This window comes from Nicotiana tabacum, chromosome 8, assembly GCF_000715075.1.
Source record: "Nicotiana tabacum cultivar K326 chromosome 8, ASM71507v2, whole genome shotgun sequence".
In the NCBI taxonomy this organism is placed as follows: Eukaryota; Viridiplantae; Streptophyta; class Magnoliopsida; order Solanales; family Solanaceae; genus Nicotiana; species Nicotiana tabacum.
In genome coordinates, this window is record NC_134087.1 from 120,825,706 (window position 1) to 120,969,884 (window position 144,179).

General features: G+C 39.9%; 1 pseudogene; it reads left to right on the plus strand.

Annotated features, from left to right (window-relative positions):
• The first annotated feature begins 40,745 nt into the window (after nucleotides 1-40,745).
• Nucleotides 40,746-100,372, plus strand: LOC107831846 (protein EARLY FLOWERING 5-like; annotated as a pseudogene).
• Nucleotides 100,373-144,179: the final 43,807 nt, after the last annotated feature.

Here is a 144,179-nt window from a genome sequence, read left to right on the forward strand (position 1 = left end):
ACAAAATATGTAATATCATAAATGTACAATAAATGCAAGAAATGATAAGGGTTATAGTGTAAAGAAATTATCACCCACAATGATTGTGTGATTGGGTGTCTCCTTTCTCTGACGACGTGGAAAGTTAAGCAGTCGATATGAATGTGGAATCTTGAGATTTATAGATAAAGGTTGAACAACATGTGCTTGAATAAAGTGAATAAGACAACTCTTTCGTATATTCTTCTCTCAACTTTACAATATGTCTCAGTTCTCAAAAGGCCGATCCCTCGTTTGTTCACCATCTCCTCCTATTTATAAGGCAAAAAACCCTAAAAAGTACAATATAAAGAATATCCAAAGGAATATTTTTTCTGTCTCTTTCTGAGTTTAAGTTACCGTTATTATCATATCTCAGCTGCCTGCTTCTAGTCGTCGGCCTTCATTTGGACGACCGTCAGTCGTTGTATCGTGGTCGACCCCATCCTATGTCTTGCTTATCCGTTACCGTAATTACCATATTTGGACCTATACGGACAGAATTTTGTAAACAATTTGTGCCAATGTTTTGAGACACCTCGCATAACTTGTAAAAGTGAAAACTCTTATTCTTCCACCTGACATAACTTGTGAAAAAGTTATGATCCGCTTATGACATGTCAGGTTATTCTTGCACAAATTTGTGACAAAGTTTAAACAATCGTCTTAAATGATCAAATTCATGCAAAATTATCCATCTAGACTGTAGGTGTAATGACCCGATCGATCGTTTTAAGCAATTGCATTTCCTTTCGGTGGATTAAGGTTATGAGTAGCTTCATATGATGTATTATGACTTGCGTGTATGGTCAGTTTTGATTTTCGAGCAGTTAGGAATTTATTTGGAAGAATGATTCTCAATTTGGAAGTTTTAAGTCAGAAATTTGACTTTTGTGTAAACGGTCCCAGGTTCGTATTTTGATGATTCCAATAGGTTCATATGGTAATTTTGGACTTAGGCGTACGTCCAAATTTGGATTTGGAGGTTCCTAGGTTGATTTGGCTCTTTTTGGCGAAAGTTGGCAATTTGAAGGTTTAGAATTTTTTTAGATTTGACCACGTTTTGACTTTGTGGCTATCGGGTTCGAATTTGAATTTCGAGACTTACAATAGATTCGTTTGTCATTTATAACTTGTCTGCAAAATTTGGTATCATTTCGAGTTGGCTTGGTAAGAATCGGACACTTGGTTGTGATTAGCGATTCTTGAGTTTCATTATAATATATATGTGTTTTGATATACGATTCGTGGTTCCGAATGTTATTTTGGTATTTTGATTTCACGAATGAGTCCGTATGATATTTTTAGACTTGTGTAGATGTTTGGTGTGGAGCGTCGGGGGCTAGGGTGAGTTTCGGACACGTTTCAGATTGGTTTGGGCTTGTTTCTCAATAGTTGGTATGTTGGTGCTGCAGTTAACGCAAATGCGAGCACCAATTTGCATTTGTGAGTATCGGATTTGCAAAATACACGTCGCATGGTGGAAGGCTTTGCATTTGCGAGGCTAGTCTAAGCACCAGTTTGCATTTGCGAGTATCGCATTTGCAAAATACACGCCGCATAGTGGAAGGCTTTGCATTTGCGAAGCTAACCTCGCAAAATGCGAAGAGGGATTGGACTGGGAGTTGTTCGCTTTTGCGACCTTTTGGTCGTTTTTGCGAAGAGGACCGACTTCGCCAATGCGAAGTTAGAGTCTCATTTGCAACATTTCCCTGGCTTTGCCGGACATCGCATTTGCGATCCCCTTGTCGCATTTGCAGGGTTCACATTTGCGAAACCCATGTCACATTTGCAAACCCCAAGTCTCATTTGCGACATCCGCAGATGAACATAAGGTTGGAATTTCGGGACTTATTCTTATTTTATCACATTTTGAGCCATAGACTCGGTGGGAGGCGATTGTAGGAGGAGATTTTCATACCAAACTATTGGGTAAGTATTTTTAACTCAATTTTTATTTTATAACATGATTTTTTTATGGATTTTAGTATCTAAATCATGAGATTTGAAGAGAAATTTTTGAGTTTTTTTACTATGTTTTGAAAAATAAAAATTTGAGATTTGAGAGTCGAATTGGACTCGGATTTAAAAACCAAACACACATATGAACTCATGGGGTTATGGATAGTCGAGATCTACCTTTGACTCGGGTATTGTCGGGCGAACCCGGGTTTAACTTTTGTTGACTTTTTGAAAAAGTATAAAGATTTTAACTTTATTAATTGAAATTAGTTTTTCTTGCATTGTTTGATATTATTATGTCGCTTTTGGCTAGATTTGAGCCAGAGGGAGGTGAATTTTAAAGGAAAAGTTATTTTTGAGTGTTGAATTGGCATAATTGAGGTAAGTATCTTGTCTAAATTTATGTGGGAAGAATTAGAATTTGGTCTAATTGTATTATTTGAACTATGTTAAAAGATGTGTACATGTGGTGACGAGTGTGTACACATGCTTATGTGTGGTAATTGACTGGATTAGACCTTTAGACTATTAATATGCCTTGAATTGAAGTTGTTATTATATGAAGCACATTTCATTGTTGATTTACTCCCCGTACTCTTGCGTTATTATTGTTATTCTTGTACTCATTGTTGTTGAGTTGTGGGTTATATATTGTGTGGCATTGATCTTGTGTTAGCAAGCCGAAGCGAAGAAGATCAAGGAATTTGGAAGAGATCTGGCCGGTCAACGGGAGTTTGAGCGGATTTTGGCGGCCATGAAATAGTTTGGGACTATCACCAATCAACAGTTCTCATCGATACTGGTCGATTGATGTAGGTTTCATCACCAGTTGGGCCGTAATTGAGGAAGAGTCGAGAAAGGGGCAGATTGGTTAGGTTCTCAATTTTTAGATCTACTATTCGAGGAGTTCCGAGGGTTTTTAAAAGAAACTAATCACGGGATAGGCATGGAGATAAGATAGGGAGTGCATGGTGATAGTTTAGGGCTGTTGGAGTTTTTCGGCAGCGACGGAAGGCAGCGCCATCGGTGGAGACAAGGCGGAGGGCGGCGGAAACGTTTTCCGGCCATCCTAGATTCCAAATTGGGGCTGAGAGAATCTAGGTGGATTAGAAGGTGATAAAAGTCCGATCTTTACACCTTATTTTGATTAAATAGGGTAAATTGGCGATACGACGTAGTTTTGGAATAAGACTACGTAGTTTGAAACACTAAGGGGCTCGGGTGTGGATTGGGCATTGGGCTGGACGTAGGGGTGTTTGTCGGTCGGTACGATACGGTAATTAATTAGATATTTCAGTTCAGTATTTTCGGTATTCGGTTTCTTAAAATGCTTTACCAATACCGTACCTAATTCAATTCGGTACTGTTCGGCTTTTTTCCTTTCAGTTTTGATTTATTCGGTACGGTAAATTTCGTTTGTTCGGATTGAATATTAACGTTGACAAAATCTTTGTCCAAAATTAGCAAGTATTAATCCATAGAGAGAAAAAAAAAAGGTTCATAAAGGAATAAATTTGATAATTGAAAATGTCTTATTACTTGCGTAGAGATATTTGCTGAACTTAGAGAATGCAATTAATCCAATAGATGCAACATAACATGGTTTCTGAAGTGAAATATGCTCATTATATGTTTCTTATGTGTAGGAACGAGTTTGGATGATAAATGATCAAAATATGACAATTTGACACAAAAAGGAAGAGATGGAAAGAATTGGGACCTCGTCCAATCTCGTGCATGGCATGAAAATGGATGCGAAAAAAGGAGAAAAATGAAGGCACAAAACAGCGAAGTGAAGCGAAGTTCGCGAACCGAAAAATTGCAAAAGTTAAGTTCGCGTATTTGGTCGCGCGCTGCGCGAAGGCAGACACACCCTCCAGTTCTCCTATCCGATTTTGGATTGTCTTGGACGACCCTCCACCCTACCTAGGTCATATAAATACATCCTAAAACATAAACTTTGAAGGAAGAAACACTACTTTAGGGTCACACAACACCTTTGGAGGCAAGAATACAATAGGAGCATGGAGGAAGATTCAACCACAAGTTTTTCCTTTCTTCTTCCTGTTTTCTATTGTTGGTTATGAATTTTAGTATTGTATTTTCACATACTACGACGAGTAGCTAATTTATTATTTAAGGTTTTGATAGAACCTTTTGGAGGATGAATTCTTGTTAAGTTTGGATATAATTTAGCCTTTGAATATTTTTACTTGTTCAACTACATGCTTATTTCTTTTTGATTAAATGGCTATCAATTGACTGTGCCTATTTATTATGTATTGCTTGGGAAAGGGTATATATTTAGGTAGTTTTTAAACAACGTCGCTCCTAACATATATGAGGAATCAATACAGCATGTTTAAAAGTGGGTTTAAGAGTAACAAAGCCTTGACGTGGTCATAGTGAGCGGTAAGATTGTGTCAACTAGCGTAGTTCAGGAGAATATGTCTAGTAAATTATTGTAGTTGCTCGGGAGATAATTACGACACCTGAAGTGCCCACGATCAGTACAGAATAAATAGACAAAATTATATGAGACGTAGCGGGAGGGATTACGACAATTGGGGAAATCATAACTCTAGACCTCCTTAATCTTGTCTCCAACCCTTAGTATCTGTAGTTATTAATTCACTCCTTTAATTGGTTAGTTAATTAGTTAGATATAAGAATCTTTATATTTATAGCTTAAAATTGTTCGAACTTGTCTTCTTGGTGATAGTGAACAGTTGTAGCTAAACCTTAGTTCTCTGTGGAATTCGACTCCGGATTTTTTGACCGGATTATATTTGCAGCGACCACTTATTTTTTTTAGGACTAGAGTTGGGCGTGATCAATTAACACATATTTTTTTTTTGTGATTTTAGGGTGTTTCTTACTAGTGTATAATCTCCTATGACTCACACAAGAATGAATATGCAAATATGCTAAAAAATATGCACTTTCATCATTTATCACTACCCCGCACTAAAACTCTTACTCGTCTCGAGCAACATAAAATTAAGCGCATAGGCAAGAAATACCTTTCAAAACATACTCAAGCATCATACCAATGACAATGGTTTATGTCAACACTTAGAACTCAGCATATGCATTCTTCATACATTTTCTCAAGTTTTAAACTCATACCAAGATTATTTAAAATATTTGTGCGACTCTTCTAACATCCTAGCCTCAAAAATTGACTCCACTACATTCCTCTTGTTGATTCGCTTCTTGTGCAAACTAAAGATATGAGTTCCTTACCAATCGGTTGTAAAGCATGTGTCCTCACCAACAAAATAACGAGAATAATCAGTTTGCACACTCAAATATGAATTCAAGTATAATTTAAGGACTCACAGAATGAAAAAATTCGCTCACTCTCGAAAATAAACTCATGTGCCCTCAAAGCTCATACCGTAGACTTGCTTGTAATGTAAGTCTCTACTAATTTAAGCTCGCAAAATCTAGGATCAATTAGGTCTTCATGGGTTGTAATGAAGGCTAAGGGACAAGTAGGATAGATATGGATAATAGTGTCTTCCTAAGCACTTTAATACAATACACTTTAACTTTTAAGCACATCCTCTGCATGATCACTCAATGTATCGCTATGAAACTGTAGATAACGTAGCCAATTGACTTTAATCACATTTACATAAGCACTAGCACATATCAAAGTGAATTGGGGGGGGGGTGGGAGAATTTTTTTATTTTGTATTTTCTTTTCTTTTTTTTCAAAATCTTTTCAACACCCTCCATAAATTGGTATTTCCAGCTAGTTGCCATCTCAATACACACACAAAGAAACTCTCAGCTAGTTGGTAAGCCATAGGCCGAAGCATTAACAACTCATGTGGTACTCAGACTTCTCCCACACTTGATTCTTTGTGCGGGCACCCCACACTTAGTCTCACCATCTCACTTTCTTTGCTTTTTTCCAATGACTTTGTTTCCCATGTTCCTAAAAAATAAAAAGTGACACTACAAAAAAAATATTAAAAAAAGATAAAGTTGGGTTACCTCCCAACAAGCGTTTGATTTAACATCGCGACACGACGCGAATCACTTTTTGTGTCCAACTCGAGTTTATGAATTGAATCCCAAGTTTTGCTTCAAGTTTATGATTATGCTCCTGGGATGATACAAATTCTTACGAGCCAAAAATTAAATAAATTCTCATGCACTTTTTGGCTCTCCACCGAGGAGTGTCACCTTGCCTAGACGGCCTAGAAATCTTCAAAATATAAGGCTCATCTACCTCTTCCCTGGACTGCTTTTTATGCTCGTAAAGATTCATTCCCATTTCACTGCCCGAACATAATGTAGAGAAGTATTTGGAATGAGTTCCAACGTGATCAAATACATGAACTTCAAGATTTTCGACATCCTTAACACCAATCACACTAGAGTCAACTAAATTTATATCCTCAACGTCTCTGGTTGACTCTAGTATTACTTCTTCAACATCGGCATCCACAAATCATAGTTGGTTAGATTGTTGGTGTTTTACTCTGACCTCCTCCATTAGAACCTCAATTTCGGTATCTAATTCATGCTCTTCTTAACTACTATCCACAATATTGGCTTGTTGAGCATTAAATGCTTCAACTAGTTGACTCATTTGTGCCTCTAGGTTGCAAATAGTAGCATCTTGCCTTTGTATGTGCAGTTGTTTCTCAATATTTTGTTCTACAAGGCACCTTAGCATATCCTTGATCTCTTTTAGGTCATCATCCCTAGGTTCTTGGTTCCTATTAATTTCACAAGAAAAAGAAGAACCATCAAAGTAACGAGTTGGGGGAAGATAAGAAATATAAGCACAACCATGAAAGTGACCATCTTGACCACCACACATATCACGCACATTCTACCATAAGATTGAGTTGGTGCACATAACTCGCTCTCGGGAATATTTTAATAATTTTTTCAAGGGTGATTTCCTCCACAATAAGCATTAGGAATATCAATAGTAAAATTACCAACATCGAAACTCTCATAATTCCAAGATACCATGTTTCTCAAATAAACAAGTAAAAACTAAAAAAAAAAAAATCAAATACTAAAAAGAAGTTCAAACTTGAAACCTAGAAATATGTACACATACAGCTATACCGTTAGTTCCCCGACAATGGCACCAAAATTTGATCACGCCGAAATCTATTCCTAAAAAGGATAAGCGGTCGTTGCAAATATAATCCGCTCTAAAAGTTCGGAGCGAATCCCACAAAGAACTAAAGTTTAGCTACAACTGTTCACTATCACCAAGAATACAAGTTCGAATAATTCCTAAGTTATAAATATAAAGATTCTTATATCTAACTAATTAACTAACAAATTAAATGAGTGAATTAACAACTAAAGATACTAAGGGTTGGAGACAACATTAAGGAGGTCTAGAGTTATGATTTCCCCAATTGTTGGAATCCTTCCCGCTATGTCTCATATAATTTTGCCTAATTATTCTCTGCTGATCGTGAGCACTTCATGTGTCGTAATTCTCTCCCGAGCAACTATAACAATTTACTAGACATATTCTCCTGAACTACGCTAGCTGGCATAATCTTACCGCTCACTATGACCACATCAATGCTTTGTTATTTCTAAACCACCTTTAAACATACAATATTGATTCCTCATATACGTTAGGAGTGACATTGTTCAACAACTACCTACATATGTACCCTTTCCCAAGCAATACATAATAAATAGGCACAGTTAATTGATGGCCATTCAATCAACAGAAATAAGCACGTAGTTGAACAAGTAGAGAAATCCAAAGGCTAAATTATATCCAAACTTAACAAGAATTCATCCTCCAAAAGATTCCATTAAAACCCTAAATAATAAACTAGCTACTCATAGTAATATGTGAAAATACAATACTAAAATTCTTAACCAACAATAGAAAACAGGAAGAAGAAAGGAAAAACTCGTGGTTGAATCTTCCTTCATGCTCCTAGTGTATTCTTGCCTCCAAAGGTTTTGTGTAACCCTAAAGTAGTGTCTCTTCCTTCGAAGTTTATGTTTTAGGATGTATTTATATGACCTAGGTAGGGTGGAGGTCCGTCCAAGGCAATCCAAAATTGGATAGGAGAACTGGAAGGCGTGTCTGCCTTCGCGCGACGCGACCATAGACGCGGACTTAGTTTTTGCAATTTTTTGGTTCGCGAAGCGATCCGTGCCTTCGCTTCACTTCGCTGTTTTGTGCCTTCATTTTTCTCCTTTTTCGCGTCTATTTTTGTGCCATGCATGAGATTGGACGAGCTCCCAATTCTTTCCATCTCTTCCTTTTTGTGTCAAATTGTCATATTTTGATCATTTATCATCCAAACTCGTTCCTACACATAAGAAACACATAATGAGCATATTTCACTTCAAAAATCACGTAATCTCCTGTGACTCACACAAGAATGAATATGCAAATATACTAAAAAATATGTATTTTTCATCATTTATCATTAATCTACTTGGCAACCTGAAAAAAAAGAGTCAGAATCTGCAGCCTAACTTGTTCCTTTATTTTTCAAAATAAGTTTATGGCTTTAGTGTCAGCCGCATCATGAATGCCCAAGAAAAGTGTTATGTAACTTAGTACATTATAATCAATAATATGTGTTTATGTAACTTAGTATATATTTCGGTATTATTTTTTTAACTATCAAATACCATACCTAATACCAAATTTTTAATAAATTTAAACCAAATATCATACCAAATACCAAAATGCCAAAATTTCTGGTTTCAATACGATAATTCGATATTTACTAAATTATGCAAAGCCCTAGCTGAATGGGTATAGGGTTTCGAAATTGGGCCATCAAAATGGCCTGACCCGGTTTACCATAGAAGAAGTAGCCTTTTTCCTTTTCCTTTTCCTTTCCTTTACACAATTAAACCCCTTTTAATTCTAAATCCAATTAAATTCTTCTTTTTGCACAATTGGCCTAATCACCTAATTATCTAATGATCAACCATTAAAATCAAAATTAACCTACTATGCTAATTAATTATGCAACTAACAAATTCTAAAAAAAAACAAAAATGAATGATGATTAACCTTTTTTGTATTTATGATTTTTGTGTTTTTAATGCAATTAAAATGTGTTAGTGCTAAAAATGCAACTAAAGTCCTTAAGTGCAATGATTAAATAACAATTTTTTTTTATTTTTTATGTTTTGAGGTATTTCTTATTATGTAAAAAAATGCAAATAAATTCAGTAAAATGCACACAAACAAATAAAGAGAAATTCTTAAAATTCTATAAAAATATAAAATGATTACAAGACTGTTCTGAAGTATTTTAGAAGTAATTTGCATGAGGCAAAAAATACGTGCTTACAAGCATATGTACGTGTGAGTCCAAAGGTCATTTTTAAACATATTAAAAAATAAAGACAATATTTAAATATCATTCCTGTTAATTACCTTAAAAAAAGAATTAACTTAAATACCTGCATATTCAAGCATCTAAATTTAAACTAGCCGGTGAATGTATAATATATGTATAATATGTGCATGATCATATATAATTATTATATAATTTATATATACGGACTAAAAAGTAAACATTAAATTTGACAGACTATTTGTGTAAAGATCCCTAGAAAAAGGTTCTATCAGAATCCTATCGGGAGTTTTACATATCTATACACTATTGGAAACTTTATTACCAAAAATGTTCATGTTTAGTTAATTACCCGACCTAAACAAGTTTTGTTTACAAAATATATACATTTCACCTTAAAAGGCTCTCAATCCATTAATAGTGTCTTCAATCAAGAAATTTAGTTACATCCTTTCCCTTTATTTTTCTCCTCTTCTCTTTCTTCTCTCCAGAAAGAAATTTACTACTGTATATTTTAGACTTAAAAGATTTCATCATTCGAAAGTAATAATTTCTTCAGCGAACAAAAGCCACAGAAAATCACTAAATTATCTGTCATGGTATAGTTTATATCATAGTAATATTGATGATAACAAAATAAGGTGCCACCACATCTTCGTCAGCACTCATAAGTTAGATTAGTTGAGGTTAATCAAGTGTTAGAAGGTGGAAAATGACAAACGACCAACACATCAATGAAAAGACGCCTTGGCTTCTATTTAAGAGTAGTGTTACATGTAGAACGTCAGAGGTGGTGAGCAAAGGGCAAAGTATTTTGACCCAAATTTTATACAATATGTTTTTTTTTTTTATATTTTGTATCTGATTTATACATAATAAAAATAAATTTTATACAACTAATTATATATTATACAACTTATCTACAACTTTCATACATTATTTTTACCCAGTTATATACAACTACAATATCATACCACTTAAATATAATTTTTATACAATACGTCTTTTGTATATTTTGTATCTGATTTAATACATAGTAAAAATAAATTTCATACAACTAATTATATGTTATACAACTTATCTACAACTTTCATACATTGTTTCTATCCAGTTATATACAACTACAATATCATACAACTTAAATACATTTTTTATACAAATATTGTTCAACTTTCATACAATATTTAAATAAAAAAAATATAAACAATAAAATATAATTTTTCTACAATTTCGTGAGTATAATATATGTCATGTCTTTTTCTTCTTCTTCTTCTTCTTCTTCTTCTTCTTCTTCTTCTTCTTCTTCTTCTTCTTCTTCTTCTTCTTCGAGTTTCAATCTGAAATTCAGCCAAAGTCAAGTCTAATTTTCACCAAAACACCCTCAAAATTGAGATATAAACTCCAAACCACTCCAAACCATATTCTTAATTGTTTGCAACAACATCCAATCCAAACAAATAATGATTTTTGAAAACCCAAATTCGAATTCAAAGCTTTTTAATGGCTGTCAATGGTGTAAATTGCTGGTCTCTTTTCCTTTGCTTTACATTATTGTCATTAAGAATTGAGAGATAGAGAGAGACGTAGAGAGAATTCTCAATTATTTGCAACAACATCCAATTCAAATAAATAATATTTTTTGAAAACCCAAATTCGAATTCAAAGCTTCAAAGCTTTTTAATGGTTGTCAATGGTGGAATTGCTGCTCTCTTTTTCTTTGCTCTACATTACTGGAATTAGGGATTGTGAGACAGAGAGAGACGTAGAGAGAGAAAGAGCACAGGGGAGAGAGCATGAGGGAAAGAGAATAAGGATGATAAATAATTGATTCCTAATATAAATGGATACCCATTTAATTTCTAAAGTGTATAGAATTAGTAATTTTGTATATAGAAGATAATTTAATTGAAACTTGAGTAGAAAGGGTAATAAAGTTTCTAATAGTGCATATGTATGTAAAAATCATTTATCTCTATATTACCAACGCAATTTCTAAAAAAGCCCAATAGATTGAACCGGTCCAAACCCGATTTCGATGTGAATATTTTTCTTTAATGATCTGAAAATTAAAACAACGAAAAGGTCCAAAAATATCCCTAAACTATGGTATATAGCTCACTTATGTCCTCCGTTAGTAAACTGGGCCAAAAAAATCCCCCCGTTAGCAAAATGGGCCACTAATGCCTTCAACCTAACGCCTCATTCCTATCAGCACTTTGTATCCTACATGGCATCTACATAAGCCATGACATGGCAGCCACATAAGCGGGCCATTTCATAAACCTGCTCCAGTTCCAAATAAGCGGATTTCAAATATCAACGCGAAGGCAGAAGACGACCATTTCCAAACAAAAACCTAATTTCCTCCATGTCTGTTCTTCCATGGCGATTTGAGAGGTGAGGGGATGACAAAATCGAGCAAGGTTTAACAACACAAATTGAAGATCATCTGAAGATATTCGGGTAATTTTCCCTTCTATTTATTGGGTTTCTGTCTTGAACTTCAATTTTTTTTTTGTAATTTTCTAAGGTTTTGTCTGGTATTTCTGATCCTCGCTTCTAGTGTATAGTGTTTGCATGTGGGTCTTGTACTCTTTTTGTTTGTTATCTTTGTTATTTCCTTATGTGGTGTCAATTTGAGCCTTAGGTGTACATCGTTTTTTGCTGCAAGTGTCCTTTTCACATTTTTTTATCATAGTGTGGTAAAGGTTGGGTTGTTGAAATCGACATAATCATGTGCATTTATTCTTAAAGACAGTGTTTTTTTTGCTTTCCACTGTGGTTTGGAATCGACAAAACATGTGCTTTATCTCTTAAAGTGTGTGCTTTATTCTTTCCACTATATTATATACAGTAATTTATTGTATGTTCAATATTTTATTGTCAAAGTTGTTAAATTATTCATGTGGTCCCTCTATGTTTTCTTCTGTGTCTATATTATAGATATTTCAATATGGGGGACCACGAAGAGACAATTTAAGGTAAATATCAGTGTGAATTAGGTATTGATTGTGAATCAGATAGTGATAAAAGTTCAGATTATGGTTCAGATGCTAGTGAATATGATTTTGAAGAATTAAAGTTACTTAGGATGCAAAAGGGTAAAGAAGTTAGTGATAAGCTTAGTCACCACAAAGAGCTTGATAAGTCTATGACATTTAAGGACTTGGAAAAGGCCAAAAATGTCATGAACTTCTATGCTATTGCAAATTTCAAACCTTTGAAGCTTAGAAAAAGTGATAAAATAAGAGTAAGGTATAGATGTGTAGTAGGCTGCCCTTTTATATGCCTCATTTCTGAAGATAAGAAGGGTCCTGGCTTTAAGATAAAAATATTGAAGACAAAGTACAAATGTGAAGATGCATTTGAGAATCTTAGAGTCAAAACAAAAACTTTAGCTGAATATTTCAGGAGTAAGGTGCAGAATAAACCCAAGTACAAGATAAAGGATATGAAACTAGATTTGAAAAATCAATTTTCATTGAATGTACATAACTCCACATTGAAAAGGGCTAAGAGGATGACACTTTAGCAATTGCAAGGAAGCTTTTTAGATGACTATAACAGATTAGAAGCATATGCAAATGAGATTAGGGAGAGCAATCCCGGTAGTGATGTGGTTATCAATTTATCAAAAGATGCCATGGCTGAAGGTAAAAGAAGATTTCTTAGAATGTACATATGCTTCAATGCAATGAAGTTGGGGTTCAAACAAGGGTTGAGACCATTCATTGGACTAGATGGGACTTTCTTAAAAGGTCATTGCAAGGGGCAATTATTGGTGGATGTTGCACAAGATTGTCAGAATCATTTCTATCCCTTGGCTTGGGCTGTAGTTGATAAAGAAAATACCTTGACATGGATATGGTTTTCTGGAGCTGCTGAAGCACTCATTGAATCTGAAAGATGAAACCAGTATTACCTTTATGTCTGATATGCAAAAGGTACAACTTATGATTTTGTTTAATTGACTATTCCAGTTATTTTTAAGTTATTATATAGTTAATTCTGTTTAAATTTACATGTGCAGGGTCTGTTGGAAGCAGTAAGAACTGTCCTCCCTCTCTCAAATCATAGGTTTTGTGTGAGGCATATTGAAGCCAACTGGAGTAAGAGGATCAAAATTTCATGAGAGATGAAGAAATACCTATGGTGGTCTGCTTGGAGCACTTATGAGGAGGACTTTAAAGATCAACTAAAGAATCTTGGTGAATTGTCTGTTGATGCTGTCAAGGAGTTACTTAGCTATCTACCACAGAATTGGTGTAGGTCCTACTTTGATACATTATGCGAAAATCAGATGGTGGACAACAATTTTACAAAGTCCTTCAACTCTTGGATCTTAGAAGCAAGAGGCAAAGCCTATCCTAAAGATGCTTGAGGATATTAAAATCAAGGTCATGAACAGGTTGAGAGAGAAGGAAGAAGAAGCTAGAACATGGGGAGGTGGGTTTAGTCCTAACTGCATGAAGTTATATGCTGCTTATTTGAAAGTAGCCAACTTATGTACTGTGAGCACGTGATTTTTGTTTCGCACGACAATCGCTCCAAAAGAAATAAAAAAAAATGTGACAAATGGTCCTGCTGTACAAGTTTTGGATTTTTGTGTGGCATATTCGTTAGTTATCTGTAATCCCGTCCGTGTTTATTTTATTCAATAAATAAATAAATAAAAAATGTGCATCTTTCATTTTTATTTCCGTCATTAAGTGATGTTAGTATAATTAATGTAAAATTTTGTTTATGGTTTTACATGGTATTATGTGGTAAATTAATTCAAAAAAAAAAATATAATAATAAAAGAGAAGAAAGAATTTTCGGATTGGGCCAGTCCAATTTTAAAAAAATTGGCCCAAACAAACCCAGCCCAAAACCCGTGCTTGCCCGGTCCATAACCAGCCTACTTCAAGAACGTCCAAACAACGCCATTTTAATCCAGGCTGATCTGAGCCGTTGATCTCTGAAAGATCAACGGCCAAGATCTCTCACCCCGTACCCACTAACAGACCCGACCCGTCTCACCCGGACCGACCTCAACCCCTTACCCTTGAAACGACACCGTTCCCCATTAGTCGAAGGATCCTGGCCCTTCATCGTGTCTCATCCAACGACCAGGATCCATCTATCCACTAACTATATAAACCAAGATCTCTCACCCCGCACCCTAGTCCAAACCCCCCCTGCCTTAGGTCGTCTTCATCAGACCTCAGGCTTCCAAACCCTAGCCGCCCCTGTATTCTTCACTATGAAAGCCGGTGGCATGGACGCCGTTAACCACACCCTTAACACCATAGAACCCCCTTGCCATCCTGAACCTGGATCTTTTAACCACACACTTCGAATCCCCTCCCACCTTCTCGAATCTTCATTTGAAGATTCGAGTTGGAACCTGACTTACCCCAATCGACCTCAACTTCACACCAGATAGTCCCTAGACCCCCCTCGTGACCAAACCATGCTCGGTTTGGTCCGAATCTGACCAGAGAAACATGAATCCCAGATCTGACTTTTGGAACCCTAGGGTCCCTCATCACTGGTCTGTATCCGTTTGAGCCGAGGTATTTAGGGTCTAATGGACTTTAGTCGAAGTTTTCTCAGTCCTTTCAACCCCAAGAAGGGCCTGTTCGAATCCAAGCCAAGACTCTTTGATTTTTCGGGATTTAAGGTGAGTTTTTGTTTTCCTTTTGTTTTATTTTTAGTTCATGAGCTGATTAAAGGTCTGTTCGTTGGCCAAATGTCTTGTGTAATTTGTTGTCTTTGAATTTTTTATCAACTGTTGATTGTCCACTTTGCCTGTACCCTTTTGTTTGATCGAATGTTTCCTCATTCACTGATAATGTGTGTGTATGTGAACTGCCTAATTGACCGAATCAAAATTGTTTGAGTAATCAATCCCCAAGTTAACCTCTGTATTGACATGTGCAATCTGACCCCTTGTTGATACTGTTTGATTCTAATCCTTGGCTTTGATTGTGTATGTTGTAACTGGTATAGTCGATTCGATACATGTCGTCAAATAGTTTTTAGCTGTTTGAATGGTAACAGCTTGATTTGTCTTGCTGAACATTGTTTGAATTAAGAATCAACTATAGCTACTTACCTTTGATATATTTGAATCATAAATGTAAAGGGATTGGTTTTGTCTAATTGCAATCTGAATTGATAGCATGTGCCCTTGTGCACAACATGTGCATAAAGGCCCTTTTTGAATTAAAATAGTTTTACAGCATGTGCTTTCAGAACACACCCCTGCTGCCCATACCCTGCTTTAGTTTAAGAAGTATTAAACCTCACTTAAAAGAGTAAGTCTGCCAGGGAATATCATGGGGGGGTTTATACTTAAATAGCTAAGTGGAATCTGAAAAGAGGATAGCACGTGAGAGGTTGTCTGATTGGTCTAACAGGCTGTTAAAGGGGTGATGTTAAGGCTTATAAAAGGGGGGGACATTTTGATAGAGAAAAGGGGGAGAATGAATCATTGAGGGCTGAAGTTCTGAAAGACAAAAAAAACTGAGAGGAGTTCTTTTGATAACTCAAATAGATTTCAAGACTGAAAATTGGCACTGTTTTGTTTAAGAAGAAAAGAGATAGTGAGAGGGATATCATAAAGAGGCACATACAGACACATTGAGAGAAGCGATATATACAGATAGAGAGTGAACAAGAAACAGAGAATATATAGAAATTTCAGGAAAAACTGTTTTCTGTTTGGGTTTCATTTGCTGTCAACCTGTTGGGCTGTACTGATTCTTCCAAGTCTCAATTGAGATTACTGGTGGTATTTCGTGCTTAGTTTCCTTTGAGTTGGCCTGCCTGGAGTTTCGTTTATGCTACGCTGCCTACTGCTGTCATTTTCCACTTTTTCCTCGTCTATAATTGTATCTTGCACCGGAATTTGTCCTGCTGCTGTTATCTGTTATTGCTGCTGTTTCGCTTACACTGTTGCTCAACTGACTCTCTTGCTTTCTTCATTGTAAGCATCTCCTCAGGTACACACTTCGAATCTGTCTGATGTAACTGATGTCGCAATGAAAGTTGAATTGAAAGATCTGAAGAATTTTTAATCATCTGTTGCCTTACTTACGGCTTTGCGAATATTGTTAAAGTTGTATAAATCCTTTAATTTGTAGCCTAATAGAGAATACATTAGTAAGTTTGTACTTAATTAATGTTTATGTTGATCTGAAACTGTGGTATTTGATTCATTTAGAAGCATACAGGATGTAAATACAGTTCATGGAATGTGAAACTATTCAATATGATTGTTAGAATTGAACTCACTCTTTCAGCATGCTTTGAATAGGTAGGGGCAAATGGTTGTTAAATCTAGCCAAATATAATACAGTTTTGAATCACCCAGTCTCAATTTCTTTGGGCAGTTTATAGGACTAGTTTTTCCTTTAATAAGGAATTCTATTAATCCTGCTTAAACGAGTTAATTTAAATCCGATTTAAGGATGTTGTTCGGATTAAGTGTTGAATTTTGTCAATCTCGCATGTAACTTCTTTGTCCAATTAAAGCATGTTTCACAAGGTATGACGTCCCTCCATTTTATAAAATAATTAATCAGAAATTGATAAGGATCCGGGTTAGGCCAAAGCATATACTTGAATTAACATGCATCTTTCTTCTTCCATTTTTTAGACAAACGCAGTTAGAAATGTAGTTGATTTAGGATATCCTTTCTAAAATAGAGACGAGCCTCGCCAAATAAAAAATGCAACATTTGCGGGGCCCTCAATAACTAACCATAATAAATATTTTAGAATTCAGGATAGGCCGTTTAGTGAATTTCATGGCCTTCTCCAAAAATAATAACGCGTTAGACTCTTTAGGCGCGGCTTAATTAAACTATATTCTTAAACTCGGGTGCACATTGATGTGACCCGAATCCAAAATCTCAACAGAGTCGAAATGTATTGATAACTACGGGTCCATTGATTGTGACGTGGTTCGAGATGCATTTTCACGACGTTGCAATTCTATAAAAATAAATGATAATAATAAAAGCAGTTTAAACTTAATAAAAGCACGTAAGTCATAACATATATTTAAATCAGATATTTAGCCATTATAACAATTTAAGCGACCGTGTTAGAACCACGGGATTCGAGAGTGCCTAACACCTTTTCTCGGGTCAACAGAATTCTTTACTTAGAATTTCTGGTTCGCAGACTTCATTTGGAAAAGTCGAATATTTTCCTCGATTTGGGATTCAAGATAAACCGGTGACTTGGGACACCAAAAGCCAAACCTTTCCCAAGTGGCGACTCTGAATTAAATAAATAATCTCATTTCGAATATTGTCACTTAAATTGGAAAAACTCCCCTCGCGCATTTAACCCTTCGGGGCGGGCGCGCAAAAAAGGAGGTGTGACAGCTCTGGCGACTCTACTGGGGAAAGAACCACTGGTTCAGGGTTCAAGAATTCGAGCTTAGAATAATTGTATATTTGGCTTTATTATCTGATCTTTATTACATGTTTTGCATAACGTGCTAAATGTTGTCTTTTACCGCTTTGATATTATCTGAACTGTATATAAACTGTGCCGAAACCCTTCTCTTCTTACCTCCGGGGAGAAGCTCGCTGGTCGAGACTCCCTATTCTGTTAGTGTCAATACCCGAAATAAGAAAGAGGCCGGACAAGTTACAAAGCCGGACGATCTCGCGGGTCCCCGGTACGTAGCCCCCTCCTCGACTCGAGTTGTCCGCTCGGGTATACAGTCTAGAACAAATACCCAGGTTGTGAACCTAGTATAACGAAACTTCATGCCGGATCCCTAGTAGGAACGCTTATTTGCATCATGTTGCATTGGACTTAGGGGACTCAACACAGGGGTTGGGTCTGTCTAGGACAGGCAACCTGAGACGAAAAGACCATCCTGCTGCATCCTATTTGTTTTGCGCATTTATTTGCTTCAGTTCCGCATGCTGACCGGTTTCTAAAAATAAAAAGGAAAATAACAGCGTAGGGAGATAATTATTTCTTTTGGAAAAATCAATGTTCGAGTAATGACGAAACCTCGCCGGAATTTCTTCTAAAAAATATCTAAAAAAAAAAGAAAAAAAAAGATTGTCTTCTACTTTGTTTTTTTTTTAAAAAAAGAGTTTTCTTTTTATCACTTTCAAAATCAAAAAAGAGAAGGTATTTATTTAAAAGTAAAAAAAAAAAAAACGGAAAATTCATAATTTAAAAAAAAAATGTTGTTTCTTTCGCAGTACCCCTTTTTATAAATTCAGACTAATAGTCCAAATATTTCCTAAAAAAAAAATAATAAATATTTTCTTTATGTCTTTATCTCTTTTCAAAAAAAATATATAATAAAAATACGTATTCTTGATTTCTAGGTTTATTTGATTTTCTCTATTCACGATATTCCCGAACTACGCCGGTTTGATTCTCACCGGATGGTGAGATACGTAGGCAACCCTCGTCGGGTTCAACCTCATTTTTGCTAAAATAGCCAAAATCAATAAATAAATAAAAAAAAAAGAAAAAAAAAAGGAAAAAGATGTGTCAAATTTTAAAAGAGTCATAAATAAGTCAGGTGATGCTGTTTTGTCATAAATAGCCGAATGTTCCCGAAAAGGGACGCCGGAAGGCTGACTTTGCATAAACAGCCACCTTTGGGTCTTGTTTAGCATTTTTGTCCAGTTGACCCACACAACCTTAAAATCTTCGTCCTCAAAGTGTTTAAAGGCCGTGTTCAAAACTTGATCCCCTTTGTAAAATATTTTTGAGTCAAGTCATTTTTGTTAAAATCACCTTAATAAATGTGCAGAATGAGCACGATGCAAAATGAACATTTTTCAATAATGACCAAAATTCCCGTCAAGTTACGGCTATGGTGGAATGATCTAGGTGTTGAAGGACAAAATGAGGTCAAGAAATATCTGAAAGGTCTCGTGGGTTTGTTGGAAATCCAGCCTCGGGGAGATATCATAAGAGCTTTGGTTACCTACTGGGACCCGGCGCACATGTTTTCCATTTCTCTAATTTTGAACTCACCCCGACTTTGGAAGAAATGGCCGGGTACATCGGGAATGCTGAACTTCCATTGAGGCAAAAATACTTGGTCGCCCCAAGAGTTGTCACGGTACATCGGTTCCTAGATTCATTGAAGATACCCAGAACAGTCCACAACCCGGATCTGGCAGCCGGATTTTGTACTCCATGCTTCATATATGATAGGTACGGTCATGAGGGGGGATTCAATAATCCAATCAACAAACTGTGCAGCAAAGGTGTTCGTCAGAAGTGGGACAAACACAGACGGGTAGCGTTCATGGTGATGTTCCTGGGCCTTCTGGTATTTCCAAGGAAAGACGGAAACATTGATTTGAAGATATCCGGGGTCGTCAGCACTTTACTCACGCAAAGTGACAGTACTCTCGCGCCTATGGTGGTATCTGACGTCTTTCGAGCTCTTACAACTTGTAAAGCTGGAGGAAATTTCTTCGAAGGTTGTAACTTGCTCCTACAGATATGGATGACCGAGCACCTCTGCCATCATTCCGAGATTTTGAGCCATGGTTCCCCGGAAAGACTTGCATAGAAGAATCTTACACGAGAACCAAAGAGATCAGTTTGCCCAAAGGAGTCCTGGCATGGACCTCGTTCTTTCAAGCTCTTACTGCCAGCCAAATACAATGGACGTTAGGATGGTTGCCTGTTGATGAGATCCTATATATGTCGGCAGCTAAAACTCATTTCTTATTAATGGGGCTTAAGAGCATTCAACCTTACGCACCCTGCCGAGTTTTGAGACAGTTCGGAAGATGCCAGACAGTACCTCATGAGGAAGATCTTAGCACTCAAGTAGTTGAGATAAGTCCTAACGGACCAGAAGCGAAGATTCGCCAAATCTGGAGTGAGTGTCAATATTTGAAATCAGATACTTGCGTACGGGATCGAGCCAAAGGAGAGACGACGCCAGGTTACCTTGCATGGTATAGAAGGGAATTCGAGCATGAAAGGCCGGCTAAGAGACCCCACATCCGGAATTTCACCGAATCATCGCAAAGGCAGTGGGATTGGTTAGCAAAGGAAAGAGGCTATTACGCCGAAATCAGCAGGTTAAAGCAACAAGTGGAAGGCTTGAAATATGAGCACAACGTGCAAGTTGCTACCAATCTGGGAGAGCGGAACAGGTTAATTCAGGAAAACGAAATGCTCAGAGCCCAGATCAAACAGATAAAGGTGGATGCGGATAAACAGCCAAGGCGTCGATCAGATGAGCAGATGATAAAAAGGCTAAAAAGTGAAATCAGGGAATGGCAAGATGGTTTGGAGAAATCTGAAAACGTCATAGCAGAGCTCAGGGCACAGTGGGATACAAGAGTATATAAGCATCGCCAACGCCTGAATCGATTGGAAGGCGACCACGAGAAAACTGTTGCTAAAATAAAGAGAGAGATGGCTGCACTTGAGATCGAAGTAGTTAATCAGGCCAAGGATTTCCAAATTGAGAGCAGATATTGGTACGACTCAATAGCCCAGATGAAGTTGGAAGTACGGCGACTGAAGCATCAGCATATACAGGATGCTCAAGTATTCAAGATATGCAGCGATCAGATAAAACGCCTGCTCGTAGAGAAGAAGCAAACCAGAGATAGGATCAAGGCCATTGCCCATGCCATCACCAGACGATGTCTACGATGTGAGAACATGTCCAGCGTTACCGTCCTCTCGGCAATGATGGGTTATGTCAAGCAGACTATGCACGAGCTGGAGCAACTTGAGAGGGATATCACGCCTAGACCGCGGCGAGGCCGAACGATGCCCCGCGGACACCAATTTTCAAAACCATAATGCACTCATAAGTCAAGCCTGCATCTTAGCATCTTCTGCCTGTTTTTCCCATCAGGGTGATTTTTAGTCTATTTTGAGTCTAGGTTTATTTTCAAAGTTTGCTTTTTCTTTTGCAAAATGTAGTTTGTAATAGACCATTTCAACAATAAAGAGGTTGCTTCTTTTACGCTCATTTGTGTTTTTCGAACTACGTAATGATCTGATTCACGTAGGCATCGTGATACGTAGGCAATCCTCATCGGATCCGGTCGCATTTCTTTTACTGCAAAATAATAAAAATAATAATAAAAAAAAAGGGGGGGGGAAACTAATAAGAGGAAAAATGCCGGAAGGACGCATGCTCTCGTAGCAAACATGTAGTAATCCACTTAACTGTATAGGTGCATCATGCCCAACGTGAGATTAACTATCTGTTATTTGCTGCAAAATTAACCGTGCGTTTGTCGTTGAGTATCCTTCAGGGTTTTTTGAAAAGACGGTTGGTTTGGTGAAAGTCTGGCCTCTCACTCATACTTCACGAGGTCAAGGAGAAGTGTTCAACTACCTGTTGTTAGGACCAGAAGCAGTACTCACACTTACTTCACCAGGTCAAAAGGAAGTGTGGAAATGTCTTCAGAAATTTCATTGCAAACAATCCCTGTTTCTGAGGAGAGCTCAATCTCAGCCGTCCTCACACCTGAATCCGCAACTGCGGAGGAAAATAGAATCCTACGGCTCCGCATGTTGGAAATGCTGGACGACTGGAATAATGGGAAAGAACCGCCAAGTGTCGTCCCCGGATTCCCTGAATTATTCTCCAGGTCGAGTGGGACTTCTAATGTCCCCATAAATTATCCTGCTACCCCATTCGGGTACCCAGCCACCTCAGCCTTCTCTGCTGGATCGCCTTCTGAGCCTCATCCCCGAATGTCATCCACTGATGCAAGCATGAACATCTTTACTGCATCGCCTTGCCCGATTACGGCACAGCCTGCCACGTACAAGCCAAGCTTTGACTCATCCTCTTTTACATTTCAAGCACCATCGTTCTCAATGGAACCAACTAGGTTCGCTACCAGCACTAATCCTCTACCACCTCAGTGCGAGCTTGCACCCGGGCAGGATCAGAACCCCAGAATTGCAGAACAAAATGAGATTGCCAAGAGAATGAGAAGCCTTGAACATAGTTTGAAGAATATGCAAGGATTAAGCGGACAGAAGAGCGTCTCTTACGCCGACCTATGCATGTTCCCTCACGTGCACCTGCCAACGGGTTTCAAGACACCAAAGTTCGAAAAATACGATGGGCACGGTGACCCCATTGCACATCTTAAGAAATACTGCAACCAATTGCGGGGAGCCGGCGGAAAAGAAGAACTGCTAATGGCGTATTTTGGGGAAAGTCTAGTAGGGATAGCCTCGGAATGGTATATGGACCAGGAAATGTCCCGATGGCATATATGGGATGATCTCGCCAGAGATTTTGTGAAACAATTCCAGTATAACATCGACATTGTGCCAGACCGAAATTCTCTGTCGAATTTGAAGAAGAAACCTTTAGAAAGCTTCAGAGAATATGCTATTAAGTGGCGTGAACAGGCGTCAAGAGTGAAGCCTCCCATGGATGAAATGGAGATGGTCACTACCTTTCTCCAGGCTCAAGAGTCTGATTATTTCCAAAACATGATGTCAGCCATGGGAAAGCCATTCGCGGAAGCGATCAAGATTGGAGAGATGGTGGAAAATGGCCTGAAAACAGGTAGGATTCTGAGTCAAGCAGCCATAAGGGCGACTTCCCAGGCCGTCCAAAGCGGGCCCGGAGGAATGACAAGAGGGAAGAAGAAGGAATAAACGACTATGGCAGCCTCGGAAGCAAGGGAGTATCGTCATCCCAGGCCCCGTTTTTCGGAAAGAACCCCACAACACTACTACCCCCACTCAAATTTGGCATATGCCCATCAACCTTATATGGTCATGAATGCCCAGCCTTATGCCCATCCACCGCAACAAGCCAACCGAGGCCCAGCTCCACCTCCCAGAAATCAGCCTCCTTACCGCAACCACTATAATCCACAACCCCCGCAGAATAACTTCCGCCCTCAGGAGCCACCCAGAAGGCGGACTTTCACGCCCATCGGTGAACCATACTCAACTTTATTACCAAAGCTGGTCCAGTTGGGTTTCTTGCAACCAATCCCTCAAACAAGGCAAAACCCGACGTCACCTTCTTACAAAGCTGGAGTCAGATGCGCCTATCATTCAGGGGCCGAGGGACATGGTACAAATGACTGCTGGTCGTTGAAAAGAGTGGTCGAAAACTTGATAGAGCAAGGGAAAGTAGTGCTAAGGGACGAGGAGATCCCGAATGTAACTAACAATCCATTGCCTGCTCACAATAATGGGCCGCTGATCGGAATGATTTGTGAAGACAAAGAGTTCGACCCTGCTCTGAAAGCCATAATTGCCATTGTCGACACGGGAAAGAGGCCCGAAACAGACCAGAAACCAGAAAAAGGGGAGGAGGCCAAAGCTATAAAGAAAGTGCTTGAAAAGAAGGTGGAGAAGAAAGTGGTACCAGTAAAGGATGGAGTTCTTTACATACCACGAGGCCGAGCTGAGAAGACGCAGAGCTTCGGAATCAAAAATACAAAACCTATGTACGTGCCGAAAGGAGCCTATGTGGTCCGGGGGACGATTCAACCACCTCGGCTGAATGAGCCAGTGGTTATCGGACGCGTGCCACAAAAGCCAATGACCAACCCGTCCACAGTACCGTGGAATTATCAAAAGACTTTGGTAATGTATAAAGGTAAAGAGGTCATGGGAGAACGTCCAGAAAATACTTTCATTGGAAGGTATTCAAATACCCAAGAACTGAACTACGCCACACAAAGGCTCTTCCCGCCAAAGAAGCCCGTAAATGTTGAAGAAGCAGAAGTGTTCTTCCAACAAATGGAAATGCCGGATTACGAAGTGATAGATCAACTGCGCAAGTACCCCGAGCAAGTGTCCATGCTGTCATTGTTAATGAGGTCGACCGAGCATCAAAAGATCTTACTGAAGACCCTGAATGAAGCATATGTGCCAGTTGAAACCTCGGTAGAACAATTATAGCGGATGACAGAAAGATTCTTCGCCGTCAACCAAATCTCTTTCAGCAAGAACGACCTACCCCCGGAAGGATCGACACACAACAAGGCTTTGCATCTAACAGTTAAATGCGAAGACTATTATGTCAAGCGGGTAATGTTGGATGGGGGCTCAGGCGTTGACATTTGCCCGCTCTCCACGCTACAAAGAATGGAAATTGGGACCGGAAGAATCCGACCCAACAATGTCTGCGTAAGGGCTTTCGACGGCATCAAGAGAGATACCATGGGAGAAATAGACCTGTTGTTGGTCATAGGACCAGTCGAATTTCAAGTAACCTTCCAGGTGCTCGACATGGATACATCCTACAATTTTCTCCTTGGCAGACCTTGGATCCATGCGGCAGGAGCCGTGCCTTCCACTCTTCACCAGATGGTGAAGTTCGAGTACGAAGACCGAGAGATCGTGGTCCATGGGGAAGATGAGCATGCTATTTATCGGGACCCGTCCATCCCATATCTGGAACCGAGAGAAGGAAGCGAACATACGGTCTATCAAGCTTTTAAGATTGTACTGGCAGAGCAGCACGAAGAGGGAATACCATGCCCCCAGCCTTTCTTGTCTAACGCCTCGGTTATGGTGGCCAAAGAGATGATCCGGCACGGATTTAGGCCAGGGAAGGGGCTTGGACGAACCCTTCAGGGAATAACAGAACCCATTACCTTGCCAGTCACCAAGAAACCTTTTGGACTAGGTTTCAAACCTACTCCAGCAGACGAAGAGTGGGCAAAGAAAAGGAAAAATGAGGGTTGGAAGTTACCTCGACCACTGCCAGATTTATATGCAACTTTCATCAGGCCAAGGTACGCCGAAGAAGAAGATGATGAGGTCTTCACAGCTGAGGAAATCGAGGAGATATGTGGAGCGATGAGAGAGATGCTCTACGAGATCCACATGGTTCAACCAGGTGAAGGCACAAGCACTGCTGAGATGATGTACGTAGGGCCGAACGCCAAACTTCAAAACTGGGAGGCCACGCCATTCCCGACTAGACGGAAGTCCGGGTAGACCTGTCCTGCCACCTTTCCTGTGTCACAAGTTATCTCCAGAACATAACTTGAACGTTTTCTTCCTTTCCATTGTTGTTTTGAATTCCTAAGTTGTAAACATTGTTGTCTTCCAACTTTCCAAAGAAAATAAAAAAAATAAAAAAAATCAATCATTGCTTTCCCATTCTTTCTTTTGTTCTGATTTTTGTTATTTTTCCTTTTATCTTTCCTTTCAGTTATAATAATGCGGCTTTAAATATGACATGCTTGCGGACTTCACGCCCAGATCACAACGAGCTATTTAACTGCGAATTATTGAACCCAAGAACCAGAATATGATGAGGAAGAAGCTTTTAGGGAAATAAACCGAGAGTTGGAACATTTTGAGAATAAACCTAAGCCAAATCTGAATGACACCGAACCGGTTAATTTAGGAACTCCTGAAGAAATCCGGGAGACCAAAATAAGCATTCACACGGACAAGAAAACGCGAGATGCGATAATCCAACTTCTTTTTGAATTTAAAGACGTGTTTGCTTGGTCATATGATGACATGCCGGGACTAGGTGTTGATCTAGTGGTTCATAAATTGCCGATTCATCCTGATTGTCCTCCAGTTCAACAAAAGCAACGAAAGTTCAAAACTGAGGTCAGTGACAAGATTAAAGAGGAGATCACTAAACAACTGAAAACGGGAGTGATTCGGGTAGTCCAATATACAACATGGTTGGCGAATGTGGTTCCAGTACCGAAAAAGGACGGGAAGACTCGGGTATGTGTAGATTACCGAGATTTGAATAGAGAAAGTCCCAAAGATAATTTTCCACTGCCCAACATCCACATCCTCATTGATAATTGCGCCAAACACGAAATACAGTCTTTCATAGATTGTCACGCTGGGTATCATCAGGTATTGATGGATGAAGAGGACGCCGAGAAAACTGCCTTCACCACGCCTTGGGGCACCTACTATTATCGGGTCATGCCATTTGGTTTGAAGAATGCTGGGGCTACTTACATGAGGGCCATGACTGCCATTTTTCATGACATGATGCATCAGGAAATAGAGGTGTACGTGGACGACGTGATAGTCAAGTCCAGGACACAGGATAATCACATCCAAGACTTGAGGAAATTCTTCGAGAGATTAAGGAAGTATGACTTGAAGCTGAACCCAGCCAAATGCGCTTTCGGAGTTCCGTCGGGCAAACATTTGGGCTTCATCGTAAGCAGGAGAGGTATTGAGCTAGATCCAACTAAGATAAAATCCATCAGAGATCTGCCTCCCCGAGAACAAAGAAAGACGTGATGAGTCTGTTGGGCAGGTTGAACTACATCAGTCGGTTTATTGCCCAGCTGACAAGCACGTGTGAGCCCATATTCAAGCTGTTAAGGAAAGATGCGGCGATTAAATGGACAACTGAGTGTCAAGAAGCCTTTGATAAAGTCAAAGAATACCTTTCGAATCCCCCAGTCTTGGTCCCTCCAGAACCAGGGAGGCCACTTTTCTTGTATCTGACAGTCTTGGAGAACTCTTTCGGTTGCGTCCTCGGGCAACACGACATAACCGGAAAGAAGGAGCAAGCAATCTACTACTTGAGCAAGAAATTCACCGGTTACGAGGCAAAATACACTCTGCTGGAAAGAACATGTTGCGCTCTGACGTGGGTTGCTCAAAAGCTGAGACATTATCTCCAAGCCCACACTACTTTCCTCATAAGCAGGCTGGATCCTTTGAAATATATATTTCAGAAACCGATGCCTACCGGGAGACTGGCCAAGTGGCAAATCCTGCTTACCGAATTCGACATAGTCTATGTCACTCGCACAGCAATGAAAGCCCAGGCGCTAGCAGATCATTTGGCCGAAAATCCAGTCGATGAGGAATACCAGCCATTGAGTACCTACTTTCCAGATGAAGAAGTAAACGCCGTAGAGGTGGTCTCGGAGGACGCTCATGTTTGGAAGATGTTCTTTGATGGAGCCGTGAATGCCAAAGGTGTAGGAATTGGGGCAATTTTGATCTCGCCTTCCGGTCAGCATTATCCCGCCACAGCTAGACTGCGTTTCTTTTGCACAAATAATACAGCTGAGTATGAAGCCTGCATCATGGGCATGCATATGGCAATCGATAAGGATGTCGAAGACTTACTGATTATGGGAGATTCTGACCTGATTATCCGACAAGTCCAAGGTGAATGGGAAACTCGGGATGTCAAACTTATCCCATACCGACAACATGTGGAGGACCTCAGCAAGCGCTTTACATCAATAGAGTTCAGGTATATCCCGAGGTGTCACAATGAACTGGCAGATGCACTTGCTACTTTGGCTTCAATGCTACCCTACCCGGGCAACGCCCACGTCGATCCTTTGGAAATCCAAATCAAGGAAAGACACGGTTACTGCAATGTAATCGAGGCGGGATCAAATACGCAGCCTTGGTACCATGACATCAAGAGGTTCCTGAAGACACAAGAATACCTCGAGCACGCTACTGGAGATCAAAAGAGGACCATTAGGCGACATGCAAGTGGTTTCTTTCTGAGCGGTGAACTGTTATATAAGAGGACCCCGGACCTCAATCTCCTAAGATGTGTCGATATCGAGGAAGCAAGGAAGATCATGCACGAAGTAAACGCAGGTGTGTGCGGACCTCACATGAACGGGTATGTCTTAGCGAAGAAAATCCTTCGAGCAGGTTATTACTGGATAACCATGGAAAAGGATTGCTTTAGCTTAGTTTGGAAGTGTCATCAGTGTCAGGTGCACGGTGATCTGATTCATGCACCTCCCACAGAACTGCATCCCATGTCTGCGCCTTGGCCATTTGTCGCCTGGGGCATGGATGTCATTGGACCAATCGAACCAAAGGCTTCGAATGGACACAGGTTTATACTGGTTGCCATAGACTACTTCACAAAATGGGTGGAGGCTGTCACTTTCAAGTCGGTCACTAAAAAAGCTGTAGTGGATTTTGTACACTCAAATCTTATCTGTCGTTTCGGTATTCCTGCGACTATCATTACAGATAACGCAGCAAACTTGAATAGTCACTTGATGGGAGATGTATGCGAGCAATTCAAAATAACGCATAGGAATTCTACTCCTTATCGGCCAAAGGCCAATGGCGCTGTAGAAGCGGCAAACAAAAACATCAAGAAGATTTTGAGGAAAACGATCCAAAGTTCCCGTCAGTGGCATGAGCAGTTACCATTTGCATTATTGGGGTATCGCACTACGGTACGCACATCGGTAGGAGCGACTCCTTATCTTTTGGTTTATGGGACCGAGGCTGTAATACCGGCAGAGGTAGAAATTCCTTCTCTTCGAACCATTGTCGAAGCGGAAATCGAAGACAGCGAGTGGGTCAAGACTCGGTTAGAGCAATTGACTTTGATTGACGAAAAGCGAATGGCCGCGGTTTGTCACGGACAGTTGTACCAACGAAGAATGGCCCGTGCTTACAACAAGAAAGTCCGGCCCAGGAATTTCGAAATAGGTCAGCTGGTACTGAGGCGTATTCTGCCGCATCATGAGGAAGCCAAAGGGAAGTTTGCTCCAAATTGGAAAGGCCCATACATCATAAGGAAGATATTGCCAAGAGGAGCGTTGTATTTAGGTGATATCGAAGGAAATGACCCCGAAACAGCAGTAAATGCAGATGCAGTCGAGATACTACGTCTAAATTATACTCCAGTGGTCCTGACACATTTGAAAATGACGAAGGTCTTATTCCCCACTACTCCCAAACACTACCCAATTCTCTCTACAAGCCTTTGGGCCGCTTACAAAAAAAAACAAAAAAAAAACAAAACATTCATTGAGGCCTGAACTACGTTTGACTTGATTCCGAAAGGATACGTAGGCAGCCTCTCCCTGAGGTTCAGTCACACCAACAATAAAATCCCATTCACCCTGAAATTGAAACCGGGGCACGTCGAGTAGTTTAGAAGTTAGTATCATCTACCTCTCTTTACCAAGCACAAACCTTCAAATCAATTACCAAAGATATTGGGAAACCAATAAGCGTCACAAATGGAGACTGGCACACTCTGAATTGAGAGAGATAAAATGAGAGAGTCTCGCGGTGAAAACCTTCGGGCACCACGAGGCGACGGGAGTAGAGAAACCAAAATGAGAGAGCTTGTTTAGTAAAAACTCACAAAGAGTGCTATCAAGCGATTACAGGAAGAGAAATGAGAGAGGTCAGCCGACAAAAACCCGCAAAGGGCGCTGTTGGCCGAAAAGAATGGCTCCACCCCAAAGAGGTCTCGGCAAAGTTCCACCGGTTTGAAATCACAGATCCGTTCTGGTTCAGGGAAACTCAAGTTCATGGAAGGTCAGGCGTCCAGTCCAAAGAGCATGTAATGTCATTTAAAGCCAGCGTTACCTTCCTCAGATAAGTCTTTCTTGTCCCAAAAGGGACACTCCCTTCCTGAAATTTGTTTTTCTCCTTTCTTTGTTTCTCTTCGAATCCTTTTTTATGTTTTAACCCCAAGTTCAAGATACACCGGAGAGGGCAGGTGGCAGGTTTGTTTTCACGGAATTCCGTTTCATAAAGGAAAACACCCCGTTTCGTTGGTACGTCTGTTCAAACTTTATAAATCATGATGTTTGATGACGTTTGAAGTAAAGAGGAAAAAGAGAAATTTCCCCCAGCAAGTCCGCCTTCGGACGAATCCCCACAGAGTCTCTCCTTGTACCATCCCCCACAAAGTATCCCCAATATATATTAAAAAAAAAAATCCCCGTTGGAATTTCCCCAGCACATCCCCAACGAGTCCCTTTGTAAAAATTCCCCAAGAAGCTTACCCCAACAAATCCTAGAAAGCCCGCTTTGAAACAAATACCCAGCATGCCCCATTGTACAAAATCCACACAAAGAATCCACTTTGTAAATATTCCCCCACAGAGTTTCCTTTTGTACAAATCCCCACAGAATACCTCCAATAAAATCCCCGTCGAGAACCTCCAAGCAAAACTGGACAAAAAAAAGAGAAAAAAAGAGGAAAAGAAAAAAGAAGGAGAGCCTTACGAAGCAAGTCATCACAGAATCTAGAAATACAAGCCTGAGCAGTCTAAAGGGTTTCGCCATTTGAATCAAATCAATGGCGGGACTTCGCAACAGAAATAGAGACGCAACAAAGCAACAGGGAACGATCAAGGTCACCGAACCGACCGTCATTTCCGAACTAACAATTGTTCTTTGTCTGAAAAGTTGAAACAGGTATAATCCAAGACAACCGTGCAAGAAGCAGGTGTCGCCCAAAGAGGAAGGTACACGGGTACAAGAAATACTTTGGCAATGATGAATTCACTCGAAAGGTAAGTTTCCACGAAACCCCCTTTTATCTTCTACTAAAACAAGAAAATTCAAAAAAAGAGGTCGCTTAGTATTCTCGAACTTTGTCCCCAGCCAGCCAGCATTAGGGTTTTAAACCCTAAACTGAGCTTTTCCATGCAATCAGCATTAGGTTTTTAAACCCTAAACTGAATTTTTCCTTTAGTCAGCATTAGGGTTTTAAACCCTAAACTGAACTTTTTTCCCATTCAGCCAGCATTAGGGTTTTAAACCCTAAACTGAGCTTTTCCATGCAATCAGCATTAGGGTTTTAAACCCTAAACTGAATTTTTCCTTTAGTCAGCATTAGGGTTTTAAACCCTAAACTGAACTTTTTTCCATTCAGCCAGCATTAGGGTTTTAAATCCTAAACTGAGCTTTTCCATGCAATCAGCATTAGGGTTTTAAACCCTAAACTGAATTTTTCCTTTAGTCAGCATTAGGGTTTTAAACCCTAAACTGAACTTTTTTCCCATTCAGCCAGCATTAGGGTTTTAAACCCTAAACTGAGCTTTTCCATGCAATCAGCATTAGGGTTTTAAACCCTAAACTGAATTTTTCCTTTAGTCAGCATTAGGGTTTTAAACCCTAAACTGAACTTTTTTCCATTCAGCCAGCATTAGGGTTTTAAACCCTAAACTGAGCTTTTTCATGCAATCAGCATTAGGGTTTTAAACCCTAAACTAAATTTTTTTCCATTCAGCCAGCATTAGGGTTTTTAACCCTAAACTGAGCTTTTCCATGCAATCAGCATTAGGGTTTTAAACCCTAAACTGAATTTTTCCTTTAGTCAGCATTAGGATTTTAAACCCTAAACTGAACTTTTTTCCATTTAGCCAGCATTAGGGTTTTAAACCCTAAACTGAGCTTTTTCATGCAATCAACATTAGGGTTTTAAACCCTAAACTGAACTTTTTCAATTCAGTCAGCATTAGGGTTTTAAACCCTAAACTGAGCTTTTCCATTCAGCCAGCATTAGGGTTTTAAACCCTAAACTGAGAATTTCCATGCAGTCAGCATTAGGGTTTTAAACCCTAAACTGAATTTTTCCTTTAGTTAGTATTAGGGTTTTAAACCCTAAACTGAACTTTTTCCATTCAGCCAGCATTAGGGTTTTTAACCCTAAACTGAGCTTTTCCATGCAGTCAGCATTAGGGTTTTAAACCCTAAACTGAGCTTTTTCATGCAATCAACATTAGGGTTTTAAACCCTAAACTGAACTTTTTCAATTCAGTCAGCATTAGGGTTTTAAACCCTAAACTGAGCTTTTCCATTCACCAGCATTAGGGTTTTAAACCCTAAACTGAGCTTTTCCATGCAGTCAGCATTAGGGTTTTAAACCCTAAACTGAATTTTTCCTTTAGTTAGTATTAGGGTTGTAAACCCTAAACTGAACTTTTTTCCATTCAGCCAGCATTAGGGTTTTTAACCCTAAACTGAGCTTTTCCATGCAGTCAGCATTAGGGTTTTAAACCTTAAGCTGAATTTTTCCTTCAGTCAGCATTAGGGTTTTAAACCCTAAACTGAGCTTTTCCATGCAGTCAGCATTAGGGTTTTAAACCCTAAACTGAATTTTTCCTTTAGTCAGCATTAGGATTTTAAACCCTAAACTGAACTTTTTTCCATTCAGCCAGCATTAGGGTTTTAAATCCTAAACTGAACTTTTCCATGCAATCAGCATTAGGGTTTTAAACCCTAAACTGAATTTTTCCTTTAGTCAGCATTAGGGTTTTAAACCCTAAACTGAACTTTTTTCCCATTCTGCCAGCATTAGGGTTTTAAACCCTAAACTGAGCTTTTCCATGCAATCAGCATTAGGTTTTTAAACCCTAAACTAAATTTTTCCTTTAGTCAGCATTAGGGTTTTAAACCCTAAACTGAACTTTTTTCCATTCAGCCAGCATTAGGGTTTTAAACCCTAAACTAAGCTTTTTCATGCAATCAACATTAGGGTTTTAAACCCTAAACTGAATTTTTCCTTTAGTCAGCATTAGGATTTTAAACCCTAAACTGAACTTTTTTCCATTCAGCCAGCATTAGGGTTTTAAATCCTAAACTGAACTTTTCCATGCAATCAGCATTAGGGTTTTAAACCCTAAACTGAATTTTTCCTTTAGTCAGCATTAGGGTTTTAAACCCTAAACTGAGCTTTTCCATGCAATCAGCATTAGGGTTTTAAACCCTAAACTGAATTTTTCATTTAGTCAGCATTAGGGTTTTAAACCCTAAACTGAACTTTTTTCCATTCAGCCAGCATTAGGGTTTTAAACCCTAAACTGAGCTTTTTCATGCAATCAACATTAGGGTTTTAAACCCTAAACTGAACCTTTTTCCATTCAGCCAGCATTAGGGTTTTTAACCCTAAACTGAGCTTTTCCATGCAATCAGCATTAGGGTTTTAAACCCTAAACTGAATTTTTCCTTTAGTCAGCATTAGGATTTTAAACCCTAAACTGAACTTTTTCCATTCAGCCAGCATTAGGGTTTTAAACCCTAAACTGAGCTTTTTCATGCAATCAACATTAGGGTTTTAAACCCTAAACTGAACTTTTTCAATTCAGTCAGCATTAGGGTTTTAAACCCTAAACTGAGCTTTTCCATTCAGCCAGCATTAGGGTTTTAAACCCTAAACTGAACTTTTCCATGCAGTCAGCATTAGGGTTTTAAACCCTAAACTGAATTTTTCCTTTAGTTAGTATTAGGGTTTTAAACCCTAAACTGAACTTTTTTCCATTCAGCCAGCATTAGGGTTTTTATCCCTAAACTGAGCTTTTCCATGCAGTCAGCATTAGGGTTTTAAACCCTAAACTGAGCTTTTTCATGCAATCAACATTAGGGTTTTAAACCCTAAACTGAACTTTTTCAATTCAGTCAGCATTAAGGTTTTAAACCCTAAACTGAGCTTTTCCATTCAACCAGCATTAGGGTTTTAAACCCTAAACTGAGCTTTTCCATGCAGTCAGCATTAGGGTTTTAAACCCTAAACTGAATTTTTCCTTTAGTTAGTATTAGGGTTTTAAACCCTAAACTGAACTTTTTTCCATTCAGCCAGCATTAGGGTTTTTAACCCTAAACTGAGCTTTTTTCCATGCAGTCAGCATTAGGGTTTTAAACCCTAAACTGAATTTTTCCTTTAGTCAGCATTAGGGTTTTAAACCCTAAACTGAACTTTTTTCCATTCAGCCAACATTAGGGTTTTAAACCCTAAACTGAGCTTTTTCATGCAATCAACATTAGAGTTTTAAACCCTAAACTGAACTTTTTTCCTTTCAGCCAGCATTAGGGTTTTAAACCCTAAACTGAGCTTTTCCATGCAATCAACATTAGGGTTTTAAACCCTAAACTGAAATTTTCCTCTAGTCAGCATTAGGGTTTTAAACCCTAAACTGAACTTTTTTCCATTCAGCTAGCATTAGGGTTTTAAACCCTAAACTGAGCTTTTTCATGCAATCAACATTAGGGTTTTAAACCCTAAACTGAATTTTTCCATTTAGTTAGCATTAGGGTTTTTAAACCCTAAACTGAACTTTTCCCCAGTTGGTCGGTATTAGAGTTTCAACTCTAAACTGAACTTCTCCCAGCTAGTCGGTATTAGGGCTCCAACCCTAAACTAAGCATTCATACCTTCTTTCATCAATTTTATGAACTTCTTGGCGAATAATTCACGAAATTTTCCTAGTGAAACTGGGGCAGAAAATTTCGTTCGTTTGTTTTTCCCGCAGGTCTAACCTCGAGCCACACGGATCGAAACGACCCACAAGATGAGTCTCAACTCAGAATCTAAGAAAAAAAAAGAAAAAAAAAGATGTCCCGAGACACCGGAGAAAATGGAAGGCGGATCGCTCCAAGATTTGATTAAGGTCCCGAACCCCGCCAATCGCGTCTCACTCAGTATCCCAGAGATTAAACAAGTCGCCGCAACTCGCAAGCATCAAGATTCAGATCGAAGTCTCCAAGCACAATCAGCTAAGACCCCAAGATCAAGTCGCAAAAGAATCATAGATAGTGATCTTGTAACTAGCAGTTGACATACGTATAAGTATTTAGTTCAGTTTCAATTTTTCCTTGGTTGTAATAAGGCGGTCAGTAAAGCAACGGTGACAACAGCAACAGCAGTAACAGCAAGCATTGCAGTCCCATGGCAGTCTCAGCTGCCAAAACTTCCCGAACTACATTGACCTGATTCCTGTTTAGCCCAGGATATGTAGGAAATCTTTGAAGCAAGATTCGGTCAAAACTTTCAAAACATGCTTCACACGGAGTAGTCCATAGGCGAAAATCGCTCATACCCGCTCACTTTATCTTTGCACGAAAACTCTTCGTGTTTCCGAACAAAGAGGGGCAGCTGTGAGCACGTGATTTTTGTTTCGCGCGACACTCGCTCCAAAAGAAATAAAAAAAAATGTGACAAATGGTCCTACTGTACAGGTTTTGGATTTTTATGTGGCATATTCGTTAGTTATCTGTAATCCCGTCCGTGTTTATTTTATTCAATAAATAAATAAATAAAAAATGTGCATCTTTCATTTTTGTTTCTGTCATTAAGTGATGTTAGTATAATTAATGTAAAATGTTGTTTATGGTTTTACATGGTATTATGTGGTAAATTAATTCAAAAAAAAATATAATAATAAAAGAGAAGAAAGAATTCTCGGATTGGGCCAGTCCAATTTTAAACAAATTGGCCCAAACAAACCCAGCCCAAAACCCGTGCTTGCCCGGTCCATAACCAACCTACTTCAAGAACGTCCAAACGACGCCGTTTTAATCCAGGCTGATCTGAGCCGTTGATCTCTGAAAGATCAACGACCAAGATCTCTCACCCCGTACCCACTAACAGACCCGACCCGTCTCACCCGGACCGACCTCAACCCCTTACCCCTGAAACGACACCGTTCCCCATTAGTCGAAGGATCCTGGCCCTTCATCGTGTCTCATCCAACGGCCAGGATCCATCTATCCACTAACTATATAAACCAAGATCTCTCACCCCGCACCCTAGTCCAACCCCCCCTGCCTTAGGTCGTCTTCATCAGACCTCAGGCCTCCAAACCCTAGCCGCCCCTGTATTCTTCACCATGAAAGCCGGCGGCATGGACGCCGGTAACCACACCCTTAACACCATAGAACCCCCTTGCCATCCTGAACCTGGATCTTTTAACCACACACTTCGAATCCCCTCCCACCTTCTCGAATCTTCATTTGAAGATTCGAGTTGGAACCTGACTTACCCCAATCGACCTCAACTTCACACCAGATAGTCCCTAGACCCCCCTCGTGACCAAACCATGCTCGGTTTGGTCCGAATCTGACCAGAGAAACATGAATCCCAGATCTGACTTTTGGAACCCTTGGGTCCCTCATCACTGGTCTGTATCCGTTTGAGCCGAGGTATTTAGGGTCTAATGGACTTTAGTCGAAGTGTTAGTCGAAGTTTTCTCAGTCCTTTCAACCCCAAGAAGGGCCTGTTCGAATCCAAGCCAAGACTCTTTGATTTTTCGGGATTTAAGGTGAGTTTTTGTTTTCCTTTTGTTTTATTTTTAGTTCATGAGCTGATTAAAGGTCTGTTCGTTGGCCAAATGTCTTGTGTAATTTGTTGTCTTTGAATTTTTTATCAACTGTTGATTGTCCACTTTGCCTGTACCCTTTTGTTTGATCGAATGTTTCCTCATTCACTGATAATGTGTGTGTATGTGAACTGCCTAATTGACCGAATCAAAATTGTTTGAGTAATCAATCCCCAAGTTAACCTCTGTATTGACATGTGCAATCTGACCCCTTGTTTGATACTGTTTGATTCTAATCCTTGGCTTTGATTGTGTATGTTGTAACTGGTATAGTCGATTCGATACATGTCGTCAAATAGTTTTTAGCTGTTTGAATGGTAACAACTTGATTTGTCTTGCTGAACATTGTTTGAATTAAGAATCAGCTATAGCTACTTACCTTTGATATATTTGAATCATAAATGTAAAGGGATTGGTTTTGTCTAATTGCAATCTGAATTGATAGCATGTGCCCTTGTGCACAACATGTGCATAAAGGCCCTTTTTGAATTAAAATAGTTTTACAGCATGTGCTTTCAGAACACACCCCTGCTGCCCATACCCTGCTTTAGTTTAAGAAGTATTAAACCTCACTTAAAAGAGTAAGTTTTCCAGGGAATATCATGGGGGGTTTATACTTAAATAGCTAAGTGGAATCTGAAAAGAGGATAGCACGTGGGAGGTTGTCTGATTGGTCTAACAGGCTGTTAAAGGGGTGATGTTAAGGCTTATAAAAGGGGGGGACATTTTGATAGAGAAAGGAGGGAGAATGAATCATTGAGGGCTGAAGTTCTGAAAGACAAAAAAAACTGAGAGGAGTTCTTTTGATAACTCAAATAGATTTCAAGACTGAAAATTGGCACTGTTTTGTTTAAGAAGAAAAGAGATAGTGAGAGGGATATCATAAAGAGGCACATACAGACACATTGAGAGAAGCTATATATACAGATAGAGAGTGAACAAGAAACAGAGAATATACAGAAATTTCAGGAAAAACTGTTTTCTGTTTGGGTTTCATTTGCTGTCAACCTGTTGGGCTGTACTGATTCTTCCAAGTCTCAATTGAGATTACTGGTGGTATTTCGTGCTTATTTTCCTTTGAGTTGGTCTGCCTGGAGTTTCGTTTATGCTACGCTGCCTACTGCTGTCATTTTCCACTTTTTCCTCGTCTATAATTGTATCTTGCACCGGAATTTGTCTTGCTGTTGTTATCTGTTACTGCTGCTGTTTCGCTTACACTGTTGCTCAACTGACTCTCTTGCTTTCTTCATTGTAAGCATCTCCTCAGGTACACACTTCGAATCTGTCTGATGTAACTGATGTCGCAATGAAAGTTGAATTGAAAGATCTGAAGAATTTTTAATCATCTGTTGCCTTACTTACGGCTTTGCGAATATTGTTAAAGTTGTATAAATCCTTTAATTTGTAGCCTAATAGAGAATACATTAGTAAGTTTGTACTTAATTAATGTTTATGTTGATCTGAAACTGTGGTATTTGATTCATTTAGAAGCATACAGGATGTAAATACAGTTCATGGAATGTGAAACTATTCAATATGATTGTTAGAATTGAACTCACTCTTTCAGCATGCTTTGAATAGGTAGGGGCAAATGGTTGTTAAATCTAGCCAAATATAATACAGTTTTGAATCACCCAGTCTCAATTTCTTTGGGCAGTTTATAGGACTAGTTTTTCCTTTAATAAGGAATTCTATTAATCCTGCTTAAACGAGTTAATTTAAATCCGATTTAAGGATGTTGTTCGGATTAAGTGTTGAATTTTGTCAATCTCGCATGTAACTTCTTTGTCCAATTAAAGCATGTTTCACAAGGTATGACGTCCCTCCATTTTATAAAATAATTAATCAGAAATTGATAAGGATCCGGGTTAGGCCAAAGCATATACTTGAATTAACATGCATCTTTCTTCTTCCATTTTTTAGACAAACGCAGTTAGAAATGTAGTTGATTTAGGATATCCTTTCTAAAATAGAGACGAGCCTCGCCAAATAAAAAATGCAACATTTGCGGGGCCCTCAATAACTAACCATAATAAATATTTTAGAATTCAGGATAGGCCGTTTAGTGAATTTCATGGCCTTCTCCAAAAATAATAACGCGTTAGACTCTTTAGGCGCGGCTTAATTAAACTATATTCTTAAACTCGGGTGCACATTGATGTGACCCGAATCCAAAATCTCAACAAAGTCGAAATGTATTGATAACTACGGGTGCATTGATTGTGACGTGGTTCGAGATGCATTTTCACGACGTTGCAATTCTATAAAAATAAATGATAATAATAAAAGCAGTTTAAACTTAATAAAAGCACGTAAGTCATAACATATATTTAAATCAGATATTTAGCCATTATAACAATTTAAGCGACCGTGCTAGAACCACGGGATTCGAGGGTGCCTAACACCTTCCCTCGGGTCAACAGAATTCCTTACTTAGAATTTCTGGTTCGCAGACTTCATTTGGAAAAGTCGAATATTTTCCTCGATTTGGGATTCAAGATAAACCGGTGACTTGGGACACCAAAAGCCAAACCTTTCCCAAGTGGCGACTCTGAATTAAATAAATAATCCCATTTCGAATATTTTCACTTAAATTGGAAAAACTCCCTCGCGCATTTACCCTTCGGGGCGGGCGCGCAAAAAGGAGGTGTGACAGCTCTGGCGACTCTGCTGGGGATTTAACCCAGAATCTCTGGTTCAGGGTGATGATAGAAATAGAGTGAACCTAGTGGAGAAAAAATGCACTTATAGATCCTGGCAGTTGACTGGCATCCCATGCCCTCATTCCATCAGGGCACTAAAATACAAGAGAGAGGATCCAATGACTGAAATTAGTTGGTGGCACAGCAAGGAAGCTTACCTGATGACATATAGGGCCAAGTTGATGCCTGTTAGAGGTGAAAAGTTCTGGAAAGTATTACCAGAACATGCTATGGACCCTCCTCCACGTGCCAAAACTGTTGGAAGGCCAAAAGTCAAAAGAAATAGGGATAAGGATGAGGCTAACAAGAGACAAGGAGATTGGGCTGCATCAAGAAGGGGAACTAGAATGACATGCAGCATTTGTGGTGAACTAGACCACAATTCAAGGACATGCAAGGTACTTGCTTCTTAAATTATTATCTTTCTTCTTATATAAGTGCAGTTATTCTTAACTTAATAGAAAGTTTTTCTTTTTAATAGGTTGGTGGTGAAGGAAATGTTGAGGATGTTAGTTGTTCAGCCCCTCAACCAACTCAACCAACACAAGAAGGTGAACGTGAAAGTGAATTTGTGTTCATGCCTACACCAAGAGTACCAATACAACAAGCAGAACCCTTTGGTGATGGTAGTGAGCATGAAAGTGACCCTGCTTTAATGCCTAAGATTATTTCTGAAGATCAAACACGACTACTGATGAGGCAGCAACAATTGGCCTCAGCAGGGACAAGAGTCATCTCTTTCAAACGAGATCATACTGGTGTCAGTTATCCCACTGATCTTCCTTACTCACCTATTAAGCTCACTTGGAAAGGCAAAGAAGCTGTGACTGGAAATCAATTGGAAGTGGCAAGACAAAGGAAAGTCGGAAAGTTGAAGTGCAGGAAACTCAATGGGAACTCACAAATCTAGGAATCTTGGTTATTGTATGTAGTTGCAAATCTGCAAACTCACAGAACCCTTTTGTTTTGATGTTTTGGTTGGTACAACATTGCTGTTTGGTTTATGTTTAGTTGCAAATATTACTTCAATGCTGTTTGGTTTAGCAGTTGTTTTGTAAACATGTTTTGATGGTTGGACAGTGTTGTTTTGTAGTAGCAGTAAACTAAAATTTTGATGCAGTGCTGTTTCTGTTAGCAGCAGTAAATTAATATTACATCAGTGCTGTTTGTTTTGATATTTTGCTGGACAGTGTTGTTTTGGTTTAGTTTGCACATCAGTGCTATTTTGTTGCAGCTGTTTTGACAGTGTTTATTTTGTTGGTAGCAGTGCTGGTAGTTTGCTGGGTAGTAGGTTGATGTGTACTGCATATGGTCGAGACTTAGTTTGCTGGACAGTGTTAATTTGCACAGCAGTGCTGTTTCTACTGCATATTAGTTTGCACAGCAGTGCTGTTTCTACTGCATATGGTCGAGACTTAGTTCGTTGGATAGTGTTAGTTTGCACATCTGTGTTGGTCGAGACTTAGCCATAGTTGGCTACTACATATGGTTGATGTGTATTTGGCTACATCATTTAAACCTTGCTCGATTTTGTCATCCCCTCACCTCTCAAATCACCATGGAAGAACAGACATGGAGGAACTTAGGTTTTTGTTTGTAAATGGGGGTCTTCTGCCTTCGCGTTGATATTTGGAATCCTCTTATTTGGAACTGGAGCGGATTTATGAAATGGCCCGCTTATATGGCTGCCATGTCATGGCTTTTGTGGATGCCATATAGGATACAAAGTGCTGATAGGAATGAGCCGTTAGATTGAAGGCATTAGTGGCCCATTTTGCTAACGGGGAGGACTTTTTTGGCCCAATTTAGTAACGGAGGACACAAGTGAGCTATATACATAGTTAAGCATATTTTTGGACCAAAATAAAGGAGGCCGAAGTTGTGCACCAAAATCCTTGTTTCTGCTCCAGAATATAGGTAATCCCAAAAGAGCCAACACAAAGCCTGCTAAATCGGGAAGTGAAAAAAAAGTTGCATTGCTGAATCAAAGCAGAAAGAAGAAGCCACCAAAAAAATGAAGACAACCAAAGGTGGCAAAGTCATGAACCCTACCGATGCTTATCGCAAGGAAATTCGCAAACGCGAATTGAAAAGGGTAAAATTTCTCAATGCACTTCTTATAAATTCAATTTAACTAGTTGGAGTTGGCTATATATCTATTTTCAAGAATCCATTTCGATTCAGTATTCAATATTTAGTCCTGTTCCAGGTTGCCTTAGTCCCAAACAAGTTGGAGTAGGCTAAATCCTCTTTTTCCATTTGAATTCATCTCAAGCCAACATTATACAAAATAAAAATAAAAAGGAGTTCTAGGAGTTGTATATTGGCTGTTTCAATCTATTTTACAGCATATTGACGACCTTTCATGCTTTGTATGGAGGTTTTGGAGTGTCGCCACTCACATGCTTCTAAAGATTCTTGCTCAATTCTGGCTTTCTATTGCAAAATATAGGAATATCAGGATACTGAATAATTAAAAACAAAAAGATGGTTTTTTACTTATGGTTAAAATCTGTCAATAATGCTTGATTGTACCTTTTCCTTTCACAGAACAAGAAAGAAAGGAAGAAGGTGAGAGATGTTGGTATCTTAAAGAAGGATCCGGAGCAACTAAAAGATCAGATTCAGAAACTAGAAATGATGAGTAAGTTGCTGCACATTTTGAAATTTGTTGTATGCTACTTGTATATCTAGCTGGGTGGGACAGGTGTCGGACATGGCTGGTTGTTTCGTTCCCTTTTTTTTTTTAAAATATTTGTGTGGTGATGTTAAGATTGTGGAGCTAGTGTAGGGCAGTGGAAAAAGAGTACCTTGGTTCTCATATAGCAGACATATTTAAAATTATGTGACCTACTGTGGTTAAACTTATGAGTCATTTGAAGAAACTTTGAGCAAGACTGATGGAACATAAATATCTTGCACCTGCTTGGTGCTTTGTTCTGGAAATGAAACTTATTCTTATCCAAAAAAAGTGATGAAGTATAAACTTAGAGAAATTGCAAGTGACTAAGAACTAGTTTGGATTTGTTGAAGACCTAATTAAGTTAATAAAAACACCCATAAGAAAATAAGTAAATAAAAGTGTGCCCTTTCTAACAATTTTTAAATGAGATAGTCATACACTTCTACATGGTATCAGAGCAAGGTCTTTTGTTCGACTCTCACACGTCACCCATTATCATAAAGAATTTCCATATGCTTGATTCATAAAAAAGAATCACACTTACACGTGAAGGGATATATAAAAGTGTGCTTTCTCTAACCACTTAAGCTTTTAGGTGAAATGACTACACTTCTATAGGATTTATGCCCTGATATATTACAATAAGAGATAATATTTATACTAACACTACCGATAGAAAATTTTAAGAGAGAAAGAAGGACCTTCACATGACATTCATTGGCTTAGAAAAAAGTTGTCATGTGTGATAACGTACATACAAGATGTTCCCGATAAACATGCATTTACATTAAGGATCTGCCTTGAGTCCTGTATTTGTTACCCTAGTTATGGATGAGCTAACCAATATAAGATGATATTGTGTCAATTGACTAAAATAAAGAGAGAGTCAACCAAAATTTAGAACTGTAAAAAAGCACTATGTAGAGTTAGATTTCTAGGATAGGTAAAAGTAATTCAATATATCATTTTAACACCACAAACAAATTGACAAGACACTCGAGGCTCTAAGCAAAAGGCATGAAGCAAAGCACATGCTTCTTCAAACTTCAAAGTGAAGTGCACGATTAATTGAATATATATATATACACACATCAAATTGCAATTAAAATTACTATTTTAGCATCCAATATACAATAGTGACACATGAGATGCAATTGAAGCATTACCAAAATATAATTTCAACAAGGTCAACTAAAATGATAGAAGGTCAGTTGCGATGGTTTGGCCATATCGTAGATCTTCATATGCAATTATGCACTTGTTCTTAGGTGCGACAATTTGATTACTCAAAGTGATAAGATGAGACGAGGTAGATTTAAAGTTTAATGAGAAAGAATTATATTAGAAACGTATAAGCTTGGGAAATCAATGCGAACTTAAAGGATTCATATAGACAATAACAACTAGGTCAGGTGCTTGTTAGGTGTCCTTTATTCTAACTAGAGATTTTGTATAGGGTAGTGTGTGATTTTGAAAATCTCTATTTTTAGAGAATTCCCAATTGCTTGCGAGTCATTTTTTTTAGTAATTGCATGAAATGATTTGAATAGAGTGGGATGGGTATAGATGATTTTTATTACCAAATCCAATGTCCTAGGAATTGATCGATTGATTGATAACATTGTGGTGTGTAGTTCCTGATCGCTAATTTTTTGAATTACTAGGTTGTACAGCATGACTAACCAGCAAGTTGTACTCTTATTTAATGTTATTTTAGTTTCAGAGCTTCTATCTTTACTCCTAAAGTGACAAAAATCCATTTTGATAAATGATAATTGCTGCTTTACATGAAACTTTAAGTTTTTTTTTTTTTTGGCTGGAGCTCATCTTTGGCGCCACCAGGAATAGAAAAGGTGTTGCATGTGGAATTTTGGAGAGCTCTTGCGCAAATTTTATGGACATGCATCATGCTCATGGAATAAAATGGCATTAGAATTAGTTGTAGGGCTGGCTATCAAAATGTTCTCATGCTCAGGGAATAAAATGACATTAGAATTAGTTGTAGGGCTGGCTACAAGGAAAAAAAGATAAGTTGTTGGAGCTTGGATTGTCCAGAATTTCGTTTAAAATTGTGTTTATCTTATTCTTATTTTAATATGAAGATGTTTTGACATACACAGAGGCTGAAGGTGCTCTAGACAAAGCAAGGAAACATAAAAAGAGACAACTTGAGGATACACTTAATCTTGTTCTCAAGAAAAGAAAGGTAAGGTTTCCTATGTAAAATATTCAGATACCTCTGTGCAAATTGAGTTATTTGAGATCTAATGTAACCCAAAAAGAATAAACTAGAGTTTATTTCTAGTTTTTCACAACTTGAGTTAATTATATCTGAATTTTTTTTCTTTCACGAGGAGCTGATCATTATGATCTAAATTTAATATGTGCAACTCATTGCTGCATGGCAAGGTTCGAGAGTTCTGACAGGAAATGTAAATGTTGGAATACTACTACTCGGGCGACTTTTCTGGTCGATTTGGAGAGAGAATAAGCTATCTTTAAATGAAAAAGAGGCTGTTCACTAGCTAGGATGCATTAGATGACATTCTTCTACAAGTCGCAAAATTCGCAGGCCAAAGATGTCTGACAATCTGCTGCTGTATCCTCCACCGCCACCATTTGACAGTGTCTGTTTTTTCCTTATCCCTCTCCATTTATATGTACAAGTTATGAAAAAAATTCAGCTTAACTATTTTTGAAACCAAACAAGAAATATATATGTTACCCCCTCTGATCCAGTTTATGGGACCCCATTTCCTTTTTAGTTTGATTTATTAATAATGAACCCCTTTTTAAATATGGAAATAATTTTAACTTGAACTTTTCATTTTAGCCTTAATGACAAGCTTTTATAGCCATACAAACTTTATGACATGTTTGAGATCACAAGTTTTAAAATTCTTATTGCCACAAAATGTTATGACATGTTTAGCACCACAAGTTTCAAAAATTTTCTCTTCTTTCTCGTATTTCCAAGTCAAATAAGATCACCTAAATTGAAACAAAGGGAGTAATAATTAAGATTTGGACTAGGTATAGACATCGAGGGTGCTAATTAGCTTGTAAAGAGATACATATATTTGGTGATGTCAGTACTACTCGTCTTTCGTGCTAGCTATTTGATAAAGTGAAATCACATGGAGTCGACAAATACTCTAGATTCTTCTGGAAACTCCTGATTTTGTTCCTCCACCTGATTGACAACATAGGTTGAAAGGTATCTTTTTTTGAGATTATTTCCTGTTTGATGTGTTGAAGTGTGTGACCATCTCTATTCTTGGTTTACCCAACGTTGGACCTTATATCATGTTTTCCACACTCCGGATGTCTAGGCCATTTGGGGGTGTTAGAGACTAGAGTCCTACATCGAGAGAATGAGTTGTTTCTCCTTGTGTAGTCTTAAGACAATCCTTACGTCATGAGCTAGCTTTTGGAGTTTAAATCAGGCCCAAGGTCCATTTCTTAACATTTTTTTTTGATAAGGTAAACGTTTTATTAATAAGGTATCAAGATGGTAAAAAAAGTTACAGAGAACACCCCAAAACAATCATATCCTATAAGCTTCCAAGTAAATCCAGAAACTCTAAAAACTTTTGATGTTCTGTTGATACACTGCTTTTACACCAATAAAATAAGTTGTGAATACATTTGTTTCTAATTCTAAAAATGTGCTCCCTATGTCCTTCAAAACAAGCCTGGTTCCTTTCCAGCCATAAAGTCCAGAAGATGCATAATGGGATGGTTCTCCATATTTGCTTCAGTCTTCTAAGTACTCTTTGACTATACCACTCTTCCAACAAGCTCCTAACAGTCGGTGGCATCACCCAAGAAATTCCACATATGTTCAAGAATAAATCCCAACATTGTCTAGCAATTCTACAATGAAGCATAATATGATTCACTGATTCTTGATCTCCTTCACATAAATAGCATCTATTGCTAAGATTAAAACCTCCTTTTTGCAAATTGTCGTGTGTCAAACATGCTTCCCAAGTTGCTATCCAACCAAAGCATGCCACCTTGGCTGGAGCTTTTGTCTTCCATATCATCTTCCATGGCCAATTATCCACCCTGTGTCTTGACTGTTTAATCAGCATATTGTAATAACTTTTGACTGAAAACTTTTTTATCCTTTTCCTCTGCCCAGATCAATGCATCCATCTTACTATGATTAATTGAGACTGAATCAAGCTGCTGAAGTAAGAAACAATAGTCTTCTATCTCCCAGTCGTTCAGGTTTCTTCTGAGCTCCACTTGCCAGCCTGATTCTGTGAAAAAATTAGCAATCACTCCCCCCTTATTAAGGGAATAGTTGAATAGAGAAGGATACTTAGATTTCAAGCATTCCTCCCCTATCCATAAATCTGTCCAGAATTTAATTTTTTGCCCATTCCCAACTTCCAGCTTTGTATGTTTCAGAAATTCTTCCCAACGTTTACTAATACACTTCCAAATACCTCATTTTGCCTTCAACTGCAAAGAGGAAGGTCTCCAATCAGTCTTGATTCCATAAATAGCACTGATCAGCTTCTTCCATACTTTATCCCCTTCCTGAGTAAATCTCCATAGCCATTTAAAAAGTAGACTCTTATTGTGGGCTTTCAAATTCCTTATCCCCAAACCACCCCCTTCTTTATCATTTAACACCACTTGCCATTTAATTAAATGCATTTTCTTTTAGTAGCATTGCCATCCCATAGAAAATTATTCCTCATGGTGTTTATCTTTTTCTCCACTGCTACAGGCATAGCAAAGAGTGACATCAGGTAAGTTGGCATTCCATCTAACACACTTTTAATCAATGTGACTCTACCTCCCATAGATAAATATTGCTTCTTCCAGGGAACCAACTTATTTGCACATCTATCCAAAATCCCTTGCCACATGTTCTGATCATTTTTTCTAGCACCCAGAGGTAGCCCAAGATATACTGTTGGAAATCTCTCAACCTTACAACCCAAGATAACAGCCAACTCCTCAACTGTATCATCAGCATTAATGCTAAATATGTTGCTTTTGGCCAGATTTGTTCTTAATCCAGTCACTGCTTCAAAAATTTGCAGAACTCCTTTTAGGTATAGAATTTGTTCTTTCTCTGCTTCACAAAAGAGAAGGGTGTCATCAGCATATAATATATGAGAAACTGTGACTCTATTATAACCAGATCTACCAAAATGCATCCCTTTAATCCATCCCAATTTCTCTGCCTTCATTAACATCCTACTAAACACTTCCATCACCAAGGTGAGCAAATATGGGGACAAGGGGTCCCCTTGTCTCAAACCCTTTGAGATCTAAAATAACCCTGGGGATTTCCATTAATTAACACAGAAAAACTTGCGGTAGATACACAAAACTTGATCCAGTCAATCCCTCTGTCTCCAAAGTTCATTTGCCTTAGAATGTTTAACAGACAAGACCAATTCACATGGTCATAAGCTTTCTCAAGATCCAATTTGCAAGCAACACCTTTTTTCTTCATTCTCAGCAGATAGTCAACACTCTCATTTGCAATCATAGCAGCATCAATTATTTGCTTGCCCTTAATAAATGCATTCTGGCTATTTGATACTACTTTATCAATTACCACTTTAAGTCTTTTTACCAGCAGTTTTGCAATGATCTTATATACGCTTCCCAACAGACTACTAGGTCTAAAATCTTTCACCTCTTTAACTCCCTTTTTCTTGGGGATGAATGCAATGAAAGTAGAGTTCATACTTCTGATAAAGGAACCTTTTTATAAAAAGCCTCCACAGTTTGCCACACATCATTCTTAACTGTATTCTAGCACTTTTGGAAGAAATAAAGATTGAAGCCATCAGGTCCTGGTGCTTTATCTCCTCTGAATGATTTAATAACATTTTCCAACTCTTCCATAGAAAAAGGTACTAAGTTCAAATCTCATTGCCATCCATTATCAGAAAAAGAATTTCTCGATGCTTGGCCATGAAAAACAATCTGGCCTGTACATGAGGAGACATGTTGAAAATATAATTAAATAGTAAATAAAGTATGTTCTCTAACAGCGTAAGATTTTAGATAAGATGATCACACATTTCAGCACCCTATGAGGTGAAAACAAGCCGGACTCCTCTAATTGAATGTCTTGGTTTAACCAATGAACGCAAGAGTTGAAGTTGCATCATCTTAAATGTTTATAGGAGTAATCTATCATTCACTACGCTCTCTGAACTCTTCACTTTCTAGATAAAGTATTAAGAAGTTTAAGCAGGTCTATTTTATTTCTGTTCTCCCACTATATCCGAATGTTATGGTACACTGTCCAATAGAATTTACCATTTCAAAAATTTAGATATATTCTGTGTCATTCTAAAATGAAAGGACGTCTGATTTCTGATGGAAAGAGTAAGAGGTTGTTTGGTTCAAGGGATTAGGTGGGTTATCCTGGTATAAATTTTGGGATTTAATTTATCTTGTATTTGGTTGGAGTTATTAGTTAAAACAGGTATTTTTTAATACCAAAATCTTGGTATAGCTTATCCCATATAGAATGTGGGATAAGTTATCCAGGTTTTAATCCTGGGTTTAATCCCAGAATTATAACCCTGGGATATCCTGGTTTTAAACCAAACAACCCCTAATTATTTTCACTAGACTTGAATCTTTGAATAATTAGTTTTAGAAGATACATCATGGTAGGCATGCTGCAAGTTTGGTGATGACATCTCTCATAGTTTAGCTGGTAGAGTTCAGTGGTTTTAGTTGGAATGTACAGGAAAAAAATATACTTTCAAGATAATTACCAAAAGAATATACTTTCAAGTTAAATTTGTTTTGCTTGGTATTGGGATGTTTATGTTCTTTACCCTTTGATTCTATATCATGATTTCGATGTCTTGTTGCTCACTGGCAATGCTTTTTTAGGAATATGAAGAGAAATTGAAAGAAAAGGGTGAAGAGCCAGTAATGTTTAGGTAAGAGAAGGCCTCTCTTGTATTATTGATGTTGTGAGAATTCCCCTTTCTCCTTAATACTTTATTACATCTGTTTTTCCCACTCTCTGCAGTCACCTGGGCCCCCTCAAAGGCGGACCACTGCGAAAGAGGAAGAAAGGGTCAATCACCCTAAACCTGAAGTAAGGTCTTGCTTCACTCTTACGTTTTATGGAAGTTGCTTTTGCCGATCCATGAATAACATGGCATATGTGGATGCAGGACTCAGTTTATTATCACCCCACACTGAATCCTACTGGAGCTCCTCCTCCTGGAAAACCTCCCATGTTTAAGTCAACAATAGGTATCTATAGTTCATATCTCATGTTAATTTTATATTGCTACTCTCTCTCTCTCTCTCCCCACCTCTGATCCCTCCTGTTTCAAACTGCAGGACCTAGAATACCATTATCAGCTGCTTCATCTAGTGGTGCTGCATCATCTTCGAAGTCAGATGTGGAAGATGGTGCTTTACCAGCTCTTCCACCACCTCCATTGCCCCCAACTGGTGATGCAGATTCTGTGGATGGGATGCCTGCATCTTTACCTTTACCTCCTCCACCTCCTATGCCGCCAAAGCCTGTAGTGACGGACATGGGTGCTTCATTGCCACACATTCTTTGCCCCCACCACCTCCTGGTCCCCCACCAAAGGAACAGATCTCTGTTCATCCTCCACTTCCTCCACCTCCTCCTCGACCCCTTCATCAATCTGCTCAACCTCCTCATCCTGGCACAGGTAGAAATGAGAGGGATAAAAATCATTCTGAACTGGATGAGATGGCCTCAAGAGAACAAAATCAAGTACACGTCTTAGGAAATCTTATTAGATATATATCTAAAGATCCCTTTCTGGAACATTAAAAGTGAACTTGTTTGTGGTTGCTACTCCCTGGCCCTAAAGTTGTTCCCTATCTCTTTAACTTCTCAGGCATCAACTGTGCTTCCTCCTCCACCTGGAATGCCATTGAAGTCAGATGGCATGCCTGCTCAATCTGATGCTAAAGCTTCAGAAATGAAGTCATCTTCAATTGCCGCCGCCACCTCCACCACCCACGGCAACAGCCTCTAGTTCCTGGTCCTGCCATGGTCCCAACTCTTCAGCCTGACGTATTACCTCCTAGAATATCTCGATTCCCTCCACCCCTACCTCTAACTGATATGCTGCCCCCACCTGGAATTGCGATCCAGCCTGTTCCACCTGGAATGATGGCCCCTCTAATGCCAAGACCACCTTTTGGACCTCCTGCAGGACCTCCACCAATGATGAGACCACCTCTTCTGCCTGGTCCTCCTCCTTTTCAAGAAGATGGTGCTAGACTGCTTGCTCCTCAAAAGCCATCATATGTCAAATCAGCTGCTTCAACAGTTGTTAAGAGGCCTCTAGCTCAGCATACACCAGAACTTACAGCAATGGTGAGTAATCTTCCATTTCACCCTTTCTTGTACCTTTGTTATCCTGTATTTATTTGCATCAACTTTCAAGTGTATTTTGAAAGAAAGGCTGAAACTTTATATAAACTGAAGTAGAGGTGTTTGTGTCAATTAACTATGTGGTGTAACCTCACGGATGTATGTGAAGTTAGATAATATTTCCGAGACTTTTTAGCAACTCTTCAGGAATAGACAGGGATATATCTATAAACAACTTTTTTACCTTCGCCGTGCAATCTTGTTGCTGGTTTTTGGTTGATGAATAAAACTTTTTGCGTAGTTATCATTGAGCAAAAACATTATTAGGTCAAATTTTCAACAACCCAAATCGTAGCCCTTTGTTGTCGGTGATGAAACCCTATAGGCTTTGTCTTTAAGCACCCAAGCATATCCCTAGCCAACTCATAGTTATCGTTAAATGTCACCATATTCGTTGTCCTCTCCGTAAACCCATCAATGGAATTTGTGATATCTCTTCATACTGGAGAATAAAGTATAGGGAGCAGGAATGAGCGAAAGAAATGGGTAGGTGAAAGAGGGAAGGGGGAACCTGGAGAAAGGAAAAATTCCTAAAAATATCCCTATTTGTAAGTTGGGAGAAAAATTGTCATCCACTCCCAGGATAAATTAATTAATCTCAGGTATTTGGAGGAATAATCCAAAGGCAGCTTTATTCAGAGCTGCTAAACTACTTGCCAAAGAGACGATCCCAGTGAGAATGTGTGGATTATCTCCCACGTTTTTTCTCCTACTTCAATGTGTAATATACCCTCTTTCAAACCTAGGAGATAAGAAGGAAAATGTGCCTTATCCAACTTGAAAAAAGAAAATGTTAAACATGCACTGATTCCACAATTTTATTATAATTCCTACAAATGTCACAAAGTTGGTTTTATAAAAAAAACAAATGTTGTTACCATTATGATTATTGTCACGATCCATTTTCTGAACAAGTCGTGACCGGCACCCGATCGGTAAATTTGACCAAGCGAACCATCTGCGCTCATCAAAATGATTATAACTTCAAACTTTATATGCAACAAGGCAATACTTTAATCAAATACTTTTAATAAAGTTGAATATCTAAAATAAACCAACTCCAAAACTTTATTCGTAGTAGCTACTGAAATACTTCAAAGTTATTATCAAAAATATCTGAATCTTAACCCACCGATTGTGTCTATGAAGCCTTTACTGATAAACTGACGCACTGCTAAGTAAACAAAGAAATAGCTAAATAATGATGACTCAAATGAATACTCCACGAACGAAAGCGGAGCTCACCAATAGCACTGGAAGTGAGGGAAATCCTAACCTGTAGCATGTTCGCCTGCAAAATCGGTTCCTAAGTTGTACCGCAGACCACCGCAGGTTCCTAAAAGAGAACATCCAGTATTTTGGAAAGCGTTAAGCGCAAAAAAGCGACGAGGCCTCGCTTCACAGAAGCGAGAAACACGAAGCGAAGCGCGCTTTTTTTTTCATGTGAAGCGCAATTTAACACATAAATAAAAAATAAAATAGGCATAGATAAATGGCTAAGAACTCATTAAAAATAACATATTAAGCAAATGACTTTATGCCATTTGAATAATCAAAAATTTACTACAATCAACAATAAAAAAAATAACAATTAATTCACTGATAAATTACAGAAAACAGAAAACAGAGCATAAATTGCAGAAAGCAAAGCATACAGTAGCATAAAACAGAGCACTTTTAATAACAGAAGAAGAAGAAGTCATTTAGTGCACAAAATGAGTGCTTAAAAAGTGAAAAATTGAAAGAATTTCATCAGAAGAAGAACAGAAGAAGAAGAATAACAGAAGAACAAGACCAGAAGAAGAAGAAGAACAGAAGAAGAAGAAGAAGAAGAAGAAGAAGAAGTTGAAGAAACTTACCGAGATCTGGAGAAGAAGTCGTTGGAGCAGCAGTGGTCGTCGCTAAAGTTCGCTGGAGAAGAAGTCGCCTTTTTAGCAAAAAAGCGCTAACCCTGCGCCTCACCTCGCTTCATCGCTTAAAGCGAGAAGCGAGCGCTTTTAATAACACTGAGAACGTCAGTACCATCCATTGTACTCAGTGGATCTCAATGCCCCCCTCCCCTCCCAAAACAGGGAGCGAAACTTTAATAAAATATACATTACAAGCAAAGATTCTAAATGCATGGAAAGCATAAAGCTTCTAAGAATAATTCTTAAATAGTTGCATAACATCAGTTTATGAATATTCTAAAAGAATTTTTTTTCTTTTTCTTTCATATCTAAAAAAATACTTCATGTTATGTTTCGAAAGTTCTAACTATCCTGGCTTATTTTTGTCTTAATCATCATGTGATCGGCACGGGTTCGATCCTAACCTGTTCGAATGGGCCCAATCCACGAGGTGCACTCACTTCATGGTTCTCGGCGCTCATGTATCATACCTTAGCCTGGTTAGGCAAATTCTCAACAACGAGACCCTTGGCTCGTGTGCTTCCTACGTTGGCACAAGTAGTTTCATGAAGTTAGCGCCTGTAAGCACGTGATTTTTGCTTCACGGACGATCGCTCCAAAAGAAAATAAAAAATAGTGACAAATGGCTTCGCTGCACAATTTTTCGATCTTTCCGTAACATGTGTTGTTGGTCATTTGTGTGTCTGCCCATTTTGCATCCAGTCACTATCAAACAAAAATACAAAACTATGTGTCGGTAAAAGAAAATTCAAAAAAATATATATATATATGTGTGCATCGTTCGTTCTAGGCTTTTAGTTAACTTACTTAAATATTTTTGTGATAATTGTGTTAAAATGTTACATTGTTGTTTAGTTTTAATTTCGTTGTTTTATTATCTATTATTTTTATTTTTGTTTTAAAAGAAAAAAAATGAAAAAAAAAGAAAGCAAAAGAGTGAAGGATTAAAATCGATTTGGGCCCAGAAATTGAAACAAAAGGGGCCCAAAAACGGCACTCAAACCCAGTCCAAACCAGGCCTGCCCTGACCACCTCCCGAAACGACGCCGCATCATGCGTCTGATCTAGGCCGTTCAAACTCTCGATCCAATGGCTCAGGACCTCTATCAGTAACCCGTTTCAAAACCTGACCCAGGAACCAATCCGATCCAACCCCTCACTTAAACCAAACGACCCCGTTTAACTGCCAAACGACCCCGTCTCATTTCTCAGCATCAGATCCAAGCCGTTGAGATCATCTGATCTAACGGCTCAGATCCAATCAGCCTCCCCATATATAAACTCAAACCTTCACCCCACGCCCCCTATCCGAACCCCACCCCTTACTCGTCTCCTTCCCCGAGCTGAAACCCCAAACCCTAGCAAGCCGCCCTAGCTTCCCCTCCACCAAAACCCGGCGGCACGAACGCCGGTGACCACCCCCTTCACACCCCTAAAGCATCCAACCACCCTGAACACGAATCCACTAACCACGAACCTCGAATCACCTCCTATCATCTCGAATCTGGATTTGAAGATTCGAGACAAAACTCGATCTATGCCAAACTACCCCATCTTCATACCAGACACTCCCCTGACCTTCCTCGTGACCAAACCAAGCGTGGTTTGGTCCGAATCTACCCACAACTCCCTAAAAATCAGATCTGGAAATCCAGACCTTAGAACACATGCACCTGGGGAATCTGGCCGGCCTTGACAAGGGTTTGAGGTCTAATAGACCTTAATCAAGGTGTTCTCATGTGAGAACACCCTGATTAAAGTTTGTTCGGCTTCAAGAGTTCGAAGTTGAGTCAGGTTTGGGTCATTTTGATTTCAAACTCTTTTTGGTAAGTTTTCCTTTCTTTTGTTTTATTTCTAATTAAGTTGTCAGCATATTTCTTTGTGTTTGTTTGTTATTTTGTTATTTTTCATTTGGATTTCTTCCATCTCTGTTAAAGGCCTTTTTATTTGGTCAATTGTCTTCTGTTTGTGTTCTGAATATACACTGTGATATACGTGCTCATCAATTAGATTAGTCGTCAAACGAGTTTAATTCATATAAGTTCCCAGTGTTTGAACAAATTTGTCTGAAGTCATTCGGGACTCTATACGTGTTGTTTATATGAACGATTGATTGTTATGTGTTACGATTAATATAGTCGAGTCGATATATGTCGTCAATTAGTTTCAATCGTTAATGGTAACAACTTGATTCGTATTGCTTATTTCTGCTGTGATCGTATTTGAGTCCCATTAGAAACTGAATTGTATTGCCTATTGATTTTGTTCAAATCGAATTAAAGAACATCTAGGGGAAAGGTTATGATGGCAGATTCAGACTTTGATTTTAAAACACGATGCCATTTGGTTTAGACCGTGGGCAGCATGTGTATGGTTAGCTTTAAGGAATTAAAATAATTGGACAACATGTGCTGTCAGATTATATTCCTTACTGCCCATACTTTGGTTAAATAAACAAGTGATCAGTACACTTTAACAACCAAAAAAAGAGAGGGGCTGTCAGGGATTTCATGGGAGCTTGGTTATTTAAAACAAGTGAGTGGAAAAACAACAGGGGGGCAATTTTGAGTTGTAAAACAGACTGTAAAGTGTTAAGGTTAGGCTATAAAAGAGGAGACCTTCCATTAGAAAAGGGGTTCATTTTTGGAGTCTTGAGAGATTCTGTGAGTAAGAAAACTGAAAAGGAAAAACAAAAATAAATTTCAGAACATTGTGGATGAGTATTGTCTAGAAGAAACTGTGTAAGAGTCCAGTTGGATCAGGTTGTCTTTGTGGTTTTGCTTTTCTGTCGTTTGCCAAGCTTTCTTGTGGTCATTGGATTTCTGTTGCTATTACATTCAACATTCTGGGCTATTATTTCCTACTCTGTTTTTCTGGGATTGTTTATTTGTTGCTCGACTCCTTGCTGAGCTTCATCATTGTTGGCTGGTCGTTGTTGCTGTGTTGTTGCTGTGAATCTGCTGCGCTGTTGTTTGCTGTGTACTATTCAGCTGATCCTTTTCCTTCTTCTTTTGTTCCTCTATACCAGGTACACAACTAATACTGTCCATGTAATTTGAAAGTCGAGCATGAATACAAAAGGGAAGATTTGAAGACATCTATGTCCACATGTAGTTGCTATATAGATGATTATGTAGTGCGTAATGGTTTACAATCTTGTTTGGGTATTGGAGTTGGTCCTTTCATATAGTGAATACAAAAAAAATGTAGTATGGTTTGATATCATATGTTGGTTAGGTTAACAGACAAAGGGATTGGCAGTATACTAGGCTATGTCTTGAAAATTAGTTGTGTTTTGTAATTAGCGTTCTCTTTTAATGCATGTCAAAGAATAAAACTATCCGCCTTAGTTAATTTTCATTCTCTTTTGATAAACTGCCTCGTTATAATTATCAAGCCACACCCTTATAACAATTAGCACAAGTCCGCGCCCCTCAACCTTATGAAGGTCGAGCCCAGGTCAAAACAGACCAAACAGGCCCGCCTCGGATGAACAGTGGCCCAGGTCTGGCCCATCCCGCATGAGCTGGATTTGGGCCCATAATGTTCGATCAGCTGTCCGTATGCATGGTCATGTTTCCTTATTCTGTAAAAGCATTTTGGATCCTGCTGTAAATAATCTGCAAGCATGTAAATAATTAAGAGATTTTCTTTTATTTTAGAGACGAACTTAATAGGAAATATAGTCATTATAGGTTTATCCTTTAAAATAAGAATGAGATGAGCCTCGCCGCATAAAAAACACAAATTGCGGGGCCCTCAGTAAATACTTGTTTTAAATTATTTAGAATTCAGGAGGGCCGCTTAGTGAATTTCGTGGCCTTCCCAAAAATAATAACGCGATAGTCTCTTTAGGCGCGCGTTTAATAATTTACTTTCTTAAACTCGGGTGTGCATTTCATGCGACCCAAATCCAAATCTCAAAACATCAAATAAAATGCGTTCCGGATTGTGGGTGCATTTCATGTGACGCAGTCCAAAGACGTGTTTTAAGCGATGTTCACATTCTTGTAAATACAATAATAATAAAGCGGTTAAAAGTTAAAATTGGCATATTGGTTCATAATTGTATTTTAAAATCAGATAAATAAGCCGAATATAACAGTTGAGCGACCGTGCTAGAACCACGGAGCTCGGGAATGCCTAACACCTTCTCCCGGGTTAACATAATTCCTTATCTAGATTTCTGGTACGCAGACTGTAATATAGAGTCATTCATTTCCTCGATTCGGGATTAAAATTGGTGACTTGGGACACCCTAAATCTCCCAAGTGGCGACTCTGAAATAATTAAACCAATCCCGTTTCGATTGTCCTTTAATTGGAAAAACTCCCCCTGCGCCCTCGGGTGCGGAAAAAGGAGGTGTGACAGCTCTGGCGACTCTGCTGGGGAGATTCTGTACCCAGAACCACTGGTTCAGGGTTAAGAATTCGAGCTTAAAATAATTGTTGTTATTTGGCTTTATCTATTATCTGATTTTTACATGTTTGAGCCTAACGTGTTAAATGCTGCTTTTACCGCTTTGATATTATTTGAACTGTATATAAACTGTGCCGAAACCCATATCCTTTCTGAGTCTTCTAAATCATGAAGAAGGGTGTACTTCGTACGACTTCTTTTCTGTATAGTGTCAAATCCTAATTTAGAACGAGGTTCGGACAAGTTGCTAAGCCGGTGAAGCTTCTGTATTCCCGGTACGCTGCCCCCCCTCGGCTCGAGCTGTCCGCTCGGGTAAGCCAGGTCTAGAACAAACACCCAGGTTCTGAACCTAGTATAACAAAGCCACATGCCGGATCCCTAGTAGGAACGTTTATTTGCATCATGTGCATTTGACTTAGGGGACTCAACACAGGGGTTGGGTCCGTCTAGGACAAGCAACCTGAAAATAATAGACCAGCTTTTGGCATCCTATGTGCTACAAACATGCATGATGACCGGTTTTGAATGTTGGGAAATTTTTACAAAAAATAAATTTTTATTTTTAAAAAAAAAAAAATAAGATAAATAAATAAATAATAATAAAAAAAATAAAAAAAAATAGAAATAAATAAACCAGTTAGTTTATCACCCGAACTACGTCGGTTTGATTCTCACCGGATGTGAGATACGTAGGCAACCCTCATCGGGTCCAACTCTTTTTCCATTTTTACCAAAAATGATATACCATAAAGCATATATGTATACACATGTATATAAATAATTTTTTTTTTGTTTTGTCCAAAGATTTTTGGTTAGAGTCAAAATAAAGGTTTTTGTTTTCACCTAAAAGGTCACCCTAATAAATGTGCAGGATGAACACAGAGCAAAATAAACCATTCTCAGCCCTCAGCGAGGTCCCTCTACAACTCCACATGTGGTGGAATGACTTGGAAGCCGATAGCAAAGGGGTAATAGGAAGAATATTGGGAGGTTTTGTAAATTTGTTGGGTGTTGAGCCGAGGACAGATATTCTTGAAGCTCTAATACCATTTTGGGACCCCACCTGCAATGTATTCCGTTTTGTTGACTTTGAACTTTCACCGACACTTGAGGAAGTTGCCGGATATGCGGGACTGAATGAGAAGTTAAGAGGGCAATATTTGCTTTCGCCAAGGCCAGTGTCCCCGCATGCGTTTTTGGATCTACTAAGCATTAGTCGGAAGGTACAACATGACGATTTATCAAGAGGGTGTTGTGATCTCCATTTCTTGTATCAGCGGTACGGGACCCCGCAGGGTTTCGAGGAACCGAACCTTGGGCTAACTCACGGAGGGAACAGAAACAAATGGGAAGCAAGACGTACTTTGGCTTTTATCACAGCATTCTTGGGAGTCATGGTCTGCCCAAGGAAGGACAAAAAGATAGAGATAGGTCTGGTAGGGATGGCCGACGTGGCAATCAAAAGAACCAATAGTACTGTGGTTCCTTTGATTTTGTCCGAAATCTACCGGGCTCTAACTATATGCCGAGAAGGAGGTACGTTCTTCCAAGGTTGCAACCTGTTACTTCAGCTATGGATGCAGGAACACCTCCATCACCGAGTAGGATACATGAACCACGGGTTGACCGAGAGGAATTGTATCAGCGGATTGAAGAAGCGCATGACAGGCGCCAGATTTCCTGAAGGTGTCGAAGAATGGGTTACACGGTTAAGGTCAACAACATCTGACCAAATTGAATAGGCATTTGGTTGGTTGACTGATACTGAGGTTATTTACATGTCGGCTGAAGAATGTCATGTTCTCTTAATGGGGCTTCGCAGCATCCAGCCATATGCCCCTCATCGGGTATTACGACAACTGGGCAGGTTTCAAGTAGTCCCTAATGATGAAAATCTGAGCAAGCATGCCTTGGAATTAAGCCCGGGAGTCATATTCCCCGAGGGGAAGATTAGAAAACTGTGGCATGAATGTAGATTCTTGGAGCCCAAAACCATGGTACGAGAGCTAGCTAAAGGTGAGGTAGACCCAAAGTACGATGCTTGGTTCGAAAGAAGGTTTCAGACTCGGCAAAAACCTGCTAAAAGGGCCCACGTCCAACACTTCACCGATGATTCACAAGAGCAATGGGGATGGTTAAAAAGGGAGAAAGGTTACTGGGTCGAAATCGGGAAGCTAAAGCAACAAGTTGAAAGGCTTGTATTTGAGAACAATGCGCAAGTCGCCTCGGAGCAGGCTGAAAGAAACAAGTTAGCCCAAGAAAACCAAACCTTGAAGGCCCGCCTTCGCCAAGCCAGTAAGAGTAACGTTGACCGACAGAAGCGTCGCTCTGATGAAAGATTGATAGCAAGTTTGAGAAATCAGGTTATCCAAGGCCAAGAAGAATTAGAACAATCAAGAGCTTGCATAACAAGGATGAAGGTCAGAGGGGCAAAGTACGCAATGGCCCGGAAGCAGCATTTGCAACAGGTCATAAGGGATTATGAAATGAGCGTCAGAATATTAAGGGAGACGAGCTCCACTCTACATGATCGGATCGTCAAACAAGCACGAGACGCCCAGGCCGACAGAAGACAGTGCTACGATGCAATGGCCTGCATGGAAAGACAAATGGAGTTGTTTCAGGATCAACTTGCTGACGATGCTCAGGCACTGGGGTTAAAGAACCAACAAATCAGGCAGTTGCTCAGTGAAAGAGATAGCATTCGAGCAAGGATTGATGAAATAGGGCATTACATCTACATGAAATGCTTGGCATGTGAGCGAACACCTCGGAAGACCCTCCTTGTTTCCATCATGGTCTGCGTCCACCGGATTATGAACGAGTTGAAGAACCTGCAAAGAGACCTTACACCTAGAGCCGCGGAAAGGCCGAATGATGCCTCGCGGGCCCTTAAATTGGAGAATTAGTTTTGGTCAAGTCCTGTTTATTTGGCTTTGGTTGTTTTTCCATATGTTGTTTTCTTTTCATTAAACCAAGTTTAAAACCGTGGAGTCTGTACTTCTGCTATTTTTATTTTAAGTACTGTGTAATAGCAAATTTTGATAATGAAATTAAGTGACTCCAGAAGAATTACTGTGTGTCTTTGCTTTGAGGCAGAACTACGCCTGGTCTGATTCGCGCGGGGACGTGATACGTAGGCAATCCCCATAAGATTCGACCGCTTTTAATAAATAAAGAAAAGAAAATGTAAATAAAATAAAACACAGGGTTTCGCAAAATACTTTAAAGAGACGAATGAACAAACCGGGATGACGCATGTGGTTTGAAGCAAGGCATGTAGAAACGGTTAACTGCCTAGGTGCATTGCATCCTCTATGTGTTATGATCAAATCTGTTAAGCTCTAACACTAACAAAGTTTGTTGTTGTCTGATACCAGACAGTTAGTTGTTAAAGAATTCTGGCAACACATTCATACCAAACCAGATCCAAAGGACCGATAGCATCAAGCATGACTACTTCGGAGAATAGCAATGAGGAAGAAAGGCCGATGAGCCAATTGCTAAAAGAGGCAATGGAAAAGATTGAAAGGATGGGACTAGAGATGCATGCAATGCAGCTAGCCCTGGCCAAAACACAAAAGAGCCCTGAGACACTGGGACACATGCCGGAATACCCGCACTCTGGCCCTTCCACAAGCCGCCCAAACCCCCTCTATCATCAAGAAAGAAGCCCTCATGATTCCCAAGCTCCACCACCCCATCAACCTCTCCCAACACCCAACATTCCCATTTTTGTGGGACGTACATCAGCTCCTTTGCAGCGAACGACTAGTGAGCCATTGTTTCAGGCTCACGACACCCAATACTATCCCCCTGAGCCTACATTCCACGCACCGGAACCACAGGCTTACAATCCCCATTTGGAAGTACCGGCAGAGGTTGAGAAGCCGGTTAAGGCCCCTAAACAGGAAGAAGTGTTGAGAAAGTTCAAAAGCCTGGAGCAATCCTTCAGGAATTTGCACGGGCTGGGCAGTCAAGTCAGCGTGGCATACAAAGATCTGTGCCCTTTCCCAGATGTCCAACTCCCGGCTGGGTTCAAGATGCCCAAGTTTGATTTATATGAAGGGCACGGTGATCCCATGGCACATTTGCGGGGATTCTGTAGCAAAATGAGAGGGGCAGGAGGCAAGGATGAGCTTTTGATAGCTTATTTCGGCCAAAGTCTGAGCGGATCTGCACTGGAATGGTATACCAGGCAGGATTTCAGCAGGTGGTACATGTGGGATGATCTGGCGCAGGCTTTTGCAGGTCATTTCCAGTACAATCTAGAGATAGTCCCTGACCGTCTCACGTTATTGAGAACTGGGAAGAAACCCGGGGAAAGTTTTCGCGAGTTCGGGTTCCGCTGGAGAGAACAAGCAGCTAGAGTCGATCCTCCCATGAGAGAGGGAGAGATGGTGGACTATTTTTTGCAGACATTGGATCCAACCTACTTTGGTCACTTGGTGACGACGGTTGGAAAATCTTTCAACGAGGTGGTCAAAATTGGGGTCATGATAGAAGAAGGTTTGAGGTCGGACAAGATCTTGAATTATTCGGCGCTTAAGGCCACAACCCAGGCTATTCAAAGCGGCACGGGAGGTGCGCTAAGAAGAAAGAAAGAAGAGGTTGCCACGATCGAGGCAGGCAGTTGGTCCAGGGCTGGCAGGCCGCACTACAACCAACCCAGACCCCACAGGTCAAACTACCCATACAACCCACCACAAAATTTCTATCCGCCTCGAGAACCACATTGTTCAGTACACCAGGCCCAAGCATACACTCAGCCTCCGGTTCGCCCACAATGGCGCTCGCCGACTCCCCAGAACATATATGCACCACCACAAAACACCTATCCTCCACCGAGGGCGTATAGAAACCCTTCGGGGGCAGGTTTCCGGGGAAATCCAGATGCCAGGAATGACAGGTTGCGGAAGCAAAGAACCTTCACCGAACTGGGAGAAACCTACACCGCTGTGTTCCACAAGCTGCGGCAATTGGGTTTGGTAAGTCCTGTCCCTACTCGGGAACCAAATCCCCCGCATCAGAATTTAGATCGTTCAATCAGTTGTGAATACTGTTCAGGGATGCTCGGGCACGATACCGAGAAGTGTTGGAAGTTAAGGCATGCCATACAGGATCTTATTGACACCAATAAGATCGAGGTCCAGACACCGGAGGCCCCTAACATCAACCAAAACCCACTGCCAGCGCACCACGAAGCTCACATGATTGAGTTGGTGTGTGAGGGAGGAGAATTAAGAAAACCCTACAAACAGTGATGATGATCCAAGCCGCCCCGAAAGAAGTCTTAACCAGTGGAGCAACGAGTATACAGCCGCAGGGTGAAGGCGTCAAGCCGGTAGTGATATTGGGGAAGAGCCCGTCCGTCATAGCAAGCAAACCCGAGCCAAGAAAGTTGGTAATACCAGGGATCCTGCCCACACCGGAAGTCATGTTGAAAGGGGTATGTAGAGAACGGGTGACCATAAAGCCGGTGGTCCAACTGCCGATGATTGACAGCAGGGCTGTGCCCTGGAAATATGAAAAGGCAGTGGTGACGTACCAAGGAAAACAGGTGGAAGAAGTCAGTTGTGAAGCGCAAGGGCTGACTCGATCAGGTCGATGTTTTGCTCCGGTGGAGTTAAGAAAGACCAACCCAGTGGCAACCAAGAAGCCAGTGTCAGAAGAAGAGGCTGAAGAATTCTTGAGGAAGATGAAAGTACAGGACTATTCTGTGGTTGAGCAGCTGAGAAAAACACCTGCCCAGATCTCACTATTGTCATTACTCCTCCATTCCGAGGAACATCGTCGGGCCCTGTTAAAGATATTGAACGAGGCCCATGTACCCAGTGAGATTTCTGTAAACCACCTGGAAACCATTGCCAGCAAGATTTTCGAGGTGAACAGAGTGACATTCTCAGATGATGACCTGCCGGTGGAAGGAACGGAGCACAATAAAGCTTTATACCTAGCTGTCAAATGTGAAGACTCGGTGGTAACCCGAGTATTGGTGGATAACGGCTCAAGCGCCAATATTTGTCCATTATCCACCCTGGACCAGTTAAAGATTGACCGTGGAAGAATCCGGGAGAATAACATCTGTGTCCGGGGGTTTGACGGAAACGGAACAGCCACTGTGGGGGATGTTGTACTTGAACTGACCATTGGTCCGGTCTTGTTTACCATGGAATTCCAGGTATTGGACGCCACAGTATCTTACAACTTGCTGTTAGGACGACCTTGGATTCATGCAGCTAAAGCGGTTCCTTCCACCCTACATCAGACAGTGAAGTTTGAGTGGGAAAGACAAGAGGTCGTGTTGCACGGCGAGGATACAACATGCACCATGAGCGGAACCATTGTGCCTTTCATAGAGACCACTGATGACAAAGGTCCTTGGGTCTACCAGATTTTCAATACAGGGTCGGCCAACAAAATTTCTGAAGGAGAAATCATCCCGTGCCCTAGGGTAGCTGCCACAACAGTCATGATGGTATCAGAAATGCTGGGTAATGGATTTGTGCCGGGAAAAGGCCTGGGAGTTGAACTTCAAGGGATAGTCCAACCTGTCTCCCTTCCTAAGAATCTGGAAACTTTCGGGTTGGGGTTCAAACCAACCGCAGCAGACAGGAAGCAAGCGCGAAAAATGAAGAAGAGGGTCTGGTCTCTGCCTAAACCAGTGCCACGCCTCTCAAGGTCTTTTGTTAAAGCAAGTGCCAAGGAGTCAGCGATCCCAAAGATTCGAGGACCTTTGATCGGTATAAGTGAAGACCTGAATCAGAGTTTTGAGAGGCTATTTGCGGATGTCAGTATGGTGGAAGCTGGAGAAGGTTCCAGCAGAGCAGAGATACAATTTGTGGGGCCTGAGGCCAAGACCAACAATTGGACGGTTACTCCTCTTCCTGTCCGAGGGGAGTCTTGGTAGTAGGCTTTGATTAATGTTTTGTTTGTTTGTTTGTTTGATCGGATTATTCAAGGGTGTAATCCCAATTTTACTTTCGTTTTGTAAAAGTGTGAACCCTTTTTATCCTGCAAATTTAATAAAGTTCTTTTCTTTTGTCCCATTTTAATTTCTTGTTTTGTTCTTTCTGAACAGTTCTCTTTTTACTGGTCCTAATGACATGGCATGCACAGCGGATCTTCGACCTAGTCTAATAAATCAATCTAAAACCGACTCAATGATGCAAAAGGTCGTTTGTGACGGTGAATCTGAATGTGACGAAGGTGAAGCCTTCGAAGAAATAAACAGAGAACTGTGCCAATTTGAAGAGAAACCCAAGCCTAACTTAAATGACACCGAGGCTGTGAATCTAGGAGACGCTGATAACGTCCAAGAGACCAAAATTAGCATCCACATTGAGCCGAATGTCAGAATAGAATTGATCAAAACTCTCAGGGAATTCAAAGATGTTTTTGCCTGGTCCTATGATGATATGCCTGGATTAAGCACCAATTTAGTGGTTCACAAATTACCCACTGACCCGGCATACCCTCCGGTCAAGCAAAAATAAGGAAATTTAAAACAGAAATGAGTGTAAAGATCAAAGAAGAAGTGATTAAGCAGTTGCAATCGAAGGTCATTCGGGTCACTCGATATCCCGAGTGGTTGGCCAATGTGGTACCAGTCCCAAAGAAGGATGGAAAAATCAGGGTATGTGTCGACTACCGCAACCTCAACAAAGCAAGTCCCAAGGACAATTTTCCGTTACCCAACATTCATATCCTGATCGATAATTGCGCTGGGCGCGAGATCGGATCCTTTGTGGATTGCTATGCGGGTTATCATCAGATCCTAATGGACGAAGAGGATGCTGAGAAGACAGCGTTTATTACGCCGTGGGGAACCTACTGCTATCGGGTAATGCCGTTCGGGTTAAAGAACGTTGGGGCAACATACATGCGAGCAATGACTGCTGTGTTTCATGACATGATACACAAGGAAATCGAGGTGTACGTCGATGATGTGATCATCAAATCTTGGCGTCAGGAGGACCATGTAGCAGACCTAAGGAGATTTTTCCAAAGACTCCGGAGGTATGATATCAAGCTTAACCCGGCCAAATGCGCATTCGGGGTTCCATCAGGAAAGTTGCTAGGATTCATCGTCAGTCGACGGGGAATTGAGTTAGACCCGTCCAAAATTGAATCCATCCGAGATTTGCCACCGCCAAGGAACAAAACAGAGGTAATGAGTTTGCTGGGTAGACTCAATTATATCAGCAGGTTCATCGCTCAACTCACAGCAACTTGTGAGCCCATATTTCGGCTGCTGAGAAAGGACGCTGCAGTAGGTTGGACAGCAGAGTGTCAGGAGGCCTTCGACCAAATCAAAGGGTATCTGTCTAATCCACCCGTATTGGTCCCGCCTAAGCCCGGGAAACCCCTAATTCTTTACCTGACGGTCTTGGAAAATTCATTTGGTTGTGTACTGGGGCAACATGATGACACAGGGAGGAAGGAGCAGGCCATCTACTATCTTAGCAAGAAATTCACAGTGCATGAGGTCAAGTACACTCAACTCGAGAAAACGTGCTGCGCCCTAACTTGGGTAGCTCAGAAGTTGAAGCACTACCTGTCTTCATATACTACTTATCTCATATCCCGCTTGGACCCATTGAAGTATATCTTTCAGAAACCTATGCCTACGGGAAGGTTGGCAAAGTGGCAAATTCTGCTCACAGAGTTTGATATCATCTATGTGACGAGGACGGCCATGAAAGCCCAGGCGCTGGCAGACCATTTGGCCGAGAATCCCGTTGATGAAAAATACGAGCCCTTAAGAACGTATTTTCCTGACGAAGAGGTGATGCATACGAATGAGTTGGAATTACCCGAGGAACCGGGTTGGAAGCTTTTCTTCGATGGAGCTGCAAACGCAAAAGGGGTTGGAATAGGAGCAGTACTCATTTCTGAAACAGGATGGCATTATCCTGTTACGGCTCAACTGCGCTTCTATTGCACCAACAATATGGCCGAATATGAGGCTTGCATTCTGGGTTTGCGCTTGGCTGCTGACATGGATGTCCAAGATGTCTTGGTCTTGGGAGACTCGGACCTCTTGGTACATCAAATTCAGGGTGAATGGGAAATACGAGATCTAAAGCTCATACCATACCGACAATGCTTGCATGATCTGAGCAAGAAATTTCGATCGGTAAAGTTCAAACACATCCCGAGAGTTCACAATGAGGTTGCGGATGCCTTAGCCACCTTAGCATCAATGCTGCACCACCCTGACAAAATGTATGTTGACCCTCTACACATCCAGGTCCGTGATCAGCACGCCTACTGCAATGCCATAGAAGAAGAAGCAGATGGCGAACCCTGGTTTCATGATATCAAGGAATACCTCAGGATGGGGATATATCCGGAACATGCCTCTGGGGACCAAAAAAGAGCCCTTCGGCGTTTGTCGAATGGTTTCTTCCTCAGTGGAGGAGTATTGTACAAAAGAACCCCGGATTTGGGATTGTTGAGATGCATAGATGCCGGGCAGGCAACGACGGTTATGGCGGAAGTACATGCCGGAGTTTGTGGGCCGCACATGAGCGGATATGTATTGGCAAGAAAGATCCTTCGAACAGGGTGTTATTGGCTAACCATGGAACACGACTGTATCACTTTCGTAAGGAAATGCCATCAGTGCCAGATACATGGAGATTTGATTCATTCTCCGCCAACAGAGTTACATACGATGTCAGCACCCTGGCCGTTTGTAGCATGGGGCATGGATGTCATTGGGCCCATCGAGCCAGCAGCGTCCAACGGTCATAGGTTCATTCTAGTGACCATTGACTACTTCACCAAATGGGTTGAGGCTAAAACCTTCAAATCAGTAACCAAGAAGGCAGTGGTGGACTTTGTTCACTCCCATATCATCTGCAGATTTGGGATCCCAAAAGTGATCGTCACGGATAACGGTGCGAATCTTAATAGCAGCTTGATGAGAGAGGTATGCCAACAATTCAAGATTACACACCGCAATTCCACCCCATATCGTCCTAAGGCGAATGGAGCAGTCGAAGCAGCCAATAAGAATATCAAGAAGATACTGCGAAAGATGGTGGAAGGTTCCAGACAATGGCACGAGAGGTTACCCTTTGCCTTGCTGGGTTACCGCACTACCGTCCGGACTTCCATAGGCGCAACTCCTTATTTGTTGGTGTATGGAACTGAGGCCGTGATACCAGCGGAGGTCGAAATTCCGTCCCTCCGCATTGTCGCTGAAGCCGGAATTGATGATGATGAATGGATCAAAGCTCGTTTGGAACAGTTGAGCCTGATAGATGAGAAAAGATTGGCAGCAGTGTGCCATGGTCAGCTGTACCAGAAGAGAACGGCAAGAGCGTATAATAAAAAGGTGCGCCCCAGGAAGTTTGAAGTAGGGCAGCAGGTATTGAAGAAGATCCTCCCACATCAGGTCGAGGCAAAAGGCAAATTCGCCCCAAATTGGCAAGGGCCTTATATCGTGACCAGAGTCTTGGCCAATGGTGCTTTGTGTTTGATAGATGTCGAAGGTAGATGTGTCGACATGGCTATCAATTCAGATGCAGTCAAGAGATATTATGCGTAATTTCTTTAAATTATGGCAATTTTGGTTTATTTGTTTGTATTTGGCATTTGTTGAATAATGAGATGACGGAGGCAATTCTTTCTTCTATCCAAACACTTTTAACCCTCGCTTCCCCCTTTGAGCCTTAAGCAAATTCTTTCAATACCCCTCTTTTGGAATCACTAATGGGAAAGATACGAAAAAAAAAGAAAAGAAAAGAAAGGAAAAGAAAAGAAAAAGAAAAAGAAAAGGAAAAGAAAATGAAAAGAAAGAAAAGAAAAATCAAGGAATATAAAACCGTGGGAACTACGTTTGACCTGATTCCTCAAAGAGGATACGTAGGTGCCTCACGGCTCGGTCATAGTATGCATCATAGCAAATATAGGATGCATAATGTACATAGTGTGCATAATAGGCACAATGTGCGTAACGCACATAGCTCAACATAAGCATAAAAAATAAATTCCCCAAGCAAGAAAACTGGGGCAGAGGTTATGTTTTAAGTTCCAACAAAGGTTTGATTCCAAAAGTTGTAGCACATCACCCTTCAAATTGTTTTCATTTTTGTAGCCTTTTTTCAATCCCACACCAAAACCAACATCAACATCCAAAAGACCTCCCGATCAATGTTCGAGAGATGCCAAATCCGGCAAATAAGGCCGAGAATAATACACTGATCCCCAGCAAAGAAGAGGATCGTTAAGACTGGGAATGGGTTGATAGTCAAAAGAATCTCCAGAAGAGAGGGTCGTATCTACAACACCCCGGATCCTCGAAAGAAATAAAATGAGAGAGTCTTATCGGTGAAAACCTTCACAGGCACCGAGAGGCGATGTAAGATGAGGAATATGAAATGAGAGAGTCTTATTGGTGAAAACCTTCACAGGCACCATAAGGCGCCGGGAGATGAGAGAAAGAGAGAGTCTCATTAGTGAAAACCCCTTGAAGGGCACTATGAGGCGACAAGACAGATCAGCAAAGCTACCACATTCGGAACGAAATGAACACTCCTTTATCATCCCCAGCAAGTCAAACCATCGGACAAATCAATTGATGCAAATAGACTGGGTCGGGAATCTATGGTGCACGCCATGATCACGGGAACCAGTCGTGTCCTCCAGATAAGTTCTTTTGATTGTCTCCTCCCACAAAATATTGGTTCAGAAAGATTTTCTCCTTTCCATATCTTTTATTTCTTTTCCTAAAAATGTGTCTTGAAAGGATTTTTCAAAGCTTACTACCAGAAACCGAAGGGGAATTCATCCAATACAGGATAATACAAACAGTCTTAAAGGCCGGTCCCAGGCAATGCAGAGATTGTGCCCGGAAATTTTGGAAGAAGTAAGCTCCAAAAGGGAGTGGTTTCGGGAGTTAGAAGCAGACTCCCACATCATGTGTTTAAAGAGAAAGCAGAAAAGGGGATAAATTGAAAACCAATCCCCAGCAGGCTAGAGACCCCCAACAGGCAACTTTGCCCGCTAACCAATTATGGGGACAAAGAGCAAGAAAAGGGGAAGAGAGAAAAATTGCTCGCCAGAAAGGCACCCGCTACCACCACGATTAAAACCGACTAAGTCCTTTTGTCTGTTGAAGGAGAACAAAGAATTGATGACGGCAACAAGATGCAATACATTTAAGTTCTAGGTCACCCACCAGTATAATGCGGGAATACATTTAAGTTCTAGGTCGCCCACCAGTATAATGCGGGAATACTTTTAAGTTCTAGGTCGCCCACCAGTATAATGCGGGAATACATTTAAGTTCTAGGTCGCCCACCAGTATAATGCGGGAATACATTTTAAGTTCTAGGTCGCCCACCAGTATAATGCGGGAATACATTTAAGTTCTAGGTCGCCCACCAGTATAATGCGGGAATACATTTAAGTTCTAGGTCGCCCACCAGTATAATGCGGGAATACATTTAAGTTCTAGGTCGCCCACCAGTATAATGCGTGAATACATTTAAGTTCTAGGTCGCCCACCAGTATAATGCGGGAATACATTTAAGTTCTAGGTCGCCCACCAGTATAATGCGGGAATACATTTAAGTTCTAGGTCGCCCACCAGTATAATGCGGGAATACATTTAAGTTCTAGGTCGCCCACCAGTATAATGCGGGAATACATTTAAGTTCTAGGTCGCCCACCAGTATAATGCAGGAATACATTTAAGTTCTAGGTCGCCCACCAGTATAATGCGGGAATACATTTTAAGTTCTAGGTCGCCCACCAGTATAATGCGGGAATACTTTTAAGTTCTAGGTCGCCCACCAGTATAATGCGGGAATACATTTAAGTTCTAGGTCGCCCACCAGTATAATGCGGGAATACATTTAAGTTCTAGGTCGCCCACCAGTATAATGCGGGAATACATTTAAGTTCTAGGTCGCCCACCAGTATAATGCGGGAATACATTTAAGTTCTAGGTCGCCCACCAGTATAATGCGGGAATACATTTTAAGTTCTAGGTCGCCCACCAATATAATGCGGGAATACTTTTAAGTTCTAGGTCGCCCACCAGTATAATGCGGGAATACTTTTAAGTTCTAGGTCGCCCACCAGTATAATGCGGGAATACTTTTAAGTTCTAGGTCGCCCACCAGTATAATGCGGGAATACTTTTAAGTTCTAGGTCGCCCACCAGTATAATGCGGGAATACTTTTAAGTTCTAGGTCGCCCACCAGTATAATGCGGGAATACTTTTAAGTTCTAGGTCGCCCACCAGTATAATGCGGGAATACTTTTAAGTTCTAGGTCGCCCACCAGTATAATGCGGGAATATTTTTAAGTTCTAGGTCGCCCACCAGTATAATGCGGGAATACTTTTAAGTTCTAGGTCGCCCGCCAGTATAATGCGGGAATACTTTTAAGTTCTAGGTCGCCCACCAGTATAATGCGGGAATACATTTAAGTTCTAGGTATCCCACCAGTATAATGCGGGAATACTCTTTAGCTCTAGATTTTGGAATCAGTCACCCCACCTGAAGACGGAAGGGTACAACAGGGAGCCCCAAACGGGAAACAATAAAATCCCCAGCACCAAGAAGCAGACAACTGCAGAAGCAAGCGCGCAATTCAAAAGGAAAAAGGAACGCGTCTCAAAAGATGTAGTTCGGAAACGTTGTAGCATGCCCAGTATAACAATTCTGATGAAAAGCCATACCACTGAAGAAACCATTGGAAGATCTAAAGAAGAAAGCCGTGTCCCCAGCAAATCAAGCAAAGTGATGAGAACTGACATTCAGAAAAGGTGAAGGACCAGCATCATCTCCAAGTTCACAAAATAAAGGCGTCAGAGGAAAGCGTTAGCCGACAAGAAAGCAAGGCAACAAGAACAAGTTGAAGATGGATGAGATTTCAGGATCCTCAGTTTAGCTTAGCTTCTTGTTTTCCTTTTAGAGCAATGTAATAGGGAGATCGGTTGAGCAGTAGCATCCCACATCAGCATACAACAGCGCACAACAGCAGCAAACACTACAGTCACACGGTAGTCCCAGCTACCAAAATTTCCCGAACTACATTGACCTGATTCCTGTTCAGCCCAGGATATGTAGGAAACCTCTGAAGCAAAGGTTCGGTCAAATCTTTTTCAAAAAATGCTTCACACGGAGTATTCGGACGGGCAAAAATCGCTCGCTTTATCTTTGCGCGAAAACCCTTCGTGTCTTCGTGCAAAGAGGGGCAGCTGTAAGCACGTGATTTTTGCTTCACGGACGATCGCTCCAAAAGAAAATAAAAAATAGTGACAAATGGCTTCGCTGCACAATTTTTCGATCTTTCCGTAACATGTGTTGTTGGTCATTTGTGTGTCTGCCCATTTTGCATCCAGTCACTATCAAACAAAAATACAAAACTATGTGTCGGTAAAAGAAAATTCAAAAAAAAATATATATATGTGTGCATCGTTCGTTCTAGGCTTTTAGTTAACTTACTTAAATATTTTTGTGATAATTGTGTTAAAATGTTACATTGTTGTTTAGTTTTAATTTCGTTGTTTTATTATCTATTATTTTTATTTTTGTTTTAAAAGAAAAAAAATGAAAAAAAAAGAAAGCAAAAGAGTGAAGGATTAAAATCGATTTGGGCCCAGAAATTGAAACAAAAGGGGCCCAAAAACGGCACTCAAACCCAGTCCAAACCAGGCCTGCCCTGACCACCTCCCGAAACGACGCCGCATCATGCGTCTGATCTGGGCCGTTCAAACTCTCGATCCAACGGCTCAGGACCTCTATCAGTAACCCGTTTCAAAACCCGACCCAGGAACCAATTCGATCCAACCCCTCACTTAAACCAAACGACCCCGTTTAACTACCAAACGACCCCGTCTCATTTCTCAGCATCAGATCCAAGCCGTTGAGATCATCTGATCTAACGGCTCAGATCCAATCAGCCTCCCCATATATAAACTCAACCCTTCACCCCACGCCCCCTATCCGAACCCCACCCCTCACTCGTCTCCTTCCCCGAGCTGAAACCCCAAACCCTAGCAAGCCGCCCTAGCTTCCCCTCCACCAAAACCCGGCGGCACGAACGCCGGTGACCACCCCCTTCACACCCCTAAAGCATCCAACCACCCTGAACACGAATCCACTAACCACGAACCTCGAATCACCTCCTATCGTCTCGAATCTGGATTTGAAGATTCGAGACAAAACTCGATCTATGCCAAACCACCCCATCTTCATACCAGACACTCCCCTGACCTTCCTCGTGACCAAACCAAGCGTGGTTTGGTCCGAATCTACCCACAACTCCCTAAAAATCAGATCTGGAAATCCAGACCTTAGAACACATGCACCTGGGGAATCTGGCCGGCCTTGACAAGGGTTTGAGGTCTAATAGACCTTAATCAAGGTGTTCTCATGTGAGAACACCCTGATTAAAGTTTGTTCGGCTTCAAGAGTTCGAAGTTGAGTCAGGTTTGGGTCATTTTGATTTCAAACTCTTTTTGGTAAGTTTTCCTTTCTTTTGTTTTATTTCTAATTAAGTTGTCAGCATATTTCTTTGTGTTTGTTTGTTATTTTTTTATTTTTCATTCGGATTTCTTCCATCTCTGTTAAAGGCCTTTTTATTTGGTCAATTGTCTTCTGTTTGTGTTCTGAATATACCCTGTGATATACGTGCTCATCAATTAGATTAGTCGTCAAACGAGTTTAATTCATATAAGTTCCCAGTGTTTGAACAAATTTGTCTGAAGTCATTCGGGACTCTATACGTGTTGTTTATATGAACGATTGATTGTTATGTGTTACGATTAATATAGTCGAGTCGATATATGTCGTCAATTAGTTTCAATCGTTAATGGTAACAACTTGATTCGTATTGCTTATTTCTGCTGTGATCGTATTTGAGTCCCATTAGAAACTGAATTGTATTGCCTATTGATTTTGTTCAAATCGAATTAAAGAACATCTAGGGGAAAGGTTATGATGGCAGATTCAGACTTTGATTTTAAAACACGATGCCATTTGGTTTAGACCGTGGGCAGCATGTGTATGGTTAGCTTTAAGGAATTAAAATAATTGGACAACATGTGCTGTCAGATTATATTCCTACTGCCCATACTTTGGTTAAATAAACAAGTGATCAGCACACTTTAACGACCAAAAAGAGAGAGGGGCTGTCAGGGATTTCATGGGAGCTTGGTTATTTAAAACAAGTGAGTGGAAAAACAACAGAGGGGGGGGGCAATTTTGAGTTGTAAAACAGACTGTAAAGTGTTAAGGTTAGGCTATAAAAGAGGAGACCTTCCATTAGAAAAGGGGTTCATTTTTGGAGTCTTGAGAGATTCTGTGAGTAAGAAAACTGAAAAGGAAAAACAGAAATAAATTTCAGAACATTGTGGATGAGTATTGTCTAGAAGAAACTGTGTAAGAGTCCAGTTGGATCAGGTTGTCTTTGTGGTTTTGCTTTTCTGTCGTTTGCCAAGCTTTCTTGTGGTCATTGGATTTCTGTTGCTGTTACATTCAACATTCTGGGCTGTTATTTCCTACTCTGTTTTTCTGGGATTGTTTATTTGTTGCTCGACTCCTTGCTGAGCTTCATCATTGTTGGCTGGTCGTTGTTGCTGTGTTGTTGCTGTGAATCTGCTGCGCTGTTGTTTGCTGTGTACTATTCAGCTGATCCTTTTCCTTCTTCTTTTGTTCCTCTATACCAGGTACACAACTAATACTGTCCATGTAATTTGAAAGTCGAGCATGAATACAAAAGGGAAGATTTGAAGACATCTATGTCCACATGTAGTTGCTATATAGATGATTATGTAGTGCGTAATGGTTTACAATCTTGTTTGGGTATTGGAGTTGGTCCTTTCATATAGTGAATACAAAAAAAATGTAGTATGGTTTGATATCATATGTTGGTTAGGTTAACAGACAAAGGGATTGGCAGTATACTAGGCTATGTCTTGAAAATTAGTTGTGTTTTGTAATTAGCGTTCTCTTTTAATGCATGTCAAAGAATAAAACTATCCGCCTTAGTTAATTTTCATTCTCTTTTGATAAACTGCCTCGTTATAATTATCAAGCCACACCCTTATAACAATTAGCACAAGTCCGCGCCCCTCAACCTTATGAAGGTCGAGCCCAGGTCAAAACAGACCAAACAGGCCCGCCTCGGATGAACAGTGGCCCAGGTCTGGCCCATCCCGCATGAGCTGGATTTGGGCCCATAATGTTCGATCAGCTGTCCGTATGCATGGTCATGTTTCCTTATTCTGTAAAAGCATTTTGGATCCTGCTGTAAATAATCTGCAAGCATGTAAATAATTAAGAGATTTTCTTTTATTTTAGAGACGAACTTAATAGGAAATATAGTCATTATAGGTTTATCCTTTAAAATAAGAATGAGATGAGCCTCGCCGCATAAAAAACACAAATTGCGGGGCCCTCAGTAAATACTTGTTTTAAATTATTTAGAATTCAGGAGGGCCGCTTAGTGAATTTCGTGGCCTTCCCAAAAATAATAACGCGATAGTCTCTTTAGGCGCGCGTTTAATAATTTACTTTCTTAAACTCGGGTGTGCATTTCATGCGACCCAAATCCAAATCTCAAAACATCAAATAAAATGCGTTCCGGATTGTGGGTGCATTTCATGTGACGCAGTCCAAAGACGTGTTTTAAGCGATGTTCACATTCTTGTAAATACAATAATAATAAAGCGGTTAAAAGTTAAAATTGGCATATTGGTTCATAATTGTATTTTAAAATCAGATAAATAAGCCGAATATAACAGTTGAGCGACCGTGCTAGAACCACGGAGCTCGGGAATGCCTAACACCTTCTCCCGGGTTAACATAATTCCTTATCTAGATTTCTGGTACGCAGACTGTAATATAGAGTCATTCATTTCCTCGATTCGGGATTAAAATTGGTGACTTGGGACACCCTAAATCTCCCAAGTGGCGACTCTGAAATAATTAAACCAATCCCGTTTCGATTGTCCTTTAATTGGAAAAACTCCCCCTGCGCCCTCGGGTGCGGAAAAAGGAGGTGTGACAGCGCCTTGGTCAGGACCCTTGGCCTTGACGATGACCCCTTCTCAGAATAGAGGATACTCCCAAAAATACTTTAATAATAAAGGACTCGTTTGGCCATAGATTTTGCCAAAATTTATTTGGGTTTTTTTGGCAAATACATGCTTGTTCATAAATTTTATCCATATTTTGGCAAATTCCCAAAACCTAGAGCTGGTTTTGGCCCAAAATATACTATTACATTTTTTTTAAGATTGCCCCAAACTTTTATATTTTATAAAAGAGGCCACTATTTATTATTTTGTAACAATGTTGCTTCGTCTTCTCAGTCATCTGATAGTGTATTATGTAGTTCATTATAAAAATGATAATTTTATACCAAATTTATTTATGTTCAGGACTATGGTTTGCGAAAATATAATGAATGTTATTGATGAATGTACTGTTGGATATTTGTGATAGTTTTTAGAACTTGTGGGTATAAGTCATGTTTCATGTTTTTACAAAAAAAAAAAAAGTGAAATATGTTTTGATATATGATGTCCAAACACATTTTCATCTTCAAATCAAACTTCACCCAAATCCGATTTTTCAAAACAAATTTTGGAATCTATGGCCAAACGCTAGCAAAATTTTCTGTGTGACCTCGCTAGGGTCTAAATCAACTTCTCAACTTGCTTGACCATTCAAGTCTAAATCTTTTCTGGAACAACCTATCCATACTCATACCGATATTTTTAAATGTATAGCATGGCATAAGCATGAAATAAATATTCAAAAGTATATCTAAAGATTCTTTTTTCTTCATGAACTTTCAACATGAAAACGACATATAAAGATAACACAAAAATCTAAAAATTTATGCATATATATCAAAAGTAGATATGTGGAAACCAAAAGAAAAAGATGAAGTTATTATCAAAAAAAGAAGAAGGTGGTAATGGCACAAAAAGAAATAAAGGACCAGGCCAACTCAGCCATTCTTCCCCTTTTTCTATGTATATTATAATGATCTAAAGTTGGGAACTTTAGTTTCTCTGTATATAACATGTACCATGTGGATGTTATTTTGTTCACTTATTCGAAGTTGGAGTTGGGCTCTATCATTATTGGCATGCTTAGCTCTTTTGAATTCCAAAAACTTTTGAATAGCAACATTCAAAAGTGTCCATCTAAATCATCATATCATATTATACTATTAGGAAGTTCCAAATGTCAAAGTTTGAATTACCAAAATGTTCATAAAAATTGAAGGACTATTTTACCCATTAATTATATAAACACTACTTCACTAATATTCTTGTACTAAAAAGTAAACTTACCTTCCAATAAATAATAAATTTGTACTACTTAATTCAGCCTATTCTACTCTTAAGTATTGCTTTCATCTTTCGATACTTTATTGCAAATATACATACTATCTCAATCTTTAGAATGTCCATTCAATGTTTGCTCTGAGCTTCCCACAATTATTAAAGATTCATGTATTTCAGCCTTCTCTCCCTCTTTCATTCACTTTATAAAATTGGACAATGAAATCAATTAAGCAATTCTTCTTACTGTCAGACCATTTGTCAATTGGAAAAATTCTTTTTCTCATTGAAAATTTGTTCTTCTCATTTGTCATATCCGTTAACTATCTACAACACATAACACCAATCTATAAGTATCAAATGAGGTAAAGTTTTTTCTTTTCCTGGTAATTTTATGAGTCTCGCGCAAATTTTAAAATTGTTCTTATTTTTATATAATATTTCCATAGTTTTTATCATGAAAATGAATATCTTTTGTTATAAAAAGTTTGGCTACTATACTATCCTTATTGATTTCCAGTGAGAAATAATGTTTTCCTCTTGCTGTAACAATGAATTTTTGATTCAAGTGTTAGACTAATTATCACGCCCATTAATAGACTTCAATTCTTTACATCCTCTTTGTGAGCACGTGATTTTTGCCCTATATGAGAATTACTCCCAAAAATTCAAAATAAAACAATTTTCCTTTGTGTGCAATTTTTGAATTTTCGTGGTATTTTTGATAATTATTTGTATTTTTTGCCTGTGCATGTTAATGTGTTAAATTAATAAAAAATATAAAAATATGTCGCATTTGCATTTGATATTTATTTAAGTTTTTAAAACGAAAAAAAAAAATCATAAAAAATAATGTACGTTGCATTTTAGCATTTAACGTCCAAATTGTGTGATTTTATCGTTAATTGCTACTTAAATGTGCGATAATTGTTATTAGGAGTTACTTAGTATTTTGAGATAATTTTGGGTTTTATAATTTAATCTTAGCATTTTTAGCTTTATTAATTAGGAAATTGAATAAATAGAAAAGAATAAAAAATAGAAGAAAACCGGATTGAGCCTTTTCTTCAAATTTAAACCACAAGCCCAAAAGAAACAAACCCATACCGGGTCAACCCGACCCGGTCCGCCCCATAACCCCAAAGATCCAACTCCCCCTCTTCATTTTTCATTTTTTCATTTTCCCAAAACAAAAAAAAAAACCCCCAAACCCTAAAAAAAAACCATCTACCCGCCCCCCTCTATCTTCTTCTCCGTCGTCCCAAACGACCCCAACACGAGCAACAACCATGGCTGCCTCCTCATCCTCATGCATACACACACACACACACACACAACAACACATACACAATACAGCCACCCTCGTCGTCGACCATAACGCAGCGTTGCTGCTGCTGCTTCGTCCAGCTTCGTCCAAACCAAACGACCCCTCGCCGCGAAGCTCAAGCTATGAACGACCAAACGACCCCTGACCTCTCTAACACAACCAGCTTCGTCGAGCTCCAACAGCCATCCCTGCTGCTTCATCTTCTGCTTCGTCTTCGCCTCATCGCCATGGCTGCCACTGCTTGCTCGACGACCATGGCTGCCACTACTTCGAGCTCCAGCCACATCGCCTCAAACAGCCCATAATTTTCACAGTTGTCCTTCGCCTCCAACCACGAACGACCACAACTCGATCGTCACGTCCAAATGAGCATCGTCGCCTCCATCACCCGTCCAGTTGAGCAGCGTGGCTGTTGCTGCTTCGTTCTTCTTCTTGTCAAAACAAACGAACCAGCGCCGCCACTGCTGCGTTCCTACTCGTCGAGTTATTTTCCGGGCAGATTCGAGTTATTTTGGTTTCAAAGTTTCCGGGCAGATTTGTTTCCGTTCGAGTTCGTCGTTGTTCCGATCCGGTTAGTTGGTTTAAGTTTCATTTCTGTCCGTATTTTGTTTGATATTCTCGGATCTGAAATCAGTATATTTTTGATTCTTTTCTTGTTCGTTTGTTTGTCATTTCTTGATTATTTCTTCAGTTTGTTTTTATTCATTTTTCTTGTTTAGTTTTAAATACAGAAGTGTGTTAGTTTAATCACTTGAATCCTTCATCTTGGTTGTAATGTTGTTAGATTTAATTTGAAGTTCAATTGATTATTGGGTCTAGTGATTTGAATCTACTTATTTGTTGTGTTTCAATTTGTTACTGTTATTGCATCTGAAAGTATGTTTGTTGTTAAAAATGTTGTTCAATTTGTTACTGTTATAGAATCCTTAATCTTTGTTTTGATGATATTTGACATAATCTGAGTTTCTAGCTTAAATTTGTTGATGAAATTTGATTAGGAATTGGTTATAGCTGTCGTAATCGGTTAATTGATTAGGATTTGGATATAGCTGATGGGGGTGTTATGGTAATTTCAAATTATTTCAGGGGTAAAATGGGAAACGAGCCTTAATTTTGAGTGCTCCGTCCACTAGGCATTAATAATATTACAATAGTACATGGTGGGGGGCAAGACATGGGGTAGTAGGGGGTTAATACATTGTTTAATATAGTGGGGGACAAGACATAATGGAGTGAGAATAATGTATTTGTTTAATATAGTGGGGGACAAAACATGTAGGCATGGGGAACAAGGGAATTAAATAAGAAAAACATTAAGTAGTGGGGGCAAGACATGCAATTATGGGAATATTTCGGGTTAGTGGTTCAAGACAAGAGTCTTGGTTATAAATAGAGTCATTTTTTACACAGTGTAGGAGGATGATAGAAAAAAAAGTGGAGAGAGTTGACTGAATTTTGAGAAATCAGAATTTGAGAGCAAAAAGAGAAAAACAAGCTGAACTTTTACTTGAATAATTTCAGGCTGCTTTTCCTTGAGTGTTATTCAAAAATCAGTAAACTACTGCGTCTTGTATCCGTCTCTCTTCTGCTTTGACTGCGATTGCATTCTGGTACTGCTGGTTTTCAATTTGTTACTGGGTTATTCTACTGGTCGTTACTGGTTTTGTTGTTGCTGAACCTGTTGTTGCTATGTATTTACACTACTGCTGTTTCTACTGATCTTCCTCTTCTTTTACTTCCAATACCAGGTACATGGCCGTAACCTTATAGATATTGTAAGCTGAAATGTGAAAACATGAATACATATGAAGAATGGAACTTTGAAGTTTTAATTTAGCTTTTTTTTTTCTTTGTCTCTTTTACTGATTGTGTTTATGTTATCTCATGTATTATTATTCTGTAAATTTTGGTTGCTTTGCATAACTAGGCATCTTGTAGTGATGTATTAAATAATACTCTGTTTTAGTTTGGTTATTAGGTAGTTTATGTTTAAGCATGCTCATTACTGTCAAACTGTTTAACAATTGGAGTAAGAGGAAAATAACATAAGTTGGTCTTTAGTGATTCGGTTCGGTAAAACTGGTTAGTTCACTAGCTTGAAGGTTTTAATATTGTCAACAGTAGGTTAATCGTGAACATGTAGCTAAATTTAGTTAAAGCATAATTTCGTGAATTAGGCATTATGGCATGATTTGAGTTCAAACAAGATGAGTTAACGTTTGAATTTAATAAACTTTCGAATATGCATTAGTAATTCAGATTGATTCTAGTTTCAAATAGTCGTAAATAATTAATTCCAACGGTTCAAGTCATCTAACAATGCGAGTTTAATCTAGTTATAGGATAATTAGTTTCTTTTGAACATATAATTTGTCGATTCCGTAGTTTATTTATAATTTCAATTTTAGTAATATTCCTTTCCGTTAACATTTGTCTTAATCTAGCATTTAATATGTTACGCCCTTTTTTTAAGCATGTAACTAATTAGGATTTTTTCTCTTTTATTTTAAAAACGAATTTAATAGAAATGTAGTCACTTTAGGATATCCTTAAAAATAAATGAGGCGAGCCTCGCCAAACAAAGACGCACAAACTGCTGGGCCCTCAATAGATGTTAATAATTACTTAGATTTTGGGAGTGGCCATTTAGTGAACTTCACGGCTTTCTCCAAAGATAATAACGCGTTAGACTCTTTAGACGCGATTTTGATTAAATTACATGCTTAAATTCGGGTGCGCATTTGTGTGACCCAAATCCAAATCTCAACGGAGTCGGAACGTATTAACAACCACGGGTGCATTGATTGTGACGTGGTTCGAGATGCATTTTCACGACGTTGCAATTCTATAAAAAAAATAATAAAAGCGGTTTAAACTTAATAAAAGCACACAAGTCATAACATGTATAAAAATCAGATATTTAGCCATTACAACAATTTAAGCGACCATGCTAGAACCACGGGATTCGGGGGTGCCTAACACCTTCCCTCGGGTCAACAGAATTCCTTACATAGAATTTCTGGTTCGCAGACTTCATTTGGAAAGTCGAATATTTTCCTCGAATTGGGATTCAAGATAAACCGGTGACTTGGGACACCAAAAGCCAAACCTTTCCTAAGTGGCGACTCTGAATTAAATAAATAATCCTATTTCGAATATTGTCACTTAAATTGGAAAAACTCCCTCACGCATTTATCCTTCGGGGTAGGCGCGCAAAAAGGAGGTGTGACAGCTCTGGCGACTCTGCTAGGGAAACAAACCCAGAACTTCGGTTCAGGGTTCAAGAATTCGAGCTTAGAATAACTGTTATAGTTGGCTTGTTTTATCTGATTTTTACATGTGGAGCCTAATGTGCTAAATGTCGCTTTTACCGCTTTGATATTGTTTGGACTTTATATAAATTGCTACGAAACCCTCCTCTCTCTGAGTCTTCTAAATCATCTGGGAAGTGTGCACTTCGTGTGACTTCTTTTCTGTTAGAGTCTTATCCCAATTTTAGAACGAGGTTCGGACAAGTTGCAAAGCCGGTGAAGCTTCTGTATTCCCGGTACTTTGCCCCCCCCCCCGGCTCGAGCTGTCCGCTCGGGTAAGCCAGGTCTAGAACAATAAACCCAGGTTTTTAAACCTAGTATAACAAGCCTCATGCCGGATCCCTAGTAGGAACGTTTGTTTGCATCATGTGCATTTGACCTTGGAGACTCAACACAGGGGTTGGGTCTGTCTAGGACAGGTGTACCCAAATGAAAAAGACCATCCTGATGCATCTTACGTGCTACTTGCGCATCTGTTTGTTTCGGCTTGCATGTTGACCGGCTTCTAGAACAGAGGAAGAAAATAAATTAAAAAAAAATCAAAAAAAAATTAAATAAAAAATAATAATATAGGAGTGAGAGGTAGGTATTTAGAAAATTCCGAAATCTCCAAATGAGCCAAAGTTTTCAACTGCCATGTTCTGTCAAAACAGGCGAACTACGCTAGTTTGATTCTCACCGGATGTGGGATACGTAGGCAACCCCCATCGGGTCCAACTTCATTTTTGTAAAAATAGCCCAAAAAGAATAAAATTTTTTGTTTTGATTTGTAAATAAGAAGGTGGTGTCATTCTTGTCTAAAATAGTTGAATGTCCACAAAAGGGCGCCGGAAGGCCGTTTTTGCAAGAACAACCACTTTTAGTAGTTTTCTTTTAGGTTTTGGCCGTTTAGCAAACACAACCTTAAAATCTTCTTCCCCGAAGTGCTGAAAGGCCGTATTTGCAAAGCCGGATTTTTATGAAATTTTTTTTAAAAATAAATAGTGATAACCTTTTCTTGAGTCAAAATGAGTCATAACCTTTTAAATTAAATCACCCTAATAAATGTGCAGGATGAGCACAGATGAAAACGAACCCTTCGCAGCTCTTGAAGAGATCCCCTTACAGCTCCACATGTGGTGGAATGACCTAGGAAAAGGTAGCCGAGGAACTGTGATAAAAGTTTTGGGTAGTCTTGTCGGACTTTTTAACATCAAGCCAAGATTGGACGTGATTGAAGCCTTGATACCTTTTTGGGATCCGACTCGCAATGTGTTTCGCTTTTCTGATTTTGAGCTCACACCCACGCTAGAGGAAATTGCGGGTTACGCCAGCCTTAGCGAAAACCTTAGAAGTCGGTACCCGGTGTCACCGAGACCAGTAACTCCTCACAAGTGTCTGGATATGTTGAGTATTAGCCGGGACATTCAAGATGGGAATTTATCTAAAGGGTTCTACACTTTCCAGTTCCTGTACCAACGCTATGGCAATCCCCAAGGTTTCGAAGCACCGAATACTAGTCTAACCCATGCCGGAAATAAAGATAAATGGGAAGCAAGGCGGGGTTTGGTTTTTATAGTAGCATTCTTGGGTGTTGTAATATGTCCGCGAAAAGATGGCAACATAGAATTGGGCCTCGTGGGAATGGTGGATGTCGCAATCAAGAAAGCTAATGGCACATTAGTTCCCCTGATCTTATCTGAGATTTACCACGCTTTGACCATCTGTCGAGAAGGGGGAAAATTCTTCCAAGGCTGCAACTTACTACTACAACTGTGGATACTGGAACATCTCTGCCACCGTGTCAGGTATATGAACTACGACATGACCGGTTTGGATTACATCGAACAATTTGAAAGCCGAGTGGTGGGAGTTGAATTTCCAGAGGGTACTGAAGCTTGGCTTGCCCGTTTGAGTTCTTTAACGTCGGATAAAATTGAGTGGACGTTTGGATGGCTCCCTGCCACCGAAGTCATATACATGTCAGCTAAAGTATGCTACTTTCTCCTAATGGGCATCCGGAGCATTCAACCATATGCTCCTCACAGGGTTTTGCGCCAACTAGGAAGATTTCAAACCATCCCCCATGACGAAGATTTGAGTGTACATGTCATCGAATTGGGCCCAAAGGCTGTATTTCCAGAAGGAAGAGTTCGCCAAGTTTTGAATGAGGGCAGATTTCTCGAACCCAAGACTGTGGTGCGGGATCTAGCTAGAGGTGAGGTGGACCCCAATTATATGGTTTGGTTTGGCAAAAGATTTCAAATTCCTCGAGAGTCCGAGAGACCTGCTAAGAGACCTCATGTCCAGCAATTCACTAACGACTCGCAGGAGCAGTGGGGCTGGTTGGCAAAAGAAGAAAGCTATAGGGTTAAGATAAGTAAATTAGAGGGACAAATCAGGAACCTCAAATTCGGCCACAGTATCCAAGCTGCCGCGGATGAAGGGGAAAAGAAAAAGCTAACTCAGGAAAACGAAGCTCTCAAGGCTCAAATCCATAAAATGCGAATGGCTGCTAGAAACCCGAAAAGAAGCCGGGCAGATGAAAGGCTTATAAGCAGTCTGAGAAGGAAAGTACTTGAGTGTCAAGATGACCTAGAAAAATCCGAGTTTAGTCTAGCAAAAGTACGAGCACAATTGGCAGAGAATGCAGAAAGGCAGATAGAGTTTGCGCGACAAATGAAAAGCAAATATGAGGGGACAATTGCCAACTTAAAGAGAAATCTAATCACCCTTGAAAATGAGGCGGACAAACAGGCCAGGAATTTTAAAGCCGATAGGGAACATTGTTATGCTTTGATGGCCCAAATGGACGAAGATATGCAACAATTACGGAATCAAAATCATCATGACACTCAAGTGTTGGAAGCCCGGAGTCAGCAAATCGGGCGTTTACTTCAGGAAAAGGGTATTGTCCGAGAGAGTGTTAGAGCCATTGCCGACTACATCGTCATGAAATGTCACGCATGTGAGGATATGACTCAGACCACTTTCTTCGCTGCTGTAATGACATTTGTCAGCCAGATAATGAATGATTTGAAGTGGCTTCAAGGGGATCTTGCACGTAGGCCCGTGAGACCGAATGATGTCCCACGGGCCCCAGGAGTCGAAGCATTGATGTATTCATAATTTTTCACTTATTGAGTCTGTATTTTGGAAATTATTTTAGTCTGTTGGTAGTTTTAAAATTCCCAGAAAATGAGTAATTTGAAGTCTTTTGTAATAGAGAGTTTAGGAGTTTTTATTAATGAAAATTTGAAAATTCCCAAAAAAAAATTGTTTATTTATTTTTCGCACTTGTTTTTCTTGAACTACGTAATGATCAGATTCACGCGGCGTCGTGATACGTAGGCAATCCTCATCGGATCCGGTCACGTTTTTGTAAATAGTTCCAAATAAGAGAGGGATGTGAAAAAGAGAGCCAAAGAAAAACCAAAAAAAAAGTGGAAAGAAAAAGAAAATTGGGAAAAATAAGCAGAGCCGGGATGAAACATGCAGCCGTTGCGAAACATGTAGAAACACATTTAACTGTATAGGTGCATCACACCCCAACGTGCGATTTCCTATGTGTTAATTGTTTCAAACTAACTAGTTTGTTTGTCCAATTCAGAGGTTCTATAGTAAGGTGGTTGGTTTTGTGGTAGTCTGGCTTCACATTCATACTTCACAAGGTCAAAAGGAAGCGTTGAAATATCTTCGGAAATTCCTCTGCCAACAGTTCCTATTCCAGAGGATAGTTCGATCTCGGCCATCACAACTTCTGAGTCAGTAACGATTGAGGAAAATAGAATTCTGCGTCTCCGTATGATGGAAATGTGGGACGCCTGGGCCAACGGAAAAGAACCGCCAAGTGCGATCCCTGGATTCCCTGAGCTTTTCCCCAGGGCAAGTGGGACCTCCAACATCCCCATAAGTTATCCAAATACCCCACTGGGATACCCTACCATTTCAGCCCACTTTGCTGGAACACCTTCTGAGTCTCGTCCCCAGGTGTTATCTTCAAGTGCGGCTTCAAACATATTCACCGCACCACCTTGTTCAGCTACGGCACAACATGTTTTACCCAGGCCTAACTTTGATTCATCTTCCTTCACATTTCAAGCACCATCTTTCCAAGCGGAACCTCCTCAGTTTCCTACTTATACTTACCCTCAACCACCCCAATTTGAGTTCGCTGCAGGGCAACCAAAGACCACCAAAACTTCCGAGCAAGAAGAGATCGTGAGGAAGATGAGGAGTATGGAACAGAGTCTCAAAAGCATAAAAGGCTTGAGCGGACAGAAAAATGTATTCTATGCCGATTTATGCATGTTCCCTCATATGCACCTACCATTGGGATTCAAAACCCCAAAATTTGAGAAGTACGATGGGCATGGTGATCCTATTGCTCATATCCAGAGATATTGCAATCAACTGCGAGGAGCCGGTGGAAAGGAAGAACTACTCATGGCCTATTTCGGAGAAAGTCTGGTTGGCATCGCATCTGAGTGGTACATGGATTAGGATATATCCCGCTGGCACATCGGGGATGATCTTGCTAGAGATTTCGTCAGTCAGTTCCAGTACAACATTGATATTGCTCCAGATAGGAACTCATTGACAAACTTGAAAAAGAAATCCTCAGAAAGCTTCCGAGAGTACGTAGTTAAATGGCGTGAGCAGGCATCTAGGGTGAAGCCTCCGATGGATGAAGTTGAAATGGTCACAGTTTTCTTTCAAGCTCAGGAAGCTGACTACTTCTAGAATATGATGTCCGCAATGGGTAAACCGTTCACTGAAGCTATCAAGATTGGCGAAATGGTTGAAAATGGGCTAAAAACGGGTCGAATTCTAAGCCAATCTGCTATCAGAGCTACCTCCCAAGCCATTCAGGGTGGGTCTGGAGGAATAGCAAAGGGAAAGAAAAGGGAAGAAACATTCATGGCAGCGTCGGGTACAAGGAGAAACTATACTCCCAGATCCCTTTTCTCAGAGAGGACCCCGCAACACTATTACCCTCACCAAGATTTGGCCTATACTCCTCAGCCATACTCGATCATGAATACTAAGCCTTATGTCCAGCCACAACAACAAGCCAACAGAAATCAAGCTCCATTTCCTAGAAACCAACCTCCTTACCAAACCCACTACAGCCCCCGTCCTCCACAAAATAATTTCCACCCTCATGAACCACCCAAGAGACCAAATTTCACACCAATTGGCGAAACCTACTCCAGCTTGTTACCGAAGCTTGTCAAATGGGTCTGCTATAGCCTGTTCCTCAAACCAGGCAAAACCCAGCATCACCCGCTTACAGAGCCGGTACCCGATGCGCCTATCACTCAGGGGCAGAAGGGCATGACACGGATGATTGCTGGACTCTGAAGAGAGCCGTGGAGAACTTGATAGAACAAAGGAAGATAGTGTTGAGGGATGAAGAGGTTCCTAATGTGACCAATAACCCACTTCCAGCCCACAACAACGGGCCGGTAATTGGAATGATTTGTGAGGATGAGGAATTTGACCCAGCATTGAAGGCCATCATTGCCATTGCTGACAAAGAAAAGAAACCAAAAGTTGCCTCGAAGCAAGATAAAGGGGAGAAAAAGAAAGAAACTACCCCTCCAAAGTCAGAGAAGAACATGGAAGTTGAGACCGGGGAAACGCCTCTCAAAGATGTTGTTCTCTACGTCCCTCAAGGCCGTAAAGAAAAGCAGATGACATTGAGTCCTCCCAAGAGATTCGAGCTGAACAAAACAACCCAGATGTATGTGCCCAAGGGGGTTTATGTGATGCGGGGGCCAATTAAACCATCAAGGTTGAATGAGCCCGTGGTTATTGGACGCGTGCTATAGAAGCCCATGAAAGATCCTACTACTGTGCCCTGGAACTACAACAAAATGGTGGTGACCTATAAAGGCGAAGAAATCCTAGGAAAAGTTCAAGAAAATAACCCTGTTGAAAAGTATTCCAATTTGGAAGAGGTAAACAACGCTACTAGAAAGCGCTTCCCACTTAAGAAGCCTGTGAGTGCCGAAGAAGCGGAGGTTTTCTTCCAAAACATGAAAATGGCAGATTATGAGGTGATTGACCAGCTTCAAAAATTTTCCAAACAAGTCTCCCTATTGGCTTTGTTGATGAATTCCGCCGAACATCAGAAGGTATTGATCAAGACCCTTAACAAAGCATATGTGCCTGTTGACATTTCTGTAGAGCAGTTGGAGAGAATGGCGGAAAGATTTTTCGCAATCAACCAGATCACTTTCAGCAAAACTGATTTACCCTCAGAAGGGGCCACACATAACAAAGCCTTGCACCTAACAGTCAAATGCGAAGGGCACTACGCGAAAAGGGTGATGTTGGACGGAGGCTCTGGAGTAGACATTTTCCCACTTTCAACTCTATAGCGCATGGAAATTGGGACCGAAATAATCCGACCCAACAATGTCTGTGTACGTGCCTTCGATGAATCAAAAGGGACACAATTGGAGAGATCGATCTAATTCTGACCATCGGCCCAGTAGACTTTGAAGTAACCTTCCAAGTTCTTGACATGGACACATCCTACAACTTTCTTTTGGGGAGGCCATGGATTCATACAGCAGGGGCTGTACCCTCCACTCTTCATCAGATGGTGAAGTTCGAGCATAAGGACCAAGAGATCGTGGTCTACGGAGAAGATGAGCAATCAATTTATCGGGACCCATCAGTCCCATGTCTTGAAGAAAGAGAGGAGAGTGAGCACATAGTTTATCAGGCTTTTGAAATTGTGGTTGCAGACCAGTACAAAGAAGGAAACCCTTGCCCCCAACCCTTCCTTTCTAATGCATCAATCATGGTGGCCAAAGAAATGATCCGACATGGCTTCAAACTGGGGAAGGGACTTGGGAAATCATTGCAAGGGATAGTTGAACTTATCACCCTGCCCACCAGTGAAAAGTTCTTCGGGGTAGGCTTCCGACCCACTCCAGCTGATATAAGATGGGCAGATGATAGAAAGAATGATGGTTGGGTCTTGCCTCAGCCGGTTCCGCATCTGTACAGAACATTTGTCAAGCCAAAATACCAGAAGAAAGAAGAAGATGAGGCCTTTACTGCCGAAGAGATTGAGGAGATCCGTGGGGCAATGAGGAAGATACTATATGAAACCCACATGGTCCAGCCAGGGGAAGGCTCAAGCACCGCTGAGGTGCTGTATATGGGTCCCAATGCCAAGCTACAGAATTGGAAGGCTACGTCATTCCCAATCAGGCGGGAGTCCTGGTAGACCTGTCCTGCCACTTTTTCTGCATCGCGAGTTATGTCAGGGTGTAACTCGGATATTTTTCTTTAGTTTCTTGTCTTTTAAATTACCAATGTGAACCCTGTTATCCCCAAAATTCAATGAAATGAAATTAATATTTCATCGTTCATCTCTCTTCATTCTTTCTAATTTTGTTACTTTTTCTTATTTATTCTTTCAGTTCTAATAATGCGGCTTTAAATAACATGACATGCTTGCGGACTTCATGCCCAGATCCAAACACGCTGTCTAACTGCGAAATAATGAACCAAGAACCGGAATATGATGAGGAAGAGGCTTTTAAGGAAATAAATCGAGAATTGGAACAATTTGAGAATAAACCTAAGCCAAACTTAAATGAAACCGAGCCAGTTAATTTGGGTAGCTCTAAAGAAGTCAAAGAAACCAAGATAAGCATTCATACAGATGAAAGAACCAGGGATGCATTGATCCAACTTTTGTTTGAATTCAAAGATGTGTTTGCTTGGTCATACGATGACATGCCAGGATTAAGTGTCGATCTAGTGGTCCATAAATTACCAACCTACCCCGATTATCCCCCTATCCAGCAAAAACAGAGGAAGTTCAAAGTTGATATCAGTGACAAGATTAAAGAAGAGGGCACAAAACAATTAAAGGCGGGGGTGATTCGAGTGGTCCGATACACCACATGGCTGGCTAATATAGTTCCTGTGCCAAAGAAAGATGGGAAAATCCGGGTGTGCGTTGACTACCGAGATCTTAACAAAGCAAGCCCCAAGGACAATTTCGCTTTGCCAAACATCCACATCATTGTTGATAACTACGCCAAACATGAAATACAGTCTTTTGTGGATTGTTACGTAGGATACCACCAGGTGTTGATGGATGAAGAAGATGCAGAAAAGATCTCTTTTACCACACCATGGGGCACTTACTGTTATAGAGTCATGCCATTTGGTCTGAAGAATGCTGGGGCAACCTACATGAGGGCCATGACCGCCATTTTTCATGATACGATGCACCAAGAGATAGAGGTGTATGTGGACAATGTAATCATCAAATCCAAAACCCAGGACGACCACGTTTGGGACTTGAGAAAATTCTTTGAGCGGTTGCGCAAATATGATTTGAAACTGAACCCAGCCAAATGTGCATTTGGAGTACCATCCGGCAAACTCTTAGGATTCATAGTCAGTCGGAGGGGCATCGAGTTAGATCCAACAAAGATAAAGTCTATTCGGGATTTGCCTCCTCCAAGAACCAAGAAAGATGTTATGAGTTTTTTTGGAAGATTGAATTACATCAGTCATTTCATCGCTCAGTTGACCTCCACGCGCAAACCCATATTTAAGTTGTTAAAGAAAGATGCGGCAATCAAATGGACAGTTGAATGTCAAGAAGCTTTTGATAAAATTAAGGAATATCTGTCGAATCCGCCAGTCTTGGTCCCACATGAGCCAGGGAGGCCTCTATTCTTGTACCTGACCGTCTTGGAAAATTCTTTTGGTTGTGTCCTCGGGCAACATGACGTGACCGGAAAGAAGGAGCAGGCCATTTACTATCTGAGCAAGAAGTTTACTAGTTATGAAGCCAAGTACACTTTATTGGAAAGAACTTGTTGTGCTTTGACATGGGTCGCTCAGAAACTGAGGCATTATTTGCAAGCTTACACCACCTACCTCATAACCAGGTTGGATCCTTTAAAGTACATATTTCAGAAACCAATGCCCACTAGGAGATTAGCAAAGTGGCAGATCTTGTTCACGGAGTTTGACATAGTCTATGTCACTCGCACGGTAATGAAAGCCCAGGCATTAGCGGATCATTTGGCTGAGAACCCGATTGATGATGAGTACCAACCTTTGAGAACTTACTTCCCGGATGAAGAAGTAAATTCAGTTGAGGCAATATCTGAAGACACTCTTGCTTGGAAAATGTTCTTTGATGGGGCGGTAAACGCAAAAGGTGTTGGAATTGGGGCAATTTTGATCTCACCCACTGGTCAGCACTATCCAGCCACAGCTCGGCTTCAGTTCTTCTGTACAAACAACACCGCCGAATATGAAGCTTGCATTATGGGTATAAACATGGCAATCGACCAAAATGTCGAAGAGTTGTTGATTATGGGAGACTCAGATCTGATTATCCGGCAAGCCCAAGGAGAATGGGAAACCCGAGATTTTAAGCTTATCCCTTACAAGAAGCATGTGGAAAACCTCAGCAAGCGATTCAAGTCAATAGAGTTCAGGTACATTCCTCGTTGTCACAACGAATTAGCCGACGCATTTGCTACTTTGGCCTCAATGCTGCCATATCTAGGCAATGCTCACGTAGATCCATTGGAAATTCAAATTCGGGAAAGGCATGGTTATTTTAATACAATTGAAGAAGCACCAAATACCCAGCCATGGTACCATGACATTAAGAGGTTTCTGAAAACTCAAGAATACCCCGAGCAAGCTAGTGGAGACCAAAAGAGAACCATTAGGCGGCACACGAGTGGTTTCTTTTTGAGTGGGGATGTCTTATACAAGAGAACTACAGACCTCAATTTGTTAAGATGTGCTGACACAGAAGAGGCTGGAAGAATCATGCATGAGGTACACACGGGAGTATGCGGGCCCCACATGAACGGGTATGTTTTATCAAAGAAAATCCTTCGAGCGGGTTATTACTGGATGACCATGGAAAAGGACTGTTTTAGTTTCATTCAAAAGTGTCATCAGTGTCAGGTGCACGGTGATTTGATTCATGCACCTCCCACAGAACTGCATCCCATGTCTGCACCTTGGCCATTTGTTGCCTGGGGCATGGATGTCATTGGGCCAATCGAGCCAAAAGCCTCAAATGGACACAGATTCATACTAGTTGCCATTGACTACTTCACAAAATGGGTCGAAGCAATCACTCTCAAGTTTGTCACCAAGAAAGCTGTGGTAGATTTCGTGCACTCCAATCTTATCTGCCGTTTTGGCATTCCTGCAACTATTATCACAGACAATGCTGCAAACTTGAATAGTCATTTGATAGGGGAGATATGTGAGCAATTTAAGATAATGCACCGGAACTCTACTCCTTATCGGCCTAAAGGCAATGGTGCTGTTGAAGCAGCAAACAAAAACATCAAAAAGATTTTGAGAAAGATGATTCAAAGTTCCAGGAAGTGGCATGAAAGCTGTCGTTTGCATTGTTGGGATATTGCACTACTGTGCGCACGTCAATTGGAGCCACCCCGTATCTTTTGGTTTATGGCACAGAAGCCATAATACCCGCCGAGGTCGAAATTCCCTCTCTTCGAATCATTGTTGAAGCTGAAATTGAAGACAGTGAGTGGGTTAAAACCCGTCTGGACCAATTAACCTTGATCGATGAAAAACGAATGGCTGCGGTCTGCCACGGGCAGTTGTACCAACAAAGAATGGCTCGTGCCTATAGCAAGAAAGTGCGACCTAGAAATTTTGAAGTGGGGCAACTCATTTCAAGGCATATTCTTCCCCATCACCAGGAAGCAAAAGGAAAATTCGCTCTTAATTGGAAGGGCCCATACGTCATCAGAAAGATATTGCCAAGATGAGCATTGTATCTGGGCGATATCGAAGGAAATGATCCTGAAACAGCTGTAAATGCAGATGCGGTCAAAAGGTACTACGTCTAATCCTTCTGCAGCAATAACATTATCCGATTGGGATGACGAAAGCTTTCATTCTCGTTACCCCAAACACTCCAATCCTTTGCTAACCCTTTGAGCCGTTTACCTTTCTTTCATTACCCTCTTTGGAACCTGAAAGTGTCATTAAAAAAAAATCAAAAACAAAGTTTCCTGAACTACGTCTGACTTGATTCCGAAAGGATACGTAGGCAGCCTCTCTCTGGGGTTCAGTCACACCAAAACAAAAATCCAATTTTCCCTGAAGTTGAAACTGGGGCAGATGTTATAATGGTTCAACCACGGGCACACCAAATGGTTCCGAAGTTGTAATTTCATCCACAATTCTTTTTACCAAAAACCAAGTACAAGTCCTTCGGATCAATTGCCAAAGGCGGGGGAAACCAAGAAATATCATGGTTGGAAGCCGATGCATTCTAAAATTGAGAGAAATAAAATGAGAGAGTCTTGTCGGTGAAAACCTTCGGGCACCATGAGGCGACGAGAGTAGAGAAACCAAGAATGAGAGAGTCCGTTTAGTGAAAACCCACAAAAAGTACTATCGGGCGACGGTGAGAAGAGAAACGAGAGAGGTCGACTAGCGAAAACCCGCAAAGGGCGCTGTCGGCCAAAAAGATGATTTCACCACAGAAAGTTCTGGCAAGGTTCCCTGGTCGGGAAACATAGATCCGTTTTGGTTCATGAGGAAATGCAAGTTCGTGAGGTTCGGGCATCCAGTCCAAAAAGCATGTCATGTCAGTTTGAAGCCAGCATGCACCTCAGATAAGTCCTTCTTTTTCCCCGAAAGGGACGCTTCTCTTTTAAATTCGGTTTTTCGCTCTTTGTTTACCTTTCCTTGAATCCCTTTTGGCTTAACCCTAAATTCCAAAATGTGTTAGAAAGAAAAGGTGGCAGGACCGGTTTCACAGAGCTCCATCTGGCAAGAGGTGAAGAAAATACCCAGCCTCAGTGGTGCGTCAGTCCAATCCCGACTGATCATGATGTTTGATTACCTCCAAAGTAAATGCATTGAAAAAAAAAGAAAAAAAAAGAGAGAAGAAAGTCAAAGGCAAAGGTCTGGAAAGCGGAATGAGACCCAAAGCCTTACACGGGCGAGTCATCATGAAATCCTGAAATCTGAGTCTTATCAGTTTGAAAGGGGGTCGCTTTTGAAGCCAATCAATGGTGAAGTTTGTCAACAGAAATGAGGTCGGGACCAAGCAATTGGAATGATCAAGGCCACCGAACCAACCACCATTTTCAAACTGACAATTGTTCTTTGTTTGGAAAATTGAAACAGGTGCAATCCAAAGCAACCGTGCAAGAAGCAGGTGCAACCAAAAGGGAAAAGAAATGCACAAGTGCTAGAAACAGCTTTGCAGCAAGGAATCAACCCAAAAGGGAAGTTTCCAAATTCTTTCCTACATTTTTACTGAACAAAAAATAATTAAAAAAAAACAAAAAGAGAAATAAGAAGAAAATTCCAAAAAAGGGGTTAGTTTAGAATCCCTAATATCAACCTATATTTCGCCAACATTAGGGCTCCAATCCCTGAGTTGAGATTTTAGACATAGGGCCTCCATTCCCTAGTCACCTTTGCCAACATTAGGGCTCCAATCCCTGAGTTGAGATTTTAGACATAGGGCCTCCATTCCCTAGTCGCCTTTTGCCAACATTAGGGCTCCAATCCCTGAGTTGAGATTTTAGACATAGGGCCTCCATTCCCTAGTCACCTTTGCCAACATTAGGGCTCCAATCCCTGAGTTGAGATTTTAGACATAGGGCCTCCATTCCCTAGTCACCTTTGCCAACATTAGGGCTCCAATCCCTGAGTTGAGATTTTAGACATAGGGCCTCCATTCCCTAGTCGCCTTTTGCCAACATTAGGGCTCCAATCCCTGAGTTGAGATTTTAGACATAGGGCCTCCATTCCCTAGTCACCTTTGCCAACATTAGGGCTCCAATCCCTGAGTTGAGCAATTTTCTTTTAGCCGACATTAGGGCTCCAATCCCTGAGTTGAGCAATTTTCTTTTAGCCGACACTGGGGCTCCAATCCCTGAGTTGAGCAATTTTCCTTTAGCCGACATTAGGGCTCCAATCCCTGAGTTGAGCGAGTTTTCTTTTAGCCGACATTAGGGCTCCAATCCCTGAGTTGAGCAATTTTCCTTTAGCCGACATTAGGGCTCCAATCCCTGAGGTGAGCAAGTTTTCTTTTAGCCGACGTTAGGACCCCAATCCCTGAGTTGAGCAAGTTTCCTTTAGCCGACATTAGGGCTCCAATCCCTGAGTTGAGCAATTTTCCTTTAGCCGACATTAGGGCTCCAATCCCTGAGTTGAGCGATTTTTCTTTAGCTGACATTAGGGCTCCAATCCCTGAGTTGCGTCTTTTAGACTTGAGGTTTCTAATCCCCTCATCAATTCTGTAGATTTTTATGGTAATTAACTCACAAAATTTTCCTAGTGAAACTGGGGCAGAAATATTTCGTTCGTTTGTTTGTTTCGTTGTCTGAGCAGGTTTGACCTCGAGGCATAGGGATCGAGATGACCTATGGAGTAAGTCTCAATCCAGAATAAAAGAAAGGAAGAAAAGAACAAAAGAAGATGAGCCCAAATACTGGAACAAACAAAGTGCGTATCGCTCAAAATATGATTGAAGTCACGAGCTCCGCCAATCCCGCTTCACTCAATGCTGCAGAAATAAACAAGCGCCTACAACTTGCGAGCATCAAGATTCAGATCGAAGTCTACAAGCAGAATCAGCTAAGACTCAAGATCAATTTGTGAAAGAATTATAGATAGGAATCTTGTAACTAGTAGTTGATATGCATAGCTAGCTTAGTTTTAATTCTCCTTTGGTGTAATAAGGAGGTCGGTAAAGCAGTAGTAACAGCATGCAACAGCAGTAACAACAACATCGCAGTTCCATGGTAGTCCCAACTACAAAAATTTCCCGAACTACATTGACCTGATTCCTGTTTAGCCCAGGATATGTAGGAAACCTTTGAAGCAAAGGTTCGGTCAAATCTTTCAAAAAAAAATGCTTCACACGGAGTATTACAACGGGCAAAAATCGCTCGTATCCGCTCACTTTATCTTTGCACGGAAACTTTTTGTGTTTTCGGACAAAGAGGGGCAGCTGTGAGCACGTGATTTTTTGCCATATATGAGAATTACTCCCAAAAATTCAAAATAAAACAATTTTCCTTTGTGTGCAATTTTTGAATTTTCGTGGTATTTTTGATAATTATTTGTATTTTTTGCCTGTGCATGTTAATGTGTTAAATTAATAAAAAATATAAAAATATGTCGCATTTGCATTTGATATTTATTTAAGTTTTTTTTACAAAACGAAAAAATCATAAAAAAACAATGTACGTTGCATTTTAGCATTTAACGTCCAAATTGTGTGATTTTATCGCTAATTGCTACTTAAATGTGCGATAATTATTATTAGGAGTTAATTAGTATTTTGAGATAATTTTGGGTTTTATAATTTAATCTTAGCATTTTTAGCTTTATTAATTAGGAAATTGAATGAATAGAAAAGAACAAAAAATAGAAGAAAACCGGATTGAGCATTTTCTTCAAATTTAAACCACAAGCCCAAAAGAAACAAACCCATACCGGGTCAACCCGACCCGGTCCGCCCCATAAACCCAAAGATCCAACTCCCCCTCTTCATTTTCATTTTCATTTTCCCAAAACAAAAAAACAAAACCCCCAAACCCTAAAAAAAACCATCTACCCGCCCCCCCTCTATCTTCTTCTCCGTCGTCCCAAACGACCCCAACACGAGCAGCAACCATGGCTGCCTCCTCATCCTCACGCATACACACACACACACAACAACACATACAAAACACAGCTACCCTCGTTGTCGACCACAACGCAGCGTTGCTGCTGCTGCTTCGTCCAGCTTCGTCCAAACGACCAAACGACCCCTCGCCGCAAAGCTCAAGCTATGAACGACCAAACGACCCTTGACCTCTCTAACATAACCAGCTTCGTCAAGCTCCAACAGCCATCCCTGTTGCTTTATCTTCTGCTTCGTCTTCGCCTCATTGCCATGGCTGCCACTGCTTGCTCGACGACCATGGCTGCCACTGCTTCGAGCTCTAGCCACATCGCCTCAAACAACCCACAGTTTTCACAATTGTCCTTCGCCTCCAGCCACGAACGACCACAACTCGATCGTCACGTCCAAATGAGCATCGTCGCCTCCATCGCCCGTCCAGTTGAGCAGCGTGGCTGCTGCTGCTTCGTTCTTCTTCTTGTCAAAACAAACGAACCAGCGCCGCCACTGCTGCGTTCCTACTCGTCGAGTTATTTTTCGGGCAGATTCGAGTTATTTTGGTTTCAAAGTTTCCGGGCAGATTTGTTTCCGTTCGAGTTCGTCGTTGTTCCGATCCGGTTAGTTGGTTTAAGTTTCATTTCTGTCCATATTTTGTTTGATATTCTCGGATCTGAAATCAGTATATGTTTGATTCTTTTCTTGTTCGTTTGTTTGTCATTTCTTGATTATTTCTTCAGTTTGTTTTTATTCATTTTTCTTGTTTAGTTTTAAATACAGAAGTGTGTTAGTTTAATCACTTGAATCCTTCGTCTTGGTTGTAATGTTGTTAGATTTAATTTGAAGTTCAATTGATTATTGGGTCTAGTGATTTGAATCTACTTATTTGTTGTGTTTCAATTTGTTACTGTTATTGAATCTGAAAGTATGTTTGTTGTTAAAAATGTTGTTCAATTTGTTACTGTTATAGAATCCTTAGTCTTTGTTTTGATGATATTTGACATAATCTGAGTTTCTAGCTTAAATTTGTTGATGAAATTTGGTTAGGAATTGGTTATAGCTGTCGTAATCGGTTAATTGATTAGGATTTGGATATAGCTGATGGGGGTGTTATGGTAATTTCAAATTATTTCAGGGGTAAAATGGGAAACGAGCCTTAATTTTGAGTGCTCCGTCCACTAGACATTAATAATATTACAATAGTACATGGTGGGGGGCAAGACATGGGGTAGTAGGGGGTTAATACATTGTTTAATATAGTGTGGGACAAGACATAATGGAGTGAGAATAATGTATTTGTTTAATATAGTGGGAGACAAAAATGTAGGCATGGGGAACAAGGGAATTAAATAAGAAAATATTAAGTAGTGGGGGCAAGACATGCAATTATGGGAATATTTCGGGTTAGTTGTTCAAGACAAGAGTCTTGGTTATAAATAGAGTCATTTTTTACACAGTGTAGGAGGATGATAGAAAAAAAAGTGGAGAGAGTTGACTGAATTTTGAGAAATCAGAATTTGAGAGCAAAAAGAGAAAAACAAGCTGAACTTTTACTTGAATAATTTCGGACTGCTTTTCCTTGAGTGTTATTCAAAAATCAGTAAACTACTGCGTCTTGTATCCGTCTCTCTTCTGCTTTGACTGCGATTGCATTCTGGTACTGCTGGTTTTCAATCTGTTACTGAGTTATTCTACTGGTCGTTACTGGTTTTGCTGTTTCTGAACCTGTTATTGCTGTGTATTTACGCTACTGCTGCTTCTACTGATCTTCCTCTTCTTTTTTACTTCCAATACCAGGTACATGGCCGTAACCTTATCGATATTGTAAGCTGAAATGTGAAAGCATGAATACATATGAAGAATGGAACTTTGAAGTTTTAATTTAGCTTTTTTTTTCTTTGTCTCTTTTACTGATTGTGTTTAGGTTATCTCATGTATTATTATTCTGTAAATTTCGGTTGCTTTGCATAACTAGGCATCTTGTAGTGATGTATTAAATAATACTCTGTTTTAGTTTGGTTATTAGGTAGTATATGTTTAAGCATGCTCATTACTGTCAAACTGTTTAACAATTGGAGTAAGAGGAAAATAACATAAGTTGGTCTTTAGTGAATCGGCTCGGTAAAACTGGTTAGTTCACTAGCTTGAAGGTTTTAATATTGTCAACAGTAGGTTAATCGTGAACATGTAGCTAAATTTAGTTAAAGCATGAATTTAAATTAATTTCGTGAATTAGGCATTATGGCATGATTTGAGTTCAAACAAGACGAGTTAACGTTTGAATTTAATAAACTTTCGAATATGCATTAGTAATTAAGATTGATTCTAGTTTCAAATAGTCGTAAATAATTAATTCCAACGGTTCAAGTCATCTAACAATGCGAGTTTAATCTAGTTATAGGATAATTAGTTTCTTTTGAACATATTATTTGTCGATTCCGTAGTTTATTTATAATTTCAATTTTTGTAATATTCCTTTCTGTTAACATTTGTCTTAATCTAGCATTTAATATGTTACGCCCTTTTTTTAAGCATGTAACTAATTAGGATTTTTTCTCTTTTATTTTAGAAACGAATTTAATAGAAATGTAGTCACTTTAGGATATCCTTAAAAATAAATGAGGCGAGCCTCGCCAAACAAAGACGCACAAACTGCGGGGCCCTCAATAGATGTTAATAATTACTTAGATTTCGGGAGTGGCCATTTAGCGAACTTCACGACTTTCTCCAAAGATAATAACGCGTTAGACTCTTTAGACGCGATTTTGATTAAATTACATGCTTAAATTCGGGTGCGCATTTATGTGACCCAAATCCAAATCTCAACGGAGTCGGAACGTATTAACAACCACGGGTGCATTGATTGTGACGTGGTTCGAGATGCATTTTCACGACGTTGCAATTCTATAAAAAAATAATAATAAAAGCGGTTTAAACTTAATAAAAGCACACAAGTCATAACATGTATAAAAATCAGATATTTAGCCATTACAACAATTTAAGCGACCGTGCTAGAACCACGGGATTCGGGGGTGCCTAACACCTTCCCTCGGGTCAACAGAATTCCTTACTTAGAATTTCTGGTTCGCAAACTTCATTTGGAAAGTCGAATATTTTCCTCGAATTGGGATTCAAGATAAACCGGTGAATTGGGACACCAAAAGCCAAACCTTTCCCAAGTGGCGACTCTGAATTAAATAAATAATTTCATTTCGAATATTGTCACTTAAATTGAAAAAACTCCCTCACGCATTTATCCTTCGGGGTAGGCGCGCAAAAAGGAGGTGTGACACTCTTCTATTTACTTTTACCAGTAAGAAGTCATGGGTTATGTGGAAGTCTATTACGTAAATCAAAGAACAATAGTGCCTACAATGCACGATTAACTGTTAAATTATTTCATAAGTCAATTGTTATCATTCGAACCTAAGTTTCAATGACATATAAGTAGAAGAATATAAGGCAAGTAGAAGAACATAACTCAAATCCTCATAAACCAACTATCATTTGGTAGGATTTAGGGTACTAAAATTCTTACATATCGATTTTTTTTTTGGGGGGGGGGGGGGGGAGGGGATTAAGTATTTGAATACATCTGAATCCAAGAGCTACATCCATTTTATAGAACTTTTAACAAATCGTTTAGATATTTTTGGTTATCATTAATTTTAAAAAGTTTGTAACGATTGATAAGTGCACGTGTTCAGAAACTAGTTTAAATAAATACACCAATTAAGTACATATTAACTCTTTCAAACAATTCATCAAATACCTTGTATGCGTGCTTTTGTGAGTTAAACCACTTTAATAAAGGATTATATCAACTCACCTCAAAACTCCTCGAGCCAATACGTTGTCTCCAGTCCAATTTATACCTGTCAAACAATCGATTCTACAACAACCAATGCATTTTAATTAATTTCAAAGTTTCACACCTAAATATTGAACTTATTGTTGATACAGAGAAAGAAGGGAATTAACTATCCAATTCTTACCTACTACTACTGTTGAATAATTGACAGTAGGACATTTTATATACCTGAGTTCAAGAACTAGTGATTTGTAAAAAAACCTAGAATTATTCCGCTGCCTGTGTGACTACTTCGATGGGAGCAACAACGCTGCCTTTGTTTCTTGCTCCTCGAAAATCTATTTTTTGTTGTTTTGAATTCTTTGCAATTTTTACCCGCCCTTGGTCTCTCGTTCCTCCTAAGGCTTTAAGCCTTTTCCTTTTTCTTTCAGCAGATCGTTCTATGGGCTTTAAGCCCAATTCTTAAAGTGTTTTGCTCTTCTTCTTTTTTTTTTGACTTAAAAAGTATTCAATGATACTCACTTTTAATAATTAATAATATTAAAATTATTAATATTCTCCTATTTGTATATCCAATTATTTATAAATAGAGAAGTAACTCATAAGTCAATGTTTTAGTCCGTAATAGAAGTATAATTTTGTATGCACTTGAGATAAGATAAAAGAATTAAATTCTATATTGAGCGTATCATGACAACTTTTATTGATTTGAGGAATGTTACAATTATAATTTTGCAATTTAAGCTTAAATTGCAGTTAATCCAAAATTATCGACATAGATACGAATTAAGGAAAAAAGTTATATGAAAAGTTGGAATTCCTGCAGGGATTTGTGAATAAATGCATCTTGGATCGGAGTTATGGATAATTGGTAGCTTCTGTTATTTAGCACTGCGGATGAAGTGAACTTTATTATCACTTTTATTGGTCATATATCTTTAATGTTGGTGATATAGTGTTCTCATGCTCTCATTTTATGGTTACAGGATAGAAGATACATCTAGTTTGACATACTTGAATTTCATTGATGGACTGAGTAAATACAATCTTTGACTGGCACCTACCTTATACTTAACGGTGGGCTTGCCTCGTTACCTAGTTTTGCTAGTACAGTCTTTCAAAGACTTTGTTCTTGGGTAAAAACAAAATTCATGGTTGACCGAATGAAGCATGAATTCTGGTTGAATCTATAGCAAATTAAATAATGAAGTAAATTGTGGTGAAGAGATTAAAGTGATTAAAGTAAATTGTTATGAATATGCGCATTTTGCACTTAAATTATATAGCGGTGGACTGAAATTATCCTTGTCTCTTTGATCCTTTTATCTTATTTGCCATCCAAAATAATAGTAGTAGTGATGAGAATACCACTTTTACTGGGAACCAAACTTGTTCATATTAGGTTCAAAACACTAGTTGCTTTCCTGTAGGTTCCTGCATCTGTGCGTGTGAAGAGAGAATCTGCACTCCCAAAAACCAAGCCAAAATCAACTATCGTGACTACAGTGAACCAACCAGCAGTGACTCTGCCTGTTGTCAAGCATGAATTAACTAGCACATCTGCACCAAAACCTCAAAGCAGTGATGACTCATATACAGCATTCTTGGAGGACATGAAAGCACTTGGTGCTCTTGAAGGCTGAAGTAACAAGTAGGAGAAAGGAAGAGGAAACAGATGCCGCAGATAATGTGATGTTGACATTTACATCGCCCATGTCTCCTAATACTTGAATGTCCATAACTTTATGGTGCTTTGATGTATCGGCCTTCTCATTTGTTGCATATATGATCTTTGATGCACCTTATTCCCATTTTATCTTGGCATTTTTTCAGCCTTTAATGGGTAGTGGATATGCATTAGTCTAGAGGAAGCAGGAAACATATTGTAAGTTGAAGTCTTACAAGGAATTTTCTTTTGGCTCGCCTTTCGTTGCCTTTATGTATATATTTTAAAATTTTATTATACATAGGGGGATTACAAGGTGGGGAATGAACCTCAATCAACAAGGTGAAAGTTCAGGCAGCCAATTAACTAGTAGAGTGAATTAATTGTTAGCATTTTCCTTGAGAAATTATGGTTGAAATTTCAAAAATGGGACGACTTATTAATCAGTCTCAAAGTACTCTGGAACAGACAGGTGATATACCAAGTCCCAAGTGATTATAGTGACCGAGGTGTTGATTGTCTCGACATTTTTTGTAGCTTATGAACTTATGGAGAGTAGACAGCACAAATGAAATGAGGCTTCATGTCTTTTCTCGGGTATGGATCTTAAAGCATGAAAAGGATTTCAGGCACAAGTCTCCTCTATGAATGTCGAACTTTAAAAATAAGGACTTTGAGGCGTAAGGAATCAGTTTTTAATTTCTTTCAAAATGCATTCAGAAATGTTTGGCACTTGAACTTTTTACCCCATTATTTTTTCACAAAATTACATAATAATGCACTCCATAAGCTGACCTTGCAGTATTTTAGACCAATTACAAGTATGCAAATGTATAGCCAAATATCAATAAGCTTAAATCTAAAAAAAATATTATTTTTGTTGTTCTCTATATCTTCAGGTGTGAAACATATGTGAGTTTCCATTGTTCTTTTTCTTCAAGTTTCTACATACCTATCATAGCTACAAAAAATGCAAAAATAAAAAAATCTAAAATCTCATCTCCTTTAATGCTAGTCTTGTTAAATTTCGAATATTATTTTATGAGAAATTTGGAGTGGGTATTGTTTGAACTTATTAGAAATAGTCTAAGTAGACTGTATACAAAGTTTGAAGTCATTTGATGGAGATTTGGACTAATTTTAAACAAGAATTGCAAGTGAAAATTATACAAAAAGTTCGTCAGAGATGCTTATACACTTTTATACAATGTTATACTTTTTTATACAAAGAGGTACATTATTATACAATTGTATAAAAATGTATAAAGATGTATAACACAATAGTAAAAATGTTGGTGATACACTATGTATATAGAAGTAGTAGTAGAAGAAGAAGAAGAGGAGGTGTTTATACGCTATTATATATTACTTATACTATATTATACAAATGAATCCTATTAATGGAGCTTCAAGGGTTCTTTTTCTTTGGGCATCTTCTGAAATTCAACTCAAATCTAGCTTAAATCTAATCCAAATCAATTCAAATTTGAGTTTTGAACTCCCCTTAATGATCCCAATCAATTGGGAAAACACCTAATCCAAACAACTAAAGGTGACTAAAAAAAAATAATCTTTTACGTAGTATTTTTTCTTCTCATCTAAATAATGGTTATTAACTTTGAATTTGGAAGGGGAATTGAAGAATAAATATAATGATAGAGAAATTTTGGGGTGCAAAGTCGTGATACAGGAAGGAGAAGAATGAACAACAACAACAACGACCCAGTAAAATTCCACTAATGGGGTCTGGGGAAAGTAGTGTGTATGCAGACTTTACCCCTACCCCGAAGGAGTAGAGAAGTTGTTTCCGAAAGACCTTCGGCTCAAGAAAATAAAAACACAAAAGGAAACAATATTAGTATCATCATAGAAATCATAGGTAAAATAGGAACAACAGGAAATCCAGAAGAAAGATGCAAAGCAAAGCAAAAGCGATAGCTATTAAATAGGTCATGCACTGAAAGGCGAAATAGTAAGACTCAACATTGCCACTAGCTATCGTAGACAAAAACCCTACTAGACTAGTCCCACAATGGCACGAAGTAAGGCAAGACTCAACTACCTCCTAACCTACACCCTAGTACTCGACCTCCACATCTTCCTATCAAGTGTCATGTCCTCAGAAATCTGAAGCCTCGCCATATCCTGCCTGATCACCTCTTCCCAGTACTTCTTAGGCTGCCCTCTACCTCTTCTCGTGACCTCCACAACCAGCCACTCACACCTCCTTACCGGAGCATCTAGGCTTCTCCTCTGAACATGCCCAAACCATCTTAGCCTCGCTTCCCGCATCTTGTTCTCAATGGGAGCCACGTGCACCTTCTCCCGAATAATATCATTTATAATCTTATCCATCCTAATGTGCCCGCACATCCATCTCAACATCCTCATACATCATAGCCGGTCTAACCACCGCTTTATAGAACTTACCTTTGAGTATCAGTGACACTCTCTTGTCGCATAGGACTCCAAATGCTAACCTCCACTTCATCCATCCTACCCCAATACGGTGGGTTACATCCTTGTCGATCTCCCCTCCCCCATGGATAACCAATCCAAGGTACTTGAAACTGCCTCTACTTGGGATGACCTGTGATTCAAGCCTCACATCCACGCCCACTTCTCCTGGCTCAACGCTGAACTTACACTCCAGGTATTCCGTCATCGTCCTGCTAAGCTTGAAACCCTTAGACTCGAGAGCTTGTCTCAAAAACTCCATCCTCTCGTTAACACTGGGTCACGACTCATCAATTAGAACTATGTCATCGGCGAATAGCATGCACCATGGCACCTCCCCTTGAATATGGTGTGTTAACATGTCCATCACTAAGGCGAATAAGAACGGATTGAGCGCAGAACCTTGGTGTAACCCTATTACAATCGGAAAATGCTTAGAGTCGCCTCCTACTGTCCTAACCTGAGTCTTATACCCATCATACATGTCCTTAATCGCCATAATGTAGGGAACCGACACATCTTTTGCCTCCAAGCATCTCCAAAGAACTTCTCTAAGAACCTTGTCATATGCTTTCTCTAGGTCAATGAACACCATATGCAGATCCTTCTTCCTCTCTCTGTACAGTTCCACCAACCTCCTAACAAGGTGTATAGATTCTGTAGTAGAACGACCCGGCATGAACCCGAACTGGTTGTCAGATACAAACAATTAAATGGGGTTGGTTAACTGGTGAAAAGTAATTTTAAGATGAGATTTTCCTAGCTATACTATAATAGAAACATGTTTACCACCTTTATTAAGATTACTTAAATTAATTACTTGTATATCTATCTTTACAAGTTATATACAAAACAATTAAAAAGAAAAAAAATTTAGGATCCCTTAATTTTAGCGTGTCAATTATACGACACCCACCCCCATTTCCAATAATCCTCCCCTACATTTAAAATTCTGTTTCTTTTTTCTCTCTTTCTTAATAATCACCCAAAATCTCTCTTTTATTTTACTCCCTCCCCCCAAAACACACACACAAAATTTTGATTCTTTTCCATTTCCAAAGGTTTTCAAACTCAATTTCTCTCTTTCTTTCTAGTCACCCAAAATCTCTATTTCTTATTGATACAATGCAGACAAAATTCGGAATATTGCACTAGAATCAAGCTGTGGGTAATTTTTTGAATCTTGTTTTCTTTCTTTCTAAAATCTTTATTGTATGTGACTTGTATATAATACATCAATATCCAAAATAATATTCGATACAATACTAATACATTTATAATACGATTATATTAGACTTTTAGTGTAGAGTTGTGATCGAAACTTGAAGAAGATGAAGATCATAATTGTATCACAATTTTTCAGAAATGTATCACAATTGTATTATAATTGTATATGTATCATAATTGTCGCAGGAATTGTATTACAAATTTATGGTAATTGTATATTCATTGTATATTGTTACGAGAAGTTGTGAGTTTGTGACGCATTTCATAGTTTGTATCACAAATATATGATAATGATATATTAATTCATTAGTATTGTATCAGGTATTACTTTGAATATTAATGTACCAGATACATTTGTGATACAAGTATGATACAATTATGTTTTAGGCATTGATGTATCTGATACAATTCAAATACAATTATGATACAGTTATCATATAATTCTTGGATATTTCTTCATTTTTAGTGCTATCCAGTCTCCAACAAAAGAACGATACAATTGATGATTTTTTAATAATATAAAGTTGTCGGCAATGGTGGGAAGAGAAAAGATGGAGATTCTTGGTGTAGATTAAGGAATTTTGATGCAAAAAAAAGGAGAGAGCAGAGGCGAGGAAAAAAAGAGAGGAAATGATGTAATTGAATCCCTTAATTGAAGGCACTTATAATGGGTGAGAGACTTTTAAGGAGCAATGTATACAATTTGTAAGGAAACCCTAGATACTTATTAAAAACTACAAAACATAGAAAACATGGATAAATAAGTTTGTAATATAGTATGGCTAGGTAAAAATTCCTTTTCGGATTATGTACAACCTGGCCCATATTAGATAAAGGCTTCAAACATGGGCCATTTTTTGATGGGTTGTTGGGCCAAGTGACCAGGAGCATAGTTCCCCACCTTCTTCGAAAGGAAGCCCCTTACAACCGCACCCCCACCCAACCACCACCACCCAATAAAAAACGAATAAGAAACAACAATGTAGGTTTCACAAGTTCTCTCCTATGTTAATGTCAGAACAAATATCAGTTCCCTAGTCTGGAACTAAAATGTGATTCTTTTGGACTCAAAGAACAAAAATGTGTGGAAAACAACATAGTGACCAAAATATGTATAATGTCTTTTTAAAAGATACTATACCTTAACGACCATTTGGCCAGTTAAGTATAGCTTCTTTTAAAAAGACGCTATATATATAACGTTTTTCTCTAAGAAGCTATATATATTATGTGGGCCCATAAATAATTCTTTCGGGCTTAACTGACATAACAATAATTCAACTGGGTATAGCGTCTTAAGCTAAGATGTTATACCTCAAATAATTGAACCCCCAGAATGGTTTTTACCTTATATAAGGACGTTAATGATTTTGTAAAAATACATTCAGAAATATTCTCAAGTCTTGTGAAATTTTTCTTTGTTAAGTTGTTTTGCATTTTTTCATAATGTCTGAAGAGCGAAGAATTAGAGTTTCATTATTTTGGAAAGGTGGGGGTGTGTGGTGAGGTTGTGGTGGCGAATAACTCAGTAAGCTATAGTTTATCTCCACATTCTCATGTTAAGTTGCCACTTACAATGGAGTACGATACATTTGTATCGTTGTTATGTAAAAAATGAGTGTAAACAAACGTTTGGTGAATCTTAAAATAACCGAAAGATATCAGTATTCTATGACTCCGCAAAGGGTTGCTTGTTATGTTGAGTTTAATATCAAAGACGATAAAACTCTGAGAGATGTTTTGAGGACTCCGGATGAGCCGAGAATTTATTGTGATAACATTGTTGGAAATGTACATCAAGGCTGAAGACGTTCGCAATAATGAGGTTGCGCAAAGTAGGAAAATCCCTCAATCATCGGGTGGTTATTTTGGAGCAGTTTTAGCCAAACAGGTTCCGGCTGAAAGAGTTTGGTCGGATCTAAACTTATCTCTACGGACGAATGAGGAGCGAGGAAATAATGTCTCCCCTAGTATACATAATCCACAAGCTGAGTGGTAAACTTCAATTTTCCTTTGTGTTACGATGTATATTTTTGTGTATTGTATTTGTATTAACACTCATATATTCCACAGGGGGTACCGACTAGATATGAATTTTACAAGTTATGAACTAAGGCCAGTTGGAATATGTCTAGTTTTGGTGTGTTGGATCATGGTGGTCCATCCGGGAGTCAACATCAACAAGATAATGTGCATCATGGGATATTAACACATTATGATGTGTAAGTGAATATATAAAGTTATATATATTATATATTTGGACCAATTTGAGTAACTCATTATTTCTTTGGTTGTGCAGTGAAAACGAGCAACTTGAAGGTCCTGTCCTTACTTAATTGCCCGAAGACGACGTATTTAATCGGGATTTTGCAAATGCGCAGAGTCATGAAGAGAATAGTGATTATGACAACAATGCTGGTGAGTCTGGAAATGACACACCCTTCCCTAACTAGGGTGATGATGAGGAGGAAGAGAATGTTGAACCTGAATTAACGAGGGAGCATGCTCCACCTCCCGTTAGACCAAGAATGTATGAGTCCCACGTGCCGTTTCATTCAATTCATATTCCCTACCTTGATCATTTTCCAAGTATGCCGGATGTGGATGCCCACACAAGGGATATTGATAAAATTCGATCAGCAATGTGGGATGAATCTAGACCAACAGTGCTATCAAAGGGCATGCTTTTTCTTGATAAAGCACGCCTAATCAGGGCGGTGAAAATGTGCAGCGTAAAAGAGTGCCATAAGATGATGGTACCAGCCGATATATGCATGCTCACCATCCATATTATCGGGCGGAGAGAGTGGCGGAATCAGGTCACGCCGCTGGTCCGAAGTCCTGATCTGCAACTCTAGCCATGCCTCATATGCCTGGTCAACCCTCGCATGATCATCCCGCTGGTAATGTGTCCTAAGCCAAGCTGGCGGTGGAGGTGCAAGTTGCAGTTGACCAAACTGGCGAAGGACTCGCTCGGTGGCATGATGCTCGACAATATCGAGACACATCAACAGGACGGAAGAGCTCTAGATAAGTCGCCCAGTCCCACAATAATCGGGCAAACCAGCTATTAGCTTGTCGTTGTATGGCCTCCAAATGAACTATTACATAAAAATAGGAACCGTGTATATACGCAACACATATAAATCCAGGCCAAGTAAACATAATATAGAATTACCTGCGTGGCCTCCAGCAAATCCAACAAATCTCTGCAATACAGGAGATTATGTCGAGCCTCGTACTCGCGTCCGTATCCCCACCTATCAACCCACCTCCTAGCTAAAGGGAGAAACAATAGAAGTGGTGCATCCTGAGCTATGGGTGGTAGAGGTGGGTGAAACTGCAGGAACCGCTCCCAGGACCAAACATAATATACAATTTGGACGTAAAATTTAAGGTATATTTTTATGAAGTATGTTATAATGAAGAGAGTATTTGACTATATTTTCACCTGCAGCAACGACATAAATCCTGCAACGTCTCGTTGGGTGCCCATGCATGCCCGACACATCTGCCTGTACAAGTAACCAAGAATAAAAACACCCCAGCTGTACTGATGTAAATCATCTAGCCGCTTAAGATGATGAAGAAATCTCAAGCTGACTAGGTTTCCCGAAGTTTTCGGGAACAATACGTCTCCAAACATAAGCAGCAGCAACAACCTCGTGTACCGGTTAATATGAAGATTCGTGTATCATGAATAATGTTAGCATGCATGGCCTCCGAATGCAGCCGGACGGGCATCAACGCAAGACGACTAGCCCCAATAAATGTACCCTCATCCTCTAGCCGGAAATAGGTAAGCCGCTGCAACGTCTCCAGGTACTGATCTCCCGTATAATCTCTCATGGCATGCGGCAAAGAAACAAGAAGTCCATCAACCGGCAGCCCATACAGAACCTCCACGTCTTGCAGTGTGATAGTGGCCTCGCCAATGGGCAAATGAAATGTGTGTGTCTCGCCACCGCTCTATCAAAACTGTGATCAACGACCAATCCAGCTACAGCCAGCCGATCTCAATAATTCTATAGAAACCTGTATCCTACAGGCGTCTGACTATACGAGGATAAAGATGGAGGGTCTTAATAAAGTCCCACATATTGTCTACTCTCCTAGCACGGAAAGTCTGGGCCAATAATTGCCCCTCATATATGTAGGAAGACCTATGCTCGGCCTATAGCATTAGTAGCTCTAGCGAGGCAGGTCCGGGAAGCAAATGCAGAACCTCCATGACGACTACTGTAAATTGAACAAAATTAATTACATTATTTTTCTTTTTCATTGCTTAAATATATTGCAATACCTTTAATATTAATTTTTTTTCTATATTTTTACTATATTGTTAATTAGGTTGATACATTTTCAATATTAAAATTTTATATTTTATATGTTACTTTAACATGTTAGTTTTATTATTTTATATGTTTGTTAGTTACTCACATATTTTTGTGTTATTATTTTATATGTTTTGCATTTTATATGCTTTAAAGATAAATTACACTTTATTTGTATGTAATGGAGTCTATTTTATGTGTGGGTGAATTGGAGATGAAAGTAGAGCAAAAGGGATACTTAAATGTTGAAAGTGCACTCGAGAACAGTGCAAAGGAGAGGCCAGGCAAAAGCCAGATCGACCAGGCTTTAGCCTGGCGAGGCCAGCCAAAGGCCAAGATCAACCAAGCTTTAGCCTGGCGATGCCAGCCTAAGGAAACAAGGCTTTATCCTGGCGAGGCCAGCCAAAAGCCAGGCTGAGGCTGGCATTAGGCTGGCGACACCATGCCTAGGGCCAGGTCCAGTCCGAGTTTTGAAGACTTAAATTATTTCCCTGCTTGATTAGGATTTGACCTACACGTTTAGGGCTTGCCCTAAACATATAAATAGACCCAAAATGCCACTTTGAAGGACTTTTGCAACCGGAGGCAAGAATAGCTCGTGGAAAACTACTTGGGAGTTAGAATCATCAATTTCTACATCCCTTTATCTTTACTCTGAAATTTAATTATGTAAATTACTTTGGATATTGTTACTATGAGTATGAGTAGCTAAAATCTTAATTTAGGGTTTTGATAGAACCTAATGGAGGATGAATTTCTTGTTACGTTAATATAGATTTGCTATAGTATTCTCTCTATTTGTTCAACTATATGCTTATTGCTGTTGATTGAAGGGCCCTCAAATAACTATTCCTATTTAGTATGTATTACTCGGGAGAGAGTGCATATTTAGGTAGTTGTTGAACAACATTACTCCTAACGTATATGAGGGATCAATACGAAGGGTTTAAAGGTGGGATTAGGGATAACGAAACCTTGATGCGATCTAAGTGAGTTGTACTTAATGCTAGCTAGAGTAATTCGGGAGAATATGTCTAGTAAATTGTTGTAATTACTCGGGAGAGAGTTACGATAGTCAGAGTGCTCATGATAGATAGAGAAGACTTGGGCAAATATGTAGCAAACCTACAACAACAACAATAACAACAACCCAGTGAAATCCCACTAGTGGGTCTGGGGAGGGTAGTGTGTACGTAGACCTTACCCCTACTCCGAAGGAGTAGAGAGGCTGTTTCCGAAAAAACCTCGGCTCAAGAAGACAAAAAGACAAAAGGAGACAATATCAGTAACACCACAGAAATAATATGAAAAATAGGAACAACATGAAATCAAGAAGAAAGATACAAAGCAAAAGCGAAATAGTATCCCTACCAAACTAGTCTCACAAAGTCATGACATAAGACAAGACTCAACTACCTCCTAACCTACAACCCTAATACTCGACCTCCACATGTTCCTATCAAGTGCCATGTCCTCGGAAATCTGAAGCCTCGCCATATCCTGCCTAATCACCTCCCCCAATACTTCTTAGGCCGCCCTCTACCTCTCCTCGTGCCCTCCACAACCAGATGTTCGCACCTCCTTACCGGAGCATCCGGGCTTCTCCTCTGAACATGCCCGAACCATCCGAGCCTCTCTTCCCGCATCTTGTCATCAATGGGAGCCACACACACCTTCTCCCGAATATCATAATTCCTAATCTTATCCATCTTAGTATGCCCGCACATCCACCTCAACATCCTCATTTCTGCTATCTTCATCTTCTGGGTATGTGAGTTCTTAACCAGCCAACACTTAGCCCCATACATCATGGCCGGTCTAACCACTGCTTTATAGAACTTACCTTTGAGTATTAGTGGCACTCTCTTGTTACACAATACTCCAGATGCTAACCTCCATTTCATCCATACTACCCCAATACAGAGTGTGACATCCTCGTCAATCTCCCCTCCCCTATGGATAACCGACCCAAGGTACTTGAAGCTGCCTCTACTCGGGATGACCTGTGATTCAAGCCTCACATCCACACCCACTTCCCCCTGCTCAGCACTGAACTTACACTCCAGGTATTCCGTCTTCGTCCTGCTAGGCTTGAAACCCTTAGATTTAAGAGCCTGTCTCCAAACATCCAACCTCTCATTAACACCGGCTTGTGACTCATTAATCAGAACTATGTCATCGGCGAACAACATGCACCATGGCACATCCCCTTAAATGTGGTGTGTTAACGCGTCCATCACCAGGGCAAATAAGAACGGACTGAGCGCAGAACCTTGGTGTAACCCCATAACAACTGGAAAAGCCTCAGAGTCGCCTCCACTATCCTAACCCGAGTCTTTGCCCCATCATACGTGTCCTTAATCGCCATAATGTAGGGAACCGACACGCCTTTTGCCTCCAAGCTTCTCCAGAGAACTTCTCTAGGAACCTTGTCATACGCTTTCTCTAGGTCAATAAACACCATGTGCAGGTCTTTCTTTCTGTCTCTGTACTGTTCAACCAACCTCTTAACAAGGTGTATAGCTTTTGTAGAAGAACGACCCGTCATGAACCCAAACTGGTTGTCGGAAATGGACACCGTCATCCTCAACCTCGCTTCAACTACCCTCTCCCACACTTTCATAGTATGACTCAGTAATTTGATGCCCCTATAATTGTTACAACTCTGGATATCACCCTTGTTCTTATACAATGGGACCATCGTACTCTACCTCCACTCATCCGACATCTTCTTCGCCTTAAAAATAACATTCAACAACCTAGTCAACCATTCCAAACCTGCTTTCCCCACGCACTTCCAAAATTCTATCGGAATCTCATCGAGCCCGGTCGCTCTGCCCCTACTCATCTTACTCATAGCTCCCACGACCTCCTTAACCTTGATACGCCTGCTGTACCTGTAAGCACGTGATTTTTGCCCTATATGAGAATTACTCCCAAAAAATTCAAAATCAAATGATTTTCCTTGGTGTGCAATTTTTGTGATATTTTGTGATATTTTGTGTAACTATTTGTATGTTTGTCTATGCATGTTTATTTGTTAAATTAATAAAAAATACAAAATATGTCGCATTTTGCATGTAGGATTTAATTCTACAATTGTTAGTAATTAAATTTGTTTACAAAAATTAAAAATTACAAAAATAGGCATCTTTTGCATTTTTAGCATTTAATGTCCAAATGAACAATTTTATGCTTAATTATTACTTAATTGTGCGTTAATTGTTATTTGAAGTTAATTTGCGCTTTTATAACTTAATTTAGTTCTTAATAATAATTTAAGTACTTTTATAATTTTGTTTTAGAAAAATAAAAGAAGAAAAGAGAACAAAAATACAAAGAAAAATCGGATTGGGCCACTTCTTCAATTTCAAACCACAGGCCCAAATAATTGCCCAACTTTCCCCATGACCCGGTCCACTTCAAACCGGGTCGACCCGGTCCGCTCCATTAACCCAACACCCCTTCTTCATTTTTGTCCAACACAAAACAAAACCAAAAAAATAAAAAATAAAAGGTGAATTATCACTATTAATAGTTTTATTTTTTGTTTTTTTATATATAAAAAATCCGAAAATATTTTATTTTATTTTTATTTTTTATTTTTTTATTTTTTAAAAAAAATATATAATAATTTCGGGAATGATTTAAAAAAAATAAGAAAAAGGGAAGTATTGAATAAAAAAAAATATAAAAGTAAAAATAGGTGAAATTCTCTTTTTTTTAAAAAAAAAAAGTAAAAGAATGTAGAAAATTTAAAAAAATAAAAAGTTTTGTGGAAATTTTTAAAAAATTTAAAAGTAAAAGAAGGTTGGAATTAAAAAATAAATATAAAGGTATCTGAAAATTTAAAAAATTTAAAGTAATTGAAAGTAGCATTTTTGAAAGAAAAAGAAAAGATAGTGGTTTGTTTTTTAAAGAAAAGTTAAATAAAGTGAGATTCTCTTTTAAAAAAATAAAAAGTGGGATTTTAAATAAGATAAAGTAATTAAAGTTGGAATTTTAAAAATAAAAGTAAATAAAGGTGGGATTTCTTTTTCTAAAAAAATAAAAGCAATTTGTAAGTGAAATTTCTTTTAATTAAAAAAATAATAAAATAATAAAAAAACAAATCTGAAAATTTCGAAAATTTTGCTATAAATAGAAGAGAAAATTTAGGAAGAAGAGGTGTGGAAAAAAAGAGGAAAAACTAGATAGAGAGAAGAAAAAAGAGGGGGCGGAGTGAGAAGTATACACCCGATATACATTCTGGATACACTGAATATACAGCGGCAGAATTCATTTTGGAGAGTTTTGAAGTTGAAAAAGAATAGTTACTGCTTCATTGCCTCGCTTAAGATCTGAAATAGTCATAACCTTCCTGCCTTTTACTTCTTCTCTATACTTGGAGTCGTTTATAGTCTCGTGGGTTTTCTGCTATTCCTACTGTACTGGTTTGCGGTGTTGCTGAATCTGCTGTTGTTGTGTTATTACTGCTGCTGACTTCTCCTTCTTTTGTTCTTGTACTGCTGTTTCCAGGTACACATTTGTACAATCTCGGCTTGAAGCAAAAAATGAAATATTAATCAGGCTTTGTTCCTGTTGAATTCCTCCTGTTTAGATTTGTGGTTGAATATAATTTTTCTTTCTTCGTATAAAGATGTAGTTGAATGATTAATGAATAATGAGGTTGCATATGTATACTTTCTTCATCTAATAATGTTAGTTTAAATTAATCGGAGAATAATTAATCTGTTTTGATATTATGGTCAATCTCATGTTCTAGTATTATTGAATAACAGAATATAAAATGAAAGCAGTTTTTCTTTGTACAAACTCGATCGCAATTTTCCATTCGCATTAGACGTAAACTAATAACTAATAAGTTACGTTTTTCAGCATGTAAATAATTAAGAGATTTTCTTTTATTTTAGAGACGAACTTAATAGAAAATATAGTCATTGTAGGTTTATCCTTTAAAAATAAAAATGAGACGAGCCTCGCCAAATAAAACGTATAGATTGCGGGGACCTCACAAAATGTATGGTTTAATTAGAATTCGGAAGGACCGTTTAGCGAATTTCATGGTCTTCCCCAAAATAATAATGCGATAGTCTCTTTAGGCACGTGTTTAATATTTTACTTTCTTAAGCCTGGGTGTGCATCTCATGCGACCCGTATCCAAATCTCAAAACATCAAATAAAACGTGTTCCGGATTGTGTGTACATTTCATGTGACGCAGTCCAAAGACGTGCTTTAAGCGATGTTCACATTTCTTTTAAAAACAATAATAATAAAGCGGTTAAAAGATAAAATTTACACATAAGTTCATATTTGTATAAAATCAGATAATCAAGCCGAATATAACAGTTGAGAGACCGTTCTAGAACCACGGAACTCGGGAATGCCTAACACCTTCTCCCGGGTTAACAGAATTCCTTATCCGAATTTCTGGTACGCAGACTGTAATATGGAGTCATTCTTTTCCTCGATTCGAGATTAAAATTGGTGAGTTGGGACACCCTAAATCTCCCAAGTGGCGACTTTGAAATTAATAAACCAATCCCGTTTCGATTGTCCTTTAATTGGAAAAACTTCCTTGCACCCTCGCGGGTGCGGAAAAAGGAGGTGTGACAGTACCCAGAGTCATTGTGACTCTCGGAATGCTCCAATTCATCTAGCACAATATCTCGATCTCCTACTTCATTAAGAAATTTTTGAAAGTAAGTCTGAAATCTCCTCTTAATCTAGGAATCTTCCATCAATACTCTACCATCGTCGTCCTTGATGCATCTCACTTGGTCTAAATCTCGAGCTTTCCTCTCTCTCAGCTTGGCCAGCCTAAATAACTTCTTCTCCCCGCCTTTTTTCCCTAGCTCCTCGTACATACGACCATAAGCCACAGTCTTAGCCTCCGTGACCGCCAGCTTCGCTTCCTTCCTAGATACCTTATACCTCTCCATGCCCGCTCACCTCTCTTCCTCACCTATGCTCCCCACTAACGTCCGTTACGCCTCCTTCTTCGCTTCCATTTTACCTTGTAGCACTTCATTCCACCGCCAGTCTCCTTTGTGCCTGCTAGAGATGCTCGTCGAGACCCCTAACACCTCTTTTGCAGCCTCCCTTATACAGTCTACTGTCGTTAACCATATAGTGCTCGCGTCACCACTGCTCTTCCAAGCTCCAATAGCCAACAACCGCCCCTCCAACTCTTGGGCTTTATCTCCCCACCTGATTCTCGGTCTTCCTCGAGCCGACATTTTCCTCCTCTTCACCATAATACCAACGTCCATCACCAAGAGCCTATGTCGCGTCACGAGTATCTCACCTGGAATCACCTTGCAATCCTTGCACAACCCTCTGTCACGCCTCCTGAGGAGGAGATAGTCAATCTGAGTCTTTGCCACCGCATTTTGAAAAGTAACCAAATGCTCCCCCCTCTTCGGAAAGCTAGAGTTTGCAATCACCAACCCAAAAGCCTTAGCGAAGTCTAGTAACGAGGTTCCTCCTTCGTTACTCTCCCCAAAACCGAAGCCTCCATGCACTCCATCATACCCACCAGCGGTCGACCAAATATGACCATTGAAATCCCCTCTTATAAACCTAGCAGAAAGGATTTCTACAATAGGGGAAATCAGAACCCTAGATCATTCCAATTCTTGTCTACTATCGTTTGTGGTTAGTTCTTAATTATTGCATTTTCATTACGTAATATTTAGTTAGTAAACATCCAATCTATTACTTAAATATTTCTGAAGATTGAATACGTGAATTTGTGTGAGTTCAATAGTTGTGATTGATAGGTTAATTACCTATGGGATTCGACTCCGGACTTGTTAACCGAAATATATTTGCAGCGACCGCTTTGTGCTTTTTATAAGGCATAGTTGGGCGTGATCAAATTTTGGCGCCATTGCCGGGGAATTAATGGTGTTATTAATTGCACCTAAAAGAAGTGCTAAAATTCTTAGAGTAGTCAATTTTCTTCAATTTAAACCAAGTACATTGAAATTCTAACGTTTGTAGTCTTGGGTGTTACAAGTGCGTGCCTAGAAACTCCTCGAGAACTGGTGAATTGTTCAAAGCATTATCAGATCCTGAGAAAGTTTTCAAGGCATTGAATCGTGCAAACAAGAAAGGCAAACAACAATAGAACTCAACAGAACAAATCGAACCAGACATGGGAGACGAAGTAAACAACAGAAATAACGGGAGTGACCCGAAAAATCAGGGTATGGTGCCTTCTGCCAGAAGCAGTATTGTACGATTGGGCACAACCCACCGCCGACAACCTAGCAACCGCAATTGCAGTCCCTCAGATACAAGCAAAATCATTTCAAATCACAAATAACATGCTACATTTGTTACAAAACAAAGGACTGTTCTCAGGGTCATACATTGAAGATTCTCAGTAGCATCTGAAGAATTTCCTATCGATATGTGCCACGCAAAGGCAACATAATGTGACACCGAAAGCAATACGACTATTGTTGTTTCAGAGAAAGCAAGATCCTACTTGACAAGATGGCCCAAAACTCAGGATGGATGATATGAAACTCTCCAATCACTCCTGTAGTTCACTCAGTGGCTTTAGACCCAACTAAATCCATAGCTGAAAATATGGCCACTTTAGTGATATAAATGAGTATCCTTACCAAAAAGGTTGATGAATCAGGCCAGAAGCAGCAGGTACACATAGTTGATGCAACTAATGAGGGCTGATGTGCATCATGCATTAACCAACCATATGTTTTCTCGTGGAGTGCGGAAGGTGATAACCAACACTATCAGGAAAATATGAACTATGTGGCCAACTATGGGGGACAGAGGCAAGGTGGTTAGAATTGGGGTCAGCAGAATCAACAATATAGACCAACTCAGCAGCGGTACAATAACATCAACAATCTTGGGGCTATGCGACCACATGGTCAAGTGGTGCCTTACCAAAGGCAACAAGGTTATAACCAACAAAATCAGCAGTTGGATTATCAACAACCTCAACAATAAGAGATTGTGAAACAAGATGACGGGTTTGCTAAACTTGAGGGAATGCTGAATAACAGTAGCAGAATGCTGCAACAACTGATAGGGACCACTGGAAAATTAACAGAGAGAGTAGACTCACATGAATCAACAATAAAGGGTATTGAGGTGCAATTAGGACTGTGAGCACGTGATTTTTGCTTCACAAAAACTACTCCCAAAGAAATCAAAAAATAAAATAAATTGCTTTTGGGTACAATTTTGAGAATTTTGCGTGACATTTTGGATAATTATTTTTTTCTGTGAATGTTTATATTGTTTTAATTAATTAAAAATACAAAAAATATATGTTGCATGCACATTTAAGATTTAATTGTGCACTTAGGAATTAATTGAACCATATTTTGTTTTTAAGAGGAAGAAAATCACAAAATAATGTATTTTTTGCATTTTTAGCATTTCATGTCCAAGTTATGTGATTTTATTTGATTGTGTGTGTTAATTATTATTAAAAAGTTAGTAGTACTTTTGTAAATTAATCTAGTCCTATAAGCTAATTTAGGATTTTTGGAATTTTTAGTTTTATTAGTCTAAGAAAAGGAAGGCAAAATAAAAGAGTTTTAAGTCATATTTGGGCCAAATCAATTTAAAGTCCCAAACAATTTTTCTTCCCCTTTGAAATTGAAACCCGGATACCCAGCCCATACCCCATCCCCGACCCGGTCTGCCCCATAGCCCAAACAACCAACCCCCCTTTCCCCATTTTCATTTTCATTTTCTAAACCCCTAACCACCAAAAACCCTAAACACCCGCCCCTCTTCTTTCTTCTTCTTCTTCGAACCCACCACCCCCCATGGTGGCCCTTCTTATTCATCTTCGTCCAAACGACCACCCCAATGGCTGCTTTTCTTCTTCATCTTCATCCAAACGACCACCCCCATGCTGCCTTCTTCTTCATCGTCGTCCAAACGACCACGTCCATGGCTGCCCTCCGCCTCGCGCCCACCACGACCACGTCCAACAGCCATCAACAACTTCTCCAATTGTCCAACTCCCATCACATCGGTGACCACACACGCACACACAACACCCTACGCAGCCTTCTCACCTAAACTTGAACCTTCAGACCTAAGTAAAGTGAACACCTTCTGTCTCTTCTTCTTCGTCTAGCATCATCATCCGAAACAACGCGAAACGCAGAAAAAAATGCAAAAAAGAACAGCGAAAAGTCCCAATCCAGTCATCAAAGCTTCAGCTCTTCAAAATAAGTTTTTGAATTTCATTTTTGGTCAGGAGATCTCCATTTGAGACCGTTAGCTCTTCGTTTCCGTTTGAGGTCCTTTCGTCGTTCTGATTTGACTCGCTGTTCCTACTCGGTTGTACTGTCGCTTCTCAAACAAACTATTGGTGTCGTGATTCTTCTTCTGTGGACTCCCAACCAAAACCAATCATCAACAACCCACAGCCCAACCACCCTCCAGTCCAAAATGAGACCAACCATCCGAGGTCGTGCTCAGTCCTACGTCGAGGCAGTGCGTCGAGGTTCCATCCGAGTCCGTGTTTGTTAGTTAAGCGTCGAAACAGTGTTGCAAACGAAGCTGTGTTTCATCGGAAGTTCAACATTGTTCGACGTCGGATCGTTAGCATAAAGGTCAGCCATAGCTCGTTCATGGATATTTTGCTTTTTCTTTAGAGTTTCGTTTTCACTGTGCATAACGGAGCAAGAAAGTGCAGTAGTAAAGGTCATATCTCTTACCTCGAATCTATGCTATTCGCGGACCTATTTGTGGTTTCGTTTTAATGTGGGTTCATTTTGATAAAATTTGCACATGAAGTATCCTACTGCATATTCGTTGAAATTATATGTGTATGCGTTTTTTCTACTGTTTTGAGTTCAATTGATGATTGTGTTTAGTGATTTGGATATACTTGTTTGTTCTATTAAGTTTGTTCTGATATGAATCTGGCCTTGTTGAATTGTCCTAATGTTGTTGATTGGGAGTTAGTTTCATGTGTTTTAATTAGTCAATTGTTAGGTTTTCTCACTTAAGATTGGTTATAGCTGCTATAGTTTGGTTAATTGATTTAGGAGGATTGGATATAGCTGATGGGGTAGAATGGTAATTTCAATAGTTTCAAGGGTATTTCGGGATTTAAAGTTTTTAATTTGAGTGCTCTGTCCACTAAGCACTAATAATATTAAAATAAGTCATTGTTTAATACATAGTGGGGGACAAGACATTTGCTAGTGGGGAATAAGGCATGCAAGAGTGGGGAACAAGGCATGCAAGTGTGGGGAACAAAACATAATGGTATGAAAAGCTTAAAAAGGATTGATTAAAATATGTTGTCCATACCTGTTTTTGGGTTATAAATAGGGTCATTTCAAGACAGAAAAGGGGGTTTTTTTTTAAAAGGAAAAATGAGTTCTCTTTCAGTCTTTGTTTTCAGAGAGTTTAGGCTGGATTTTTAACATTTAAAAGTTCAGTAATTTGAGAGTAAAAAGAAAAAGGAGGTTGGTTTTTTAATCCTAAAAGGTTCAGTGTTTGGAGAGTTAAGAAACTGAAAAGGGTTTCAATTGGTTCTTCCTGAGTTTGCTATTGGTTATTGGCTACTGTTTTCATTGGGTATTGTTGGAACTCTGCTGGTTCCTTCCTTTTTAATCTGTCACTGGGTTGTTCTGTCACTGCGTTGCAGTGTTATTACTGTTGCTGACTATTCCTTCATCTTCTTGTACTTCCATTATCCAGGTACATGTTCTAAAACTCTCAAATTTAATGGAAATGAAGTAAAGAGTTGTTGGAATGGATTTCTGAATTTCTCCTGTTTCTTTGTGTTTAATTTAATGTATAATCAGTAGTTCACTTGATATTTCATAGTATGTATTGGAATGACTTTGGAATGCATAAACTGGACTGTTGAATCTATTTCTACAAACATGTGAATACCAATTGTAATTAATTTTAGTTTGTGATTACTAGTTATGAAATATAGTGTAGTTAATTCTTTTTCAGTAGTCGTGAAATAGTTTCAAATAGGTTATGCCACAAAACAGGTTCAAATAGTTCATGGAAATCAGCATGTTGGTTTAATAGGGTTAGTTCTGAAATTGCGAGTTCACTTGAGTAAGTAACATCATTTTAAATAACATTGTGAATAATGTTAGTAACTAATATTCTCAAATGTTAGTGATTGATGTTAGCCTGATGTCAGTTTTTTAAGCATTGACTCATTTCTTCAACAAGTCGTAAAGAGAGTTAAAAAATGGCTTTGTATTACACATAGTTAATTCCAGTAGTTCAATTCATCTAATAATGTTAGTTTAAATTAATCAAAGAATAGTTAGTTTATTTTGATATTACTGGGTGTCAATCTCGTGTTCTATTCATAATCTCAACTTTAGTGTTATTAACTAATAGAATAAGGAACGATACAATCTCCCTTGAGTAAGCTCTGTTGCAATTTTCCGTTTGCATTTGTCTTAATCTAATAAATAATAAGAGGCACGAGCTTATAAACATGTAACTAATTAGGACCTCTTCTCTTTTATTTTAGAGACGAACTTAATAGAAAAATATAGTCACTTTAGGATTGTCCTTTTAAAATAAACGAGATGAGCCTCGTCAAATAAAACGCACAGATTGCGGGGCCCTCGATAATTGTATATATTAAAATATTTAGATTTCGGGATGGGCCGTTTAGCAAAATTTCACGGCTTCACCCAAAATAATAATACACTAGTCGCTTTAGGCGCGCCTTTAATAATTTACTTTCTTAAACTCGGGTGCACATTTATGTGACCCAAATCCAAATCTTGATAGAGTTGAAATGTGTCAATAATCACGGATGCATTGATGTGACGTGGTTCGAGATGTATTTTCACGATGTCGCAATTCTCGTTAATAATGATAATAATAAAAGCGGTTAAAAGTTAAAATTTGCACATAGGTTCAACATGTATTAAAATCATATAAATAAGCCGAATATGACAAGTTGAGCGGCCGTGCTCGAACCACGGAACTCGGGAATGCCTAACACCTTCTCCCGGGTTAACAGAATTCCTTACTCGGATTTCTGGTTCGCGGACTGTAATACAGAGTCAATCCTTACCTCGATTTGGGATTCAACCGGTGACTTGGGACACCATAAATCTCCCAAGTGGCGACTCTGAAATAAATAAACAAATCCTGTTTCGATTGTCCTTTAATTGGAAAAACTCCCTTCTGCGCCCCTTGGCGGCGGCGCGGGTGAAAAAGGAGGTGTGATAGCTCTGGCGACTCTGCTGGGGACCGAACCCAGAATCTCTGGTTCAGGGTTCAGAATTTGAGCTTAGATGAATTGTTATATTTGGCTTTATTTATTATCTGATTTTATTACATGTTTTGTCCTAATGTGCTAAAATGTTGCTTTTAGCGCTTTGATATTATCTGAACTGTATATATAAACTGCTACGAAATCCCTCTCTTCTCTCTCTTGAGGAGTGCACGCTGGTCGTGACTTCTTTCTGTTAGTGTCATATCCCAAAATAGAACGAGGATTCGGAGGAGTTGCAAAACCGGATGATCTTTTGGTTACCGGTACGCAGTTCCCATCCTCGGCTCGAGTGGTCCGCTCGAGTAAGCCAGGTCTAGAACAAACACCCAGGATGAACCTAGTATAACAAAACCTCATGTCGGATCCCTAGTAGGAACGCTTATTTGCATCATGTGCACTTGACTTAGGGGACTCAACACAGGGGTTGGGTTCGTCTAGGACAAGCGACCTGAAATGAAAAAGACCATCCTGCTGCATCCTGTTTGTTTTACGCATTTATTTGCTGCAGACTTGCATGCTGACCGGCTTCTGAAAATACTGGAATATTTGAAAAAAAATAGTAGTGTGGAGAGATAATTCTGAGTTAACAAGTCTTGTTATCAGAATTAGTTTATTGTCGTGGCCCGAACTACGCCGGTTTAATTCTCACAGGATGTGAGATACGTAGGCAGCCCTCATCGGGTCCAACTTTTCCCTTTTTTGCAAAAATAGCCAAAAAAAATGTCAAAATTTTTAATCTTTCGTCATAAATAAGTCGGGTGATTCCATTCTTGTAAAAATAGCCGAATGTCCCTAAAAAAATGCCGGAAGGTTGTTTTTGCAAAAATAGCCACTTTTGGTCATTTTCAAGGTTTTGTCCGGTTGGTAAAACACAGCCTTTAAATCTTCTTCGAAGTGGTGAAAGGCCATATTGACAAGACCGGAGTTTTATTTAAATGTGTGTCAATTTTAGTTTATTCTTTCTTTGAGTCCAATGAGTGTTAATCACCCTAAACAAACATACAGAATGAGCCCGGGTCCAAGTTTGCCGGTAACAGTTAGGAGCAAGATCCCTTTGGAGTTGCGCTTGTGGTGGGAGGATTTGGAAAAGTCAGAGCGAGATAAGATCAAATTACATCTGGGAGGTCTCACCAGTTTGTTGAACGTCAGATCCAGATGTGACATCATAAAGGCTTTGGTTACATTTTGGGACCCAGCCCACAGTGTATTCCACTTCTCATATTTTGAACTCACTCCAACCTTAGAAGAGGTAGCAGGTTATATGGACATTACTGAGGGGCTAAGGCACAAATATCTGATTGCTCCAAGAGCCGTCAATTCGCACAAGTTCATGGATCTACTGAATATAAGCAAGGGAGTCCCATACTCTGAGTTGGATAGAGGTTTTTCTACTCTGTAGTTCATATACCAGAGGTATGGGCATATAGGAGGGTTCAACGATCTTGAAAGCGGGGTTTGCAGCAGAAGGAATCGAGAAAAATGGGATGAACATAGGCGGTTCGCCTTCATGGTAGCGTTCTTGGGCATTGTGATGTTTCCTCGGAAAGACAGAAATATTGATTTGAAGGTGGCTGGAGTCGTCAAGGTCCTAATTACCAACAATAAAAGCACGCTTGCCCCTATGATAGTGTCCGAGATATACCGAGCTCTCACAGCCTGTAAAGCCGGGGTAGATTTTTTCGAAGAATGCAATTTGTTATTGCAAATGTGGATGATCGAGCACTTGTGTCATCATCCTCAGTATATAAGCTATAGATCTACAAACAAAGGTTGCATTGAAGAATATAACACGAGGGTTTCATGGCTCAAATTGCCAGAAGGGTCTGAAGACTGGGTATCTTGCCTTCGCGCCATCACTGTAGCACAAATAGGGTGGACATTGGGTTGGCTTCCTGTTGAAGAAATTGTGTACATGCCCGCCATGGGTCCTTACTTCCTTTTAATGGGACTCCGAGGTATTTAGCCTTATGCGCCTTACCGGGTGATGAGACAGTTAGAGAGGTATCAGGTGGTACCCCCAGATGAAGATCTCAGTGTTTATGCAATCGAGGTTAGCACCAACGGCCAATTTCATGAAGAAACCGTTCGTTCTATATGGAATGAATGCCAGTATTTAACAGTAAACACTCGAGTACGCGACCTATCCAGAGGCGAAGTCTCACCTGCTTATATCGCCTGGTTTAGGAAAAGAGACATTGTATGGGATGAGCCAGAACGGCCAACCAAAAAACCTCACATTCAAGAATTCGTTGAGGCGTCACAAGAACCGTGGGACTGGTTGGCCAAAGAGCGCGAACACCGGGCCGAAGTAGGCAAGCTGAAACAACAGATCGAGGATCTAAAATTAGAGAACAAGGTGCAAGTTGCTGCCGATGAAGGAGAGAAGAACAAGTTAGCCCAAGCAAATGAGGCTCTCAGCTCAGATCCGACAAATGAGGATAGATGCTAACAATCAGCAAAGGAGTCGGTCGGATGAAAGATTGATTAACGGACTAAAGAAGGAAATCGGTGAGTGCCGGGATGATTTGAAGAAATCTGAGGGTACCATAGCACAACTCCAGGTACAATGGGCAAAGAGAACGAAAGAGCGCACACAGTACCTACAACAGGCAGGGAAAGATTATGAAAAGACCATTGTCAGTCTAAAAAGGAAGGTGACCACCCTAGAGAGCAAGGCGGCTAAACAAGCCAAGGCTTTTGAAACCAAGAGTAAACACTGTTGTTATCTGATGGCCTCGATGGAAGATGAAATACAGCAGTTACGGAAACAACATCTGCATGATTCTCGGGTTTTGAAGGCTAGAGGGGATCAGATAGAACGCCTACTCCTAGAGAAAGACCGAACCAGGAACAAGATTCTGACTATTGCTCGTGCTATCACCAGGAAATGTCGGGAGTGCGAAAACATGACCCGTACTACTTTCTTCTCGGCAGTGATGATATTTGTGAAGCAAATTATGTACGAATTGGAACAGCTGGAAAGGAACCTTACACCTAAACCCGCGGCGAGGCCGAATGACGCCCCGCGGGCACCCAAATTTAAAACTTTAATGTGTTCATAGTTTGAATCTGCATTTTTCTTTTTCTTAGAGTCTGGTGTCTATTAGAGTCTATCTTTATTTCGCATCAGAGTATGTCAGTAGTAATTGAGTTCGTACTTGGTTTGGTTTCGAGTCTGTTATTTTCCTTTCCAAAAAGTGTCTGGTTTGTAATAGAGTGTTTATTAATGAAAAATCGAAAATTTCCAAAAAATTATCCTTTTCTTTTCGCACTTATGTGGCAGAACTACGTGCGGTCTGATTCATGTAGGGACATGATACGTATGCAATCAACATAAGATTCGACCACCACTAAAAAGAAAAAAGAGAAAAGAAGAAAAGAAAGAAAATAAAAAGAGAGATAAAGAAAGTTTCGAAAATGCTTAAACAAGGCACAAACAAAGTAAGCCAGAATGACGCATGCAGTCGAAGCAAAGACATGTTAGAAATGGTTAAACTGCCTAGGAACATTGCATCCCCCAACGAGAAATTGCAATATGTGTTAAACTCTAACGCTAACAAGTTTGTTGTTTATCCAGAGAGAGATTTCGAACCAGTTAGTTTGTTAGAACGTTCTGGCAGATTACCATTACCAAACAAGATCCAAAGGGCCCGTACTAAAAAGCATGACTAGTTCAGACCAAAGTGTCGAGGATGAAAGGACGGAGAATCAAATGCTGAAGGAGGAAATGGATAAGATGAGACAGGAGATGAAAGAAATGCAGCTGGCTTTAGCTAGGGTACAAAAGATGCCTAACCCTCCCGTTATTCCCACTCTCCCACCAGGACACACGCCGGAATACCCTTCCCCCGGCCCTTCGACAAGCTTCCTCAGTCACCAATACTATCAGGGAAGAAATGCCTATGATCCCAAGATTCACAACCCAATCAGAACCCTCCCCCACCAAATGTCCCGGTTTTCGTGGCACCCCCACCAGCCACACTACAAAGATCATCCAGCGAGCCGTTGTTTCAGGCTCATGATAACCAGTATTACCCCCCCCCTGAACCAACCTTCAAAGCACTCGAGCCTCATACTTATAATACTCACTTTGAGCTCCCGGTAGAGACTGAAAAGCCGGCTAAGAGCCCAGAGCAAGACGAAGTGCTTCGAAAGTTTAAAAGCCTGGAGCAATCCTTCAGGAATATCCATGGGTTAGGCAACCAAGTCAGTGTGGCCTACAAAGATCTGTGCCCATTCCCCGATGTTCAATTGCCGGCAGGTTTTAAAATGCCAAAGTTCGATCTATATAAGGGACATGGTGATCCCATGGCACATCTACGAGGTTTCTGTAGTAAGATGAGAGGGGCAGGTGGAAAGGATAAGCTACTGATAGCTTATTTTGGTCAATGTTTAAGCGGGTCCGCACTGGAATGGTACACAAGGTAGGATCCTAGCAGGTGATATACCTGGGACGATCTAGTACAAGCATTTGCAGGTCACTTCCAGTATAACCTTGAGATCGTCCCTGACCGTTTCACATTGCTGAAACTTGAGAAGAAGCCCGGGGAAAGCTTCCCAGAATTTGGGTTCCGCTGGAGAGAGCAGGCAGCAAGAGTTGATCCTCCGATGAGAGAGGGGAAGATGGTGGACTACTTTCTACAGACTCTAGAGCCAACTTACTTTGGTCACTTGGTGACGTCAGTTGGCAAATCTTTCAACAAGGTGGTGAAAATGGGCGGTATGATTGAAGAGGGACTTAAGTCCAACAAAATCCTGAGCTATTCGGCGATTAAAACAACCACTCAGGCCATCCAGAGCGGCACGGGAGGTGCGCTCGGAAAGAAGAAAAGGGAAGATGTCGTAACAGTCGAGGTAGGTACTTGGTCCAGATCCAGAGGTCCCCCCTTTCACTACCAACCTAAACCCCATCACTCAAATTACCCACACATTCCATATGGCCCTCCACAACCCTATTACCCACCACAAGAGCCACATTTCTCTGTCCATCACGCCCAAACTTACACCCAGCCTTCGGCTCGCTCGCAATGGCATGCGCTGGCTCCCCAAAATACATATCCACCTCCACAAAACACATATCCACCACCAAGGGCCTATAGGAATCCTTCGGGACCAGGTTTTCGTGGGAATCAGACTTTCAGGAATGAAAGGGTGCAGAGGCCGAGAACATTCACTCCGCTGGGAGAAACCTATACTACTCTGTTCCACAAATTGAGGCAGTTAGGCCTATTGAGTCCTGTGGAGCCCAAATTGCCAAATCCCCTTCCCAAAAATCTGGATCACTCGGTAAGCTGTGAATATTGTTCGGGGGCTCCCGGGCATGATACTGAGAAGTGTTGGAAGTTGAAGACTGCCATACAAGATCTTATTGACACAAATAGGATCGAGGTCCAGGAGCCAGAGGCACCCAACATCAATCAGAACCCTTTGCTAGCACACCATGAAGCCCACATGATCGAACTAGTGCACGAAGGAGGGAAGCTCAAGAAGCCCTCACAAACGGTAATGATGATCCGTGCCAGTCCGAAAGAAAAGTCGATCAGTGGAAAAGCGGTAGTACAGTCGGAAAGGGTAGAAGGCAAGCCAGTGGTGGTGATGGGGAAGAGTTCGCCTGATGTTACCAAGAATCCAGAGCCGGTCAAAGTAATGGTGCAAGGGATATCAAGCAAGCCAGTAGCCGTGAAGGGGGCATGCACAGGACCAGTTGTTATCAGGCCAGTAATGCAGTTGCCGATAACAAGTGAGAAAGTTGTGTCATGGAGCTACAATCAAGTAATGGTAATGCACATGGGGAAGGAAGTTGTGGAAGAAATATGTGAGGCATAGGGGTTAACTCGTCCGGGAAGGTGTTTTTCCCCGCAGAGTTAAGAAGGGCCAATCCAGTAGCGATAAAGAATCCAGTTACCGAGGAAGAGGCGGAAGATTTTTTAAAGAAAATGAAGGCGCAAGATTATTCCATTGTGGAACAGTTGAGGAAGACCCCGGCACAGATCTCATTGTTATCATTGTTGATCCATTCAGACGAGCACCGCCAGGTATTGATGAAAATTCTGAATGAAGCCCATGTTCCGGATAAGATCTCTATGAATCATCTGGAGAAAATACCAAACAAGATTTTCGAGGTCAACAGGGTCACTTTTTCAGACGACGAGTTGCCCGTGGAAGGTACAGAACACAATAGAGCCCTTTATCTGACCGTGAAGTGCGAAGACTCAGTAGTCACTCGAGTACTGATTGATAATGGGTCCAGTGCCAATATCTGTCCTTTGGTCACATTGAACAAACTGAAGGTCGATGGTGACCGGATTCACAAGAACATCATCTATGTTCGAGGGTTTGATAGTGGTGGTACAGACACAGCGGGTGACATCATACTTGAGTTAACAATTGGTCCAGTCGAGTTCACCATGGAGTTTCAAGTGTTAGACGTGGCAGTGTCATATAATCTTCTATTGGGGCGACCCTAGATCCACGCCGCCAAAGCAGTGCCTTCTACATTACATTAGATGGTCAAATTCGAGTGGGATAGGCAAGAGATCATAGTACATGGGGAAGACAATGCAAACGCCGTAAGTGATGCCATCGTGCCCTTCATAGAAATTGATGATGATATGGGACCGTGGGTTTACCAGGTTTTCGATACGGTTTCAGTGGGTAAAATTTCTAAAGGCGAGGACCTTCCACTTCCCAGGATCGCAGTTGCGACTGTCATGGTAGCCTCAGAGATGTTGAAGAACGGGTTTGTGCCAGGCAAAGGTTTAGGGGCTGATCTTCAGGGTATTGTTCAGCCGGTTTCTTTGCCCAAAAATCTGGACACCTTTGGGTTGGGGTTCAAGCCTACAACGGCAGATGTGAGACGGGCCCGCAAGTTGAAGAAAAGAGTCTGGATCCTTCCCAAGCCAATCCCGCGCCTATCCAGATCATTTGTCAGAGTAGGTATCAGAAAGCTGTCGGGCCCAAAAGTTCTCGGACCACTGATTGGGCCAGATGGAGATTTGAATGAAGACTTTGAAAGGCTGTTCGCTCATGTCAACATGATAGAAGCTGGAGAAGGTTCCAGTAAGGCAGACATATAGTTTGTGGGGCCTAGGGCCAATATCAACAATTGGATGGCTACTCTCCTTCCTACTCGGAGGGAGTCTTGGTAGTGGGCTCTGATTTTTCTTTCTTGTTTTTGGATTATTCCAGGGTTGTAATCCAATTTTGTTTTGTATTCGGCAAAGTGTGAAACTCTGTTATCCCGTATTTTAATAAAGTGAAAGCTTTTTCTTCTTATTTTGTTTTAACTTTGTTTTCTTCTTTTCTCTTTCTGAACAGTTCTCTTTATATTGATTCTAATGACTTGGCATGCACAACGGATCTTCAACCCAGTCTAAGAAATTAATCTGATTCCGAACTAATTATACAAGGGGTCAATTATGATAATGATTTGGAATACGATGAGGATGAAGCCTTCGAAGAGATAAACAGAGAGTTAAGCCAGTTTGAAGAGAAATCCAAGCCCAACTTAAATGACACAGAAGCCATCAATTTAGGGGATGCAGATGATACCAGAGAAACTAAAATAAGCATCCACATTGCACCGAATATCCGGGTGGAACTAATCAAAGCACTTATTGAGTTCAAAGACGTTTTTGCATGGTCGTATGATGACATGCCAGGGTTAAGTACGGATTTAGTGGTTCACAAGCTGCCCACTGACCCGGCGTGTCCTCCCATCAAGTAGAAATTGAGGAAGTTCAAAACAGACATGAGTGTGAAGATTAAAGAGGAAGTAACCAAGCAGCTGCAAGCAAGGGTTATTCGGGTCACTCGATATCCTGATTGGTTGGCTAATGTGGTGCCAGTGCCGAAGAAAGATGGGAAGATCAGAGTGTGTGTCGATTACCGCAATTTGAATAGGGCAAGCCCCAAGGATAACTTTGCATTACCCAACATCCATATCTTGATCGATAATTGTGCCGGACGTGAGATCGGATCTTTTGTAGATTGCTATGCTGGGTATCATCAGATTCTGATGGATGAAGAAGATGCGGAAAAGACGGCATTCATTACGTCGTGGGGGACTTATTGCTACCGGTAATGCCTTTTGGCTTGAAAAATACTGGGGCAACGTACATAAGAGCAATGACTACAATATTTCATGACATGATACACAAAGAGATTGAGGTATACGTGGACGATGTGATCATAAAATCCAAGCATCAGGAAGACCACGTAGCAGACCTGAGGAAGTTTTTCCAAAGACTTCGAAGGTATGATATTAAGCTCAACCCGGCCAAATGTGCATTTGGTGTTCCATCTGGAAAGCTGTTGGGATTCATCGTCAGTCGGCAAGGCATTGAGCTGGACCCGTCAAAGATCAAATCCATCCAAGATTTGCCACCGCCGAAGAATAAGACATAAGTAATGAGTCTGTTGGGAAGGTTGAATTATATCAGCAGGTTTATCGCTCAACTCACAGCAACTTGTGAACCCATTTTTCGGCTACTTAAGAAAGATGTCGCGGTAGAATGGATGACAGAATGTCAGGAGGCATTTGACCAAATCAAAGGATATTTATCAAATCCACTTGTGTTGGTTCCCCCTGAGCCCGGGAGACCGTTAATTCTTTATCTAACGGTCCTGGAGAATTCGTTTGGCTACATATTGGGGCAACACGACATTATAGGAAGGAAGGAGCAAGCTGTCTATTATCTCAACAAGAAGTTTACAGCATATGAGGTTAAGTACACTCAACTTGAGAAGACATGTTGCGCCCTAACTTGGGTGGCCCAGAAATTGAAGCATTATCTGTCATCATGTACTACTTATCTCATTTCATGCTTGGATCCACTGAAGTATATTTTCCAGAAGCCTATGCCTACAGGGAGATTGGCGAAATGGCAGATATTACTCACAGAATTCGACATCATCTATGTGACGAGGACTGCCATGAAGGCCCAAGCATTGCCGGATCACTTGGCTGAGAATCCTGTTGATGAAGAATACGAACCCTTGGGGACGTATTTTCTTGATGAAGAAGTGATGCATATAGATGAGTTGTAAATGACCAAGAAACTAGGTTGGAAGCTCTTCTTTGATGGAGCCGCAAATGCGAAGGGAGTTGGAATAGGAGCGGTACTTATTTCTGAAACAGGACATCATTATCCTGTTACGACACAACTACGTTTCTATTATACCAATAACATGGCTGAATATGAGGCATGCATTTTGGACTTACGGTTAGCTGCAAACATGGATGTCCAGGACGTCTTGGTTTGGGAGACTCGGACCTCCTGGTGCATCAGATTCAGGGTGAATGGGAAACAAGGGATTTGAAGCTCATACCATATCGACAATGTTTGCACGATCTGAGCAAGCGATTTTGATCAGTGGAGTTCAGACACATCCCAAGAGTTCATAATGAGGTTGCCGATGCTTTGGCCACTTTAGCATCGATGTTGCACCACCCAGACAAAATTCATGTTGAACTATTGTATATTCAGGTTCGTGATCAGCATGCTTATTGTAACATGATAGAGGAAGAAATTTATGGTGAACCATGATTTTATGATGTCAAGGAATACCTCAGGATGGGGATATACCCAGAGCAGGCCACCAGAGATCAAAAGAGAGCCATTCGGCGATTGGCAAATGGATTTTTCCTCAGTGGAGGAGTGCTGTACAAAAGAACCCCAGATTTGGGATTGCTGAGATGTATAGATGCTAGTCAAGCCACGACAGTTATGACAGAGGTACATGCTGGAGTTTGTGGGCCACATATGAGCAGATATGTGATGGCGAAGAAGATTCTTCGAGCGGGGTACTATTGGCTCACTATGGAGCGTGATTGTATTAGTTTCGTGCGGAAATGCCATCAGTGTCAGATACACGGAGATTTGATTCATTCTCTGCCGACAGAATTGCATACAATGTCAGCACCATGGCCATTTGTTTCCTGGGTCATGAATGTCATTGGACCTATTGAGCTGGCAGCTACCAACAGTCATAGGTTCATTCTGGTGACCATCGATTATTTCACTAAGTGGGTTGAAGCTAAAACTTTCAAGTCTGTAACCAAGAAGGCAGTGGTAGACTTTGTTCATTCCCATATCATCTGTAGATTTGGGATCCCAAAAGTGATCATCACGGACAATGATGCTAATCTTAACACCGGTTTGATGAAAGAGGTATGTCAACAGTTCAAGATTACACACCGCAATTCCACACCATATCGCCCCAAGGCGAATGGAGCGGTCGAGGCGGCCAACAAAAACATAAAGAAGATACTGAGGAAGATGATAGAAGGATCCAGACAATGGCATGAGAAATTACCATTTACATTGTTGGGTTATCGCACTATTGTTCGTACTTCAGTAGGGGCAACTCCTTATTTGTTGGTATATGGAGCTGAAGCAGTAATACCGGCGGAAGTTGAAATTCCATCCCTTCGGATTGTCGCTGAAGCTGAGATTGATGATGACGAGTGGGTCAAAACCCGTTTGGAGCAGTTGAACTTGATTGATGAAAAGAGATTGGCAGCTGTGTGTCATGGCCAGCTGTAAGCACGTGATTTTTGACCCTCCCCGAGAATTTTCACATTTTTAGCGTGAATATGTGAAATTGGGTCTAGTATTAACTATTTTTACTTTATTTCATTGCAAAAAAGAAAATTTCAAAAATATATATATAAATTTTAGTTTATGTATCTCTCATAAACTTGAAAAATACAAAAATTGTACTTTATTTTGGTACTTTATATAAATTCGAAAATTACAAAAAATATAGTTCTATTAATGTTTGCAGTCATTATAATACAAAATATTACTTCATATTTTTGTCTTTATTTAAGAACGAAAATTACAAAAAAATAGTTTTATTAATATTCTATAATTATTTTAACTTTGAAAAATACAAAAAATATTACTTCATATTTTTATTACAAAAAAATAAGTTTTATTAATATTTTGTAGCTATTTTAAATCTTGAAAAATATTTAAAAAGATATAGTTTTGTTTAAATACTAGTCTTATTTTTGGTAGTTATTTTGCTTACATAGGACTAGTTAAGCAACGTGTTCCTATTTCTCGGGTCCGGGCAAAAGAATAATATTCGGGTTTAAACTACCCGGTTTTAGGCCTAATTTTCGGACCTAGCCCATAATAAACCGTGTCCAGGACACATGGGGAACCCCACCACGCGTGGGGGACATATGCCTCGAACCCCACCACGCGTGGGCTCATTTTTCTGGGCAGAACCCAGTGCAAAACACGGACAAAAGCATAAAAGGACAGGGGGGACCAACGAAAAGGGACTTGGGAAATTTTAAAAGAAGAAAGAGAGAAAAACCTGCAAAAGAAACGAACGAGGAGGACTTTTGGACTTTTAAAAAAGAAAAAAACCGACTGGGACCAAAGGAGGGACTTTTGGAGAATTTGGAAAAGAGACCACTGTAGCTCTTTCTTCTTAAAAAAGAAGAAAGCAAAAAACCCTACAGGCACTGTTCACGCTTCTTCTTCCTCAAGAAGAAGAAGCAAAAACCCTAGCTCAATCCCATTCCCAAACTGCCTCACGAGCTCCCTCTCCGCCATAACCACCAGCCCCACCATCGTCAAAACCATCTCGTCGCCAAACCACTGCCCGACGACCAAACAACCAGTTGCACCTCCACGCACCTCCATCATGACCACCACTCCGTCCCGACCAACTCCCCCATAACAACCAACAAAACCACCTCCATCACGAACCAAACGCACCTCCGTCAACCACCATTGCCATCCGCCACGAGCTCCAGCTCCACCCAAAACCAGTCGCGACTCGGAACAACCATCGCTGCTGTTCCGTTCAGCTCCCTCTCCGCCATCGTCACTGCCCACGTTGCCATTGTCCCTCGTCGTCGACCACCAAGCCTCCCAAACAACCACCCTCCGACACCCCAAACAGCTCCCTCCGTCCCTTCTGTCCCAACGACCAAAACCAACGAAAACCCTCACCCAAACCATCTCCGGTTGCTGCGTCGTCCAACCACCCCCCGTCGTCAACTGCCCAAACGACCTCTCCAAACGCAGCAACAACCAGCTCCGTCAACAGCCAAACAGACCTCCATAGCTGCTCCTTTCATCACCCCCAACGACCCCTTTGTTGCAGCTTCTCGCAACAGTTGCTGCGTCGAAAATACAGCAGCTGTTGCTGCGTCGCTGCGTTGCTGAGTAGCTCAGCCGTTGCTTCAGTCCGGTGATGTTGTTTTGATCGTCGAGGTCCGGTACGTCGAGGTGCTGTCCGAGGTTCCGTCGTTGTTCTTCGTTCAGAGAGGTCCGGCTTGAGTTCCGTCGGAATCGTGTTTGTCGTTCTGAGTTTGTCGAGGTGCAAAGGTTAGTAAACCTCGACGTATTAGATAAATAAACTTTACGTTGAATGTTTGAGATGCAATATAAAAATTGGTATGGAAATTTTCTGCCTATGTTTCATTGTCTGCATTTTGGTTCATTCTCATGTTATGTTATTCTTATTTATTTGATGACGTTTAATTAAGTTTGACTAGTTGTTCTATGACACAAGTTTGACGTTAATTTGTTCGTCCTTTACTTCGCTTAGTTCATTCAAAAAATTTTAGTACATGTTATTACTAATCCCGAAATACTCATTCGCTAAAACTCTTTTATTAAACCTCTAACAAGTTATGAGATTTTAGTTGTAAAGAAGCTGTAAGGTTTAGTATGGTTAAAAGCGTAAAAATGGCATCCCTTTAAAAATAAAAAAAAATAAAAAAATAAATAATAATAATAAAAAAGAATAAAATGAGAAGAGCCTCGCCGAATAAAAGGGAAAAATTGCGGGGCCCTCACAAAATATATGTATTAAATACTTAGATTCCGGGATGGACCGTTTAACAAATTTCACGGCCCTCCCCAAAAATAATAATGCGCTAGTTGCTTTAGGCGCGCCTTTAATAATGTTATCTCCCTAAACTCGGGTGCACATTTATGTGACCCAAATCCAAATCTCAACGGAGTCGAAATATGTCTTTAGTCACGGGCGCATTGATTGTGGCGTGGCCCGAAATGCATTTCCATGACGTTGCAAATTCTTTTTAAAAAATTAAGAATGAGATGAGCCTCGCCAAATAAAAACATAAATTGTGGGGCCCTCAGTAAATACTTGTTTTAAATTACTTAGAATTCAGGAGGGCCGTTTAGCGAATTTCACGACCTCCGCAAAATAATAACGCGATAGTCTCTTTAGGCGCGTGTTTAATGATTACTTTCTTAAGCTCGGGTGTGCATTTCATGTGACCCAAATCCAAATCTCAAAACATCAAATAAAATGCGTTCCGGATTGTGGGTGCATTTCATGTGACGCAGTCCAAAGGCGTGTTTTAAGCGATGTTCACATTCTTGTAAAAACAATAATAATAAAGCGGTTAAAAGTTAAAATTTGCACATAAGTTCATACTTGTATAAAATCAGATAATCAAGCCGAATATAACAATTGAGCGACCGTGCTAGAACCACGGAACTCGGGAATGCCTAACACCTTCTCCCGGGTTAACAGAATTCCTTATCCGGATTTCTGGTACGCAGACTATAATATAGAGTCATTATTTTCCTCGATTCGGGATTAAAATTGGTGACTTGGGACACCCCAAATCTCCCAAGTGGCGACTCTGAAATAAATAAACCAATCCCGTTTCGATTGTCCTTTAATTGGAAAAACTCCCCCTGCGCCCCTCGGGCGCGGAAAAAGGAGGTGTGACAGCTCTGGCGACTCTGCTGGGGATGATACCCAGAACCACTGGTTCAGGGTTAAGAATTTGAGCTTAGATAAATTGTTATATTTGGCTTTATCTGATTTTTACATGTTTTGAGCCTAATGTGCTAAATGCTGCTTTTACCGCTTTGATATTACTTGAACTGTACATATAAATTGTGCTGAAACCTTTCTCTTCTTACCTCCGGGGATGTGCTTACTGGTTGAGACTCCTTATTCTGTTAGTGTCATACCCTAAATAAAAGAGGCTCGGAAAGTTTCTAAGCCGGCTGGCCTTTTGGTTCCCGGAAAGGAGCTCCTTCCTCAGCTCGAGTTGTCCGCTCGGGTACACTGTCTAGAACACCGACCCAGGTTTTTTGAACCTAGTATAACAAAGCCACATGTCGGATCCCTAGTAGGAACGTTTATTTGCATCATGTGCATTTGACTTAGGGGACTCAACATAGGGGTTGGGTCCGTCTAGGACAAGCAACCTGAAAATAATAGACAATCTTTCGGCATCCTATGTGCTACATGTTGTATTTAGTCAAGGGCGTATGGGTCATTTGGTCATTTCCAGCATGATGTTATTTTAATCAAAGCATGGGGAACATTTGTGGAATCCAAGAAGCCTTGGAATTCCCTATGTCCCCCACGCTTGCTTTTTGGGAAAGGACATGGGGAACATTTGTGGAACCCAAGAAGTCTTGGAATTCTCATATGTCCCCCACGCTTCATATGTTGGGAAAAGCGCATGGGGAGCATTTGCGGAATCCAAGAAGTCTTGGAAATCGTTATGTCTCCCATGCCACATTTTTGAAAGAAATAACAAATATAAAAAAATAAAATACAAATAAAAACAAAGCAGGAAAATTCAAAAAAGATTTTGTATGTTGTCATCATTTTCCACATATAAGAAAATCGTGAAAAAGGAGAAAATAACAGCATAGAAGTCCGAGTAGAGTTGAAACTCTGCCGAAATTTTGAAAATGAAAAAATGTCTTGTTAATTTGTTATACTAAAAGCAAAGGAAAAAAAATCATCATTGTTCTGTCTGTTTTTTTAAATATTAAAGAAAATAGTTTGTTTTGCCATTAAATGAAAATGAAAAAGAGTTTGTTTTTTTTTTTAAAAAAAAATGTTTTATTTATTTTATTTTGTTTGTCTATGAAAATACCAGAAATAAAAATAAAAAGAGTCCGGCGTTGAATGTGATTTTATTATTTGTTCCAAAAATAAGTATATATGTAATCCAAAAAAAAATTCAAAAGAAAGTTCAAAATTCAAAAGGATAAAATAGATAAATAAATAAAAAAAATCCGAAAATATTTTGATTCTTCTTTAGAAAATTCAAAACTCAAAAAAAAAAACATTTTAGAAGCATTTCTTATATTAAAGGTAAAATTCCGAAAATATTTTCTTCTTTTCTTTAGAATAAAAAAGAAAAACGAAAATTCAAAAAATATATTAGTCTTTCTTTTAAAAAAGAAAATCAATCAAAAAATAATATTTCCTCGCTTCTTTTAAAGTAGTTCTTTTAAACGAAAATTCAAAAAGGGTTAGTTCATCTGCTTATTATTATTTGCCTACTTATTCTTATTTGCCCGAACTACGCGGGTTTGATTCTCACCGGATGTGAGATACGTAGGCAACCCTAATCGGGTCCAACCCCACGTTTTGCTAAAAAGCCAAAAACAAATAAATAATAATAAAATAAAAATATATATATGTCAAATTTTAATTTTGTCATAAAGAAGTCGGGTGACGCTGTTTTATCAAGACATAGCTGAATGTTCCCGAAAGGGACGCCGGAAGGCTGACTTTGCATAAACAGCCACCTTTTGGGTCATGTTTTGGATTTGGTCCAATTGGCCCACACAGCCTTAAAATCTTCGTCCTCGAGACGTTGAAAGGCCGTGCTTACAATATTGAGTTTTCTAATTTGAAAAAATGATAAAAAGAGTCATAAATAAGTCAGGTGATGTTGTTTTGCCATAAATAGCCAAATGTTCCCGAAAGGGACGCCAGAAGGCTGACTTTGCATAAATAGCCACCTTCGGGTCATGTTTAGGATTTTTGGTCTAGTTGACCCACACAGCCTTATAAATCTTCGTCCCCGAGGCGCTGAAGGGTCGTGTTTGCAATACCAGGTTTTTATTATAAGTTGAAAAAACAAAAAAAAAACAACAACAACTAGTCAACGGTCAGGTGAATACCGTTCAAATTTTGTCATAATAAGCCGAGCCAGCTTCGGCCGCGTCTTAAACCGTTCTTGCCGAAATAGCCTTAGAGTATCTTCAGTTGTCGAAAGGTTATTTTCGTAAAAGAATGGACAAATTTTTAAAGTGTCAAAATAATCCTCCCCGGCCTCAAAATTCATGTGAAAATTGGAAGGGGCCACATTTGTAAAAAATAACCATTTGGTTGCATTTGTCGAACAAAGAAAGAGAGCTGGAATTTTGTTTTTAAGTCTACCAATCTTTTGATTAGAACATGCGGGTTGTTTAATTTTCAAGCTGGTGGGTAATCTTTAAATCCTTGAAACCCAGTTTGTTTTAAATTTTAAAAAAAAATGTGTGTTTAGTATTGTTTATCTTTTATTGGTCCGAACTACGCAAGGTCTAATTCATGCGGGGTCATGATACGTAGGCAATCTCCATAAGATTCGACCACAACGAAAAAAATGAAAAAAAAGAATGAAAAAAAAATGAAAAAAGAATGAAAAAAAAACGAAATGAAAAAAAATGAATCGAAAAAAAAAGGAAAAAAAAAGAAAAAAAAACATCAAAAAGAGAAAAGAAAAAGATGTTGTCAATAATGAGGACCGACTGAGTCCATTCTAACCTGTTTGTTTCGCAAATAAAGTTAAGGTGGTTGGTTTGTGGTAAGCCGGACAATGACACCCAGAATCCTTTACTTGCACCTCATGATGCACACGCTGCGGGAATCAGGCCTGATGATAGAAGCATTCAAGTCCTAGTGGGAACTTGTTGACTAAGGGTAATGATATTGAAGTTGGCAATGGTCATTGCAGTACTAATGCAAAGCTCAGTGGCTACGATGCCAAGTTTGATAAAATGGGAGGACGCTCCCTTCCTTGGTTAACAAGAAAGAAGCAGCTGGTGGCTTATTCTGTTGTCATTTCTGTTGTCCGGATTATTAAGGTTGTAATTTGATTTTGTCTTGTGTCAAACCTTCTTTCCATTTTGTCATAGCAGTTTGTTTAAATTTTGTCCAGTTTGTGGTAGGATTTTATTCTGGTTGTTTTGTTTGTTTTGTTATTTAAACCATTTCACCAGTAGTCTAATACAAAGTCCGGTCTTTCATTATTTCCAGTCATTCTTTTGTCCTTTTACCATTTTCTGTTCAATGCCGATTCTAGGGACATGACATACGCACACACTTTGGGCCTAATTTTAAAGTTAATCATAAAACCCTGGAAAGGCGATCAGACCATTTAAAGAAAATAAAGACGATTTGAGATTATTCAGAGCCCGAGTCATGTGGAACTGGGGCAAGTTAAACACAAAGGAAACCGTTCAAAGCAAGATTCGCCAAATTGGCATGAGGGTCGGTCATGATAATGAGAGTATCGCCCAACGGTGCTTAAAAATGACAAAGGAAAATAAAATGTTTAACATAATTGTCAAGTCCAGCACCATCAGAAGAGACTACAAATTTAAAGTGTGTTGTTTGCACTTGGCATGTTTTGAAGGCTGAAATGACGAAGGCATTTTGTTCTGCTACCTAAACACTTTATCCTTCGTTAACCCCTTTTGAGCCTTATTTATTTTCTTTCATACCCCTCGTTCGGAATCAGTAGCAACGAAAAAAAGAGAAAGAAAGAAAACAACAAAACGAAAAAAGAGAGAAAAAAAAAGCAAAAGAAAAAGAAAAGAAAGATAAGAAATGAGTGAAAAGAAAGTCACAAGAAAAAAAAAGGAATTGGGAACTACGTTTGACCTGATTCCTCAAAGAGGATACGTAGGCGCTTCACGGCTCGGTCATAGTTTTGAAAAATGAAAAGAAAATCAATTAAAATATCCCCAAGCAAAAAACTGGGGCAAAGGTTGCGTTTGTTGTAAATAAATCTAATTCCGAAAGTTGTAACTGATAACCCAGAATTAATGTATTTTTGAGCCTTTTATACCCTTTCTTTCTAGCCTATCCAAAACTCACATTACGGTCCAAAGAAAGACCTTCTGATCAGTTTTCGAAAATGCCAAGTCAGACAAATGAAGAGTCTTACCGGCGAACATAACATTCTGTTCCACAGCAGAAAGGACTCTAATCTCCAACAGAAAGAGTCATACCAGAAACACTCCAAAATCCCCAGCTGGAGAGTGATACAAATGAGAGAGTCTTATCGGTGAAAACCTTCACAGGCACCATAAGGCGATGAAAGCTGAGAGAAAAGCCAAAAATGAGAGAGACTTGATAGTGAAAACCCTTCGGGCACTGCAAGTCGAATAAGATTAAGAATCAGCTGGGGAATCACCAATTGAGGGTCTTGAAAGATGATTGACGGTAAAGGAAAGGCCCATATGCATGTCATGGCCATTAGAGTCGGTATCTGCGTTTGATAGATTTTTATTTTTAGTTTCCTTTGTAAAAGAGTCATCGTTTCCTTTGTCTTTTATTTTGTTTCCGTTGTCTTTCTCCTTTCATAAAGAATTTGCCCCAATAGAGTCTGTCCGGTCAGAACAAGTATGAAATGACTTCAAAATATGCCATCAGCTTTCCAAGATGAGATCTGACTAGTATATCCCAATGGTATAGTCAGCGAGGAACAAGCGCGAGGCCAGTGTCAAAAAAGATATCCCCAGCAAAGGGAATTGACAAAAGGATTGACGGGCGTCAAGAGAGATATACTTGTCAAACCCAAGGTTATAAACCTCAAAGCCAAGGCCCATGAACAAAGCGAGGAAAGCAGTCAGCATGATTTGGCGAAATCCATACTAGACTAAAAGGTCGGGGAAATGCCAGTTTCCAAGTTATGCCACAAAAGAAGAGGGATATCCCCCAGCAGGAAGGGGTCATCCCCAGTACATAATATCATCCCCAACAAGTGGTGGAGCACAGAGAAAGGAAGAGAGAAAGGGAAAGCCATTCCAGTAGGAGTATCACAACCAACCACCATGTTTTAAACTAACAATTTTGTTTGATTTGAAACAGGTAAGGGAAATGGCATTGAGGCAGAAACGCATGCCACAAGGGATATTATCAAACTGGGGCAGAAAATTTTCCTTCCATTTAGAAAATTTTCTGGAAGTCAGGTACCCCCAGCTGATAGCATTTTACCCCCAACAGGTAAGTAAATCAAGGGAGGTAGTCTTTGAAGGAAGAAGCTATGCAAAAACAAAACAAAAAAGGAATAAAAAAAATAATAATAATAATAATAATAATAAATGGGGAAGGTAGAAAAGGAAAATTCATCCCAATCCCCAGCAAGTATTCGAGGTAAGACATTTTCAAGTCTTAAGGATATGGCGGGTTAATCCGCCCTCAAATAGGATCTGTTGGGTTCATCCGCCCTCAAATAGGATATGTCGGGTTCATCCGCCCTCAAATAGGATATGTCGGGTTCATCCGCCCTCAAATAGGATATGTCGGGTTCATCCGCCCTCAAATAGGATATGTTGGGTTCATCCGCCCTCAAATAGGATCTGTCGGGTTCATCCGCCCTCAAATAGGATCTGTCGGGTTCATCCGCCCTCAAATAGGATATGTCGGGTTCATCCGCCCTCAAATAGGATATGTTGGGTTCATCCGCCCTCAAATAGGATCTGTCGGGTTCATCCGCCCTCAAATAGGATATGTCGGGTTCATCCGCCCTCAAATAGGATCTGTTGGGTTCATCCGCCCTCAAATAGGATCTGTTGGGTTCATCCGCCCTCAAATAGGATCTGTTGGGTTCATCCGCCCTCAAATAGGATCTGTTGGGTTCATCCGCCCTCAAATAGGATCTGTTGGGTTCATCCTTTTATTTCAAGTTTTAAAGACATGCGTCCACCTGAATAACGAGAGGAATACATTTTCTGTCTTTTCATTTCTGTTCTAGGTCACCCACCAGTATAATGCGGGCATATCATTTTTCATGTCTTTACCAGGCGCCCACCTGTATAACGAGAGGAATACTTTTATGTCTTAGTTTAGACAGGCGCCCACCTGAATAACGAGAGGAATACATTTTCTGTCTTTTCGTTTCTGTTCAAGGTCACCCACCAGTATAATGCGGGCATATCATTTTTCATGTCTTTACCAGGCGCCCACCTGTATAACGAGAGGAATACTTTTATGTCTTGTCTTTACCAGGCGCCCACCTGTATAACGAGAGGAATACTTTTATGTCTTAGTTTAGACAGGCGCCCACCTGAATAACGAGAGGAATACATTTTCTGTCTTTTCGTTTCTGTTCAAGGTCACCCACCAGTATAATGCGGGCATATCATTTTTCATGTCTTTACCAGGCGCCCACCTGTATAACGAGAGGAATACTTTTATGTCTTAGTTTAAACAGGCGCCCACCTGAATAACGGGAGGAATACTTTTGTCTGTGCATTTCATATTCTAGGCACCCACCTGTATAACAAGGGAATACATTTTGTGTCTTTACCATTAGGCGCCCACCTGTATAATAAGGGAATACATTCCACGTCTTTACCCATAGGAGATGCATTTCCTCCTAGGTTTGTTTAGTTTTACCCATAGGAGATGCATTTCCTCCTAGGTTTGTTTCAGTTTCACCCATAGGAGACGCATTTCCTCCTAGGTTTGTTTCAGTTTCACCCATAGGAGATGCATTTCCTCCTAGGTTTGTTTCAGTTTCACCCATAGGAGACGCATTTCCTCCTAGGTTTGTTTCAGTTTCACCCATAGGAGATGCATTTCCTCCTAAGTTCAGTTCTACCAATAGGAGACGCACTTCCTAAGTTTATTGTACCCACAGGAGACACACTTCCTCAAAGTTAAGTTTTACCCATAGGAGATGCATTTCCTCCTAAGTTGTTTTAAAAAAAAATGACCTAGTCTGATGAACCTTCTCCTAGGATCAAAATCTTAGTCTGACGAATTTTTCTCCTAAGATAGAGACCTAGTCTGACGAACCTTCTCCTAGGATCAAAATCTTAGTCTGATGAATCTTTCTCCTAAGATAACCAAAAAACAAAAAAATGACCTAGTCTGATGAACTTTCTCCTAGGATCAAAATCTTAGTCTGATGAATCTTTCTCCTAAGATAACCAAAAAACAAAAAATGACCTAGTCTGATGAACTTTCTCCTAGGATCAAAATCTTAGTCTGATGAATCTTTCTCCTAAGATACCAAAAACAAAAAATGACCTAGTCTGATGAACTTTCTCCTAGGATCAAAATCTTAGTCTGACGAATCTTTCTCCTAAGATAGAGACCTAGTCTGACGAACCTTCTCCTAGGATCAAAATCTTAGTCCGATGAATCTTTCTCCTAAGATACCAAAAAGAAAAGACCTAGTCTGATGAACCTTCTCCTAGGGTCAAAATCTTAGTCCGATGAATCTTTCTCCTAAGATACCAAAAAGAAAAGACCTAGTCTGATGAACCTTCTCCTAGGATCAAAATCTTAGTCCGATGAATCTTTCTCCTAAGATGCTAAAAAAAACATTTTGAAAAAAAAAAAAAGAGAATACATCCTAATCTAGTGTTTAGTTCACTCTCAGCACTGCATCAGTAGTATCAGTGGGCTACGATTTTGCTAACGACTCACAAACCTTCCCAGTGAAAACTGGGTTAGGAAATTTTGTTTGTTTTGTTTGTTTTGATTGTTAGGGGCCTGCATGTAGAGCAAAAGATTGTTATATGTCAAAGATTGAAGAAGTTAGGGGTCCGCCTGTAGAACAGCGGGATCGTTCAAAGTCAAGCCGTAACCCATTGGAAGGCAGAAAGCCACAACAAAAATCCCCAGCACTCAATCCAAGATAGAAGCAACAAGAATCTCGCCCCAAGAATGCGAGTCAACAGTCTGAGAGGGTCAACAAAAGCTAGTCACAAAAAAAAAGAAAGAAAAAAGAAGAAAAATGAATGAATCCGAAGCACGGAAGTGGAGAACGGATGTAATCTGCTCAAGAACTAGCGCCTACAACTAGCAAGTATCAAGGTTCAAATCCAAAGTCTGTATGAAGCACCATTCAAGACTCAAGACCAAGTTTCAGAAGACTTAAGAGATAGGAATCCTTGTAACTAGTAGCTGATAGGCTTAGTTAGTCTTTTTCAGTTTTCATTTTTGTTGTAATGACAAGACCGCGGACCGGAACCTCAACGGAACAGAACCTCGATCGGCTCTTCACCTCGGTACACTCTACCATCTCTCTCATATCCGAACTACACGTGGCCTGATTCCTGTATAACCAAGGATATGTAGGCAGCTCAGATACCAGGGCTCGGTCACATTCCCTCCCTTTCCTTAAGTGTGGTCCGTCCAAGTAATGGTCGGGTCAAAAACACGTCTAGTCGTTCTTTGTCGGAAAACTCTTCGTGTTTCCAGTCAAAGAGGGCAGCTGTAAGCACGTGATTTTTGACCCTCCCCGAGAATTTTCACATTTTTAGCGTGAATATGTGAAATTGGGTCTAGTATAGCTATTTTAACTATTTTTACTTTATTTCGTTGCAAAAAAGAAAATTTCAAAAAATATATATATAAATTTTAGTTTATGTATCTCTCATAAACTTGAAAAATACAAAAATTGTACTTTATTTTGGTACTTTATATAAATTCGAAAATTACAAAAAAATATAGTTCTATTAATGTTTGCAGTCATTATAATACAAAATATTACTTCATATTTTTGTCTTTATTAAAGAACGAAAATTACAAAAAATAGTTTTATTAATATTCTATAATTATTTTAACTTTGAAAAATACAAAAAATATTATTTCATATTTTTATTACAAAAAAATAAGTTTTATTAATATTTTGTAGCTATTTTAAATCTTGAAAAATATTTAAAAAAGATATAGTTTTGTTTAAATACTAGTCTTATTTTTGGTAGTTATTTTGCTTACATAGGACTAGTTAAGCAACGCGTTCCTATTTCTCGGGTCCGGGCAAAAGAATAATATTCGGGTTTAAACTACCCGGTTTTAGGCCTAATTTTCGGACCTAGCCCATAATAAACCGTGTCCAGGACACATGGGGAACCCCACCACGCGTGGGGGACATATGCCTCGAACCCCACCACGCGTGGGCTCATTTTTCTGGGCAGAACCAAGTGCAAAACACGGACAAAAACAAAAAAGGACAGGGGGCGACCAACGAAAAGGGACTTGGGAAATTTTAAAAGAAGAAAGAGAGAAAAACCTGCAAAAGAAACGAACGAGGAGGACTTTTGGACTTTTAAAAAAGAAAAAAACCGACTGGGACCAAAGGAGGGACTTTTGGAGAATTTGGAAAAGAGACCACTGTAGCTCTTTCTTCTTAAAAAAGAAGAAAGCAAAAAGCCCTACAGGCACTGTTCACACTTCTTCTTCCTCAAGAAGAAGAAGCAAAAACCCTAGCTCAATCCCATTCCCAAACTGCCTCACGAGCTCCCTCTCCGCCATAACCACCAGCCCCACCATCGTCAAAACCATCTCGTCGCCAAACCACTGCCCGACGACCAAACAACCAGTTGCACCTCCACGCACCTCCATCACGACCACCACTCCGTCCCGACCAACTCCCCCATAACAACCAACAAAACCACCTCCATCACGAACCAGACGCACCTCCGTCAACCACCATTGC